The sequence below is a fragment of the Puma concolor genome, chromosome B1 (genome assembly GCF_028749965.1).
Source record: "Puma concolor isolate L17-30 chromosome B1, mPumCon1.1.hap2, whole genome shotgun sequence".
Taxonomy (NCBI): Eukaryota; Metazoa; Chordata; class Mammalia; order Carnivora; family Felidae; genus Puma; species Puma concolor.
This window is the reverse complement of record NC_141670.1, coordinates 75,488,747-75,627,694: the sequence shown is the minus strand read 5'-3', so window position 1 is coordinate 75,627,694 and position 138,948 is coordinate 75,488,747. Positions and strand designations below refer to the sequence as shown.

At 42.3% G+C, this 138,948-nt stretch overlaps 1 protein-coding gene across 4 annotated transcripts; it reads right to left on the bottom strand.

The window, feature by feature from the left end:
• Nucleotides 1-67,033: 67,033 nt before the first annotated feature.
• TMEM154 (transmembrane protein 154) lies at nt 67,034-118,177 on the bottom strand. Of its 4 annotated transcripts, XM_086704085.1 has the most exons (8): nt 117,979-118,177; nt 95,847-96,107; nt 95,717-95,755; nt 88,693-88,720; nt 87,359-87,444; nt 84,991-85,048; nt 71,944-71,993; nt 67,034-67,276 (listed from the first exon to the last, which is right to left on the bottom strand). In XM_086704085.1, exons 1-7 carry the CDS (start codon nt 118,064-118,066, stop codon nt 71,978-71,980), a joined length of 576 nt encoding a protein of 191 aa, XP_086560211.1. In that variant the 5' UTR covers nt 118,067-118,177; the 3' UTR covers nt 67,034-67,276; nt 71,944-71,977. The 4 variants fall into 4 exon arrangements, with proteins under 4 accessions (XP_086560211.1, XP_086560209.1, XP_086560208.1 ...); XM_086704083.1 differs by lacking the exon at nt 67,034-67,276 and having other exon boundaries at nt 70,935-71,993; XM_086704082.1 differs by lacking the exons at nt 67,034-67,276; nt 71,944-71,993 and adding an exon at nt 73,371-75,733.
• Between the last annotated feature and the right edge of the window lie 20,771 nt (nt 118,178-138,948).

Genomic DNA, 138,948 nt, shown 5'->3' with positions numbered 1-138,948 from the left:
ACTGAAAACTGGACTCTCCAAGAATATTTGGAAATAATTATTTTACATTATGTCATTTCTGTCTTTGACAATGTTATATTTTAAGAGCATTGCATATTTTTTTTCTAAAAACATTATGCATTTTTGTGGAGGATGGTCTCCCTTTACCCAGTAGCTTTTCATTCACCTTTGACACCACTTTAGTGCAGCTTTAATAAGTGGGGAACTCACGGAGATACTGAGCATTCCCCTATTTTCTGAAAGTAGCCTACACGTTTTCTTAGACACTGCTTCCTTCCGCCTTCGCCCTACCATGCTTTTTCTGGAAAGCTCTGTTTTTTTTCTCCCAGCCCAAACCTTTATTACCTCTTTTGCCTCTCCTCAAATTTGTCCTAACTTTCCAGGAACACTTTCAAGAGCATCTAACTGCACAGTTCTTATCTTCTCTTATTCTCTGCCCACCTTCCAGGCTACCACAACCTCTTCTTAGCTCTACCAGACTCTACCTGATTTCCTTTACCAACACCCTTTCACTAGGAGTCCTCTGCATCAGAACCCACCACCAGTGCAACCTGCCACCACCATGAGTGTGTACTGAGCTGACTTCAAAGGAGGGAAAGGGCATAACATCTGTCAAGAACCTGGACTATGCAGTTATTCAATCTTCACAAAACCCTGCAAAGTAGGCACAAGATGCCCACGTTCCTTTTTCCTCTTCCTGACCACATAGGAAGACCCTATTCCCAGTTTCCCTTGCTATTAGGCTGGGGTCATGTAACTGGTCTGACCAAGGGAAAGCGGGCAAAAGTAATAGAGCCACTCCCAGGTTTGATTCTAAAGTCTCCTTTGAGACAATCAGCTTGTGACTTCTCCCTTGTCGACAATGCTTAAAAGCAAAGGATGCTAAGACACTAGATCACATGCTAAGAGTTCAGATTCTTTAGTTGCTCTGCAGGGGAGTTCTATCTGACCTCAATCAGACAGTGAACTGAGCAGAATGTAAAGTTATGTGAAGTTTCTGACTTTAATACCGAGTTTGCATTTAGAAACATAAAGAGTAGCAAGTCCTTCTGTTAGTATTCCAGTCTAGTGAGGTTGGGTTTTATAAGCCTTTGTGACCTGACATGAGAATGCAAACCCCCTTTGTTAAACTGTTTTTATAGAAACATGAGTTCTGAGTTCCATTCTCAGTTCCAAACTATAAAAGAACTTCTAGAGAAAAGAAAACAAGAACTCTAGGGATTGACTCTTCCGTGAAAGAAGTACCACATATTAGAACACCAATACCCTCCAGGTATTTCTTTAAGGCTGCCTTTTCAACAAATAGGCTGCCATTCCAAAGATGAAATCCTCAGGTTCTCCAGGCTTTTATTCCAGGGTTGACATTTCTTTTAAAACCAAATAAAATGTCATGACCTACCATCTGATAAGCTATGAAAAGTTCAGAGCCACCTCTCTCCACTGTGGCTGGCTTGTTCAAATTATTTCAATGCCATGCCCTGCCCTGGACACTACTATTTCCATTCATCAACATGAGACGCATGTAGTGCGTCTCATGCATGTAGTGCACTTTTAGGTTGAAGGGTAACAAGTGGTTATTATAGTATAAAAACCAACTTCTATAGCACAGGAAACAACTTCAAAATCAATGTCAGAACTTTTCCTAAAACTGTTGGCCAATTGCAAACTTAGGGATTTTCTTCACTGATTATGTGTTTTATCAGGTCTCTTTCCATCACCCTATATCTGCTACTCTAACCCCCCCCCCACACACACACACACACATTCCTCATATCTCTCCAAAACAATCTCCTTAAATACAAGATTCCTTTTATTGAGCAAGCCATTCAACTCTCTTGGGTCTCCACCTTTTATGAAAAATCCCATCAAACTCATTTTTAATAATGTACACAGGGATGCCTGGGTGGCTCAGTCAGTTAAACGTCTGACTCTTGCTCTCAGCTCGGGTCTTGATCTCAGGGTCATGAGTTCAAGCCCAGCATTGGGCTCCATGCTGGGTGTGAAGCCTACTTAAAAAATAAAATAAAGATAGTAATAATAATAATTTATACAGATGCAAATAACAGAAAACCCAATAGACATAGACATTTAGAGGATTCGTTCTTTCTCTTAATGAAAAATCCTCTAGTAGGGAATCCAAGATTGGCATAGCAGCTCATAGTACCATCAGGTACCTAGGCTACTTTTCTTTTTTTGCCATCCTTATTGCCATCCATGTCACATTGACTTTTATCATCAAGCCTGTTGCCTAATGAGTCACAAATAAGTGGCTGTTTTTCAGGAATCACATTTAAATGCAGACTGGAAGGAAAAGGAAAGGGTGGTGCCTGCATAAGGAAATGAAGATTCTCTCCCCAACATTTCCAGCACAATTCTGTTTAGGTCTCACTGAGAGAACTTGAGGCCATGCCTAGACCCAAAGAAGGCTGAGAAGCCTTTTTGCTGGGCATTGGGGCTCCAAGTGAAGTTGGAATTCCATTAATAAGGAGAGTGGGAAGAACAGACAAGGAGTAGGAAATCAGCAGTGTCCGACACACTTTGTCTTAGTCCGTCCTGACTGCCGTAACAAGAAACCATCAATCTGGGTGCCTCATAAACACCAGAAATTTACAGTTCCAGAGGCTGGAAGTCCGAGAGCAGGGTGCCACCATGCTCAGGTGAAAGCCGTCTTGTGGGTCGCAGATTGTCCACTTGTTGTAGCCTCACATGATGAAGAACAAAGAGCATCAACCACTCTGCTAACTCTTACAAAGGTACTACTAATCCCTTTCATGAGCCCTATGCCCTCACAACCTCATCTACTCCTAATAACCTCCCAAAGGGCTCACCTCTTAGTACATGGCTGTGCAGGAAGTGGGGGTGGGGGCAGTAATATTTCAACATGTGAACGTTCAGTCCATTACACCCTTAAAGATGTTTTTCTTAAAAGGACTATGTACCCCAGAGATGAACTGCCACTGTCTGAATCCCAGAAATAGCTTCCATTTGTTTTTATTTTAAAGAGCAATTTTCCTTCATGTTTTGCATGCAGGTATCAGTAATATACAGAATATTTTTTTGCTTCTTGTAGCTGAAAAATTCTAGCAATTTAATTTCAAGAGCATTTTTAAATAAATGAATTTGTGATCTCCAGATGGTTGGCTTTTAGTCGTTTACATCATCATTGCAAACTTATTAGTGGCATTTTAAGCTCTGTTTTTAGACCTATGTGTAAGAATGATTAAATATTCATTTCCCTATTAAAACCAAAAATAAACATTTTTGTTTTCAAACAATCTGAAATTCATGTAAAAGTTGTAAGTACAGTTTAAAGAACTTCTTTATCTTGACCCATTTGGGAGGAAACTGCCAACCTAATAAGGACATTAACATTGACTACATTAACATTAACTACCACCTAGTCCTGAGTCCGCCATTAAATTTCATTAATTGTCCCAGTAATAACTTTGATAGCAAAATAGAGTACACTTCAGAATGTGTGTTGCGTTTATCACATCTCTTTAATCTCTTTAAGTCTAAAATGTTTCCTCAATATTTCTTTGACTTTCACAACTTTGATATTTTTGAAGATGATAGTTGTTTTGTAGAATATCCCTCAGTTTGGGTGTGTTTATGTTTAGCACAAATACCACCAGAGTAGTGCTGTTATTGTATTGAGTCAGTTTCAGTTTGTCCTTTTACTGATGAAGTCCAGTTTAATTATTCGATTAAAACGGAGTCTGCCAGGCTTTGCCATAATTAGGTAACTCCAAAATAAAGTTACTGTTTTTTCCGTTTGGAATTAATGAGTATTAATTTTGTGAGGAGATATTTTAGTTCTAAATAAATATTTTATTCCTCATCAAATTTTCATTTTACTCTTTTATTTATATCTGTATGGGCTCATGATTTCCTTGTTTAATGAGTTATAATCTGTTACTATTATTATTATTTATTTTGATGCTTACAATGTCCTATATTTGGCCAGTGGAGACCCCTCCAAATTGGCTTCTATGTCGTTTTGTCCCATCATTTTTTTTAGTATTTTTTTTTTCTAGCCCAACAAAATATTCCAGGCTCATCTTGTACTTTCCCTTCCCCAGTGTTTGAAGTAATCATTTCTCTGAAGAATAGGGGTTACCAAATAAAATAAAGATTCATCAGTTAAATTTGAATTTCATATAAATAATGAATTAAGTGTTTAGCATAGGCATGTCCCATGCAATAATCTCTTATTTGCTAAATATTTACTGTATTTCTATATGATAAATCTGGCACTCTACCAAGGAGCCTTGCTCAGTCCCTTTAAGTGAAGAAGAACAGTATTTTGAAGCCACAGTCTGGGTGTGTCTGCTGGTTATATTTGGAGTTCACAGGTCTCAGACTCTCTTGATGGACAGAGCTAGGGAACATGTATACATACACACACATGCATACACACATTTACATCTGTTTTTATATATTAATATCAATGCCATATAAATATAGATACGGTGCAGTTCATGAGTTCACACTGAAAATGTCTAATTCCAATCCAGTACCTGGAAGTTTAAACATTTTTTAAAAAAATTTTTTAATGTTTATTTATTTATTTTTGACAGAGAGAGACCGAGCATGAGTGGGGGAGGGGCAGAGAGAGAGGGAGACACAGAATCTGAAACAGGCTCCAGGCTCTGATCTGTCAGCACAGAGCCCTACACGGGGCTCGAACTCACAGACAGGGAGATCATGACCTGAGCCAAAGTCCGACGCTCAACCAACTGAGCCACCCAGGCACCCCTAACACCTGGAGGTTTATTCTAGTTTTTTCCGTTTCCATATTTATGACTTCATTCTCCTAGGGTGAAAAACCTGACTTGCATTATTCTTAACATACTTACTTATTTGATCAATCACTTGGTATATAACCAAAATCACACCACTGCCACTGCCCCCTTGCAGGTATCCCCTCCTTCCCGGTAGCTGCTTGAGCTAGGACCCCTGTGCCAGGCTATTTCCAAGTCAGACATGCCCTTCAACAAACCTGGCCTCTGACACCTCACCACAGGTTATCCCACAGTATGGATGCCCTTTTCACCTTACATGGAATCTGTCCCCCAACTTCTCAGGGCATGCCACCCCTCTGGATGGATCTTCTCCTCCCCCCATTCAACCTTTGCCACCAGGTGGAAGGTCACCACGTGGAAGGCCTCCTCAGCCCACTCAGAATCTGACTCCACACTGGTCCTTCTCTCCATGTGTTCACCCTCCTCACCTGGCTCTAAGCATGAAAGTCTTCAAGTATAAGTGATACTTAAGTGTAAAATATTATATTACTCTTATTACCCATAACACACAAGCTGAGGTTTTCAATATAAAAGAGGCTTGGACAGAGGCAACTGGAAAAATAGTTACTCGCAGATATTTTTATTCATTGTGCACTGTGCATTCATATTTTATTCATTGTGCATTGAACTGATACTAACCATTGCTTATTGACTAATAGTAAAAATCTTAAAAAAGTCAAAATTAGAAATGTTGACCTCTATTTAAAGACCTATGTTTGTCTCTATTTCTTCCCAAACCCCCTAAAATAATAGTAATGGTAGAAAAAGTACAAACAGAACAAGAGATAACAGGAGACAAGAGATGTCAGAAAATTCTAGAAAATAGTAGGTAGACAGGAACAGCTAACTTAGAGAAATGAAGCTAAAACCTAAGTTTCTGTAGCAGCGTGTCCAGCAATAACCAGCCAATCCCTGATATGGAACCCTAGAAAATGGAAAAATTGAAGTCACTAGTTGCTTCTGAAGGCACAAATGCAGGGTAAAGCAGAAAACACACTTTTTCTTAAATATGAATGGAAAGCCGAGGATCACCAGACATTTGAGGAAAGCCTAATGTGAAAGCAAGAAAGAAAATTAACCTGGAGAAAACAGATAATACAGAAGAAGAAAAGTATCAAAGACAGTGATAAAACTTTTTAAAGATGAAGGGCATGGGATAATGGTGTGTGTCTGTACATATTGAGATAATTAAAGACTCATCTTTAATAATAGGAACTTAATAGATGACATCTTGGTTTGAAAAACTATGACATACCTGTATTAGCATGTTATTTAGATGCAAATACTAAGAGGAAAAAACACCTGAAGAGTTGAAAGTGGTTGCCTCTAAGGAAGCCAACATTAGAGGAAGGAAAAAGGCAGGTGACCTTGTTTTTTGGTTTGTTTATTTTTGTTATTGTTTTTTTATCAGCCCATATATTACTTTGATAAAAATAAGAATTTAATTTAAATTAAGTTTATATAGACTGAAACATCTTAATATAGCACAATTTGAAAAGTAACAGGCTATAATGAAAAGAACCAGAATTTGGTACCTAGATTCAGTTCAGTGGGCAAGTCTGCCTTTTTATCGCTTGTGTAAATCTGTGAAGGTCTTAAGCCTTAAGACTCTGTTACACATTTATAAGTTGGGGATAATAACACTTGTCCTACTGTATCAGTTTACAAAGGTGCCATAACAAAATACCACAGACCAAGCCCCATAAACAACAGAATTTTAGCTTCTCACAGTTCTGGAGGCTGGAAGTCCATGATCAAGGTGTCAGCAAGGTTGGTTTCTCTTGAAGCCACTCTCCTTGTCTTGCAGATACCCGCCTCCTCAACGTATCCTCAAATGGCCTTTCCTCTGTGGGAGCTCATCCCCGGGATCTCTTCTTCTTATAAGGAGGCATATTGAATTAGAGCCCTATCCTAATGGCATCATTTCAACTTAATCACCTCTTTAAAGACCTTATCTCCAAATACAGTTACATCTGAGGTACTAGAGATTGGAATTTCAACTTTGGGAAAACACAATTCAGCCCATTACACCCACCTTCCACATTTATTCATTTGCTAAGATTTCTTGCGGCTCTTCCCATATTGCAACCTGTGCTTGGCAATGCAGACTGAATGAGAGGATCAAATGAGACAATGGCCTTTTGAAACTAAAATATTTTTTTTAATTAAGGCATAGCCCACCCAACATAATTTTTTGCTTACAGGAAATAATTAAATTGAAATGAAGTGAAATGAAGAAGGTGGAAAATTTCTGAATGGGAAGAAAATGGGAAGCATGGACAAATTTACTTAATAGCACCTGATATGTGCCAGGCACTGATTATAAGATTTATATAAATTATCTCATTTAATCCATACCTCTACCCTGCTTGGAAGACATTATCAAAATCATTTTACTGGTGAGAAACCTATCACTCAGAGACTCATTAACTTCCCTAAGGTAGTACAACCAACCTGACTTGAATCTGGATCTGTCTGATGCCTGTAGTCTCTACTGTGAGTCACAACAGAAAGAAATTATGGTTAGGCTTTATTTCTATATTTTATTCGTGTTAAATATTGAATACATTCAAAAAGCATAATTTATGTGTAAAGGGAATAACAACAAAATGAACACTTGTGTACTCACAACCTAAGATAGAAAATATTACCAATACCTTAGAAGTCCTATTATACATGTCCCTCCATCCCTATTTTCTTCCCACTTCTCCCAGAACCCATAATTCTACATTATTCTAGTATTCTAGTTTTGTGTTTACTAACCTGTCTCTCTCTCTCTCTCTCTCTCTCTCTCTCTCTCACACACACACACACACACATACTTACATTTTCACTTTGCATGTTTTTAAAATCCAAACAATTCATACATTCTTCTAGAATTCACCTGCCCACCCCCCTCATCAACATTAGGTCCCTAAGATTAATTCATGTTAATATATGTGACAATAATTACATCCCCATTGCCTCTGATGGCCTAGTGCTGCCAACCTGGCCTCTAGAATCCTGTTATTCCTGTTGACTCTGAAGCAGCTTTTACCATCAATCCTGATCTAGAGGACAACCAATTCTGAGCTTCTCAGAATGTACTAGCATAATACTTACCACTTTAGTGAAGGGAGGAGCCTCCGAGCCCTCCTAGGGAACATTGTTAGCTGGTGGGTTCTCTAGTATTACATAATAAATGCATTCTTAATTCTAACCTACCTGAATTTTTTTTAGCCCTTCCTCATCTTTCTTCTAAGAAATCCCAGTATCTCCATCTCATCATTGTTTTCAAGTTTCAAAGAGCCATTTTTTGCAACGTAGTGGTTGCATTCTACCAGGCATTCTACCAGGATATAAAGTCCTGAGTCACTGAACAATGCACCCTTATTAATAAACTCTGTGCCATCCAGCCTTATGGTATAGTCTATCCTCCCTGATCCAGCACCTTTAAGGTCCATTTCCAGGCAAATTCTCCCAGTTCCTGCTGGTATGGATTTGCCAGGTTCTGCAGAGCTTTTGGTGAAGAATACCTTTCTTCACATAGCAGTATTTTCCTGCTGGACTCATAATAAGACTTCTAAGTATTGGTCTAGAAGCAATAAAGAGGGACAAGGAAAGGTCTTACAGACAAGCATCATCTTGTAAGACATCAGCCCTAGGTAAAGCCTTTGCACAAACCTCAGGCAATCAGAGACTGCTTTCCTCTAGCAAGAGGAAGGGCTCCAAAGAATTCTGACCCAGAGTATCCAGAGGAATCTGGGGAGTTAAGTCTTTAATCCTATCCACCCAGCAATTCCTCTTAGAGGTCTCAAGGCTCCTCTTCTTCCCTTTCAAGTCACTGACTTTAGCATAAGAAACCTTCTGGGCAGTGGATTCAACCTTCTCCTGCTGTACTGAAGATCAAATTTGAGGTCTTGTTTTTCAGCTTATTCTACTCTCTGTCTACAGGAGATGAGACTCCCTTTAAAAGATGCCACACAAGATTCCTGGCCTTCTTTCAAACTATGTTCTAAATTAATGGTTACCTGATCTCAGCCTGTTATTTTCTTCCTCCATGGCTCCTCCAACAGCTAACAATAAACTAACTTCAAAATTCTAATAATTACCATTGCCCCCCATCTATTCATACAGTTCTAGAGCTGTTCTATAGGCCAGTGCATTTTCTTACATTTTCACACTATCCCAATTCATCACAGGTAAGACTCTTAGTAAAAATGATGCTAGAACATTCCCGAGATTATCAACAGCAACTGGGTCCTCATTGCCATCTGACCAGCAAATGATCCAATTCTGGAACCTTATTCCGAGAGTATCCTTCCTTGCATCACCCTAGGACCCACTGACTTAAGCTGGGTTCCTCCAAAACTAAGGATTTGAGTACATGTAGCATGTTTGAAAAGTAATTGTGATATCAGGGAGTATTGGCAGAGGAACAGAGAAGACAGAAAGGGGAGGAAATACAGAGCCCTTTATTTATTTATTTATTTATTTATTTATTTATTTATTTTGTTATTTATTTTGTTATTATTTTTTTTAATACAGAGCCCTTTAATGAGCAGGGTACTGCTGAGGAAAACTGGGGCTCAATCTCACAGGGAATCTCTGGAAAACAGGTGCAATACACATCAAAGTAGGCAGCGAATCTAGGATGTTTATTCTCTACCTCCCATTGCCATTGGCTGAGGTCTTTTCCCTAAGCCTGGGCCTGCCCCACATTCAGATAGAAGCCCTCAGGCCACAGGCAGGGAATCACAAGTGTTTCCAATGAGATTGGCTTGTACTGGATCATTCCAAAGTACCTAGGGAACAGGGGTAGGGTACCAATGACTGCCAGCTATACCTTCCCTGACTTCCTTTCCAAAATCACACACACCCCTACAATGGAATATTACTCAGCCATAAAAATTAATAAAGTCTTGCCATTTGTGACAACATGGATGGACCTAAAGGATATCATCCTGAGTGAAATACGACAAAGATAAATCCCATATGATTTCACTTATATGTAGAATCTGAAAAGCAAAACAAATGAGCACACAAAACAAAACAGAAACAGATTCACAGGTACAGAGAACAATCTGCTGGTTGCCAGAAGGGAGGGAGATGGGAGAATGAGCAATACAGGGGCAGGGGCTTAAAAGGTACAAACTTCCAGTTTTAAAATAAAGTCATGGGGATGTAATGTGCAGCATGAAGAATATAGTTAACAATATTGTAACATCTTTGTATGGTGACAGATGGTAGATAGATTTACGGTGGTAGTCATTTCATCAGGTATGTAAATGTTGAAGCACTATTTTGAAACCTGAAACTAATACATTATTGTGTCAACTACACTTCAAAATAAGTAAATAAATAAAATAAAATGACACACACCACCTCATTGCCCTTTACTCTTCCACTGTTTTTTTAAATTAATCACAGTAATATTTATACCTAAAATTCGATTATACTTATATTTCTTTATAGTCTCCCCCCCCTCCACCACCACCACACACACATCCACTGGAATATAAACCAGAGACTTCATTTGATTTATTCACTACTGTATGCTCCATCCCTGGAACAGTGCCTAAAACATGGCACGTACACAATAATTTTTTTTTTTTAGGTAAATGGATGAAATAAAGTAACATTTGCAATTTGGCTTGAAAACACTTAGTCTCTGTGGTTAGGAAGGAGAAGGAGGTCGGGGTTTCCAAAGAGGGGCTCATTGAGCAGAGCCATGAAGGATGAGCTCTTCTGCAAATATTTTCTCCAACCTATGGCTTGTCCTCTCATTCTTCTGACATTGTCTTTTACAGAGCAGTTTTTCATTTTGATGAAGTCCAACTTATGGATTATTTCCTTTATCAACTATGCCTTTAGTGTTGTATCTAAAGAGTCATCACTGTTGTCAACATTATGTAGGCTTTCTCCAGTATCATTATTCTGAGGACTTTTCCCCCTCCAACATCAATGATTTTTTCTTTTTTCATTGCTTATTTCCACTGTGTGGAATTTATTTCTTTACCTGTTGTTCATTTCTCTTAGGTCAATATCTAAAGGTTGAATGATGGATCATTTGGTTGGGTATATATTGAACTTGTTAAGAACTGGTTCAACTGTTGTTGTCTAGAGTGATTATATCACTTAGCATCCCCACTAGTGTACATGAGACTTCCAGTCACTCCACTTTTTCCCAAACACTTGGTATCATTGGTCTTTTAAAACTTATCCGTTCTATCAGCTGTGTGGTGACATCTCATTGTGGTTTTAATTTAAATTTTAATTTCTGTGGAGCCACATTTATTGATTTTTTTTCCTTTATAGTTTATGTGTTTTGTGTGTATTTAAGAGATCTTTGCCAAACCCAACGTCACTACAATTTTCTCCTCTTTTCTCTTATAGAAATTTTACAGTTTTAGCACTTACGTTTAGGTCTATGATCAGATTTAAGTTAATTTTTATATATGATCTAATGTGAAGGTTAAAATTCACTGTTGCTCTTGCTTAAAATGTGTGTGCTTATTCAGGGGGTCCGGTGGCACCTCGGTTAAGCACCCAACTCTTGATCTGGGCTCAGGTCCTGAACTGGGTGCCGCGTGCTATGCTGACAGGATGGAGCCTATTCGGGATTCTCTCCCTCCCTTTCCGCCCCTTCCCACCTCGCATGTGTGCACATACATGCACGCTCTCTCTCAAGAATTAGTAAAAAACATTTAAAGATGTGTGCTTATTCTAAATCAGGTGTGGGGTTGAATATAGAGAGGACCAGTGAAAGACTTACAAGTAGAAAGAAAAAAGACTTGGCTACAGCCTAGTGATTGACTATAAGCTAGATTTTTCAGGAGGGTCTTGATTTTTAATTTTCTGTCCTTTCCCCTCTCCCCAACTTTTATTATAAAAAAAGTTCAAACATACAGAGAACTTGAGAAGACCCATAAATACCCTTATACCTACCATGTAGATTCAGTAGTTGTTAAAGTGTTTCCATATTGTCTTATTTAATTATCTTTCTGAACCATTTGGGTTCAGTGTTAGGATATTCTTTCAACATACAGTGTTAGGATATTCTTTTACGTAAAGTAGTATCATTTTCACGTCCAAGAGAATTCATATTTTTTTCCTTTTTGTCACGTAGTATCCGGTTCTATTCAAATTGTCCCTAGTGTGGTCTTTAGTGTTTTCGAACCAGTATCCAAGTTTCACCTATCACATTTGGTTATGTCTCTTTAGACTTTCTAAGTCTAGCACATTCCTCCACTGTTTTAAAACATGTCTTGTAAAATGTACCATGTTCAGTACACGTCCAGTAATTCCATTTATATAAAACTCTGAAAAATGAAAACTAATCTATGGTTTCAGAAAGCAGTCAGTGGTCACCTGGGGATGGGGGAAGAAGGTCAGAAGGAGGCATAGATTGCAAAGGGCTTGAGCAAACTCTTGGGGTGGTCATATGTGCATTATTCGATTGTGGTGATGGTTTCACATTGTATGAAATCATTGTATGTTTGACAACATACGTCAAAACTGATAGGGGCGCCTGGGTGGCGCAGTCGGTTAAGCGTCCGACTTCAGCCAGGTCACGATCTCGCGGTCCGTGAGTTCGAGCCCCGCGTCAGGCTCTGGGCTGATGGCTCGGAGCCTGGAGCCTGTTTCCGATTCTGTGTCTCCCTCTCTCTCTGCCCCTCCCCCGTTCATGCTCTGTCTCTCTCTGTCCCAAAAATAAATAAATGTTAAAAAAAAAAAATTAAAAAAAAAAAAAAAACAAAACAAAAGAAAAAAATTCAGTAGGCCCTCCCCCCATTACCTCCAGAATTAAACATAGAGGTAGTTCACAGAAGGATCTAAGTCTCTCTTTTCAGCCTTTGCTCCCATTTCTACCTATACGTATTCCATCCCCACATTACTGGGCTTGCCTGCCACTTGCAGACCTCATGCCTGCACTGCTGATGCCCTTGGCTGTGTTCTTTCAGCCCCAGATGTCTGTGTTTCCGGGTTGCTCTCCTCCTCCTTCAACTGTCTCTGACAAGCAGAAATGCTCCTCATTCTTAAAGGCTTCTTCTGGAAACTGCTGATCCTCACTGTAGCCAGACGCATCTTCCTCCATCTTGGACCACGGTGGTTTACACTGCCCCGGGAAATCCTTCCCAGTCCTGGGACAAGGGTGAGGCAAGGGAGGACCCACCTGAGACACAAATTTCAAAGGGTAGCAAAAAACTCAGTGATCAAGTATCTTCAAATCAGTACCTAATCAAGTTTCATTCTAGGCCTTTGGTTGTGATCTCTTTAGTCTTTTTAAATCTAGAACATTATCACCACCTTTTAAAAAATGTATCTTACAGAATGTACCATATCCAGTACATTTTATAATACTTACATACTAATATGATATTATAAGCTTTTATAATATCTATATTATATTTTATATGAACATTTAAAAAATTTTAAGTTAACACAAATTCTAGATGATGATACTTGATGATATAAAAATTTTAAAAAAAGACAGGATGTTTTTTTATTTATTATTTTTGAGACAGAGAGAGACAGGATCAGTATGACTGATTTTCCAGAGCCTCAGGCTCCAGTATGGCTCCAAGTGGCACTGGATCATTCCCACGCTGCCTGAATGAAAGGATTGACTCATCCTGTATCCCCTGCAGTTCCCATCCTAAGACCTGGCAAGTCCTGTACACCCATATACCAGACCACAACTTTCTGCTTCTTCCATATAAAACTTCCCTCATAAAAGAAGGAAAGAAAACAGCAGCTATGATTAGATGTCTAAGGATAGAAAACTAACGAAGGAAAAAGAAATTATAATAGGCTTGTAATCTAAGAGAATACAGATTGTCTCCAAGACAAAGAACTTCGGCTGCACCCTGCATGTGAAGAAAGACCACAGGGGAAAAAACAAGCTGTTACCTTAAATATTTCTCATTTTCAAGCGCTCTTTTTTATACCAATAACAGTCATCCCGAATAATTGAAATCGTCATGCCCCCTTCTTATCTTTAGTATAGAAATTTTTGTCATAAACAGATGCATATTCTTAGTCTAAAGTTAATAAATATTTTCTTTATTTTTTATCCAGATTTTCTTATCTTTCAGGTATAGATTTCTTTCTTGCAATAGGGTTGAAAACAATGGTCTGTTTGTGGGCGTCCACATTCTTTGTGACTTAATAACCATTTTGACAGTCCTCTTTTGTGGGCCTAAGACTTTTAAAATCTGTGACAGTATTTGCTGACAAGTAGGGCATTTCAGTATTCCCATTGTGTTCATGTATTAATCACGGATCTAATTATTCCTTTCTTCAGGCATTATGATATCATCATATGTAATCTATCTTCTAGTCTGGTTAAAACCAGTTTGGTTCTCATGACTTGGTAAATACACGGTATAGTACAGAAAATCATAAAGAGGAAAAAGAAAAAAACCTAACTTTCTGCTCCTCCCCCACTCTCACTGTGCCTCTCTCTCTCAAAATAATAAATAAACATTGAAAACTTGTTAATGTTTTTTTTATTTATTATTTTTGAGACAGAGAGAGACAGTGCGTGAGCAGGGGAGGGGCAGAGAGAGGGCGAGGCACAGAATCAGAATCAGGCTCCAGGCTCTGAGCTGTGGGCACAGAGCCCGATACGGGGCTTGAACCCACAAACAGCGAGATCATGACCTGAGTGGAAGTCGGACGCTCAACCTGAGCCGAAGTCCGACGTTCAACCGACTGAGCCACCCAGGCGCCCCAACATTGAAAACTTTTTATGAGTAAATAATAAGAAACATACAAGCTCAAAAAATCCCCTTAAAATGTGAAATATTTTTAAATGAAATAGGCCTGATTTGAGCCTGGGACTAGACTCCTCTTTTTGTTCATCTCAGGAAATCTAGCACATATAAGATGCATCTTGCCAATCTTGGGGGGAAGAAACCAACAAAAGATTTGGAAGATGCCTTATATTTTCATTTGCAACAATATTATTGGTGATTAGAAAATTATCTTTTGAAATTTCAATTACAATTTTAGGTTTTATTGCTGACTATAGGCAGAAATAAATTTCTATGTGTTAGTCATTAGGTAGGAAGGAGGATCTAGATATGCTCTAAGCTAAGAAAACAGGCTGAAACCACCTTTCGGGACAGTGGCTTTCCTCTGGTCTCATCAGATTTCATAGTCAAGAATTAGATCAGGATCTACATTGTGAGTCAGGAGAGTTCATTCCTGATACACAAAGGAGAGGGAAGTGGTACGTCAGGAACATGGTAAATCACTTGTAGATACCATCAGTACCCTCAAGTTGATGATGTAAGCAAATGATTTCCTCAGAAGACCTTCGACACAACAAGTACAGTACTTGTTGCCTTGGAAAATCTGGTGTGGGGTATTGACCATCTGGCAGTTCTGAAGCTTAGATCCAGGGCAACAATCTTGCTTGTCTTGTCTACTGCAGTATACTCAGCACCCATCACTGTGCCTGGCACATAGTAGGTGTTTACTAGCTATTGCTGATGAATTTTTTTAAAGTTTATTTATTCATTTTGAGAGAGAGAGAGAGAGAGCATGAGTGGGGTAGGGGTAGAGAGAGAGGGAGAGAGAATTCCAAAGAGGCTCCATGCTGACACAGCACTGAGCCTGATGCAAGGCTCAAACCTGACTTGAGCCAAAATCAAGAGTTGATCACTCAACTGACTGAGCCACCCAGGCACACCTATTGTTGATGAATTTTTAAAAGTCTATAGGCTCATAAATACAGGGGGGACACTTAAATGCATATTTCTTTTTTTTTTTTTAAGTTTATTTATTTTGAGAGAGAAAGAAAAGGAGCACAGGGAGGGGCAGAGAAAGAGGGAGAGAACGAATCCCAAGCAGGCTCCACACTGTCAGTGCAGAATGATGTGAGACTGGTTCCCATGAGCCATGAGATCATGACCTAAGCCAAAGTCAAGAGTTGAACACTCAACCAACTGAGCCACCCAGGTGCCCCTTAAATGCACATTTCTAAGTGAAGAGAGGCCAGTTTGAAAAGAGTACATATTGTATGATTCCAACTTTATGACATTCTGGGAAAGGGGAAACTACAGAGACAGTAAAAGATCAATTGTTTCCAGAGGTTCTGGGGCAGGGGGGAGAGACGAACAGGTGGAACACAGAGAATTTTTAGGGCAGTGACACTCTTCTGCGTGGTACTCTAATAGTGGATATATGTCATTATATATTTGCTAAAACCCATGGAATGTACAATACAAAGATTGAACCCTAATGTAATGTAATGTAATGGACCTTAGTTAATAATAATGTATTAATAATTGGCTCATCAATTATATGAAATGCATCACACTAAAGCAATATGTTAATAATAAGGAAACTGGGGAAAGGGAAGGAGGTATATGGAAACTCTTTGCACTTTCTGCTCACATTCTGTAAATTTAAAACTGCTCTAAAAATTAAAACCTATTAGGGGTGCCTGGGTGGCTCAGTCGGTTAAGCATCAGACTCCTGATTTTGGTTCAGGTCATGATCTCACGGTTCATGAGTTCAAGCCCTGCATCAGGCTCCAGCTCACAGTCCAGAGCCTGCTTGGGATTCTCTCCTTCCCCTTCTCTCTCTGCCCCATCCCCACTCACTCTCTCTGTCTCTCAAAATAAATAAATAAACTTCAAAAATTTTTTTTAAAATAAAATAGAATAAATAAAATCTATTAAATAAAAACATCTTAAGGGTGCCTGGGTGGCTCAGTTGGTTAAGCATCCGACTTCGGCTCAGATCATGATTTCATGGCTGGTGGGTTCGAGCCCTGTATCAGGCTCAGTGCTGACAGCCCAGAGCCTGGAACCTGCTTTGGATTCTGTATCTTCCTCTCTCTCTCTGCCCCTTCCCCACTCACACTCTGTCTCTCTGTCTCCTAGAAATAAATAAACATTTAAAAAATTAAAAACAGGGGCGCCTGGGTGGCACAGTCGGTTAAGCGTCCGACTTCAGCCAGGTCACGATCTCGCGGTCCGTGAGTTCGAGCCCCGCGTCGGGCTCTGGGCTGATGGCTCAGAGCCTGGAGCCTGTTTCCGATTCTGTGCCTCCCTCTCTCTCTGCCCCTCCCCCGTTCATGCTCTGTCTCTCTCTGTCCCAAAAATAAATAAACGTTGAAAAAAAAATTATAAAAAAAAAAAAAATTAAAAACAAACAAACACTCTTTGAAGCTTTATTGTGCCCTTTACTTCCACTCCAGGACAACATAAAAGGAGCTACCAGAAACTAGATGAATAAGTAAATGAATGTCGCATTTGAATGAATGTGGTACTGGGTATTGAATGAATTTGGTATTCTTTAGAATCTATTTTGAGTAAATAAATACCTATTGAGTGCCAACCAGAGCAATGCTAGGCAGGATGCAGTATAGAAAGAAAAAAGACTGCTTCTTATTCTAAGAACTATATAGAAGAGCTTTTTATTCTCTTGACCACAAGATTCTTTAGGAGAGAAAATGTTTACCTACCACCGGATAAAAAAATAGAAACTTTAGGGAGTATGACAATTAAATAGAAATGTAATGGGAATGCAAGCTAGTGCATCCACTCTGGAAAACAGTCTGGAGATTCCTCAAAAAAACGAAAAATAGAACTACCCTACAACCCAGCAATTGCACTACTAGGCATTTATCCACGAGATACAGGTGTGCTGTTTCGAAGGGACACGTGCACCCCCATGTTTATAGCAGCACTATCAACAATAGCCAAAGTATGGAAAGAAGCCCAAATGTCCATCGATGGATGAATGGATAAAGAACATGTGGTATATATATATATACAATGGAGTATTACTCGGCAATCCAAAGAGTGAAATCTTGCCATTTGCAACTACGTGGATGAAACTAGAGGGTATTATGCTAAATGAAATTAGTCAGAGAAAGACAAAAAATCATATGACTTCACTCGTGAGGACTTTAAGAGACAAAACAGATGAACATAGGGAAGGGAAACAAAAATAATATAAAAACAGGGAGGGGGACAAAACAGAAGAGACTTAAATATGGAGAACAAACTGAGGGTTACTGGAGGGGGTGTGGGAGGGGGTATGGGCTAAATGGGTAAGGGGCATTAAGGAATCTACTTCTGAAATCATTGTTGCACTATATGCTAACTAATTTGGATGTAAATTTTAAAAAATAAAAAAAAATAGAAGAAGTAATTAGTAAAAAAAAAAGCTGAGGATCATTGTTATTTTCTGATTTTATATATATATATATGTATATATATATATATATATACACTAGATCTATACTATATATATCTATACCTATCTCTATATAGTTATATATATAGTATATATCTCTACTATATATCTATACTGTATATATAGTATAGATATATATATGTATATATAGTATAGATATATAGATATGTATATACTAGATATAGTATATATCAGATCCGGTATATACTAGAACATACATATATACATATATATATATATATATATATATATATATATATATGCTAGAACATCCAGAGTACAGTTGAAAAGATGTGATGGATTTTTTTTTTTTTTTAAGTAAAAACATTTGGTATTTGAAAATCTGGGTTCCAGTCTTGTAGCTTTTGGGTAAGCTAACACTTGAGTCGACACGAGTGCCATGTAGAATGGGAATGATTGCTCAGAAGGATTACATCAGAAGATGTATATAAATTCCCTGTCGATTCTGACACATAAAAGGCAATCAATGCATTGCCATTGTTTTATTATATTGTTGCAAAAGGCACAAGATATAGATACTGGTATCACTGTCATCTTGCCCAACTTGAATGTATCAAGAAGGCTTGCGGGGTGCCTGGGTGGCTCAGTCAGTTAAGCATCTGACTTCAGCTCAGGTCATGATCTCACAGTCTGTGAGTTCGAGCCCCGTGTCAGGCTCTGTGCTGACAGCTTGGAGCTTGGAGCCTGCTTCGGATTTTGTGTTTCCCTCTCTCTCTCTGCACCTCCCCCACTTGACTTTGTCTCTCTCTCTGTCTCTCAAAAAATAAGTAAACATTAAAAAAAATTTTTTTAAGATAAAAAATAAGTAAATAAAAATAAATAGAAATGTACGTAAAATTGACTGGGACAAAAACAAACATTTAAGACAAAGTAAATGTGTGAAGACAGGAAAAGTGAAGGTGAAACAATCCATATTGCATATAAATAGATGCAAGAGTTATGATCTCCTGAAACAGAAAGCTTGTGTGTGGTTTTGTAAGTCATCAGAGATATGCTGCTATCACACACACACACACACACACACACACACACACACACACACACACACGCACACACACAGGCTGTACTCTTTCTAAGGATCTCCATGTTATAGATGGTTGAACCCAGCTATGGCAGGGAGGGGAGAAGGAGGTATCTCATTTGATGCTTAAACAAAACAAAGTAGACTGCAGGCTTATACAATTAGGTCATCTTTCTCATCACCAAAAAGACTGAGAGGTAGTACTGCCTCTTCTTCCTTCCATACCCACTCTTTTGGCTGATCTTGGATGACTTCTTTTACTCTTCAAATCTGGTGTAGGTGGAAATTTTAAGCTGGTTTTACCTGTATACCAATTGCAACATATCAAGTGGTAAAGAAAAGTGACAAAAAGAAAGCAATAAGGTTTTCCCTAAATCCTACCCCACACAGGAGAGCCCAAACTTGAACGTAGCATTTCAGAACTATAACCTACTCAAGACATACACGCAAACACACACAGACACACAGACACACACACACACACACACACACACACACAAAATTCTCCAAGATTCCAGACATTAGACTAGTATCTTAAAGGGTTGTACCACAACTGGCTGGGGGCATTCCCTCAACAGCCCCTAAAGGAGGAGTTAACCTAGAGGTTGGCCTTTGCTATCAGAAGGCTCAATCCTACTACCTACAAGCCTGGGAGCTCATATAGTCTATCTGAACCTCATTTTTCACATCTCTAAAACAGAGGTTTAATAACACATATCCTTTACAACAGACAGTTACAATGGAGGTATAATGAGATAATGAGAGCAAAACTTACTGATAGTGTATGATGGTAGTGTATACCATCACCATCATCATCATCATCATCATCATCATTCCTTCCCTGTTGGAAAAGACAGGTTCTCTAAGGAGAATGAAGGAAAGTGCCTAAATGACTTTAGGGTATAAATCAACCCTTGATAGGATCCTGGAAGGAAATAAATAGACTTGCTTTCAAGTTCAGCAGACAGTTATCGCCAAGGCTGTAGCATATGGCCATGTACTGCACAACTCCAGGGTGCACCATTCCTGTAATTCAGGATCTGCAGCTATCAAGTAAGGATTACTGTGTAAAGATTGCAGCTCCCACTTTCTATAATAAACTTACAAATGATGAAGCAAGCCAGAAATCAGCTATCCAAACAAGTGGCACATGACCTTCATATTTTCAAATAAATTTGATAAGTACAACAAATGTAATGAATGAAAGCAATTTCCATCCTGAAACTCTGTCCTTTTTTGGGTGCTAGAAGATCTGTACAAATACTAAAACTAACAAGAGACAACAAAAAGTATAGGAACTTTAGTCCAAAAACCCACTGATCTTATTTAGGTCCTATCTTCAATTCTGAGGTCAACCACAACAGAAGTGCTGTCTAAAATACAAATTTTAGGGACACCTGGGTAGCTCAGTTGGTTGAGCATCTGACCTCTGCTCAGGTCATCATCTCGCAGTTCAGGAGTTCAAGCCCCACGTTGGGCTCTGTGCTGACAGCTCAGAGCCTGGATCCGGCTTCGGATTATGTGTCTCCCTCTCTCTGTGTCCCTCCCCTGCTCACACGCTGTCTCTCTCTCAAAAATAAAATAAACATTAAAAAAATTTTAAATACAAATTTTAAATAAAAACTCCACAACAACAGGAAATTTATTCTTCATGCAAATGAATTTTGTTCTCAAAAAGAAAAAGCAAACTGGACAGAGGAGAACAAGATACCAGAACTGGGATCTATTTGATGACAGGAAACTCTGATCCTAGCCTTTGGATATTTTCCAGAAATTTTCTCTTTTAAATATTATGTAGTTCCAATGAACAGTTTAATAGGATCTTTTTTCTTCTTTTTTCACTTTGGAAGTTATCCTAACGTTCATCTGGAAGAATGAACAAATGAAAATAACACGGATTTTCTAAAGAGAAATGAAGTAGAGTGCTAGCCCTACCAGATACTAAGACATAAGGCAATAAGAATCAAAACTCTGTGGTGCTGGTGTAAGGACTGAATTGACAAATTTCCCACTGGAACATAATAGCCTGTGAATGGGTTCTAGCATGCATAAAATATATGTTAAATGTTGTATCCCAAATCAACTGGGAAAGAAAGATCAGTTCATAAATTATAATGGGTTGAGGGGCACCTGGGTGGCTCAGTCAGTTAAGTGACTGACTCTTGCTTTCAGCTCAGGTCATAATCTCACGGCTTCATGGGTTCAAGCCCGCATCAGGCTGGCAGCATGGAGCCTGCTTGGGATTCTCTCTCCCTCCCTCTCTCTACCTCTCCCCCATGCAAGCTGTCTCTCTCAAAATAAATAAACTTTAAAAAAATAATAAAAAATAAATGGTAATGGGTTGAACAGCTACCAATTGAGAGAAAAACCAGCTCATATCTTCATTTCACATTATAAATAAAAAATAAAATTAGACTATGTAGAGAAATGAAAAAGAAAAAAAACATCTTTAGATGAGCTAAAATAGAATAGAATTAAATATTTTCCAAGCCTCTGGAAACAATATGAATTTCTAAGCTTGAAAATAACAGATAAAATAAAAATTTGACAATATAAACACAAATATAATTTTGAGAGTTAAAAAGGCAAACTGCAAACTTGAAAACACAGTTATTTATGGGAAGGGACTTTAACAAGTTCTTTAAAGAGGACCTTTAAAGAGTTCAAATAAATAGATACAAAAATTACTAAGACTCTAATAGATAAATCAACAATGGGCATGTGCAGAACATTTGCAGAAGAGTTGCTACAACTAACCTTAAATAAAAATTTCCACCAACAGTTACGATTTCACAAAGCAAATATATATCATTATCACCTATTGCGTTGGCAAAATGAGAAAGCGATAATACTTATTAATGTAGAGGGGACAGAAAAATGTATATGCTTTATGAATTTCTACTGACATTTCACATGGACAAAACCTTTTAGAAAATACTAACTTTAACAAATGTATCAACAAGAAGATCTCATGCCCTGTTATACATGGTCCTTTTTCTGGAGGTGAAGAAAATATAAGGTATAGAAAAAGCCATATGCACTGGAACCATCATAAAATACTATTTATGATTATAAAAGACTTGAAACAGCCACATTATGAAACAATCAGGAATTGTTTCACTAAAATATAGAACTTAGTAATGGCAGTGTGAGCAAAAATATTAAGTGAATAAAATATACATATGATGGAATATTACTCACCAAAAAAAATCATTATGTAAATTGAATGACCATGCAATGCAGCTATTGGGTTGTTTGTTTGTTTGTTTTCCTATTCTGCCCAGCATGCTTACGAATCTCCTGGTAGCAATATCCCTTTCCTTTGGAGAGTGCTTCCCAGTGCTGTATAATCCTGGCGGGGATATATGTCCTGATGGCCAAACCTCATCTCCCTCCTCCCTTCCTTCTCCCAACTCATCTTCGTCCATGTTCATCTTGCTCATTTACTCTATCCACATTGGCCACTTTTCTGTTCCTCAAAGTTTATTCCTGTCCTGCTTCCTTGTACTCTCTGCCTTGTGTGTGAGAATGCTCTGGCTCAGTCACAAGGCTGATTGTTTCTTGCCAATCAGGTTCCATCTCAAATGACTACTCATTCTAATCTGTCTCCTCTATTTGCTTCACCTTATCTATGTCTACTTTAAATTATCTAATTCGTAGGCTCCTGGGTGGCTCAGTTGGTTAAGCATCTGACTTCAGTTCAGGTCATAATCTCACAGTTCATGAGGTCGAGTCCTGCGTTGAGCACAAGCCAGGCTTTGAGTGAGCCCCACTTCTCTCTCTCTCTCTCTCTGTCTCTCTCTCTCGCTCGCTCACTCTCTCTGCCCCTCACTCACTTGCACCCTCTCTCTTAAAATAAATAAACAAACAAGTAAATTATCTAATTTGCTTGCCTTCTGTTTCAGAACCAAAGAAAACTTTAGGATAAAAACTTAAAATGTACACTGAGATTACAACTAGGAAACAATGAGCATATGAGAAAATATATGAGATTTGTATCACGAGGGTCATGGGGATTTATTATGTCTGATTTCTTTCATCTTTTTCTGATCATCCAAACTTTCTGTAATGTATTTATGTTGTTTTATTAATTAAGACACAGGTAGAAAAAAGTCACGTGCTATTCAGAACCCATTAGCTTCCTGACATTTTTATGAAGAATTTCATTTACCCCAGCTTGAATATTCAGAAACTATAATGACAGATTTTGCTAACAGCTAGCCTCAGAAAAGTTCTTGGTTGAAAAGAGAAAAAAAATTAAAAGGAGTGTTTGGCGTGATAGTACTCCCAATCATAAATGACAAATTTGTACTGTGTCATTGTTAAAGCTGCCAAAGCACGAAATATAACCATGATGGGTTTTCTATACATACACCTAAACTCACATGAAGACATATCAAAGATTAGGGGCTCCTGGGTGGCTCGGTTGGTTGAGTGTCTGACTCTTGACTTCAGTTCAGGTCATGATCTCACAGTTTGTGAGTTCGAGCCCCGTGTCAGACTCCATGGTGAGCGTGGAGCCTGCTGGGGATGCTCTCTCTCCCAGTCTCTCTGCCCCTCTCCCCTCCTTGTGCTCTCTCACTCTCTCTCTCTCTCTATACAAAAATGATAAATAAATAAAATAAAATACCTACCAAGGATCAGATATACTAATAGAAGTTGTTAGAATTATTTGTCCCAATGCCATAGCCAAGTACATAATGGAAAGGTTCTCTTATTTATCTGTAATATGGGAGTCATTAACTGAGAATAATTAGGCCAATGCCTAGGAACTCTACAATTTTTATTTTTAAAGTGGTATTAGAAATTTTTTAAATTTAACTCTCCATAAAAGCATTCCCCAAACCTAAGGTGATCACATCTGTTTCTTAATCTCCACAATGACCTTGTCCTTGAAATAACATTTCTTTTTATTCCCAGCATGCTCCTGGCTCTTTGGTATACACAGACTTAGTGCTTCTGCCCTTCTAGAGATCCCACAATCACCTTCGCTTACTTATTTGAGAGTCTCACCTGTTTTTCAACCACCTAGTCTCAACTCAATGGATAACATCACTTACTTTTCCCATGAATAGTTACAGAGTGCCTAGAGTTACAGAGTATGTGGTAGATCCTGGGTAGAAATAAGGCATTCTTCCCCCCTTAAAACGTACTTGCAGTGTACTGGGAAAAATAAGTGAACAATCAAAATAAATACAAAATACGTTCGATTTTAGGGAGGGAATTAATAGGATTTACTCCTAAGATGGTCAGGAAAGATCCCCCTGGAAAGGTAAGTTGAGATCTGAAGCATGAGGAGGGGTCAACCTAGGGCAGAAAAAAGCAAGTTTATTTAAAAGTTAATATGGCTGGAACATCATAAGCAAGGGGTTAAGTGGCACGAAATAAGATGAGTGTGATTAGAAGGTGCCAGATCAAGCATGGTCTTACAGGTTGGCTTTTATTTAAAATGCAATTTAAAACAGTTGAAACGTTTTTAAAGCTTATTTATTCGTTTTGAGAGAGAGGGCGGGGGCAGAGAGAGAGGGGGAGAGAGAGAATCCCAAGCAGGTTCCGTGCTGTCAGCACAGAGCTGAGGAGGGGCTAAATCTCACAAACAGTGAGCTCATGACCTGAGCCGAAATCAAGAGCCCAACGCTTAACCAACTGTGCCACCCAGGCACCCTAGTTCTAAGATTTTTTAAGATGATTCTTTAGGATTTTCAACACAGATAATCATTTAGTATCCTTCAAAGGTTATTATGTGTGTATGTATAATAATATAAATTCATGTTATTATGAATTCATGGATCTAAACACCTTAATCTGTATCAATCTCTTATGATTATTATTTTTATCAATACATAATTATCTCATATAGGGTCAGTGGAAGTCTCTGTGGGTTGATTACTGAGTCCTTTTGACACGACCTTTGTAGTCTTGGATTGCTTCACTGCTATCTGGTCTGGCAAGATGTTCCAGGCTATTCTTTCACATTTCTTGCCCCAGACCTGTATAATCAGTTTACTCTTCAAGGAGCGCTGACTCCTTTTATTGGTAGTCCGGATGGACCATCACACTGTCTCCTAGACCACGTCCCAAATTATACTCAACTTGCTTTTATTCCATTCTCCATATAAGGATAAAGATGATTTGAAAATCACACCCAGAATTGTAATTTCTAAATACCATTTCCCAATAAAAGGCTCCTTAGAAAAAAAAAGACTCAAGAACAACTTTCAAGTTTTAGGTGAAAACTGATGGGGGATAACTATATCAGAAAAATGAATATTCTGAGAAAGATTTGAAGCAGGGTATTAAATCACTGCCGCAAAATGCCAGAGGTCTGAATTTCAAAGATATTGTATAAACAATGTGTCCGAAACTCCCATGCCCTTAGTAACTGTTTACATTACTTTGTATACTCCTCCGGTCCTCTTTGACTAAGTGTACCATTTAAAAGTCCCAAGCGATATGTTCATTCTGCCTTACAGCCTTCACTTTTCCATGTAGAGAATCACTTTAAAAGATCAGTAATCATGCTGACCTACAATAATTTACTTATTTTCTTATTTTGGGTTAATTTGCTTCCGATTTTTTATTATTGTGTGTTAGTTAAGGCTTTGGTTATAAGAAGCAAAAGGTGATTCAAGTTACTTTAAGTTGAAAGAGTAATTTATTTCAAAGATAGAGGGGTGTGTCACCAAGTGAAAGGGTAGAAATGCAGTTTGGGCGTCTGGAAGGAGCCAGAATGTTGACAGTCCATTCTTTGTTTACCCCTGTTTTTCTTAGTGAATCTGCTTCATTCTCTTTCCTTTACCCTCATTGTCTCTTCTTGCAGAGGAACAGAGTTACCTCAGAGTTTATTCTATCACTCTGACCACATCCAGGGATTAACCTGCAATCTTCTGTCCCAGGCCCACCTCCTGGCTTGCATTAGCTCCGTTCCTGGTTGAGTTGCGAGAGGGATTACCCACTACAAACATGGATGTCAGAGCTGCATCTCTGGGGAGGGAGGGTGCGAGGAGTTCCTACAGATGATGGCATAGCTCACGGGCTGGGCTGACCCCTAAAAGGTGTCACTATAATTTGAATAATGCCACTCTGAACAAGTTTGTGGAAGTTCCTTTTGTTCTTTGTCCTTGGAGTGTGTTCTTCAAAGGGGAATCACTGGGTCTCTGAGCAGGAACAGTTCATGACTTATCTTTAGACAGTGTGAACTAGGCCATGCTGACGACAGGAGAGGAAATAAGGGTGTTGGGAAATACTGGTCTGGCGACTGTCAAGAAACTCTTCCTTATCTCCATGATACGCCTTTTAAGTCATTGCCCGTTCCACCCTCAGAAAGCACTAGAATGAACACACTCTCATCACATTCCTTCTGTGTTTTATCTTCAGTAGTATTTATTGAACAGAAGAAATGAAAAGACAATAAAATCCACTGCTCATGTAGTAACATCACATTCTTTTTTTTTTTAATTTTTTTTTCAACGTTTTTATTTATTTTTGGGACAGAGAGAGACAGAGCATGAACGGGGGAGGGGCAGAGAGAGAGGGAGACACAGAATCGGAAACAGGCTCCAGGATCTGAGCCATCAGCCCAGAGCCTGACGCGGGGCTCGAACTCACGGACCGCGAGATCGTGACCTGGCTGAAGTCGGATGCTTAACCGACTGCGCCACCCAGGCGCCCCCGTAACATCACATTCTTAAAGGGAGTTATAAATGTGGAAATTAATTTCTTCTTACAAACAAATATCCCACGTTCTTTCATCTTTCCTGATAGTCCCATTTTCTGATCCTTTTCACATTTTTCTGGCCCTTACCACCCTTTGTCTCCTTTCTCCCCTCAGATTAAAGATGTGAACACTGTTCCTCCAGAATATAGTACTGAGAAATACTCACCAATTAAAGCTATTAATTCCTCTGAGTAAATGGCAACTTTCAAGGATGCTGATCACCTGAGTACTTTCACATTTGTCACATTTTAAACAAAATTACGTAGTTCTTTTTTGGTTCAGGCCAGAATCTTAATCTATCTTTGGATTCCTTAATTTCTGAATTTGGGAACTGGATAGGGGCCAGTACAAGACTGCAGGAAGTTGGGAGATGTGGGGAGGTGGATAGGCTAGAGAGAACGAGGACCGACCAAGGATGTCCCAGGTCAACACTGTCCTGGTGACAGGCTTAGTAGACCATGCAAAAGCCACACACAAGGGGGGAGGGAACGAGGTATCAACCAATGTAAGATGGGAGGCAGCTCACTGACCTAGAGGAAATGGCAAAGTGTGGCCACCGAACAGGGCAAACAGCTACTGAAACTAAGGGTCCTGAGCGGGCAAGAAGGCAAGATGAGCTTGGAACTCAGGTCTCCAGAAGAGGGTCCAAGGAGTAGATGAAAAATATGTCCAGCTCAAGGAGCCAGAAGGATAACCAGAGTTTGGCTCCACACATTAGCATTGACAGAAGTATTTGCCATGTGTTTTCAATATATTCTAATTCCCCCAAATTGCCTTTTTTCTTCATTCTATTGCAGTGTTCCCATGTTGCTTATTTAAAATCGTATAATTCACAGAGGCACTGTCAGAACACGACTCTTGGTTCTAAGTCAGAAGTCTCATCCTCTGTCTTGTTTTTAAATGCAAGTGACAAGGGTTGGCATAGCCTGGCAGGTGTGTTCTCGGCCACAATAAGATGCCACCCTGCAGATGCCATCGGCTGGACTGCAGCCCAGGTAGGCGAAATTGTCCTCTGGAGGGTCCCTCTGCTCCTAAAGGAGCTCTTCCAGAGGTACAACGGGGAGGCCAGAGCCCTTTCATTTTATCATTCATTGTTTACACCCTCCCACCTAATTTTAAGGGTATAAAAGGAATGGCAGCTGGTTTCTGAGTTTGCAGGGAAAAGTGCTAAAAGCAAACAAATAGTTGGGAAATTGTCTTGAAGTTCATAGCGTGAACAAGGCATTAATGTGTAGTAGAGAGGCTTTTTAACTGTTCTGGGAATATTCTACCAGTGTATTAGAGAGATGGTTGGCCATTGTTTAAAAAAAAAATTAAAGAATAGCAAAAGCCACTCTAGTAGTTTTTGAGGGAATGCTGTGGGCAAAAAAATTACACAAAAGAGGGTGGGGGGGGAGCACAAGAGCACCATTAAGCAGAGGTCTGTTAGGGAACATTTAATTTAAAATCAGATAAGCATCCATTGCACTGTAAAACAAATATTTTTGCAACATCTCCATCCCTGCCTCCTTAGCTGCTGTTTTCAGACTTTGCTAGAATGTAGGAGGCAAAAACAATGTGAGGCTTAGAGTATGGCTTGGTCCCATTCATCAGTATTGAGGGAAGTATTCGACATGTGTTTTCAATACATTATAATTCCCCCGAATTGCCTCTTTTCTTAACTCTATTGTAATTTCCCCCATGTTGCTTTATTTAAAATTGTACAATTCATAAAAGATTAATGCTTGGCCCAATGAATATGCTCAAATTTCTCATTTGACATAGCGTTACATGTGCTTCTGTCTTTGTTACTGACTAGCCCCCTTTGGGTACTTATTTCTTAGTAAATATTAAGTGGTGTATTTGCTTTCATGTTCTTGGCAAGAAATTACACGACCAGGCTTACTCTCGAATTTTGTACCTTTCTGGATAATGTGCTTTTGTAGTAATGAATCAAAACAGATTTGTGTTCAAATGCTTCCATGAGCTCAAAGTAGAGAGAAGGGGATTCTAGGATCTTTAAAACACCAGGAAAATGTGACTCCACAATGGAATTGAGTCAAGTGAAACCTCTAGGATGAACTGAGGAATGTTTTTCTAACCATTAATTCTGGAAGTAAAAGGAGAATATTTTTAAAAAGGAATATCTCAAAAGTGATACTACTATTAATTATAACAACGACTTCAATTACTTCAGGTTATGTATGATAACTGAATCCATCAAAATCAATGTAATGGACTCTGATTTAACTACATGGGACTACAGTTTTTCAAAGCAGTGAACTCCAACTTGTATTTAGTAGGATTTTTTTTTACTATGCTACTGACCTACTTTCAGACGTGGACTCACAAATCCCAGGCCCCTTAGTGGAGTGGGAAGAAAAGTTACTTGCTTATATTCTGCAATTTATTACACCAATTTATGGTCCTTCAAGTCTGGGCAGGGGATGGGCTGTTCTTGTTTTATAGAAGAACCTTTTTGTCCTTTGTTGGGGACGTTTCCAGCAATTTAACAATTGACTCTAATAGAATCTCATGAATAAAACTAATGAAAACATGAAGAAATGAACCCTAGAGACCAAACATACAGTAGCTTATTGTTCACTCTCTGGAGAATAGAAATACCTTCTCTAACAAGGTACAATGGTGAAAACAGGAACTAACACTCGAGTTTCAAAGAACAAGGCATTCAGGGTCAGGAGAAGGCCAATATTGCTGACCTTAATCTGGTCAGTAAAAATAAACTCCATAAACGGGTATGAACAGAGGTAAATGATTCAGCTTTGGACTGTGTTCAGATGATTATTAAAATTTTTTAAAGAGAGAAACAAATTACAAAATCTAGCTCTTTGTCCTTTGACTCATCTCCATAGTTTTTTGAAGGAGCGATATATAATATGCAGTATTTTCTCTTTCACTAAGACGACCCTTATTTTGCCTACTCTCTTGGATTCTAGGAAGTGTATGGGACACATGAAAACAAGACATGGTACTACTAAAATATTGAGATGGTTTTTAATTCCCTAATTCTTTTGTTGTTTTTAATGTTTATGTATTTATTTTTGAGAGAGAGAAAGAGCGAAAGAGAGCACCAACAGGAGGAGGGGCAGAGAGAGAGAGAGAGAGAGAGAGAGAGAGAGGGAGAGAATCCCAAGCAGGCTCCACATTGTCAGTGCAGAGCCCAACATGGGGCTTGAACTCACGAACTGCCAGATCATGACCAGAGTTGAAATCAAGAGTCAGGGACGCCTGGGTGGCTCAGTCGGTTGAGCGTCCGGCTTCAGCTCAGGTCACGATCTCGCGGTCTGTGAGTTCGAGCCCCGCGTCAGGCTCTGGGCTGATGGCTCAGAGCCTGGAGCCTGCTTCCGATTCTGTGCCTCCCTCTCTCTCTGCCCCTCCCCCGTTCATGCTCTGTCTCTCTCTGTCTCAAAAATAAATAAATGTTAAAAAAAAAAAAAGAAAAAAAGAAATCAAGAGTCAGAGGCCTAACCAATTGAGTTACCCAGGCGCCCCTAATTACCAACTTCTTATATCAAGCCTTTTATTAAAGTTGCGAGAGCAGACTCTTCAATTCTTTGGGTCTCAGTGTCCTCGTCTATAAAATAGAGGAGCAGATGTGATCAGTGTTTACCCAAGTGTGCTATCTTCCTCATGCCACTGGTAGTACATGAGATGATTTTAGGTGGCCTGTGGACAATTGCTTTAGGTTATGTATTTATTTTACTAGCCTATCAAACCTGTGATATTTATGAATATTACTGCTTAGAAGCAAAGTAGGTATTATGTTTTTTAAGACAGTCAACCTAAAGAAAAATATTAAGTGGCGCAAGGACAGACACTCAGATCAATGGAACAGAATAGAGAATCCAGAAATGGACCCACAAACGTATGGCCAACTAATCTTTGACAAAGCAGGAAGGAATATCCAATGGAATAAAGACAGTCTCTTCGGCAAGTGGTGCTGGAAAAACTGGACAGCGACATGCAGAAGAACGAACCTGGACCACTTTCTTACACCATACACAAAATAAACTCAAAATGGATGAAAGACCTCAATGTAAGACAGCAAGCCGTCAAAATCCTCAAGGAGAAAGCAGGCAAAAACCTCTTTGATCTTGGCCGCAGCAACTTCTTACTCAACACGCCTCCAGAGGCAAGGGAAACAAAAGCAAAAATGAACTACTGGGACCTCATCAAAATAAAAATTTTCTGCACAGCGAAGGACACAATCAGCAAAACTAAAAGGAAACCGACAGAATGGGAGAAGATATTTGGAAACAACATATCAGATAAAGGGTTAGTATCTAAAATCTATAAAAAACTTCTCAAACTCAACACCCAAAAAACAAATAATCCAGGGGAGAAATGGGCAAAAGACAGGAATAGACACTTCTCCAAAGAAGACATCCAGATGGCCAACCAACACATGAAAAAAATGCTCAATATCACTCATCATCAGGGAAATACAAATCAAAACCACAACGAGATACCACCTTACACCTGTCAGAATGGCTAACATTAACAACTCAGGCAACAGCAGATGTTGGCGAGGATGCAGAGAAAGAGGATCTCTTTTGCATTGTTGGTGGGAATGCAAGCTGGTGCAGCCACTCTGGAAAACAGTATGGAGGTTCCTCAAAAAACTGACAATAGAACTACCCTACAACCCAGCAATTGCACTACTAGGTATTTATCCAAGGGATACAGGTGTGCTGTTTTGAAGGGACACATGCACCCCCAAGTTTATAGCAGCACTATCAACAATAGCCAAAGTATGGAAAGAGCCCAAATGTCCATCGACAGATGAATGGATAAAGAAAATGTGGTATATATATATATATATATATATATATATATATATATATATACACACACAATGGAGTATTACTCAGCAATTAAAAAGAATAAAATCTTGCCATTTGCAACTATGTGGATGGAACTGGAGGGTATTATGCTAAGCAAAATTAGTCAGTCAGAGAAAGACAAATATCATATAACTTCACTCATATGAGACTTTAAGAGACAAAACAGATGAACATAAGGGAAGGGAAACAAAAATAATATAAAAACAGGGAGGGGGACAAAACAGAAGAGACTCTTAAATATGGAGAACAGAGGGTTACTGGAGGGGTTGTGGGAGGGGGGATGGGCTAAATGGGTAAGGGGCATTATAAGGAATCTAGTCCTGAAATCATTGTTGCACTATATGCTGACAAATTTGGATGTAAATTTTAAAAAAAATAGAATTCAAAAAATGTAAAAAAAAATAAAAATAAAGTGATTCTCAAAAAAAATTAAGTAAATGATATGGGGATATGACAAAATAGTGAAATGTTATTTTTGCATGGGTCCCATCTAGAATGTACTAGACTGGATAATCCCTAAGGTATGTTTTAGCTCTGAGTCTAAAATGTCTATTATTTTTAAGCCTTTGTTCCAAACCTTGGTCACACTGACCGTAACAGAGAAGCCAAAATTAAATATAAAACAGAGAAAGTTAAACAGCAGAAGTGAAAAGGAAGAAACTAAAGTGCTTGAATAATTCTTAGACTTGATAATCTCTCAAGAATTAAAACTGGATGGATTTTCTTTGATCTTGATACAGAATTTTCACTTAACTGTCTAAGCAGCTTCATGCAACACTTTCATAAAAGCCTTTGAAAAGATCTCCGTATTGAATTATAAATTCTGCAAATCTGCCCCAAATGTTTATATTATGATCAACACTGGTGTTCTAAAAGAGTTGTAAATTCTGTTTTGGTTGTCTTTTAACTGCTCGTTGGACTGGAAAGATCATAACATACATACTAACTTCATTATTGAGTGCCCAGCCTTGCACTTTATAAACTTTGTCTTGTGTAATTCTCATAACAATCCTACAAAAGAGGTATTATTTTCTTGATTTCCAGGGTAAGAGACTGTAGTTCTTTGAGATTCCTAACTTGTTAACTATCTTACCCAAGGGCTCACAGCTAGTCTGTGGTGAGCATTTAAAAAAATGCTACTCAGCTATGTCTCATTTCTAAGCACATGCTTTTTCTACAACATGAAAGTTTTATGTAAGAGTTTTAAAGAGACATTTCCTTCTCTTCACGTTTGAAATAAAGAGCCCTTCGGCCTTGATTAAGAAAAGGAAGAACTCAGATCCGCAAAGAGTAGGTCAGAGACCTAGGCTGAAGTTGCCACTGCAGGGTGGGACATTTGAAAGAAATCAGTGGTTATCTTGGAGATCTGCCATCTCTCTTGACGGTTTATGTTCCATTCCGGGGGCCCTGGATTGAGACTCTTCCTCCACCTCTGCAGAGAACCACCCTCACCTCACCACTCATGAACTTTCACCAGCATGAAAGTTGGTATCTTCCATTACTGCTTTACTAGTTTTTCCTCCCTGACAGTTTATCTGTCTGTATCCCCAGCTCAGAGCCACTTCTCTCCCTCTCTACCAGCATAACTCTCAGCAAAAAGGGACTGCACCATTTGCCAAACCTGTGCAAAGTTCTCCCTCACCCCACCTCCCCGTTTATCATCAAGGAGTCCTGGATTACTGGGCTACTGGAATACTCTAACGGCTCCAAGGAAGACCAGCTATTCATCCCTCTTTCCTTGAGAGTTCTCTCTGTCATCCAAAATCAATGTGGGAAGACCTAAACTTAGAAATTCTATCTGTAGGGGTGGGGCGCCTGGGTGGCTCAGTTGCTCAGCTCAGGTCAGGTCTCTCTGCCCCTCTCCCGCTCACATTCTGTCTCTCTCTCTCTCCCCAAAAAATAAGTAAACATAAAAAAAAAGAAATTATAAATTCAAATAAAATGACCAACTCTTTAAACCTTCAAAAAAAGTTATTACATAAATTAGCTTAATGTTTATTTTATTAAAAACAATTTTTTATAAATAATGTTTATTATTTATTATTGAGAGACAGAGAGACAGAGTGCAAGCAGGGGAGGGTTAGAGAGAGAGGGAGACATAGAATCTGAAGCAGGCTCCAGGCTCCAGCTGTCAGAACAGAACCCAACACGGGGCTCGAGCTCACAAACAGGGAGATCATGACCTGAGTCAAAGTCGGTTGCTTAACCAACTGAGCGACCCAGGTGCCCCTAACTTAATTTTTTTTTAAACCACAGTAAGAGAAGTATCTTATCAAGTGGGAGAAATAAAACTCAACACAATGACAGTGTTTGGAAACCAGTCTTAGTCATAAAGGTGCTATGGAGAGAAGGAAGCTATCTCTAAGCATACTTTGTTTAAAACACAATGCCCTCAGTTACAGACAGCTGACAGGTGCCCAGAGCAGTTGCTCAAGGGCAAAGAGCCCAGGAACGAAAATATGGATGTAAGCCCGTGGTTTAATCTCACTTCCAATTTTCTCTGATATCAGCACCTTTCCCACTCACAGGTCAGGTCCTAAATGAGGCTGCATCATCAGGGGACATCTTCAAGCCTGGGCCAACCCACCTCTTAGTTTCAATATAGGAGATTGCCATTTTGCAGGTTACAAAAATGGCCAAATCCAACCTATATAATTTCCTTCCCATGGAAGGAAGGTAATGCCTTTGCCTTGTACTTGGTCTCTATATCATTCATTTTCAAGGGATGTCTCTTCTGGATTGTACCTTTTGCAGGCCAGCCCCCACATCCATATACCATCTTTGGTTCAGACCGATCCCTGAACTTGAGCTTGGGTAGGAGCTCTGCTCTGGGACCCGCGTCTCTGCCTAACTTGCTTGGGAAAAGGCTTTACTTTAAAGGACCAGATCCTGGGAAAAGTAGTTGGGGGACAGGGTGTTCCCACCACTGAACAGGCTCTGGGCCCCAGAGGCCACCCAGTATACACATACACCCCCAAACCCAGACAACCTCATCCCTATTACAGACAATGTACACTGACATTTTCTATTTTATTTTTTTTTTCTATTTCATTAAAAAATGCCAGTGGGTACCCACTAAATTTATTTTGTGACCCAAGAAGGGGTCATGACTTACTGTTTGAAAAATACTTCTCAGATGCCTTCTGGATAAACTCTTTGAATACAAATAAACACTTACAAATGCCCCCCCCCCCCCCCTCCCAGAGACTTGCTTTCCAGGTGCAATGACTAATCCTTCTAGTCCTGCCTCAGTCCTTTTGTCACTCTGACTCAGGATGTACTCATCGAGGGGCCTTGACCACTGCTTCGGGAATCTTGTCCCTGCCTTCCTCAGGCCTCCACTCCCCAGGTCCACCCCAGCCTTCCTGTCCAGGGTTTCTTGCCCCTTCAAAATGTCTATATGACCATGAAATGAACCTATAGCTTTAGTCATCAGTTTGCCATTTCAGTGATTCCATGTTTTAATCCAATCTTGAAAATTCGACATGTATTTGGTACAGTGTGTCTTAACAAAGAATGCCACACACAGACAAGGGAGCCCAAGTACCAACATCATACCTATCAATTATGAGAGACACTGAGATGGAAGAATGGCAAAATTAGACGTCCCGAGTATTTCTTTCAACATCTGTTCCATTTTCCAAGATTAAAAAAAAAGGCAGAATTTTGCCTCATAGCTTTTCTTATCGACTGTATTATTTATTTGTGGTTATTTAGCCAATCACAATCTCCTCTCCATTAGAGCCAAGCTCAGGGAGATCAGAAAGTACTTAGCTCACTCCCCAGCACCTAGCACAATGCTAGGTATGTAGTAGGTTTCAGTAAATGTATGTCGACCGAATAAATGAATGTGTCCTTTAAGAAGGCTTCAGCAAGGGGCGCCTGGGTGACTCAGTCAGTTAAGAATCTGACTCTCGATTTCAGCTCTGCTCATAATCTCATGGTCATGGGCTTGAGCCCTGCATTGGACTCCTCGCTGACAGCATGGAGCCTGCTTGGGATTCTCCCCCTCCTCTCTGCCCCTCCCCTGCTCGTGCTCTCCCGCTCTCTCTCTCTCTCTCTCTCTCTGTCTCTGTCTCAAAATAAATTAATTACTTAAAGAAAAAAAAGAGTAGATTTTTTTAAAAAGCCAGATTTAAAAAAAAAAAGGCTTCAACAAAATTTCTTTTTTCATAAAGGCTTTGAACTTTCCCTCATGTCTCACAAACTAGAATACTGAGTGTGAATCTGTCACTTCATCAAAAAATACAAGTTTGAGTTATTTTTGGGGTCCCCTTGGGTGAAACTCCTCCCCAAAACAAACACATGAGCATCCAACCCCCCAAATGAGCTTTCTAACAATAATAGTTGCCATCTCTTGCACAGTTCACAGTAAATCCAGGACGTGGGTGCTATCATTATCCCCCATTATACAGAAGAGGAAATTGAGGCTCAGAAAGGCTTAATTGAGGCCTCCGGGTCACATGTCATTTTGCCTTTATTCTACCCTTTCATGAAACATCTTGTTAGACTTTTTAAAAAGTGGGCTTTTTTTCCCTCTTCATCCTTCTAAGAATCTTTTGTGCAAAGAGAGCATTAAGAAATGTCATAGCAGAGGAATGAGCTTTAAAATCAGGTTATTCCAAAAGAGAATGTGTAATGTCATCATGGAGTGACTCCTTCAAGATGTTTACACACATTTTGAACGTGACGTTTAAAAACTGCGTCTTTTCTCAATGCAAGTAAATGATAAATCTTTCAAATAACATCAATGCTACCTGATCTTAGGTTATATTCTTTTGAATATAAATGGATGTCACGGTAACTGAGAGGAGAAGTAGCTGGTTCTAAAATAAAACAAATTTAAAATGAGGAAGAAGTAATAATTTGACTCTAGTACAAAAAAAAAAGTATTCTAAACAGTTTTTTAAAGTTAAAAGAGGGAGATTTGTTCATCTATAATTCTATGAATAATTTCTACCTTGGAGCATGGAAAGGGTTCTTGAGATACATTTTAATCTGCAAGCTCTGTGCCTTTCATCTTGCCAGTTTCCTCTAATTGACTGCGTAGAGTGTGCAAAAGGTGTTAAATGGGGCTCAGAGGAGCAAGGTCTGAGTTTCTGAATTTTACAAAAGCAGTGGCAATTTTTATCACTTTTCTCAGAGTTATTTGCATTTCAAAAGGACACATATCCCAATATTGTTTTGTCTCTCATAATTGATCATCACAGTGAGGTGTTTTAAGAATCTGGCCAGCAGCAAGCACGGTGACTATCCAAAGCACTCGATAAATGCTTAGTAAGTAAAAATTGATGTTAAAGATTGACCTCAGCAAGCACCAGGCTGAGAGGTTGGCGAAGATCAATCCACCTTGCTTTTTTGCTCCTTGCTTCTTTTGCCCAACCCCACCTTTGACCTCAGGCACTAAATTGAGATTCTTTCTGCTGGCCGGTGGTGGGAAGGTGCCAATAATGAAGTAACGAAGTATTAGCTGACAGCATTAAGGCAACTGCTTCTCCCTTCCCCCACCCTCTCCCATCCTTCATTTCCGCCTACATGCAGTACAGCTGGGGCCTGGACAGCAGCCAGGGAAGCCACGGTGGTCCAGCCACTCCAACCATCCCTAGAAACAAACCCAGGGAATCATGCTTAGGTGTACAAATCAAAGTAGGAAATTATGCAGATAAATAGTGCTTTTATAGCCAACTCTGATCTTGTCACAGAGAAGTTAGGGAGTAAGATGAAAAGTTGATTTTAGAGCTTCAGGAGTTGGTTATTTTGTAATGCTAAAGGAACGGTGGAAAAAAATATGCACACCAATGAGGAAGACCTGTTACAACTCCTCCCACTGCCTCACCGTGTGGTCTGGGGTGGTTTCATACCTGTCTGGTCTGGGAAGTTCCCATCAGCCAAAAAATGTATACCCGTTGAGCAGAAACTATAGAAACCTCAGTTCCTTACTTTTCATCTCACAGGAAACAAACCGTTCTCATTCTTTTAGAAAAAGATAATAGAATAGGAATAGAAACATAATATTTTTAATCTTGTGAATGATTAAACTTCATTATTGCGTGTTACCTCCTATATGCATGATTCACATAGAGTTGCACTCATAGTGCACCTACATTTTATGCAGGAATATTTAACAGTAAATAAATCCACCCACTTCAACAACAAAAACAACAAAATGTCTGCTCTTTGACTTGTTTACTGAAATTTACTATGTACATTACCAAATCTTTTATGTTACAAGTTCTGCAGGTGTTCTGTTATTTCTCTTTCTTTCTAGGAATGAAGGTTCTGCAGGACGTTTGACATTTTGCTTGACTTTGGGGCCTGTGCGGTTAGTGGGATTTTAGTTTGTAAACTAAACTTTATACACAGTTGGATTAAACAGGCATTTAAAACCACCATGACCTTTGGGTACTCCCAGGTTCGCATATGGCTTCAGCTTCCACCAGTTCATTAAAATTTCTCCTCCCGGGGGCGCCTGGGTGGCGCAGTCGGTTAGGCATCCGACTTCAGCCAGGTCACGATCTCGCAGTCCGGGAGTTCGAGCCCGCGTCAGGCTCTGGGCTGATGGCTCGGAGCCTGGAGCCTGTTTCCGATTCTGTGTCTCCCTCTCTCTCTGCCCCTCCCCCGTTCATGCTCTGTCTCTCTCTGTCCCCAAAATAAATAAACGTTGAAAAAAAAAAAACTTTCTCCTCCTGAAACGAGCAACCACATCCAACCTTCTCGAAACACTCTCCTGCCTGCCTTCCTGACTCCACATTCTCCTGGCACCCTTCCTACTTCAGCCACTCTTCAGTCCTCTTTGCTGACTTGCCTTCCTCAATACCTTCTTCATTCTTTAAAATTTTTCCTTCTATTTTTAATTGAAGTACAGTTGACATATAATATTACATTAGTTTCAGGTGTGCAACAGTGATCTGATAATTACATACGTTACAAAATGCTCATCACAGTAAGTATAGTTACCCTCCGTCACCGTACAAAGTTATTATAATATTATTGACTGCATTCCCTATACTGTACTTTTCATCCCTGTGACTTGTTTGTCAATGTAAATTTTTAAAATAAAACCTCATTTTTAAGGGCAATAAGAAACATAAAGTGCCAAGGAACAAAGGTAAATGAATACATGCACAAGATCTTTGAAGTGTTTTGACATTTTATCAAAAGATTTTATTTTTTTAAATTTAAATCCAAGTTAGTTAACATATAGCATAATAATGCTTTCAGTAGAATTTAGTGGCTCACCAGTCTGGAGGCCTAATTGTAATTTCTTCCTTCATAATATCCACTCCCTAGGGCATTTCATCTACACCCATGGTTTTAAATACTTCCCCAAGCCTCTCCTCTAAGTTCATATACTCCATACATTCAATTTACTTATCAAATTGCTTCTGCCATTTCCCCAGTTTGAAGATGCTGATGGAAATAATCACAGCAGACAGTCTCTGCTTTGCTGTCCTGTGCACTGCTCCCTTGCAGTGTAATCAATAAACTTCCAGCTCCTTCAAAAAAAAAAAAAAAAAAAAAGGAAAAAGAAATAATCACAGAAGTGCCTTAGAGCATGACCATTCTTAGGAATACAGAACTTTCCTAACAGGCATCTCAAAGTCAGTATCTCCAAAATAAAACTCTTGACCCAACCCAATCCCCACTCCAGAACATTCCCTCTCCTAGTTTTCCTCCATCTTACTGAGTAGTACCCTCTTCCATCCAGTCACTAAATCCAAAATCCCCTGTCATACTGGATTTCTCCCTCCCTTTTTTCTCTCACTTTCAATAAATCTTGCCATTTCTACTTCCTTGAGTATTTCTCATTTCCCAAAAGTTTCTCTCTAATTATAAGCCATTCTCCACTCTTACCTGGATCACTGTAGTAGTGGCCTGGCTTCCCCGTTCCTACCAAAAGATAACCAGAGTAATTTTTTTTAAAACATGGATTGAATCATCATGATACGCCATTGTTTGATAACCTTAACAGATTGTGCTTCCAAGGAAGATCTAAACTTCTGGCCCCATGTATCCTATCTTGTCCTATTTGTTCCCTTGTTCTGCACGTCTTGGCCACATTGAAATCCTTTCTCCAACTGAATATAACAACCTCTTTTCTGCTTCAAGGCCGTGTACTTACTGTTCCTTCTATTTGAGACCCTGCTTCCCTTCTCTTTGCCTACCTTCTGTTCATTCTTCAGGCCTTAGTTTCAGTGTGACCTCCTCCAAGAGGCCTCCCTTTACCTAACTACACGCATACACACACCATTAATATCCCACTGCGCCTTTTAATTTATCACATTTACCACATACTTAATCATGCATTTTTTTCTTTGTTGACCATTACTGCTTCTTCCACTTATCTTTTCACTAGTTAATAGTATATGGATATTTGTTAAATGAATACAAAATGGGAACACAAGATAATTGGCCTTGAAAAAGGAGGGGAACTATTTAAACTTAAAACAAAATTGTTTACATATTTTTGTTGCTTGGAAGTCTTCAAATTTTTAAAAAAAAAATTTTAGTGTTTATTTACTTTTGAGAGAGAGAGAGGGAGACACAGAATCTGAAGCAGGCTCCAGGCTCCACGCTGTCAGCACAGAGCCCTGATGTGGGGCTTGGACTCATGAACCGTAAGATCATGACCTGAGCCAAAGTCAGAAGCCTAACTGACTAAGCCACTCAGGTGCCCCTGGAAGTCTTCAAGTTTATAATCATTTGAGATGCAAGTCAATAAAATACTTTTATTATTTTTTTTAAGATTTTATTTTAAGTAATCTCCACACCCAACGTGGGGCTCGAACTCACAACCCCAAGATCAAGAGTCACTTGCTCTACTGACTGAGCCAGCCAGGCACCCCTAAAATAATTTTAAGTAACAGTGCTCTCCATGACCTGGCCTATAAGCAAAGAAAGGTAGTATTTGTGTATTTGTTGGGAATGTTAAACTGAAGATACAAAAAGTCGGTAGAAATGATCATGAAAGAGTCAAAGAGCATGACCATTCTTAATAATCCGGAACTTTCTTCTGCTGGTGTTTATGGGAAGAGATAATGTCCACAATGGCATTAGCCAAAGCTGCTCTTGTTCAATTATCAGTCACAATAAAGAGGTCGTTTGATGTAACAAAATGAAGGACAAGAGGGTTTTATCATCACAGAACTGGTTCAGATAAAATGTTCAAACATCTGGGATTCTCTCAGAGTTTGGGATCTTTTCCTGGTTTGTGAAGAATGCATTTTTTAAAAGCATCTGGCTTGGACTTCCTCCAATGTGATAATTTGGTAAACAGTATAAAATATCACATAGTGTGAATTAGCCAATGTAATCAAATATTTTGAAGGAATGGAATTTTCTGTGAGTAATACTATGGAATTAGAAAGCAAGTTAATTTTACACTATTCTTTTACTTAATAAAAATAAGTGTGCAAATTTTTGATTATCCACCATGATGGTACAGATGGATAGGAGTATTTTTTGCCTGAATTAATTAGGCATCTATGGTTATAGTATTATATTAGCATGCATCTACTGATCAAAGAAGGAAATAGCTCAGATACAAAATCAGGACTACAGAGAGCTGGGATGGAAGGCCAAGTGAGGCTTCCCATAACCTTTCGGCTTTTCCTTTAAATAGTGCTATCCCTGGGGCACCTGAGTGGCTCAGTTGGTTGAACCTCCAACTCTTGATTTCGGCTCAGATCATGACCTCACAGTCATGAGATCGAGCCCTGTGTCAGGCTCTGCACTGACAGCACGGAGCCTGTTTGGGATTTTCTCTCTCCTTCTCTCTCTGCTCCTCCTCTGCAGAGGAAGCGAGCAAGGTTACCACTACAGGGAGTTAAGTTGCCCGTACTAAGAACAGAAGCTGAGCAGAGGCTACACAGAGAAGGGAGAAGAGCAAAACCAGGGTATTTACATCAGCCAATGACTTCTGAGCCGGATAGAGATTTTTTTTAAGTGAGTACTAAAACAAGAAGTTATAAACATCCTCTCTGCTTCTCTGAGAGCTTACAGGGACAGCTCAACACAGAGCAAAGAATCACTTGAGAGAGGGGGTGGTGGAGGGAGAATTTCCTGGATAACAGGTGGCCGCTGGAGGAAACACTTGCCTCCTGCTCCACATGCATACATAGCTGGCCTATGAGAGAAACACAGTTGACGAGGATTCTGTTCTTAAAAGGAGCACTTTGGGCCACTGCAGATGGAGAAAGAAAATGAAAAGCTTTCATGCGAGGAAATAGCCATTTTGATGACAACAAGCATGGATGAGGAACGGCATGGAGCCTAGTAGGGGATTACTTAATGAAAATATCCAGGGAAAGAAAAAGAAAAGAGCCTGACGACCAACACAGACACAGTGGCCTCAGTGAAATCTGGTTAAGAATCACATGAAATGCTCAGTAAGGACGGAATAAAAGTTAACACCAGAACTGTTTTGTGTATTTTTATGTTTAGTATATGTAAATTTTGACTGGGTCGACAATTTGTTGACTTTGTATTGCTCGTTACCAAAGTATGGATTCGATCAATCTCAAACTTATCTGAGTTTTTTTTTAATAAATTCCTAAATTAAAGAAAAAAAAACAATCTAGGGATTTTGTGAAAGAAAGAAAGCTGTCCTTCACAAATCCTACTGTTAGTTGCAGTCAAGTTTCCAGAATGGACAGACCAGGTCAACAGCATCCCGTAAAGAACAGGGGTCGGTGGGACAGGAATGGGTGTTCGTGGAACATGAGTGCTTCTGATCCTAAGGTTAAGAAAGAGAGGTTGAAGAAATAAGGAAAAGGACTAAGAGTGGGTTCTTACTTCACTGTCTCTTTGACTTCTGTCTTCCACCTCTCCGAAGCTTGCACTTTTCCACTAGGCTACAGTCTCCCAGGACCACGGACGGCGGGTGCGGCGATGGCACAGAATGTGTTATGACAGTAATTCGAGGGGAGGGATGACTGAGATGAGAGTTAGGAAACCCGGATTTGAGTTCAGGATCTGTCCCAGCAGCTGAGTGACCTTGCTCAGGGCTCCTGCTCCTTTCACATTGGGGACAACATTTCCCCACTCAGTCTCAGAACCTTCTCTGGTTTCACTCCATTGACCCTCACTCTCTCTGGCTCATCAATTCTTAAATTCTGTCTGGAGGAGCTCTTGGTGGTTTGGACCCATCAACTCACCTGGACTGGGGCCTCTTGCCAAGAGCCTCTCTCAGCTTGCAGAGGATCTGAAACATTTCTCTATTTCACCTCTGCCCCTGTTCCTATCTCCCAACACCTACCTATCAAAGTCCAATGCCTTTGAGGCCAAGTCAGATCTTGAGTTCACCCAAATGTCCTCAGTTCTCTCAGAATATTTCCCCTGTCCCCAGTTATTTACGTATACGTCTCTCTCCTGTTCCTCCTTGATTATGGGTTCCTCCAAGGAGAGATCACTTCTTTTTTGCCATAGTCCCTAGCATTCTGCTTTGCTTTGGACAAAATAAACCTAAGTTTTTATCAAATATATATCCTTGGGATAAGTGTAAAAGAACTTCTGGTTAGGTTATTTAACACACACGGAACACATTCTGATAAGTGTCTTTTTTTAAATCCCTTGTTGAGATATAATTCATATACTATACAATTCACCCACTTAAAGTGTACAAGTCAGTGTTTTTAGTATACTCACAGAGTTGGGCAACCATCACCACAATCTAATTTTAGAACAGTTTTAAGTCTCCAAAAAGAAACCCTGGACCCATTATTGGTCATCCCCACCCTCCTCCCCTCAGCCCTTGGCAATTACTAATCTACTTTCTGTCTTTAGACATTTGCCCACTGTGGGCATTTTATGTAAATGGAATCATACAATATGTGGTCTTTTATGATCTAAGCTTTATGCTATCGAAACATTCAGAGACTTTTCTTTTTTCTTTTTCTTTTTTAATGTTTATTTCTGAGACAGAGAAAGAGACGGAGCACGAACAGCGGAGACACAGAATCTGAAGTAGGCTCCAGGCTCTGAGCTGTCAGCACAGAACCCAACGTGGAGCTTGAACCCACGAACCATGAGATCATGGCCTGAGCCAAAGTCAATGCTTAACTGACTGAGCCACCCAGACACCCCAAGATTTTTCTTTTTAAAAAGCTGGCTCCTTCAGAGGGGTGCCTGGCTGGCTCAGTTGGTAGAGCATGTGACTCTTGATCTCAGGGTCATAAGTTTGAGCCCCACTTTGGGCATAGAGATTACTTAAAAATAAATGGTGTGGTTTAAAGGGTTGGCTCCTTTAAATAAACTTTTGGCAAACTCCACTCTAAAAGGGAGAAATCATTAATCAGACAGTGATACTGAATGACCTTTTTAAGGGTATTTGTATTTTAACGGAGAATAACAATGCCATCACACAAATAAATGACTCATTTAAGGGGACAACACTTTGGGTGAATGTAAAACACATCCCATGAGCAGCCATCCTCTCCTGAGACTGGCTCTCCCCTCTGGAATCTTCTGATCCTCCAGCATGTCTTGATAGGAGGAACTGTCAAGTTCTTGGAAAAGGCCAGAGCTTTGCTGTGTACCTTCTGACTAATGGGATGAGGTACAGTTTTTCAACAATCTTTGAAAGTTTCCTGGGAATTAAACCCATCCTCTTAAAACAACAAGTGTAAACCTTTATTACCAATTCATGGATTCTAAGATACACATTTCTTTTTGCACACTTAAACGTTCCTTCACTCGGGATGCAACTTACAGTTACTGCTGGCCTGATGGCAGTCATGAACGAGTTGTCATTTCTGGCACAGGCACAGACCTGTCATAGCTGTTCATGCGGCGTTTCAATCGAGATGTGGCATAGGTGGCCCACCTGTGCTGAGTCCCCAGGCCGTCTACAGTGTCTTCAGAAATTTACACTATGATTTGACATTGACATTTTACATGCCCATTGCCCCTGACAGCACAGAGAATGATATTATGTGAAGGAACACAGATATTTTGACCGAGGATTTAAAAGTGATTCAGAAGACTCAGACTTGGCATGAAAAACATTTTAGGAATACCTAACCTGATATTTTCCTTTTTATGTATGCATGTATTTATGTTAAGAATGATGTGTGACTTTAAAACATCTAAGTCAGTTGGAAGGAGTATTTTCAAACATTTTTTTAAGTTGGTATTACAGTCTAATTAGCAAGTTATTTCTTTCTTTCTTAGTGGCATATAAAATAACGACACATTTGACGATCTTAAATTTTGCATCTTAAACTTGGCATATCCCTGGTGTGTTATCTCACTCTGCGTTCTTCATGAATTAGAGGAGGGGCTGAGGAATGGAGCCCAATTCCCAGGGAGATTCAAGCCAGCAGGGCTAGAAAAATGAGTCTTACGTAAGGAACTTTTGAGGTTATTTCTCATGCCCCAGTGCTTGTACAGAGAACAACAACAACAACAGAAATCATGATGGAGGCAAGCAAGTCGCAATACACAAGGCTCAAGTGGGATCCAGTATTCAGAGTGCTGGCCAGCCGCCTGGAGACGCTCTAGAAGCTCCTGGAATTCTCCGGAGGATTGCAGAACTCCATAAACTATATGCTGACATCATCCTTGTCTGGGCAAAGACAGGACCAGCAGCCACCCAAGAATGGCCTTTCAGAATCCCTAATGAATTAATCACCACAAACCGGAGCGGGAGAGGGAGAACGTGTTCATGCCGTCAGTCCGCCTTTGCCCAGGGGTCCTGCCTCCCATTCACCGATTAACTTTACAGTCGCATCTGCCTTTCCTGCCAAGCTCTCCCATAAAGGAATTTATCACCTTCTGTTCTGCTTTTCTTCCCAAATGTGAATCAGAAACCAACAGTACCATTTAAAAAGGCACTTTCAGCAAATCCAATTATGCTCCCAAGCACCTTTCCGCGGAATGAGTGAGCTCTTCTGCATTTCCTTTTGTGGCTTTATTAGCCATGCTGGCCAGAAGCTTGCTGCTAGCTGGGGCCAATAATAATAGGAAACACTTGTTTATGTGCCAGGCACTGTTCTGAGGGCTTCATATCGATGACCTCATCTAATCTTCACAAGAATCCTATGCAGCAGGCACTGCTATTACTCATGTTATAGGTGAGGAAACTGAGGCATAGAGAAGTTAAGAAACTTGCCCAAGGTCACACCGCTCTAGACATAAGAGATGAGGGTTGAACCCAGGCAAGCTGGCTCCAGAATCCATGCTCTAGCTGCCATCATGTTTGACCATGAAAAAAAGATATGCTCACTTTGCCTTTTTGTAAGTAAAGAACGTGAAGGTTAGCTAGTCTTGTGGTTTTTACACCTTTAAGATCAGGCTTCCTTAGAACTCAGTACATATAAAGGATCCAATCAGAGACGGTCTGTTTGAAAGAGGAGCAAGAGCCTGTAGGTATTGCCCCTGTTTGGCTTTCCTCCTGCGCCCTCCCCCCGCCCCCGCCCCGGGTGTCTTTGAGCATTTCCTGGAATCCCGGGAACTTCTGGACAACCTCTCCCTAAATGCCTCTTCTTATTGACAAGCTCTCCCCGAGAGCTCAGAGAAGCAGTAATCTCCCCAGGCTGCAGGCAGAGCCCAGCTCTCCTGACCAGCTCCTGGCTCCCTAGCCGTGCCCCAGCATGCTGCCTCTGCATGTCGGTTAGCACCCGCTACACTGCACTTAATGAGGACAAACAAATGTGCTCATCACATTGAGTTCAAGTGTGAACGATGCGATCATTCTGTTCCTGCTTAGCAATCCTTTTTCTGGAAAGATCTAGGACAGATGCTGTAAGGCTTTGAACATAAACTCCTGATAACAGTGGCGTGCTTAGAAGGAAGCCCTGAGAAGCAGAGATGCAGAGTAGTTCTGTTTGTGAATTACTCTCAGTCTCATCTTCAAGGGAGTTTTTTGCCCAGCAATTACTATTATTTCATCCCAGATATGGTTTGGAACTCTGTCCTTCTAACCTATCCCTAATAAGATAGGGGACAGAAATCCTAAACCACCTGAGAAATTTTGAAGCAGTCACTCAAGTTGGTAATATCTCTTTCTGGCAGTGTAAGTCACCAACTTTGTCTGTATGGATCACTTTGTATCTGCTGAGAGCCCACAAAGAGTCATTGTTTTTGAAAGCATTGCTGCTTGAAAGTGAATCTGTGTCCTTTCCTTCCCAGCAGGTGCTATCAAGACCTTTTCTGAGGGCTCAACCCAGATAGATGGAATAAATTGGCTATGAAGTAATAGTAACATACAATTACCACTCTGTATTTCTAAATTAATGAAGAAATGATCCTCTGATTGAAACACTTTCCTTTGTGTTAACTGAACGTTTACTACCTGACATGGTAGTTTGACAACTTTTTCAGAACTCTGATCACATGTATGAAAAACCAAGGCAGCCTTGCCCCCTTTTCTGGCCTTGTCTGATACTGTTTTGATAACTTCGACAGTGTGATACATTTATGTAGGATAGAAGGAGGGGAGAGAAAGAATTATGTTCTTGTCCAATACTGACCAAAAAGATTTCCACCTTCCTCCATGGGAATCGATACATAATTAGAGTCAAATGCATCCACACTGTTAAGTTCTGCATCTGCAGGCATCTTCAGATATGTCTATCTTCATCCTTTGTATCCTTGGCCAAGTTATTTATGCTCACACTTAATTTCTCTCTAGAAATAATACCACATGAGTCATTAAGAAATACGAATTCCTTCTCGCTCTGGCCTGAGATCAGGACCTCTCAGCCATAACTTGGGAAATTATGGGAAAAATGAGCTGCTCAGTTAGGAAAGACGTTATTAATAGAGGAGGAGAATCCTTCTGCTTTAGGTTAAGATGGCTGTCTCCTTGGATCTTACTAGAATCTTAAGTCAGTAGTCTGGGGCAAGAATAAGCAGTGGGTAAACATCTTCTTGTCTGGATGCAACCAAGCATAAAGAAAAATGATATATTGTCGTTCAGAAAATATTCTACTAACAATAAGGGCTATTAGAATTGCCTCATTTCTTCCAGTAATTCTTCTAATGTGATCTCTCTTAAGTAAAGCATTTTCAGTGTGCATTCTCCACCCAAAACCTAGTAGGTCAGTGTCTCTGGGGATGTGATGCAAGCAGCGTGTTGAAAAGGCTTCACAAGTTCTTTGTTGGGTCTACTCTAATCATTCTTAGCCACAAGAATGACTTCTCTCAATGGTTGATTTTTGTATTCTAATTTTTTAAATTGGAAGCACTCTTGTAATTTTTTGTAATGTTTTATTGATTTCACAGATGGCAAAATTAATTTCCCTAGTTAAAACATCACAACCCCCAGAAGATGATTTGAAGGATAAAATTCAGGGGCGCCGGGGTGGCTCAGTCAGTTGAGCTTCCAACTTTGGCTCAGGTCATGACCTCATGGTTCATGAGTTCGAGCCCCACATCGGACCCTCTGCTGTCAGTGCAGAGCCCACTTCGGATCCTCTGTCCCCCTCTCTCTCTGCACCTCCCCCATTCGCGCTCTCTCTCTCTCTCTCTCTGTGTCTCTCTCTCAAAACTAGACAAATATTTTTTTTTAAATGATACTTTGGGGAAGGCAGACAGGATGAAGTTTGGGGACTTCACCAAGATGCAGTCTGAAGAAAGCACGGTCTGTGTGAGTTAAAAACTCTTACCATTTGCTGGCTTGAAGCAATGACTTAGTGTGAAGTCAGAAGCAGATAGGTGCCTTGGTGCCACCAAATACTGATGTGGGATATCACCAATATGGAGTCTGAAGTGTAGAGGCCCAGCACCTGGCAGACCCAGCAGGACCTCTGGCCTGTGTAGGTGTCCCTTTATATATAGGCTAATATATTGTAGTTTCCTATGTCTCTATAGTCATTTTACCCAAGAGCATTTTCTCTTGGGGAAAATGACACCCTTTCAAGATGGCAAAGCATGAAATCAGAAGGAATCACAATAGGTTAAATCTTCTCTGAGCTATGGTTTTCTATGCGCAGATGCCCGTCGTGAGTAGCTTGTAAAATCAACCGCTGTGACCATTCATGCATAGGCTCTGCTGATTTTACAAATACATAGTAATGCAGCCGCCTCTCCAAGGGCAGGCTCCAGCCTGACGTTTGCACAGCCAGCAGAAATAATTTCTTGCAGGAGATAGAATTTCATCGTTTAGCAATATTTCATCAAAGGAAGCTGCACCCTCAGCCCCACACGCTGTCTGTTTGGGAGGAGGTGGCTGCCCTCCCCCTCCCCCCCCCCCCCCCCCCCCCCCCCGGCCTGCTTCCCTTCAAATTAATAGGCAGCCAGCAGGTAATCAATGCCTTTTACAGAGGATGGCAGGGAAAACTCCATAGGTCACTGTATTGAGAGTGTTTATCTGCGAGGCAGACACGAGGTTCTAAAAAATAACATGTGTTGCTTTTTCTTATCAAAGTAAATCATGTTCAACACAGAAATGTGGAAAAATAAGAAAGCTTGAAAAAGAAAAGAAATCATTCTTAATCCAATCATTTGAAGATGACCTCTCTAATGTATTAGTATAGTTTGTAGTCTCTTGCACAATTGACATTACAGGTATATTCAGCCTGTTGCCTGCCTTCCCACTTAAGATATGGTACATGCCAGACATTTCATGTTTCTTTTTTTGTGATCATAAATAACGTTTCAGTGAATCTCTTTGTGTGTAATTTTGAGTCTACTCTCTGATTATTTCCTTAAGGTAGTTTCCTAGAAATGGGATTTCTAGATCAAAAGATGTGAATGACTATTGTGGCATTTAAACAAAGATTTTTCTGGGTTAATCTGAAAACACATCACTGTGTTCACTGGTTGTGTAAGGTTGTTTCTGGGGAAGGGGAAAACATCTGCCACCAGCTTTTCTCATTCCAATGCTTTTTTGATGTTGTTCTGGTGGTAGGATTGATGCTTCCTCTACAGAGTAGATGATTGAATGACGGGAGCCCCATGCTATCCAGCTGCCTTTTGTCTCTTCAGATCTCATCTCCACCCTGTTCTGTCCCCTGCATGGCTGATCTTCATGAACTACATCAATGGGCTCCCTTGCTCTGTGCAGTCCAGTTGGGTTCAACTGGTAAGAGACTCTGGCTGAAGACTGGGCAGGAGAAGAACAAAGAAGCTGACCTTCTCCTTGAGGAATTGCTGTGAGTTGGCCGCACCCTGGTTTTTTCTTCTTCTTTTCTATCTGCATTTTAAAAATTGTGGTAAAATACACATAACATTTACCATTTTAACCATTTTTAGGTATACAAATCAGCACACTTAAAATGTTGTACAACCATCCCTACTAATCCATTTCAAGAACTTTCTCATCATCCCAAACAGAAATTCCATACTCATTCAACAGTAACTATTACCCTTTCCCCTTAGCCCTTAGCAACCTCTATTCTACTTTCTGTGTCTATGAATTTGCCTATTCTAGGCATCCCTTAGAAGGGGAATCGTACAATATTTGTCCTCTTGTGTCTGGCTTGTATCACTTAGCAAAATGTGTCCAAGATTCATTCACATTGTAGCATGTGTCAGAATTTTATTTTTTTAAGACTGAATAATATTTCATTGCATAAACCTATTGTGTTTTGTTTATCCATTCATCTGTTGATGGACCTTTGGATTGTTTCCACTTTTTAGCTATTGTAAATAATGCTGCCCTGAACATTGACATACAATGGCTGCATCCTTTTTCAAGACCACAAATCCTGTCAGGTGGTCCTGTCCATATGGCCTCTGTTTGTTCCAATAACCACTCCCTTTCCTTGACTCTTTAGGCTTCGGGTTGTAGTGACTCCATACTGTTGCTAGTCTCCTTGTGGATTTCCCTACACCCTACCCATGTTTTTGTAATTCTCTTCTTTATTAATCTTTCTTCAAGTACCCAGTATGAGCGTGCCATCTATTCCCTAGATTGTGACTTGATTCTGACTTGCTCTGAAATTTTGCTATATACTGTCTCCACTATTGGTTTGAAACAATGGAGTACCTCTCAAAGAGGACCTGGGCATATGGCCGATGCATCACACCAGTAGATATTGACAAACATCTGGAAATGTAAAATAATACACATGCCCAGGCCCCATGCCACTTCAACTGATTCAAAACATCTAGTGCTAGGACCTGGAAAATCTTCATCTTAAAAAAGTTTCCCCATGACTCTAAGGCTGTTGGTCCAAGCCTAACATGAACCCCTGGCACTGGGCTCTTGTTTGTAGTCCTGAACCAAGGTATTGTTCTAGATTTGCTTTAAGAATTTAGGTTGAGGGGCACCTGGGTGGCTCAGTTGGTTGAGCGTCCGACTTCGGCTCAGGTCATGATCTCACGGTTCGTGGGTTGGAGCCCCAAGTTGGGCTCTGTGCTGCTGACAGCTTGGAGCCCGGAACCTGCTTCAGATTCTGTGTCTGTCTCTCTCTCTCTCTCTCTCTCTCTCTCTGCCCCTCCCCTACTCACGCTCTGTCTCTCTCTGTCTCTCAAAAATAAATAAATGTAAAAATAAAAAAATTAAATTAAATTAAAAAAAAGAATTTAGATTGATATTTTGGGGGGCACCTGGCTGGCTCAGTCAGCGGAGCACATGACTCTCAATCTTCAGGTCATGAATTTGAGGCCTGACATTGGACATAGAGATTACTTTAAATTTATTTATTTATTTATTTATTTATTTATTTATTTAAAAAAAAATTTTTTTTTAGTGTTTTTTTTTTTTAATTTTTTTTTCAACGTTTATTTATTTTTGGGACAGAGAGAGACAGAGCATGAACGGGGGAGGGGCAGAGAGAGATGGAGACACAGAATAGGAAACAGGCTCCAGGCTCTGAGCCATCAGCCCAGAGCCCGACACGGGGCTCGAACTCACGGACCGCGAGATCGTGACCTGGCTGAAGTCGGACGCTTAACCGACTGCGCCACCCAGGCGCCCCTTTTAGTGTTTATTTTTGAGAGAGAGACAGAGGACAAGCAGGGCAGGGGCAGAGATGGAAAGAGAGACACAGAATCTGAAACAAGCTCCAGACTCTGAGCTGTCAGCACAGAGCCAGATGCGGGGTTCAAACTCAGGAACGGTGAGATCATGACCTGAGTCCAAGTCAGATACTTAACTGACTGAGCCATGCAGGTGCCCCTATTTATTTATTTGTTTGTTTATAGAGGACACAAGCGGGGGGAGGGGCAGAGGGGGAGACAGACAGTAGGCTCCACACCTGTGTGGAGCCTGATGCCAGGCTCGATCTCACAACCCTGAGATCATGACCTGAGCTGAAATCAAGAGTTGGCTGCTTAACCAGCTGAGCTACCCAGGCATCCCTATAGGGATTACTTTAAAAAAATAAATAAAGGTATTCCCTATGTAAAAAAAAAAAAAAAAAAAGAAAGAAAGAAAAGAAAGAAAGAAAAAGAAAAAAGAAAAGAAAAAAAGAAAAATGAAAAAAAGAATTTAGGTCAACATTTTTTAGCTAATTAAAATAGGCAAAATATACTGAAATGAAGGCATCAGAAAATTAATCATGTTTTATTCACTCTCTGAGGTAACTTTGTTTCATATTGTGTTGCCTTCTAAATTGTCAAGTTTTTAGGAAGGAAGAACAGAGAATGATGTTCACCCCAGAGATTGTCTTCTAAGCTGCCAACATCTTGTCTGTTTTCCTCCAGGTGCTGTCTCATTGTGCACTCATCTCCTTATGTTCAAGATTCTATAGTAGTAGCAAGAGGCTAACACTGAGAAGCTACTAGAATGCTACATTCATGTTTCTAAAAGTTGCTTAATCACCAATACTTTTTGTAGTAGTATCTTTTCTGAGGTATACAAGCTATATACAGCTGTCCTTCAGTGTAATATCAAAAGCCGCATTGGACCGGCTATGATTGCATTACCAGTCCCTCTTGGCAAACAGTGGTTCCAGATATTGGTGCTCAGAGATAAGTGGGGAGCTGAAAGGCAAGAAAACAGTCTTTATCTACCTCAATATTTTGCCAAAGACTACTATGAATTTGGAGTATTAAATAAGTTACTCTAATAGCGTTTCCTTATTACCTCATTTTTATTCTCAATCCTGGAAAGTGGTAGTTTAAAGCAATTCATTTAACTTCCCTAATCTTCAATTTCTTCATCGAAAAAAAAGAGAGAAAAAATATTTTCACCATACTAAAAAGCATCGAAAGTCACATCAAATTAAAGATCCTTTGGTTCATAAATTCCACATTACAGATAAGGAAATGAGTTACAGAGGACATTAGGGAACAACTCGAAGTCCAACCTACTACATGATAGTGAGATTAAGCTTCAAAATCCAGGCCTCCTGGTTCCTAGCTCAGTAGATAGGCCAAAACAAATCCAGTCAGAAGGTTACGAGAAATTTCACTGCAATGAAACAAACAAAAACAAAAAAGAGAGAGAGAGCACGCGGACAAGAGATGGTGCCACAAACACTAGACTTCCCCATCACCAGCAAGACTGAGCAGGAGTGTGGTAACCACAGTCAATGCAACCAGTCAGCCTTGGTGCTTAAAAACAAATTGCAAAAAATGTGAAATATCTCTAACCTTTAGTGAGCTGGACAGGAGCTAAGCACAAGGGAGGTGTTAAAAATGACGAAGAGGCCTTTGTCCAGTTCACTGTGGCATTCAGTTCAGGTCAGCCACTAGGAACAACCTGCGGCTGTGTGTTTTAACACGGGCCGCTCAGAGGCCAGATGGGGACACTTCACAAGACTAAAAAACATCCCTTCTGGGGCTGAGAAATTTGTTCAAACTTATCTACAAACCTCTTTTTCCCCTCTCGTCTTTAAGATTAGAAGTTGAATCACTAAGTTTTCTTCTTGCTCCTTAACAACAACAAAAATCAATAATCTTTATTTTCTTTTTCTTTCTTTTTTTTTTAACATTTGTTTATTTTTGAGAGACACAGAGAGGCAGAGTATGAGCAGGGGAGGGGCAGAAAGAGAGGGAGACACAGAATTCGAAGCAGGCTGCAGGCTCCAAGCTGTCAGCACAGAGCCCAACGCGAGCCCGAGCTCACAAACCGCGAGATCATGACCTGAGCCCAAGTAGGATGCTCAACCGACTGAGCCACCCAGGAGCCCCAATAATCTTTATTTTCTAAGTGTCTTGGTGGATTCTGCTGGAAGCTTTTCTGTAGTTGACTCAATTGCTTTCATAATAGCCCAGACTATGAACTGTTGGTAAGCTGAGCTTTTAATGTTTCATATTTCAACATAATTACATTTGGGATGATCTTATTTCTCTTTTGAAGAACTTGATCCTAAACCACTATCATAATCACTATAGCAAGTTGCTGCTTTGAATCAGAAATGGCTTTTAAAAAAAATAGATAACTTCATTTTCAGCACGTAACATACAACTTGCGTTTACTTCAAAATCAGAAATAGGGTTCCACTGGTGGGGCGGGGTGTGGGGGGTGGTTAGGGGAAGGGGGATTCTCTTTTTCATCAGGCAGTGGTTTAAGAAGGCATCCTGCAGATTGTCTCCAAAGCAAAAACCATCCTTCCATTTCTGCAGTGTATGCGGCCTCTGACCAGCACTGAAATGTCACTAAATTTGAAATCATGTTCTAACACACCACGCCCTAGCTTTGAGCTCACTGTCAGAGTCATTGGCACAGGCAGAATCAGAAGCTGGTGCCTGCAAAACCGTAATGTTTTGGGCCTCAGGGACCAGAGAGTATAAAGCATGTAGGCTCGGGACAGCTTCCTGGAAGCCAGGTGTTAGCTTCTACTGCTGTGTCACTGTCAAGTTCATCTTCTAAGTGTTGCGGGCTAATTGATTAACCCTGTGAGTCAGCTGTGGTCTCATCACCTTCATTTGCAATGAATGTGTGAAACAAAAAACAAATGTTTCTCATGCTCCTCAGTAAATTCAGTTCCTTTTTTCTTATTCACTGCTTTAATGGAATGTCTTTTTGATTGTAGCAACGAGGAAATAGCCAACAGAGCTAAGAATGCATCTCCGTTGACAAGTTACAGGAGGATGAAATGACTATTGTCATGAGCAGAAACTGCCCTCCTCCATTACAGAGAGGATATAATGGACGGTCCCTCCTTTTGCTCCTCAACCTGCAGACCTCAGGGTGTGTGATATCAGGATGTGGAGGTCCTGTTGAGATTAGAGGATAAGACCACAGTCACACGGGTAAAGAGGCGGGCAGGATTTTCCCCATGGGATGTGGGTGTGGTCATTCCCAGAGAAGGAGGCTGGATCTCAGCAGGGAGCCAGAAGTGGGAGGGAGCAAGGCAGGCAGACCAGAAGGGCCACCTCTTCTCATAGCCTCCCCCTGCCCTTGGGCTGGATTTAGACATAATTTTCCAACCTCACCTCTGGGGAAGGGAATAAGTGGGCTCCATGGTAGAGGAAGCCCGGGAGCAAGGCGGCAGGGCACATCCTGAGTACCATTGGTGCAGCACGCTGCCGTCCACATTGCTGTAGAGGCTCGCTTTAACCATCCCAGCTCAGTCGTGGTATTGCTGTGAGGAATTACAGGTGGAGCTGTGAGTCTTTGCCTGGATCAGCGTGTTACACGGGGGGACTTCAGTCTCAAGTGGGATAGTCCCAAATGGCAGGTGAACATTGGGAAGCAGAAGGTAGCATGTGGTGGCCAGCCCCGCGCTGTGCCTTTTCCTTGCTTGCTAACCTTAGGGCAGTTTGCACAGCGAATCCACATTGGACCCTCGAGCCAGACTTTGTGGGTTAATGTCTTAGTCCTATCACTTACCGGTTGTTGACTTTAGGTGAGTTAGCCTCTCCGGGCCTCAATTTTATTGTCTGCCAAAGAGGGATAGTCACAAGTTGGTTGGAGAATTAAATGGAGTTCTTTTAGTAATACGCAAATGCTACGTAAGTGTTCGCTTTCATTTTAAGATTAAGGATGCTGTTAGATTTCCTTATATCCGGATTCTTAGGATCATGGGTGAAATGGACATGTACCTGCACGAGGCAAAGAAGGCCGAGGTAACAGGAGGGATGGGAAGAATTTTAGAGAAAAGGATGATGTGGCCCCCACATGGCAAAGACTGTGACATAGTTACAAAGGATACCCTGAACTGTCACCTCCAGGGGAAATTGTCATGGTATGCTTGTTTCCGCCCTATGGGGAAAAGGTTAGGGGGTGAGCTTTTCAGCCTGGATTTAGGACTCCTTTGATGGTAACAAAAGGAGTGGATTCAGATAAATCAACTCCCGCCCCCACCATGAAACGAAAACTTCCTATGTTTTACAATACAGTGACCTCAAGCACAAACTCTAAGGATATTTGGTGCAGCAACTCAGAAAGGAGCTGATGAAAACCCTTAGTCATACGGGGAGACTGTGTGGCTCTCGTCTGATGTCTTCTCGTGACATCTAAGGTCTGTTGGTCCCCCGCTGAATTAGTTTCCTAAGGCTGCCATGACAAATTACCACAAATCGAGTGGCATAAAACAAAAAAAAAAATGTATTATCTCACAGTTCTGGAGTCTGGAAGTCCAAAATCAAGGAGTCGTCAGGGTTGATTCCTTCTGAAGGCAACAGTTAAGGTCCAGAATGAGCATGATGACCCCCCGCTCTGTCTCCAGTGTGGATGGGAATTTCCACAGGGTCCAACTGGGAGAGCAGTAGGGTGTCCATGGCAGGGTTAGGGTTTGCAAGGAATAGTATGAGGGCTAGCGCTGCATTAAAAGACCATCCACATCTGTTTGAGCTACCCTTTCTACACCAAACTGCTAAGCCTCCATCAGAGAGTTGCCCGATCTCAGGGCACACAGAAAGGACAGAGAGCACAGCACAGGTCTTTTGCCCGTGGAAACAGCCAATGCTCCTGAAGGCTGGCCCGAGGTGCCAGCGCCTGACACGGAAGATGGCGTGTCACTAGACAGAAACAAGAATGACATTCCAAGCCACTTTATTTTCAAATGAGCGAAAGCAAATCAACGGCCCTTCCTTTTCATCTGGCATGGTATTTTCTCCATGCAGCGGCACTTAGCAACGGCTTCGTCCCTCCTGATTAGTGCTGCCATTAGAGAAATGATTCCTCAGCACACTGAGTCATCTCGGATCCTGACAACTGTAACCATTCCAGATGGTGAGAACATCAACGACCATAATGGCCCTTCCAGTCAGTGTTTGCTGCGAATTGTTCTCGGAACCACAGGGGACAGACACCAGCTTGTAGCCTGGAGAGATTTACAAGGTGTGGCTGCAAAGGAACAGCATGGATTCCACAAGCCACATGTGGAAATCAGTCACTCTTCTTCAGAGTCACAACCTACGACCAGGGGCCAGATCACAACACCAACCTTGAGAAGCAAAGAACAAAAAGCCTGGGGCGACCCAGTAAAATGCCGAGCAAGACTCGAGAAACAGGTGCTTGGTGCCTCCAGGACCCTGCTGTCAACACAGGCTCTTTGCTGGCTCCTTTCATACTGTCACCTAGACCGACATGCAGGCCTCGGAGGAAAAGACAGGCATCCAATATGCATGTCTTTCAGTGTGAAGAAAAAGAAGCCATCTGCAATCTCTCATGTAGACGGCAAAAAGTCCAACATCTTGGCATTTCGGGTTTTCAGGGAAAGAAATGCTAAGCTGGAGAAAAATAAAGGCGGTTTTTAGAATTTGTGCAAATGACTTCACAAAGCTGGTTGAGTTGAGCAGTTTCCCTCCTACACCTGAATGTCTGGTTTTGAAGGGCTACGACAGCGAACTAAGCACAGCTGAATTTATTTTACCAATTTTCTAGCTTATGTTACAAAAAAATAGTACCGGGCGAAGGCTCATCATCATTACGGCACGGTGAAGTGCTCAGTTCACAATTGGTTGTTTAAAGTTAATAGTAGATCAACTGAGCAACTACTAAAAAGATGATGCATTGGCTTAATTCTGCGTTGTTACAAAGCCCAGCAGCTGAGTTAATATATACATGGAGATGTTGGCAGACGGCTCCTTTTGGTAATAATATTCATTTTTATGAATGGCTCATTTATTTTTTATATGTTCCTCTTTAGCCCTGCCCTCATTTCTCCCCTCTGTTGCTGAGCCTGGCTCCCAGGACTCTGAAGGTAGAGGGGGAGGGATCGCTCTGAATCTTAATGGAGAGAAGGAACAGGCTGCTGCTTAGGACGGCTCCAAAGCAGTAAAAAATGAAGAGGAAAAAAATCAGAAAGCAAATCCGTGGCAGCAATTGGTTTCAGAAGTGCCAGTCGGCTGATTATTTACTGAGTCTACACCCTGCTATCTTTGTAGGTGTGTTTGTTTCAAATCCAGGTGGTGACTCATCATTATGGTGAATCTCTCCCATCCGCTCACTTCCTGCAGGAGGAAACTGTAGATGTGCAAGGCATTTTATCTTTTTATCTAATCACCTGAAGAACAAGAGGAGCATACTTATTGTGGGGGGGGGGGGGGCAGGGGCGGAGTACAGCCCTCAAAGGAAAATGCACTAGACCTTTGCCTTGGAAGTCATTGGAGCGTGGCAGAGAGGGGCTTATAAGCTATTCCAGCTTCTCTCTTGCAATTGCAGGTATGTTTACAGCAGGCCCCCGAAGGGTCTGATCATCACTGCTGAGCAGCTCCAGTATTTTCTCTGCCTACGAAGCTATCTGCTTTCCCCAGATTTCTGAATGTTTACTGGGAAGGAAGTCCTCCAGGCTGTCCTCCATTATCCCCAAGAGCAGTATCCCTCTTTGCTTGGCCCTCTCTCCACACAGCCCTTCCAAACGGGAAACGTGGGAAAGGAATGGCTGAGGAGACCTTTGGGGTCACAGGCCACAGCTGAGGGAGAGCTGAGACTCCCCAAAACATAAGAGAGGCAGTAGAGCCAAGTGATCTGGAACTTCCACTGCAGACTCAGACTGCCCTGGTCTGGGATCCTGGGTCTCCTGCTTACGAGATGGTGACCCTCAGCAAGTTACTTAACCTCTTTGGGCTTCCATTTCTGGAAACTGAACGCAATCATAATACCTCTCTCGTAGGTGTGTCGAGAGGTTTACATGAGATAGTACGAGTAAAGTACTTAGAATGTTGCCCAGCACAAAGGAAGTTTTAGCCACTGTTGTAGGTATTTCAACTTCCTGTACTAAGCAGTCCCTAATTTAAACACCAAAGGGTGCCCAATTGTACCCATCACCCTAAACAAGCAAAAGGAAGAGCTCATCAGGGGAAATTAAGCCTCTCCCTCTCAGATCTATAATGAAGGGAGCTGGCCTGTGAAAGTATTGTACGTGGGTGCTGACGGAGCCACACGTGAGGTTTCCCACGGGTGGAAAACTGAGAAGACCTCCTCTTACAGGACTCAGAGTTACTCATGCCTCACTTGTATCGGTATCTGAGCGAGTCTTGCGGGTCTCATGTGGCACTGTGCAGAGGCTGCTAAAAATGCCCAGGAAGTCAAAGCAGACCTCACTGCCAGAGGTCTTATACTTTGAAACAGATAAGACATTCATTCATAGGGAACAGTAAGCTAATGGAAAAGGCAGCCTCCGATCAAGCTTCCCCAGTGTGTGTCGAGATGCAAGTGCTCAGCAACTCAGGGCAGAGAGAGGTCAGTGCCAACAGTCAGCCCTGGGAACCACGGTGCCTGTCCTTCAAACTTCTGCTCTTAGGGGGAATAGGGTTCTTGCTTATTCTTTTTCTTTCTCTTCCTCCTTCTCCATCTCCTTCTTCTTTGAGAGTTTATATTTGCAATATGTTTCAGAGGAAGATGCAGCCCACTGAGGCTGAGTAAGAGCTCTTGGCAGATTTCTGTGTGGTCTACAGATCCCCTGCTTCGGAATGATCTGACATGCTCATTAGGACAACTGGTTCTTGGGCCAAACCCCCTTTGGCCTGGTGACTCGAGACATCGAATTTTTAAGAAGCTGCCCAGAGAGATGCTTTTTGTGCATACTTGGTGTGACAGCTGTTGACTCGGAGATGATTTAATCTAGCTGCTTTGTTTTGCAGATGGGGAAACTGAGGCCCAGGGAAGTGAAGCATCTTTCCCAAAGTCACTCAGCTAGCTAGTGGCAGAAGCAGAACCCTGTAGGAGGGGAAATTCAAGAGCATTCTGACTACAGAGAGGTCTCCAGGCTCTCTGGATGTGAAACCTTCCCAGACAGGCAAATACTGAGTTCTATTTCCTCTCCAGCTGGCATATAGTTCTGGCCACAGCAATATGGGACTTATTACTATATTTTACAACAGACATAAATTCCGCATTTCCAAATAAAACTGGAACCTGGTATATGCCCAAAGAAAATAAATTAATTTTAATGAGGATCTCACGTAGTGTTTACAGATTTTGCATGTTTCATTTGGTAATTTAATGCTATTTTACCTTGAGCATTGATATGGAATTGATGAAGTTTTTTTCTTTTTTTTAAAGATAGGAAAGAAGAAGCCATAAATATAACTATTTCCCAGCCTTTAAAATTCCATAAGAATCAATGACACAAAACTATGTAAAGTTGCAAAGAGTAGGTGATGACAGAGTTGGGGAATGACAGCAAAGGGGGAACAATATAGCTATAGAACAGATATATGTACCTTACCTCCAAGTCACAGTGCCTAAGAAAATGTCATTACGGCTCACGCATTTGTCACCATATTGAAAATGATTCAAGGCCAGAGTCTATGACTATTGTCTTCTTTGGAGTGTCCCACAACACTAAGCTCAGTCTCACGTAAACACTCAAAATATGCTGCCTGATGAATGGGAGAGGAAGGTGGGGAGAAGGTGAAAGAGGGAGAGGGGTATGTGGGGGTGGGAAAGGGAAACTGAAATCAAGACGTGGAGCAAGTCTGTGTCTGGTTACCCTGTTACAGAATTGGTGTGTTTATCAGGGGCACAGGGGTCACAGAGGAGAATGGCGTGGTCGGCAGGCAGGCCACAAGGAGTCCAAGGAAGCACAGATTCTCAGTAGGGCACGTGCGGAAAGCTCGCGTGATAGAATTTAATGCTAGGGCGGGTAAGATACCACCTATCCAGCTTTAAATCTCTCAGCAAACAAAGAGTAAAAGCATCTTAGGTGGCTAGCTGTCTGTTGTACTTTCATTCATTCCTGTTTTGTTTGTTCACTGATTGTTATTCTAAAAACATTTCTTTCTAATAATAACGAAAATGACGACTAGCGGTAATAAAGTGCCTGCTCTGGGCCATCACCCCATTACACAGATGAGGAGGTGAGGCTCAGAGAAGCTGGGTAACTTGCCCAAGGTCACACAGCTAGGATTCAAACCCAAGACTGTTCCATGCCAGCCTCGCCTTTGAATCACCGCAGTGTTGCACGAAGCGAGCCTTTCTGCAGGCATGTGTGTTCCTCTGGAGGTGCTCCAAACCCTCCCCACATTCTGTTCCACCACTGCATCCAGGGAATCTGGTTCTCGCCTCAGCTCCGCCCCCCACTTGCGGTGTGACATGGGCCAAACCTCTTTGTTTCTACACGTCTCTTCATCAGCAAAATGCAGGGATTGTGTTAAGTATCAGCAAAATGCAGGGATTGTGTTAAGTGATCACTGAAATTCCTTGCACCTCTAAAATTCCGTGTACCTGTGACTGGACGCTCATTCCTCTCAGGTGGGGGAGCATTTGTGAAACTGCCCATTTCTCTCATGACCTCAAGTATCTCATCTAGGCTGTCGCTTCTTGTGGTGGAATCAGCCGTTGCCCATCCGATAGACATTATTCTTAATAGAACCCTTGACTTTCTTCAAGGTAGCAATGCACCCATCTAAAGGACTATATTTTCCAGCTTTGCTTAAAGCTGGATGCACCGCACTTCTAGTGTTTTTGGCCAATGAGATGTAAGTGGATCAGGCTTTCAGGGGAGTGCCTCTCACCTTCTGTCTTTTTCCTTCCTGCTAGAGGGATGGGCTTGATGACCAGAGCTCCAGCAGTCATCTGGGGCCAAAGGCAGCTTTGAGGATAGAACCCACATGCTAAGAAGAGTGGCACAGAAAGATAGAGACCATGGTCTCGGATGACCATGGAGCCACCATACCAGCCTTGGGTGTCCTACCTCCAAATTTCTTTTAGGTGAGACAACGATAAATCCTCTTGGATTTTCTGCTACATGCAGGCAACTAAGTCTCACTAATATACCCTCAAACTCGTCACTCTTCCTTTCTCTAGCTGTAATATTTCCCATAAATTGTAGTGTTAAAGTCGCTGCGGCCTGCTGGACAAACTAATGACCTGCTGGCACCTCCAAATCAATTTGCACAACGCTAGATTCCTAATCTAAAAACCGTAACCTTAAAAAAAACCGGTTTCTCTTGTGTTCCCTGCTGCAGCAAATGGCCACACCACGCTTCCTGCCACTAGGGCTCAAGGCCCGGTGTTCATTTTCATTTCTCTTATTCAGTCAGTTGCCGAATCCCGCGTCTGCTCCCTTCGTTGATTTAACGTTCTAAGGGCACACTAGCACAAGAGACGATTGGCGCTGGGGGTACAAGAATAAGGCAAACAGACGTTTATCGGTTCTCACGATGCTTGCTCTCGAGGGCAGGGGATTATCTGTTCTCGTGAAGCTTATAGCCAAGACGGGGATTAGTTGTACCATCACGCAAACGACTGTGAAACTGCAATGGCAGCACGGGCTACGAAGAAAAGGTACTGAGAACACACAATGGGGGGCCAGGGAAGGCTCTGGCTTGGCTGAAGACTGAAGGATGGGTGGGCCTGATTTGAGCAGGGAGGGGCATGAGGTGACAGAGGAAAGAGCGCGTGAGAAAGTCTGAGGAAGGAAGGGGCAGGGTACTCTCCAGGGGTTGAAGGGAGGCTGTTGGCTAAAGCACTAGGAGCCATGACGGATCCAGGAGGCAAAGGTGGCTTTCAGACAAATATTAAGGACTTTGAGCTTCATTTGAAAAACAAAGGGGAGGCATTTGAAGGCTTTTAAGTGGCTGAGGGAGGGTGGGCAGTGACCTGGCCTCCCTGTGTCCTTCCCGTTTCTTTTCTCCTCTTTCCTGGATTTTCTCTGCTGCTCCACTCATTTCCCGTTGTTTCTCTCCCTGAAACTCACCCTCCACATGTGAGGATCATTCTTCCAAATCCCAGTGCTGAGCGTTTTGCTCTCATTCCTGCTAAATGAAATCCAACTTCCCAAGGCAGAGTTCAAGGCCCCAGCTTCCAGGTGCCTGCTTCCTCGTGTGCAGCTCGCTCTCCCTCACACGCCCTGCGTGCTGCAGCCACACTGTGTTGTCATGCGCTCCCCGACTCTGTGCCTTTCCTCGTGCTCTTCTCTAGGAACTGAAATGCCATTTTCTCCAATGACCATTTGTCACAACCCTCTGCCCTTTAAGACTTTGCTCCAGCTCAACTTTCTCCCTCAGGATTTTGCCTGCTGTCCCCAACCCAGTCATCCTTCCTCCTCTGTGTCTCTGAGCCCTGTATCTGCTCCTCCCCGGGAACTTGTCACTCTGCATCTGGGCACAAGCCTTATCTCCCAAAACAGGTTGATGGGAGGATACTGGCTGCTTCTTTTCTGTACCCAGGAGGTCCCACCGTGCCCCACTTAGAGCAAGGGACTCAGCAAATGTCAACTGAAGGAACGAATGAATGATACTCAAATATGTGGGCAAAATGTCATTCAGGGTCACCCCTCACACAATCCCTTTGTAGTCAATGAAAATGGCGTGTCTGCACGGTGAGCCTGGGAACATGCAGACCGCTTTTAAAAATAGACCAGCTGGGGGCGCCTGGGTGGCTCAGTCGGTTAGGCCTCCAACTTCAGCTCAGGTCACGATCTCGTGGTCCATGAGTTCGAGCCCCGCGTCGGGCTCTGGGCTGACGGCTCAGAGCCTGGAGCCTGCTTCCGATTCTGTGTCTCCCTCTCTCTCTGCCCTTCCCCCGTTCATGCTCTGTCTCTCTGTCCCAAAAAAATAAATAAACGTTAAAAAAAATTAAAAAATAAAAATAAAAACAGACCAGCTGGGTTCAAATCCCAGTTCTACCACATACTACCTGTGCGCCATGAGCAAGTTACCTCATCTCTGTAAAATGGGGGTAATAGTGTACTTACTTGGGGGCATTAAGTGGGTTCATTCACATGGCGCATGTCTAAAAGTATCTGTCGCAGAGTACTCACTAAAAGCCTTCGCCATCATGCTGTCATTCCCAGTTGGAATGACTCTCACTAGGTGACAGTGCCTTCTGTGATCCAATGACCTACAAAATGGTGCCTGGGGCCAGACTCCTGGGCAGCGTGATTTCCCACAAGCTGTTCCACAGGAGAGCCTCCCAACAGCTCTGCATCTTAACAAAATGAGCCTGGCAGGTCCTTCATCTCGTTCCACAGACTTTCAGTTTATGCCGTTTCGGCCTCTGGGCTGTGATCTCCTTAAGGGCAGAGACGACAATAGTAAGAGCCAGCACTCCACCATCCGTACCACGCACCGGGCACTCTCTGTTCAGAGTGTTCACATGGATCCTCTCATGCGTTTTTTCAAAAAAGTCTTACAAGGCAAGTAGGGCGCAGAGAGGTTCGGTAACCTGTCCAGAAGCGTGGAGCCGGCATTTAAACCCAGCCAGTCCGGCTCCAGAGGCTCTGGGCTTCCCCACGCTATCTCACCCCTCCTCTACATCTTTACTACCTGGCGCATAGGAGGCTCTCAAGAAATTTTTGCTGAACGAATGGATCCCAGTGGCATCTTCAGGGAAGCCTTCTAGTGTTTTTTCTCTCTCCAGGATTTCTGGCTGGGTCCCTCTCCCATGGTCCCCTCTAAACCCACCCACAGCAGCTGCTAAGGAGTTCTGCTCTCCTCAGGAAAGCATGCCCTCTTGGGCTTGAGGCAGTGGCCTTGCGTGACCCCCACCAGGGTTCCCTCTCAGCCTTCTGCTCTCATTCCCTTTCTTAGAAAGAGTTGCTGGAGACTCCACATCACTCCTAAGAATGGAAATTTTCATGCTAGGCTGGGGGAATTAAGAATGATTTTCTGTGGGGGGGGGGGTGGATTTTAACTGGACTTTATTCTCACTACTTTTTTTTAACTCTATAAAAAGTGTATGTATTAACTGGAGAAACTGGCAACTACAGAAGTAAACAAGGGAGAGAATTTTAAATGGAGGATATTTTTGCTCTTTATTCAAAATATTCTTTAATATTTTAAAGATCCTTACAGTAAAAAAATAAAAATGAAAAGAACCCAAGTGATTAGACATTATGCGTTAGGGAGAGAGAAAACCTTTCTAATTCTGACTTGTTCTCATTCAGCGTCTCAAGACCTTGACAACTGCTTTAATACCTTCTGCTCCTGTCCTAAAATGGTGACGTGATCCATAAGGTAAAGGCAGAGTTTCAAAAACTGCCCTGATTCTCCCATAGTCCCTGAAGAGAAATGGCAAAGTGTGTCCACGTTCAGCCCAGGATACAGGAAGGCACGCAGAAGAAAAACTATACATTCCACCTTGGCAAGGCTTTGAGGGCTTCTTACCAACCCTCCCACAGAACCCTTCCTTCTGTTCTACAAAAAGTGGTCCTGGTCACATACACCTAAATATATTCATGCAGCTTTGCAACTGAGTTTCAAAAGACATTCCTTTGCTGGAAGAATATTGGATTTTTCTATGAGTTCTTAATATTTCTGCCTCCACTAACGAGAACTTACCCACTCTCATTTTTGTAACATAAATTACAAAGGTGATACAAATTTATGTATCTAAATGTAGAACATTTAGAAAATACCAAAAATGTGCAAAGAAGGAAACGAAAAGCATCAGTAGATCCACCTTCCTGAGAACCTGGCCCACTCTGGAGTTGTGGCTCTGAACGTGGATAGATAAGTGGAACGGGAGAGAAGAACACGTGAACGGGGATATCTGTGTCCTTGGCTGGTCCCAAATGCCCTGCATGTGGTCATGGCATTCCGATCCCCTTTAGAAACTGCTTCCTCATAAACTCTCTTCCCCACAACCAACCAACCAACCAACCAACCAATCAATGTGTACCACACACACACACACACACACACACACACACACACATATGAATACTGTGGTAATACAAGGACATGTCAACCCCAGTCAGTCCCAATACCATTTTCACAGGGTTAGGCATAAAACCCAGCCAGTCTAATCTAATTCCTTCCGGGGGACGTTTCCTAACTGGGTGAGAGAAAGAGATTCCCTTCTGCTCTGGTGGTAAAGACGGAAAGATGAGCTCCCTGGAGCCACTAGCTACAATAGCTGTAGCCCCGTGGAGAAGGTTGTTTCAGACAATGAACGGAAGACAAGAATACTGAAGAATCTTTCACGAGTCCCTGGTGTGGCTGTTCCTCGCTGTAGCTGAACCTGCGTCAGGTTCTCTCTGAGAGCAGCGACTTCCTGCTTTGCCCAATTTGGTTACCGGAGCCTGTACGTTTCTTTTGGTCTGAGGTATTTTGAGTCGGAAAATTCCTCACGGAATCAAGAGTCTTGTTTAAACAAACACACCTACGTTACACGTAAGGAGAAAAAATTAGGGAGGTGCATTCATTTAGGATAAATTTAAAAAATCTATGCAGAAGAAAGTGTCGGGCCTTGCCCTGCCGCGCCTCGTGTGGCCTGCTCTGGATCTGACCAGAGATGAAGGTGGCATAGCCCTTCTCAGACAATCCAACTAGCTGTCACCACTCTCAGAGCTCTCATAGGGGTTAGGGGATGTGTCCCAATACTGTGGGAGCATGAATCCTAGCCTAGCCTTCTTATTCACGCTGTTTCTCTGGAACCGGGTTTCTCAACTTAACAGGGAGGTGAGCCGACTCTACCATAGACAAGGTATTATTGTCTAGTGTCCTTTCTGCCCTTCTACCATTAAGCCAGGCGGGCCACCATTCCCCGTGCATCCAGTGGCCACTGAAGGAAGACTCTGGATAGCTCAGCTCCATTGTCAAAATCACCCAGACCCCACCTCACCTCACTCCCAACCCTTTCTAGTCTGCTTCTAACTCCTGCTTCAGATTTGTGTCCCAGATTTTGACTCCTATCCTGCCCCTTTGTTTTTCACAACTAGTCTTGGTTTCATCTGTTGAGCCAGAGAACTCCCCAAGAACTTTTCCTCCCATTTTCCCTACCCCCTCCTTCAGCCCACGTTGTTCCCCTTGTTTCTGCTCCAGCCCCACTCAGAACACAAATCTTAACATTAATTCATTTGGCTGCCTCCCCAGATATATCTCTCCCTCCCAGGTCCCTGAAGGCAGAGGGTTGGGGAGTATAAGCAAAGAGGAAGGATGGAGGTCCGTCTGGAACGGAACAGAAAGGTCCTTCTGGGTTACAAACAGGAAGGCACATTCACATGAGGTAAAAAGGCATTAGTCACCACATGTAACAAGATGGAGGAGTTTCTTTACAGATTCATGGAGCTGAGAAATAAATGGGTCCCATAGTTTACTCTCTTGCCCCATTAGGTGACTTGGTTGGCTTTATCTACACTGAGTGCTGGTTGGGAAACGTTTCAAGGAGGATTTACAGCACCTCTTATTTTGTTCATCTGTCTCCCTATCCAGGGAAGAAACAATCCACATCTTTCTTGTGTCATTACCTAAAATAGATCATTTAACCTTTTTATTAATACAACTTGTGTTTCTTTTCCCCATGGACATTCTAGAGAGCAAAGAAGAAGAGCCCAGCTCTGAGCCAAAAGAGCATCTTGAGAGGGTTTCAGTGACCTGCTGGCCCCTCCTTGTGTTCCTTCCCCTCCAAATGGGGTCCACCTTTTCTCCTCTGCCTCCACTTGCTTGTTGGCTCAATTATGATTGTTCTCTGCCACCTTCCAGATTGGATTCAAGATAGCTGGAAATAAAAAGCACATATAATAGGACAATTTCAAATAAAGATAAAAAATGATAACAGAATCTATCAGTTGGAAGGTGAACTTGGGTAGAGACTGGAAACTTGGGTAGAAAATGGTAACGGGCAATAAGCAAACCTCTATTTGGGTCCTGTTTTCACTGGTGATAAATACTGATTTGGTACAAGTAAGGGTAGTGTAGTGACTCTTAGTTCAGTGGCTGATTGGCTTTTCCATGATTATTGAGCATTTACTAGTGCCACGCACTGTTCAGGATACAGAGATGCCCAACATTTTTTAATCCCCATCCTCAAGGAGCTCACAATCTAATCTGGTCCCGTTATAACTGTACGTACTGAAAATACTCATAAGTTTCTCTGTGTCTGATCCACCCACTCTTCTAGGCTCTTCTATGTTATGTGTCATGCCTCATGTAGTTGATGAAACCTGCCCAAAATTATTGGACCAGGGATGTATGTCCAAGCCAAAGATGGCCATCAGGCACTGGACTCAAGGGAAATCAAATATTCCTAGGGACACTTGGTGTGAGATTGACTGTTATATTTCTTCTGTATTACATGAGGCCATGCAAATTTTGGCAGATCGTGTTTTCCAAAATGCCTGTAACATATCTCCTATCCCACTCGCTCTTGACACTTCTCCCATTGAATGGGGGAGTTTATGTTCTCTCCCCCTTGAACTTTGCAACTGCTTCAAGTGACAGAGTATGGCAGAAGTGATGATATGTGACTTCTAAGTCTAGCTTCTAAAAATGCCACGTACTTCCACTTTGTTCTCTTGGGATATTGCTCTTGAAATCCAGCTACCATGCTGTGTGGCAGCCATGGAGAAGCCCATGTAGTAGGAACCAAGGCCCCTGGCCCACACGCCTGGCTGGGTTCCGAATCAAACAGCTGGGTACCAACTTGCCAGTCATGTGAGTGAGCCGTTTGAAAGCAGATCCCCCAGCCCCAATCCAGTTGCCCAGATGATGCTGGGCAGAGATAGGCTGTTGCCCATGAACCCCACCCAAATTGCAGACTCATGAGCAAAATAAATGATTGTTGCTGCTTTTAAGCCACTAAGTTTCATTCGTTGTTTCTTTATTCAGTGACCAAATCCTTACCAGAACCTAGGTCCAGAAACTAAGTTTTTTTTATCTTACCACCCCTATTCCAAACCCTGACTTTTTTTCTCAGCATGATTTACCATTTCTACTGGTCCTGGGGTCCTTCCTTCACTGCCCTCCTGAAGCTTCTGTTACTTCTGGTCTGAATCTGCCCACCTTCAGGCCTCCTTGACAATGACTGACACCTTCTTAAACACCCTCCTATTGCTTATTACTGGGAAGGCAGTTTAGTGTAGCCGTTTAGATCATGTGCTTTGGAGTTAGGAAGACATGAGACAAATTCATAAGTTCCCTAATCTTATCGTAAAAGTATATTGTGAAGGGCGCCTGGGTGGCTCAGTAGGTTAAGAATCCAACTGTTGATTTCGGCCAGATCATGATCTTACAGTTTGTGAGATGGAACCCCACATTGGGCTCTGTGCTGGCAGTGTGGAGCCTGCTTGGGATTCTCTCGTCCTCTCTCTCTGCCCCTCCTCAACTCACATGCACATGTGTGTGTGCGCGTGCACATGCGCGCGCTCTCTCTCTCTCTCCCCCTCTCAAAATCAGTAAACGTTTTTTTTTTAAGTATATGGCGAGGATTAAAACAAGACGATATATGGTAAGTACTTAGCACCTTATGGCCAGTGTTGCTACCTCACCAGATACCCAATATTCTTTCACTGCTTTGAGAAGCAGACCCTCATTGTTGGGAATGATGATGTACCAACCCTACAGTTTCCTGCTCCTTGCAGATAGGTTGGCTAATGAGATGTAGGCCGAGTTGTTTCAATGGGCTGGCAGGAAAGCTCTTTACAGGGGCTCGCCCTGTTCTGGTTCCCTTTCTGTCCTTATTGTGGACACCACGCTGGGGCATGTGTACCGAACGGCACCCCTGAGGATGGGAGCTTTGCCCTAATGGAGGGGGGGAGGGTGAGAAGGAATCCAGGGCCCAGATGCCCATGGAGTTACCATACCAGCTTACCTCTGTATTCTTTCATGAGTGACCAAAAAAGATCTTGCTTGAAATAATTTCATTTTGTGTGTCTAGTATTAGAAGCTGAACTTAATTCCCAACTGATACACACAGTAAGTTCCAGTTAGTATTATTGTTCTCTCTTCATATCCCTTCCCTGAGACCGTGGGGCTGTCTGCTCTTTGGGTCCAAGCCATCTCGAGGCTGATCTGCCCCATCACGTCAGTCACGTAGTCACTCTGGTTAACATAGGCAGGACGCATACCCTGCAGCAGACTCTAGGGGTGTACCGATGCCGTAATTGACCAGGTTTTACGTTAGTTGGGGCCTTGAAGGGGAATCTTTCTGCTCGTTGTTTGTCAATGTACCGAATGGTTTGTGTGCAGGAATGCATCCTTTTTCACGGATGTCTTCATATTATCTACGTGTTATGAACTTGTCTGTCAGCCTTGTTCCAACTATTATAATGTCAAGGTGTAGAAAATGAAATTAGAATTAAAGACATGAACAAAAGCGAGTAATTAGGAAAAAGAGAAGGTTTTAGCTCTAAGATTTTTCTTAATTTCTTAATTATTATTTTATTTTAGAGAGAGAGAGAGTAAGGGAGAGGGGCAGAGGGAGAGAGAGAGAGAGAGAGAGAGAATACCAAGCAGGCCCTGCACTGTCAGTTTAGAGCCTGACCTGGGGCTCGAACTTATGAACAGTGACATCATAACCTAAACTGAAACCAAGAGCTGGATGCTTAACCAACTGAGACACTCAAGCGCCCCTATGATTTTTCTATTTTTACTAGAAATACTTTTAAAAATTACATTCCATAGACAATTGAAATTTCGTTTCTCAATTTAAAAATATTTTGTAGGGGCGCCTGGGTGGCGCAGTCGGTTAAGCGTCCGACTTCAGCCAGGTCACGATCTCGCGGTCCATGAGTTCGAGCCCCGCGTCAGGCTCTGGGCTGATGGCTCAGAGCCTGGAGCCCGTTTCCAATTCTGTGTCTCCCTCTCTCTCTGCCCCTCCCCCGTTCATGCTCTGTCTCTCTCTATCCCAAAAATAAATAAACGTTGAAAAAAAAAATTAAAAAAAAATATTTTGTAAAGAAAAAAGACAAGAATGTGTTACAACATCTTTTAGGTATGCAGAAAACCCAGTTAATTTTTAGGGTAGACAATTTTGTATAAAGCAGGTTGAATTCTATAAGAACTTTAAAATTGGTATTGCATCATTTATTTAAAGAGGTGTGTGGATCGGAGCACCTGGGCGACTCAGTTGGTTAAGCCTCCGACTTTGGCTCGGGTTATGGACTCACAGTTCCTAAGTTCAAGCCCCGCGTCAGGCTCTGTGCTGACAGCTCAGAGCCTAGAACCTGCTTCAGATTCTGCGTCTCCCTCTCTCTCTCTCTGCCCCTCCCCTGCTAACACTCTGTCTCTCTCTTTCTCTCTCTCAAAAATAAAGAAACATTAAAAAAACTAAAAAAAAAAAAAAGGTATACGGATCAAAAGAGATAATTATAAAAGGTAACAATCCTTCTTTTTCATAGTCACAAGTAAAATTAAAAGAATTTTCCTTTAAACAGATGTATAATTCACTCCTTTACTCTTAGTCAACAACATTTTAGTAAACAAACACCTTACTTTCAAATAAGCATTTATCTTAAGTGTTTATATACATTAATCACGTAGAAACTAATGTCAAAGACACTCTTTACTCCTCTCTTATAGTGCTTTATTTTTCAGTTAACTTCAAAAATGCTTTTCCATCTAACGCTTTAGCTTACCAGCGTGTATGTACTTACTTATTTTTGCAAAAAATCATACAGCTGAGCATAATTTATACATATGTAATGGATATCTGACATTTCTAAAGCCATAAGCTATAAAGGAAAAATATTATTACATATATTATTCTCAGCATACAAGGCAGGAGAAAAGAACCTAAAATCTGTAATCAGTCTTAAAACTTTAGTAGTTTTGCAAATCAGTTCTAATCAATACTGATGGGACCATTTCTTACATGAGACTTATAAGATACAAATTATACATTGAAGCCAAGTGATAAATAAACATCTGATGATCTTACTGACCTTCTGAGGAAAGACTTTATATTACTTGAAAAATGAGAGTCTAATACAGCATTTTTTACATTATTTTCACTTAACTTTAAAAACAAGATGCATACAAGTGAAATTATTAATGATCTACCAGATTATTTTTTCACTCATTGGAAAACTATTACCTCTGCTCTTTCTGAAGGCTAGCATTTATTAAACATGCAGAGTTTTCCCATGTTCTTGATGTTAATTATAACGTCAGGGTTTCACCAAAGTCAGAGTAATATAGTGATTACTCTCCACTGATCTTTATACCGGAGAAAGTGTTGCTTACAATTTGTAGTTTCTATGTATCATTCATTTTGTTCTTTCCATGCAGACCAAAGAAGTGAAAATGTGAAGAATATATTTCATGTAAAAGGCCCAATTACTTATGTATAAAGTACCAAAAGCCAGTGATGACAATGTGATGGGATGTGAGGAATATGACTGCCCGAGCCCTCTGCACCTGAAGTCCAACTGGAAAACTTCCATTCACCTTTGGTTGTTTTCAATGGTTCAGTGTTGTATTTCTAAACTTGTACGGCACTGAGATGAAAGTCTCAATGTTATTGGCTGTACTTTGGCTTAGAAATTTAACTTCTTAAGATATCATTTCAAAAAGAGCATAGAGCATCTACTGAATTGATTTTTAAAGGTTTTATTTTATATAATTGTATGGATTGCTATCTCACGAATATGACATGCTATTTAGAAGAGGTAATGGGACAAAAAAACAAAACAAACCAAGAAACCCCACCGAGTATCTACAAATAGCTACTCCCAAAAGGACTAAGAGGAAAATAAAATTTTGGTGCCAGACAGGACAATACCAAGGCAATGTCAAAGAGCTGCTCAAACGAGCAAAGTAATTTAGGCAATTCATTGTTTGAATTATGCAGTTATTAAAAAAAAATTTGACTAATTCCATTCCACACTATTATACAGTGACTTTTCTTATTATTTTAAGACTGAAGAAATGTAACCTATGGGTAGAGCTACTCTGGCCTGCCTGCTGTGTATACTGAGTGGAACCCCAGGATTCATCCTGAGTATCTTCTGATGGTGAAAAAGTAGCATGTGTAAATTTAATCCAGCATAAAACTCAATGTTTTCCCCACAATGAGAATTTCAGCGGTGTCTTCCCAGTATGACACTGTGTCTTAGCACTCTACTTACCTTCAGAATTTGTATTAATTCTGACAGAAACTGAAACTAAAGTCTATATTTTATGTTTACTTATCATAGGGGCCTTCTTCCAGAGATGGTGCAAATTGATAGTTTAAACAGTCAAAATTTAAAAATAGACAAAGGCATTTTTTAAAACATTTTACATTGCGAGAGGCATTTGTCACTCCCTGGATATGACTTTTGATCCATGCTGTATGCCTGTTTTTAGATAACAGTGAGCTTCCCAGAAAGAGGAGTCATATCACTGAGTTAAGAGTAACAGACTGAGGGGCGCCTGGGTGGCTCAGTTGGTTGAGTGTCCGACTCTTCGGCTCAAGTCATGATCTCACGGGTTTGTGGGTTCGAGCGCTGCATCGGGCTCTGTGCTGACTGTGCGAAGCCTGCTTGAGATTGTCTCTCTCTTCTCTCTACCATTCACTCACACTCTTTCTCTCTCAAAATAAAATAAACTTTAAAAAAAAAAAGAGAGAGAGAGAGTGTAACAGATTGATAGAGGCACCTGAGTGGCTCAGTCAGTTAAGTGTCTATTAAGTGCCTGACTCTTGATCTCAGCTTAGGTCATGATCTCATGGTTCCTGAGATGGAACCCCGCCTCAGGTTTCCCACCCAGAATCGGCCTGCGGATCCTCTCTCTCCGTCTCTCTGCTCCTTCCCCATTCGCATGCACACGCTCTCTCTCTTTCTCTCTCTCTCAAAATAAATAAATAAGCTTAAAAAAGAAGAGTAACACATCGATAATCTTGTATGTTTATTAAAACAAGTTCCCTGAGGAGTTTAACTAGGCAATATTGTTAACCTAGTTTGCTTAAAGTGTACAAAAATACGCAGTGAAAGTTATATATCTTTAAAACATTCCAAAGTCAGGTTTTGTTCTGATTGGCTACCCAATTAGGGCAAATTAATGTGATTTTTACCAACAATATCTGAAACATAAAAATTAAGTTTGGGTTTAAAAGCAGTTATTGAAATTATCATAAATATATGATATCTATTGATTGAACAGTAATAAGATACAGGATGCTAAGATTGACCCTTCACTGCTTTGGTTCATAGACCTTGCTAGAATAAACTACCTTCTAAAAAAAATTCCTTGTAGACTGTGCAATTATAGAGGTTAGGACATTTTGCAGACATAAATTCAATGACATGTTACTGAAGCTTGCTTCTTCTGAAATTTAAAGTTATTTTAAATGCTGAATGAGAATATTTTAACTGTATTAAAATATTCATAAAATATTGCTTAATCAAAATGAGATTTCAAGACCCCTTATCATTCTCTGAACTTCTAAGTGCATTGGTTGATAGACTTGGATAAAGTTTATAGGCGTAAGTATTCAGCAAAAATCTTAGATACCTAGAGAGAGAAAGAAGCAATCTAAGACTCTTCAAAGAGTCAAAACGTGGAGAAGAAACAAAGTAACAAAATAGGCAGAAATAATAATTCAGAAAATGGCAATTTTGGCATAAATATCTGAGAGTCACTGTCGACCACAAATTGAATATGAATATGCAAAACAGACGTGAAAACAAAAATGCCTTATTAGGATGTGCTAACGAGGATATGACAGATGAATCTGTTGACATTATATACCACAAAGACTGTCTTTTGCCACAGTTCCATGAAGTCCCAGGATAACACAATAGCAGTGGTTAAACACAACCAGATAGTTCTCTTTCATTGTACCGAAAGATTTCCCTGGCTTGGAGCTCTGCCTTTAAAATGATGGGCATAGTTCAGAAGGTGAGTACCAGTCAGAGGGATTCCGAGAAGGGGGAGAGGGGTAGTTTTGTTATGTATTAAGGCAGCCTTTCGAACCCGAGACCCCAAATTCAGCAGCAAATATGTGGTGAACCTCATCTCCCCTCAGTTTACATGTGGAAAGTAAAATAAATAAAGTGTTCACTCTTTATTTCTTTCCTGGAATACAATATCAGGTATTGCGGAAGACCCGAGGACTCCCAGTTTGCTAGATTGCTTTAAAGGTCAGAATTAGACAATCAAGGATTCAGTGAGGATTGATTTTCCGTGAATGGGAATGATAAGCAGGCCCTTCTGCATCTGGCGCCGTTGCTTCTTGTACAAGAATGTCAACAAACCCCGTGTAGAATGTCACCTCTGCTGGACTGATAGCGGCCTCCTGGAAAGCTGTGTCCAGGGAGACACGAGGCTTGTGCCAGCCTGACAGGAAGGTACAGTGGGTGATGCCTGCCACGGGCACAGGTATCTGCCTGTTCCTATTCTGTTTGTTGCAAACGACCTTAAAGATCTCGAAAATACAAAGCGTTGGCAGATGACCCCCTGTGCCCATGTTCTCTTCACACAAAGGCAAAGAGGTGTGGTGAGAGCAAGAATGAGCTTTGGAGAAATGTGGCCACGCTGGTGGTCTTAGCCGAGAGGGAGATCATCTCGCTCCTTCACTGCAGATTCCTGTTCCTCCGAGAAGTGCCCAAGGGGCCTGTCTGGCCAACTCAGAGTCCGCAGGTCACCAGACAACATCTCCTCAGGACGGTGGACTCTCACTCTGTCTTCTTGGCAGGTAGACGCGCTTCCCAACCCCCGGGGATGATGTATAGAGTGAAGCACGCGCTTTGTTCGCTGTCTTTTCCATGACGTAACTGGCCTTGAGGAAAGTTCCTGCTGAAGGCAGAGGACCTATCAGAGGACTTGACTAATCAGAGGAAATTATCCAAAGCTAATTAGGTAACAAGGTGACCCAGAAGGAGGCCGTATGTAAAACAGCTTCCTGATTTAAACTCCAAGGAATGAAGCAGAAAGGGAACAAGGACCTGGAGAGTGTGGCCGCAGTGAGTACAGGCAGCTAGAGGTTGGTGGAGAGGAGGGAACAGGCGCTGAGGAGAGGTGAACGCGTCCCGTGGCTACTCCACCCTCAGAAGCCACGGTGGATGGCAGCCAAGCCTCTGCCCGGCGCTTCTCAATCGTGCATTCTTCCAAGTACAGGTGATGCCATCGTTAGGGAGAGTGGGCGTTGGGAGGCATAGCAAAAGGTTCTTGTGTCTATGTTGATTTGAAATTAATTAAATTTGCATCCTCTTCATCCTCCGTTGGCAGGCTCAGCAGGCTCCCTCCAGGGCTGCTCCTTGGAAAACATTAGCACCATTCAGTTTCAGGATTCATTGTCACTGTAAAAAAAAAAAAAAAAAAAGAGAGAGAGAGAGAACAATAGTGTATTTCCAAGAAGCTACCAAGAGCTGGTCACTCCACTGTGGAGGTGACTCAAGAGAACATAAACAGTCAGGAAGCCAACAGTGTCCAGCTTACAGTTTCTGAAACAAAGGTTGGTTTGGATTTTATACTTGATCCCTGAGGAGGAAATCCATGAAAGCCAAGAAATAATCCCTAGCTCTTGCTCCAATATCCCTCCCTCGTGCTGATGTGGAGAGAACCAGATGGAGTTGGGGGTCCCTCCCCCCACCTTTAATTAAAACGAATCCCATTCTCTATGAATAGATGCCAAATTTGCCTTTTTTTTTTTCCTTTTTTAAAAAAATTTCCATGCATTGTTTTTTTCAGGAGTTGGTGGTCCTGGCGTGTTTTCAAAAGCCCATTTTGTTCATATCCACAAAGGATCCGGAGGTGCTTTCTCCGTGTCATTTAGAATTCAACCATTAGGCATCTTGGGGTGTGAATAGACATAAATTACGGACATGGTATTTGGACATGACTGTGCTGGCTGGCTAATTTGTGCTTTTGTTTCTAACTTGGCTATCTTGGCCACATAGCTGGCTCTGCAGCTTTCCCCCAGCGAGACCATTCCTCCACCCACGTCTCCTGGAAAGCAGGCCACTCTCCCTCTCCTCCTGCTTCTTTTTTCAGTTTTGTGTCCCATCACTCAAATTCCAGAACATCCCTACTTGAAGTGACCTTTGTGTCCAAGGAAGTGCCCGAATGATAATCATCAACAGAACATCGTATCTCCTTAGCTCACAGACATGGGTAGTCTGCAACCGACTGTATTCTTCTTACTCCTACTTCAGGGCTCTCCTGCTCAGGGAAACAGCATGTGTTTCCAAAAAGACTTTGAAGCAGTTTGGCAGACGGATAGGTAGCCAGATAAATAGATCTATCCACGAAAGGGGAGGGGAAACGTAGTGTGTATGGTTATGTGTTTGTATTTGTGTTGGGAAGACCGGGGGAAGATGCTGTGATAAGGGCGGACAACCAGTACGACAGGAGGAGGAGGGCAATTGTGAACAAAAGGACAACTTCTGTAGCAAAATTTACTTACAATGGGAAGCTGATGGAAAATTAAGAAAGTTTTTAGCTGAAGAGCAGATTTAACATCCCCTTCATTTAAGTCACCCTGTACCATTCTTAAACTGGGCAAGGAGGTTCCATTTCTTGGAAACTGGGTGGTAGCAGAATATTACTTCTAAGATCCAGAAGTTCATCTCTATAGAACATAAGTCTCTGAATTGCGGGTTTTCCTTCTGTGGCCTTATCTGGAAACTTCAGCTCCCCTAAGCACAGTATAACACAAAGCCTCACTCGTAGTGGGCACGAGCCCTCTTTTGTCCACAGCGCTGATCTGCGTCCAGCTGTTTCAACAGATGTGATTTTTTAAAATTTTTATAAAACCATTCCGTAGCCTCTGTTGGAAAACTAAATACAAATAAGCAAAGCAAAAATACCAACAATCTTACTACAGTCAACATTTTGGTGTTCATTCTTCCAAACTTTCTTCCCTTGATAATGACATACATTCTTTTTGTTCAAAAGTAGGATCCTATTACGTATATTGTGCTATCGACTGCTTTGCTCACTCTCATTCGCCTGGAGACCTCAGTCCTTGCTAATAAATACACAATATCTTTTTAGTGGCTATAGAGGATCTCATTGCCTCATGAGATGAAAAAGCATTTTTAAACTACACACCCTTATTGTTAAACATGTAGACCCTTTCCAATAGTCTTTATTTAGCCTGAAAAGTGCTACATCTTTGCACACTTCCATTTGTTACCTTCGGGTAAATGGCTAGAAGGGGAATTACCAGGTTAAAATGTGTGGTCTTTTAAAGCTTGAAGAGCCCATTTTCAAATTACCCCCTTCCCTAGATATTTTGTACAATTTACCTTCTTCCCCCACTTTCTTTAGGGAAATATCTTTTTCCCCACATCCTTCCCCATACTGGATATTATTATTCTCATTTTTTATTGATCCAATAGGTGAAAATAGTATATTTACTTTTTTATAATTTCTGAGAAAAACAAACATTTTTTAAAGCTCTCTTGGTAATTTCCATTCCTTCTTTTGCAAAATTGATTATTGATAATTTTTACTCATATTTAAAATGGGACTGTTATCTTTTTATTGGTTTGTGTTTTAAGAATCATAATTTTTATTTATTATACGTGTATTGGAAATACCTTACCCCAGTTTTTATTTTCGTTCTCATTCTATTTCTTGTGTTTTTTGAAGTACAGAAATTTAGAGTTTTTAATGTTTTAGAGTTTTTAATGTTTTAATTTAGAGTTAAAACTATGCTTTTCTGGGGCACCTGGGTGGCGCAGTCGGTTGAGCGTCCGACTTCAGCCAGGTCACGATCTCGCGGTCCGTGAGTTCGAGCCCCGCGTCAGGCTCTGGGCTGATGGCTCAGAGCCTGGAGCCTGTTTCCGATTCTGTATCTCCCTCTCTCTCTGCCCCTCCCCCGTTCATGCTCTGTCTCTCTCTGTCCCAAAAATAAATAAATGTTGAAAAAAAAAATTAAAAAAAAAAACTATGCTTTTCTGATATGGTTTCTGACTTGTGTGTCATGCTTTCAAACTAGTTCCCAACTCAGAGTTATAATAAAATTCCTCTATATTTTCCCTGGACTTTTTTCCTTTTTTAACATTTAAACTTATTTGGAGTCTATTTTAATCTAAAGTGTAAGGCAGAGTTCTAAATTTTAATTAAAAAAAAATTTTTAATGTTTATTTTTGAGAGAAAGAGAGAGAGAGAGAGAGAGCATGAGTGGAAGAGGGGCAGAGAGAGAGGGAGACACAGAATCCCAAGCAGGCTCCAGGCTCTAAGCTGTCAGCACAGAGCCCGACGCGGGGCTCGAACCCACAAACTGGGAGATCATGACCTGAGCCAAAGTCAGATGCTTAACCAACTGAGCCACCCAGGCACACGTAAATTTAAATTTTTACATTGTTGAGTCTTTCATTCAGGAACACAGTACATCTCTATTTTTAAAAATCTTTTATGTCCCTCAAAACATTTTTGAGCAATTTCTTTTCATATCACGCCATTCATTTTTCGGTTACGTTTATGCCTTGGTATTTCACACCTCGTGTTGCTCTTTTATGGTAGTACTAATGCTCATGTGCGCTAACAGTGGCTCTTTTAGCACAGTAGATAAGAGCACAGGGTCAGATGGCCAGAGCTTGAACCAGGGCTCAGCCACTTCCTTGCTATGTGACCTTGGATAAGTTGACCTTTCTTAGCCGAAGTTTCCTATTCTCATCCGCAAAACATGCATAATAATACCATGTACCTTCTAGGGTTGTTGTAAAGGATAGGTGAGCAAATACAAGGCCCTATGCTGCAGGCCTGACGTGCAAACCCATGAACGTGTGTTATCCTTATTTTGCAGACTCTAAGCTAACGAATGTCCGTCAGTGAACCACAAGCTTGAACATTGCTTCCAATATCCAAAGGCTTTCAGAAACCATCTTCCCAAACAAACTTTCCATTTCTGAGAACGCCCTTAAATGCGGTTTGTTTAGAACACTCTACAAGCATTCTGAAGGCTTCACGTGTGACGCTGTCCACCTCCTGCTTCGGCTTCAAGCACCGAAGAGCACAGAAGCTCACACGTGGCACTCGGCGCTCAGCTCTGTGGACAGTGAGCAGCATGACAGGGTCTGCCACACAAGACGGTCCCAACGTGGATACAAGTTGCCTCAGCTATGGGACCTCAGGTCATTCCTAGTGTTGCAAATCCCACGTGCGAGTTTTTACTGGCCGTGGTGCGGTGGCCATCAGGCCTGTGGGCAAGTCAGCAGCCTGGGATCTGGCCCGCTACCTGAGCCCAGAGCCATTCTCTCGCTCACGTTCTTCCCTCTATTTAGTTAGATGCGTTCCCTGCTGTCTTTGGGGCTATTTATCATCTCTGTGAAATGATCAAATGAGCCCAGACGTTGTTAACTCTGGCAAATCCTAGAGTTCTGTTAAAAATACCTTGGCAAACTGCCACACGACTGCAACAAATAAAGTAAGTAATCCTGCTTCCAACCTCTGTTGCCTGCCTCGGTGTTAATTCCTACAGTTTTAGTGTCTTGTCTATGACAGTGGCATTAGTGAGGAATTTTTCTCAGAGTGTTATACAGATATTTTCAGAATGTGGGACAGCTTTCCTAAAGGCCTTTATAGTAACAGGCCTACAAACCATAAAAACAAATTGAATTGATGAAAAAGCATCGATTTGTTATTTTTAAGAAAGCATTTAATTGGAATGCTAGCAGTTAAATGAGGACAGATACAGCTCTTAACACCTTGTTTCCTAACTGCCCCCTTGGTTGCAGGTAGGATCAGATAAGCCATCTTTGTTCTCCTGACCGGTTTATCTTCTAACAATCCCTCTTTATGACCACAGCTAATGTTGCTTAGCTCTGAAGATGGTAATAAACTTACGTTAAACCTTTCGCACATGATGATGCTCCCTAACCTGGTTTTGGGGAAGTGCAGAGCTCAGGATAGCACAAAGTCACATAACAATTAGATCGTGCTCACTTCTTTTCATCAGTATAACGTCCCTTCTCCTTCTCGAAAGAGGCCTGGCCCTGGGGGGAATTATAGAGGTCACACATCTGGCTAACATCCCAGGCAGGCCTAAAATTCATCCAAGACACATAGATCATGCCCACAGTAGACATAATCTGGGCCACTATTCAAGCAGGCTGTGTTTTATTAAATTTAGTACATCTCTCACTCACCACATGAGCATGCACCCACACACACACACACACACACACAGCTGCATTTTAACAATGTTATTTGAGATTATCATCCTGCAGGATTATAAATGGCTACTTTGTACCCCTCATATGTTACTTTGTATCCCTCATAATACAGAGGTCAGATTTGAGGGAAACCAGTTAGCACTTAATATACTTCCTAAATACTTGTTGAGTTTTAAAAGACTTTTGAGAGACTAAAAAAGGAAAAGAGGAAAGAAACTCACAAAGAAAATAACTGGAGGTAGCCAGAGATTTACTTGAGCAAAGAGGTCAAAAGAGTTCACTAAAAACACTGTTTTCTTGCAGTTAATGATCTTTTCAATGAATATATGGGACGACGGATGCATCATCTACCAAATACTTTCATGTATCAGCCTCATGGTGGCTGCCTTTCTTGCTGCTGTGTGTTCCTTCTTTTTTTTTTTTTTATCTCTAATTTATCTTATAGTTTGTGGAATATCTCTTATTTTAACTAATTAATAAAAGAGAATTAAAATGTAGTTTTTAAAAAAATATTGCATTTCATAAACTTGCTGTGTAAATTGGACAAATCACTTAACATCTCTGAGTTCCAGGCCTACTCATACAGATTATTTCATTTTTAACTGGTCAAGCTGGCATGATATAGACAATGCCAGGCCCTGTCTGGCATTAGGTGTTCATATTAAGTGTTCAGTAAACATATTTTGTAAAATTATATCAACAATCATACTTTTCTAAGAAAAAAAAAGAGAGAAAGATCAAGAGAAGAGAGGAAACAGGAAGAAATTTACAAAATTCTTTATTAAACGAAACTGGATTTTCCTGAGAAATATTGAAGTGATCCATTTTTATGTCATTGAGCTCAGACATGAATCATAAGATAAACAATAGAATTATTACAAAACCAGAACAGGGATGCTGTTATTCACCCTCTAACTAGTTAATTTCTTAGGTGATAGTACCTAAGCATCTGGCATATATAAAATGCTATACAAATGTCTTATTGTTTTTGTTATTCATGAGCTTTCAAAATTATAAATCTACTTGAATGAAACCAAATCGATTTTTTCCCTAGTCGTTCCCCACTCAATATAAACTCATCACTGTGGCTAACTGGCATAAAGGAAAGAAGATGGACACTTGGCTGTTATTTGCAGTTCCTTTTCTGTGGTTATTCACCTAAGCTTACAGAGACAGAACATCGTGCTTGCAGGAAATTGTCTAAGTATAAAGGCCTCAGGAAGAAGGGACAGGCTGGCTACACCTTAAGCACTATGACGAAAGGGATTCTTCCCTTCTTGTTACCACTATCTAGCTCCATTCAGGAAGGTTCTGTGAGGCTGGGGGTACACAATAAGGGAGTGCGTTCTTTACAGAGAATTTAAACAATAATAAAACCCAACTCAATAGATCTGCTTTTTGTTGTCACCATGTGCTGGCAAAGATGAACCGTGTCAGTGATGAAATTCTCTTCAACTCTAGGGCAGACCTCTCCCACAGCCTTGCCACACCCCTTGGACACGACTTCCCACTACCTCTTACACTGCCTAGCACAGAACCAATACGAATTAGGAGGAAAATGCTAAGGAAATAACAATAAGGAAATAAGAATATAAAACTCTCCCTCCTCCACAATTCCTTTGTTGTCTTTTCTTATGGATTTTTTAAAGATACAAAAACCATAGTATAAACTTCCCATAGTGCTCGGTATGTCTCTGGCATTTATTAAAATCTGTGCTAGATTTTAGGTTCCACAACATAAAAGAAAGTGTCCATTCAACGAGGACAGGGCAAAGTAATGAACAATGGCTTGCCAATGGGATACATGGGGAAAGTTCTGAAAGGCCGGAGATTATGGACCTTAACAAGAAAAGTCTTTGTATCCAATGTGGTGCATTAAGTGTAGGATGGTGACCATATCGACTCCTTTTTCCAGAAGTACATGGACTTTATGCCTAAGAGGTTTTGCGTCAGGGTGTCTTTCTAGCATCAACAAGGATTGAGCCCTTTAAATAGAGTCCAGAAGTCTTAGTTTAGCAAGAGGATGGAGAAGTGTGTTTTCTACTAAGTTCAATCTTCAGTGACTGTTACATACTTTCTGAAGCATTGCAGTCACTTGTACACTGCTTAAATGGTAGAGGAAGGATGAGTCACAGAGCTAAAAGCCAATGGGGAACTTTGGGGGTAATGATGTATCAAAGTAGGTTAACTGATTGTGACAAATGTACCATTGTGGTGTGGGATGCCAACAGCTGGGGAGGCTGTGCGTGTGTGGGGGTATTAGAACTCTCCGTACTTTCTGCTCAGTTTTGCTGCAAACCTAAAACTGCTCTAAAATATACAGTCTTAAAAAAAAAAAAAAAAAATGCCCCAACCAGTACTGTGGGTGGGCCTGGGCCTTTGGACACAAGCTCACTAGCCCAAAAGGCAGTCAATTTATGTATATCAATGTTAAGTTAATAATAAGAATACCAATACTTATTGAGAGCTTATTTTGTGACAGACTTTGTTCTGAGTGCTCTGTACCTTTCTGACTTTTCAGTGACTAAAAATTAGATTTGCTTTACGATATTTTACTACTCTTTGCAGCAGTCAGAAAGTATCTGTGGCACCAAAGCCTTGGGACTTGCCATTGCTGGTTCTTAATGCTGGTGCTGGCTTCACTGAGAGGGAATGACGTAAGGCCTGACGGCTGTCCTGTGAGTTAAAGCTGAACAGTTCTGGACCAACAGAGGAATGTAGACATTCCCCTTAAAAACAATAGTTTAGCATAAAGCAGCTCTCCAAATGGGTTAAGGCTTTTTGTCTTACAGGCAGAAATGACCTAGAGCTTATTTCAAAGACCAACCTTTCAATATTTCAAAAATGTGATTTCTAAGATGCTTTCCCAACCATATAGTTCTCAACATTAAGTTTCTTCTATGTTGCCAATAATTCCAAAAACCAAGAGGCAGATGTATAAAAACCACCGGTGTTCCATGCCACTTGTGGGTGCCCATCAGAAATACAGTCATAAGATATTTATAGGGTTTTGGTGGTGATCTGAGCCATGTGCTGAACATACACATGACTCATTTTTAGGTAAGATTAAAATGCAGAGAAAATATTCTTTTGTAATTGCCTTTGTGATGCTCCCACTAGCATTTTTTTCCCTTTCATCTACTTGTTAATATCTGGTACCTCATTTACATGGGATAGAATTTTTTCTGAACCAGTGATGAATTTTTAACATGCAAAAACTTGGACTGGTAACGCTGACTGAAATCTCCAATAAGAAACGGACTTCCGAATCAGAGCCGAGGTTTACCTCACTAAGACTGCAGAGGTGTGATGTGTGCAATGTAGGGTGACGACCTTTCAGATAAGGTTTAAGGGAAGGAGCAGAAAAAGGGGCTAGAAGACAAACATCTGACTGCCCCGATCACCATCTACTATCAGTCTTTTCCTGCAAGGCTCCAGCCTCAGGGACTGCCCGTGACAAATGTCTGCACTCTGGAAGCATTTAAGATGACAGGCACAAGACCTCTGGTTAACATGGAGGGAGAGAAGACGGGTGGTATTTACCCTGCTCTGAAAGATTATTCTATCTACTCCAACAGAAGCGTAAAGTCTCAGTCACAGGCTCAGTCAAGTTCTCTACTCGCTGATCACCTCTGAGTCACCCCTACCAACAATTTGGTGCCCCCAAATCACAGCGCTGCTGTGTGGAACAAGTCCCCACGTTGCTGAATCATCAATCCTTTCCCTGCGACACTTCCCGCGTCCTGACCAAACAGTCCTCTGATCAAAAACACCCCAGGCGTGGTCATTTCTAGCCTCACAATAGGTAGCAAAATTTAAACAAGACTCTGGTGTGCTGACCACTAAAATTTTCTATCAAGCAGAGCCACCTAGTGGTAGAATGGAATATGTTTTTAAAATTCTCATTTAATTTCTCTCCTATGACAATCCAATCCAGGTGGGGTTTTGTTTTGTTCTGTTTTGTTTTTTATATGTTCATTTTGCTCACTCATATTTACAGTTATCCAGTAAGGCTGTCACTTCCATCTGTTTTCCTTACCAAACATCTATCCAAGGTAAACAAACCTATAGTTTGTTACAGCTGGAAAGTTTTGTGGCTAAAACAGAAGCCGACTCAACAGTATCTCTTCAGAAGGGCAAAGAAAATGCCAGTATTCATTTACTTCAAAAGATAGAGTCACTAGGATATTTACTTTGTAACTTTCTATTTGTATTTTTCTATTTACTTTGTACCTTTGTACCTTTCTTTTCTCCACACTACACACCTATATACCCATGTAAATTGTCACATAAAATTTACAAGCGCAGAGAAGGTAAATGAAAATGCTCTACCCTGGTCTCCAATACCCTCCCCCCCACACATATAATCAATGGTAGAAATTAGAAGTACCTTGGGTTGTGGTTTGATTCCTTTTCTTCCTTTAAAGTAGGTAAACATTCACAATCAGCTAGGACAGAATAGAAGCAAACTCGTTGTTAATCACCAAAATTCTATTTTCTACCCACAAAACTCATGCATTTGAGTGCCACATTTCCCAGCTCTGTGTGGTTGCTTGTACAGAAATGGCCTCACTAGGGAGTTCCAGAGGTTAAAAGATTAATGATGGCAAGGCTCTTGAAATGGAAAAAAGCATTAGTAGCACAGATACAAGACTTCAACATGCCTCTGGCCCTGTTGGAAAGGGCACAATTCATCACTGCTTGGTTATTCAGTCCCCAAAGAACCTCACTGTTGCTCCAAAAGCTAGAATCTGCATGTTTCAGGTTAGACACTGGAATAAAATAGCTTTACCGGAGGTCCTGATGAGCCTGTAGAATGATTTCAGTCAGGATGCATGATCAAAAGGCAGCCAGTGAATTGAGGAACGACTAACGCTCTTAAAGTCGTCAGAGTTCTCTCCTATCATGTCACAGTTATTTGTAAGGAAAAACAAAATCCATCGACTCCATCGCCTATGTGTCAAAATAACTCTCTGCTGTAGTTACGAAATAGATATGCCTTTTTCTGAGTTTCTGGTTTTGTGAGTGTAATGGGATCCTGACGTATGACTGTTATCTCAGGCACAAAAGGAAAGATGTCAAATTATTAAGAGACGTTGTCTTTGGGTGGTATAATTTTTTTCTTCTTTCTACTTTTATTTTTGCATTTGCCAAATTATTATGTATGTGTATTTTATAAACTAAAAACAACAAAATGAAACTGCCTTAACGATTATTATAGTGACCTGCCCCTGTCCCCAAATGCTTTACAGAGCTTTCCTTGCCTCAATCTTGGGCTATGAAAAACTGTTCCGTTCAAAATTGTACAAGTTCATCGAATGGTTCTAATCTTTGGGAAAGCTTATGTTGATAAGCCTCTGGTATAATAATTCTAATAACAGGTCTCTCGATTTGGGGCTTCACTATTGTTGAATCTGACAGACCCCGGGGTATTTTTTAAAGTTGAATGTTAACAATGCAAATGATATGATAATATAAATAGTGGATGTTATGAAGATAATCTGAACATTAAAAATCAGTTATTGATTATTTATAGGAATTTTCAAAGGGAAAAAACAACTACCATCTTTTTTACTTTTTACTTATTCATTTATTGACACGCAATTTTTTTTAATGTTTATTTATTTTTGAGAGAGACAGAGTGCGAGCAGGGGGAGGGGCAAGGGGAAGGAGACACAGAATCTGAAACAGGTTCCAGGCTCTGAGCTGTCAGCACAGAGCCCAACTCGGGGCTTGAACTCACAAACTGTGAGATCACGATCCAAGTGAAGTCAGACGCTCAACCAACTGAGCTACCCAGGTGCCCTGCTACCACCTTTTTTAAACCCACATATTGATTTAATGAAAAGTAAGGAACACATACAGCAATTACTTCCAGATATCAATTAGGAAGTAAGTTACAGGAGGATGTTTATATTACTATCTTTATTAGTGCTGTTCAATAGAACTTTCTTTGGTGATGGAAATGTTCTAGATTTGTGTGTATAATACAGTAGTTATGCATCCCAAGTGGCTACTGAGCATTCACAATGTGGCTAGTGTGACTGAAAATTTTTAACTTTATTTAATTTTTTAAATTTTAATTTAAATAGCCACATATGGCTGGTGCCTCTTGCATATGGCAGTGAACAGCACTGATCTATGTAAATGATATGTGGCAAAATTTTACATCCATATACAGATTAAAATCATAGATCTCTAAATTCTACAGTAGATAAGGTAATCCCGGATGCTAGCTTTTTCCAGATAATTTGGACCCAGAGAGCTCCTTGTTTGAAAAAAAATCATCTTCTTGAAAAAGTCTGTTTGAAAAGATTGTACAAAAATAAAAACAAATGGCACCACGTGATGCAGTAATTAACCTGAGTCTTTTCTTTTTTTAATGTTTATTTACTTATTTTGAGAGAGAGAGAGAACACAAGCAGGGGAGGGCAGGGAAAGAGAGAGGAAGAGAGAGAATCCCAAGCAGGCTCACTGCTACGAGCACAGAGCCTGCTGTAGGGCTTGATACCATAAACTGTGAGATCATGAGCTGAGCTGAAATCAAGAGTTGGACGCTTAACCCACTGATCCACCAGGCACCCCTTAAACTGAGTCTTTAAGGATAGTCAGACCTAAGTTGATTACCCGCATGCTCCAGATCTCATGTGGATTGGGCTCACACCGTCACATTCCAACAATTATGGGACATTTATAAAACCGTTGCAACCTTCACATGCCAGAGAGGACAGGAAAAGCAACTTTAGGTTACCACGTACCATTTCTATTCATGTTGTTCATCCACTTGTCAAGCTCTTCCATTTCAATTTCCATAACAGAGGGTGTGTCTTCCTCAAAAATGGGGCTGGAGAGAGAACAGAAACAAAAAGGAGTGTGGTGTGCCGAGTCTCATTTTGGGAAAGCCCAGAATGTTGACCGCGGGAAAGGTGAACTTGACCTGGTATGTGGCACTCCATGGCAGATTGGGGCTTTGCCCTACTCACCAAATTCTGAGAGGCGGAAAGGCTCGAACTACAATAAGCCTTCATCTATCACTGACCCAATGATGGAAGGTGCACGGCCCAGCTCTTGGGCTGCAAGGGAGCCCAGGAGACTCTGACTGCTTCCCTAAATTAGGTACCAGGTTGAGCTGCCAGGCTTCTACCATGAGGCTCCTCTGGGGAGTTGCCCTATTTAGCATGGTAGCCTTGCTTAATTTCACTTCCCTTTCCTTGAGGTTTCTGATCTGTGCCCCAGGTCAAGAGGCCACTGTGGACAGGCTGCTTTCCTCACCCCTCCTTTCAATTCCCAGGCTTTTCTGACATAGAGAAATGGAGTCGCTGCTTTCAGAAACCCACTGCCCTCACTTCCCAGGATTCAGAGCACACGGTTACGGAAAAGAAGCCCCTGGGTAACGTAAATGGGGTTGGGGAGGAGACCACCAGCTCAGAACCACAGCTGGGGTGCGAAAGGAAGGCACGTAGAGGAGCCTGGGTGTGAGAGGAGGGCGTATGGAAGAAACCAGCAAAGTGTCTAAACAAGCAAGGTTGCTAGGGGGAAGGCTGGAGGAGGGGGTGACACCGCCCCAGAACACTCTTCTGGTGGCTTCTTGTTCTCTTTCTGCCCACTCCTCCCTCCATCCTTCCTTCCTCTCCCCTTCCATTCCCCTTCTCCCTCCCGCCCTCACTGTGATTCTGCAGCATGAACTTTATGCCTCTACCAGGACTCCCCTTTCCTACCAGGGAATGTTATCTTTCCTGGTGATGAAATTTTGAATCAGAATAAATGAACCAACGTCCTTGAAATACACCCAGGGTCAGAATATTTAAACTACAATGCATTTGGAACTGGTAGCATTCAGAGACTTTTTTTTTTTTTTTTCTGGAGAGGACCCTGTTCTTCACCCAGATCTCCCACTGAACTGAGGTTGGGAGACAGGTGCATTCCCTTCCCCCTTGGGCTGCTAAGGGCCCTCTCCTGGGGCCCAGGATGAAAGGGGACCCTCAAGGGTGTCAGAATAAAAACTCCTAAAAAGGCAGATGGCTCTCTAATCTACTCCTCTCCCGGATATCTTCGTCTACACTGAGCTGGGTGGGAGGCAGCAGGAACTTACACTTTGATGTTCTCACTTCCCAGTTCATCTAAAGAGAATAGATATAAAGGTCATGTTAGCTTTCATTGTCTAGAACAACTTTTTAGTTCAACAACAGCTGAAATCTCCTTTCCAAAGACAGGAGACAACTTTAGGTAAATTGCATTTTAGGGAGCAATAACTCTTAAGTCAAACACGCACTGTATTGAAATGAGGTCCTAATTTACCACATGAAATCTGTTTTTTTTTTTTAAGATATGATGGTTCCCTGAGAGTGTTGACCTCAAATCAGATGTTTCTCCCTTTTCATTTTTTTTTTAAATCCATCTGAAGAAGAAAACAGTGGCAATGGGAAGCAAGGGAGAGTCGGACAAGAGGGACTGTTCGTTGGTCCCTTCCTTACTCCAACACGTCCCAGTTCAACACACTGCTGTTGTATCTTTGTGTGACACACCAAGCCCAGCACTGTGACTGTCCCTTTGTCCCAGAGCAGGTTGTGGGGTACTCATCAGGGCTCCCCTTGGAACTCTGCTCTCACCCCTGCTGCTTGCATGGCTGGACCCCTCACGCCCTTCTGGTCTTAGCTTATACTCTCTCCTCAGGGAGCACCCTCCCTCCCTCCTATCTCTGAAGTAGGGTCCACCTTTCCAGTTGCCCCCCAGCTCAGCACCTTGCTTGCTTCCTCATAGAATTTGCCATGTTTGTCATTGGTCAATCCATCTGCTTAATTTTGTTGGTCGCTCCCACAGTTTCAGAAGGACAGAGATCGTGCCTGCCTTGTTGTCCGGCTATCCCCCCACCTCCCATCCAGCTAGCCCGGTACCTGGCAAACACCCAGTAAATATGTATTGAATAAATGAGTAGGCCTTAATCTGGATGGTCTAACATGGGTTAAATTCATACCCAATGTTTTGGACTTAACTATACCATAAAAACAAAGCTTTGAGCAAACTTGCTTTTTGTTGCTGTGGTTGAGGTGAGAACCAGGTAACAGTTTGTCAAATGCCCATCAGGTTCCAGATGAGCATGTGGCAAGAATCAGAGCCCAATGGCCCAGCTCAAGCTCTGTTTTGTTTGGCAGGGGAAGCGATGCATCCAGAGAAACGAGGCGATGATGTCAAGTGAGTGGAGAGCATAGACCCACAGCACCTTTTATGATGTGAAAACCATTGAGAAGCAAACCACTTTGTAGAGGCCCACCAAATAGTCGAGTGGTCCTGATCCTTGGCAACTGGAGGTCTCTTTTTGCCTGGCCTGCAGAAATGTAGGTCCCCGTCGAGCAAACACAACCAGCAAGAACCTGGAACTGAGCTCCTGGCAGCTGGGAGCCACTATAATTTCCTGTGGGTTGGCAAGCTTTCATGGCATCGCTGGTCCAAGAGAGCTGGGCACAGATGGAAGTTTCGAGCCACCACTGCTTACCTTCTAGGGCCTATGGGTTATATCTTTCTGCCCCCTGCTAGGAACCTGAGCTTCCTGCACGTGTCTGACTCCTCAGGCACTTAGACTGGGGAAAGGGGAGTATGTTCATTTATATTTTATATATGTATATCTTTCATCTAAAATTGAAGTGCTATTTCCTTAAAGGATTTTACTATAAATAAAGCCTATACACAACTGAACCTTCCCTACAGGTGACCCATAAAGATCCCCCTGTTTTGTCACTCCCTCTCTTTCCTTCCCCCTCTTTCCCTGCTTGGTAAACCACCCCCAACTAATTTCTCAGAGAGCTAGTGGCCCCACAGCCCCACCGTAGAGGGCATGGATTTATCTTTATAATTTGAGCGCCTGCAGGCTTTGTGGTGAGCAAAAGCTCACCCTGCCTGCAGACGATGGAAAAGTTTAAAAACCCATTACAAAAGTACTCCAGATGCACCAAATGGGAAGCTCCTGTAATCAGTATTCAAACAGAGCAAAGAGCCTTCTGCGGCCTCGTCTCCCCTGCTCCGAGACCATTACCCCTGCCCCAGCCACCATGGCAACAGAAAAACATCTGGGAGAGCACACCAGAGCAGAGCATTAAACCAGGAGGGAGACCAATTACGTGTCCTCAGCAATCAGGTCCTGCCCACTCCACTCCACCTGGCCTACATCTCTTTATTAATAGCCATCTACTCCCCTTGCCACCGGAGGGCAAATGTACCTCTTACACAGCCCCCCACCTGCACTCGATTCCATTTTCCCTCCTACAGTCCTTCCATTTCACACCCTCCTACCCACTTCGTCCCCGGGCCGCGGTTCCCAGCTACACCCACTCAGCCTGCCAATGCCCCCCCTGCCAGCTACCCTCCTCTGTGTACCTCAGATGGTGGCATCGCTGGGGCGAGGGGATGAGGGCAGGAGCCCCACAGGAAAGTGGCTTATTTATCTTTTTTTCCATGCCGAACACTGAGCAAGAGACAGACGCTTTCTGGAGATGTACTGAGCAGACCCAGGCGTCATGTAGCCACAGTCTATTTAAAGTGATGGTTTCCTGCCAGCTGTTTTCCCTGCAGCTCTCTCAGACACAGCACATCAGAACACTTAATAAATGTTAAATAATAACAACTGCAAATTTAATGCCTGCAGGTCTGGGAAGAATGGTAACAGAGCATCACGTTACTACACAGCATTTCCCTTTTTCTGGACTCCAAATGGACAGGCCCAAAGAGAAAAAGTAATTTCCAATAGGAAGAAATGTTCTTTCTTTCTTTTTTTTAATATTTTTTTAATTTTTTATCTATTCTGAGAGAGAGAGGGGGAGAGAGAGCAAGCAAGAGAGTGGGGGAAGGGCAGGGAGAGAAGGGAGAGAGAATCCCAAGCAGGCTCCGAACCGACAGCACAGAGCCCGACATGGGGCTCGAATCCGCAAACTGGGAGTTCATGACCTGAGCAGAAATGACGAGTCAGAGGCTTAACTGATTGAGCCCCGAGAAGTGTTCTTTCTAAATGTGTTGGGAAGGCGCCCCCCGGTGGTCAAACTGGTGCAGAAGCGCCTACCAGTCTCTATTCAGGTGGGGGAAAGACCAATGTGTCTAACTTTCTGAGAGCACATCATCCATGCCCTTCCACAAAACATTGTTTTGGATACTTTCCAAGAAAACTACTGGTCTGACCCAGTATGACAGTTCTATTTTTCCTGGAAAAAAATATTTATTTATTTTATTTATTTTTTTTAACGTTTATTTATTTTTGAGATAGAGAGAGAGAGAGACACAGCATGAATGGGGGAGGGTCAGAGAGAGGGAGACACAGAATCCGAAACAGGCTCCAGGCTCTGAGCTGTCAGCACAGAGCCCGACGCGGGGCTCGAACCCACGGACCGCGAGATCATGACCTGAGCCGAAGTCGGCCGCCCAATCGACTGAGCCACCCAGGCGCCCCGGAAAAAAATATTTAAATAACATTTTGTTAATTTAAATATTCTCCTTTTATTGACTTGCATTATAATGTGGTGTTATGTGAATAGGGGGACTTCAGTGGACGGAAGTTGTTAACCTTTCAGCATTTAGTTTGTTTGAGGAGACATCCATCTGTTAAGCAGTTAACCGTCTGTATCTATACCAAAGGAGTGACTAGTAAAAGAAAATATTTAAATAAATTTCTCTCTATCAAAAGTTGTGATTAGCAATTGTTTGGACGTTTCAAGATATCTGTGTTGTTCTCTCTCTCTCTCTCTCTCTCTCTTTTTTAAGTTTATTTATTTATTTTGAGAAAGACAGAGACAGCACCAATCAGGGAGGGGCAGAGGGAGAAGAAGAGAGAGAACCCCAAGCAGCCTCCCCACTGTCAGTGCAGAGCCTGATGTGGGGCTCAAATTCACAAAAACATGAGATCATAACCTGAGCTGAAACCAAGAGTCAGATGTGTGACCTACTGAGCCACCCAGATGCCCTTCTGTTGTGTTCTCTTAAAGTGAGGCATATTTAAACCAAAAAGAAGGTGCCAATTGGTATTAAGAATAAGTTGAAAATTTGTTTTTATCTCTGAGAATAGCTGTTCTTTCAAAAAAGTTCTAACATTGTTTTATTAACTCATTCAGTCAACAAACGTTTATTGAGCAGCTAATATATGTGTTGGGCTAGGCACTAGGTTAGGTAAAAGGGGTAATCATACTAATAGGTTAACACAATATGCCGGCTACTCTTCCTACTAAGTGATTTACATACACGAACCCATTTCATTCTCATACCGTCTCTGTCAGCTAGGTGTTGGATTTGCCCATGTCACAAATGAGGAAGCTGAATCAGAGAAGTCAGAGGGCTAAGAAAAAAGCCAACAGGGCAGCGTGGTTCCAGAGTCCATACTCTAACCTTGATGTCATACTACTAAACAAGATAAATAAGACAAGTTCTTGATTCTCTTGGACCTTAAAGAGAACATAACCTCGTAAGAGAGACCAAAAAATAAAAATTAACGAAAAAAAGACAAATCAGCAACTCATGCCAGTGTAAACACTGTGCACAGTAAGTGTGAACACAGTCTGTAAGAGCACAGAAGAGGTGTGATTAATTTTGCCTGGGGAGTGATTACTCAAGGCTTCGTAAAAGAACTGGGCATTGAAGAATAGGGTGGCAATTTGCCAAGCAGACAAGAAGGAAATCTCACACAGAGGAACAGTGGCAACCAGGCACGTTAATGTCATAAAAGTGTAAGCCACACTCCGGGAACAGCCAACAGTTCATGTACCCAATGCGGGGTACATGAGCCTTGTCTGAGATGGAGGCCCGTTCTTGATCATAAATGGCTTTTGAACTTTGAGGTTCTCACAATGAAGTTTAATCAAAAAGCCCTTGGGGCGCCTGGGTGGCTCAGTCGTTTGGGCGTCCGACTTCAGCTCAGGACATGATCTCCCGGTCCGTGAGTTCGAGCCCCGCGTCGGGCTCTGGGCTGATAGCTCAGAGCCTGGAACCTGTTTCCGATTCTGTGTCTCCCTCTCTCTCTGCCCGTCCCCCGTTCATGCTCTGTCTCTCTCTGTCCCAAAAATAAAATAAACATTGAAAAAAAAATTAAAAAAAAAAAAAAAGCCCTTTCTGGGGCGCCTGGGTGGCTCAGTCGGTTGAGCGTCCGACTTCAGCTCAGGTCACGATCTCACAGTTCGTGAGTTCGAGCCCCGCGTCGGGCTCTGGACTGATGGCTCAGAGCCTGGAGCCTGCTTCCGATCCTGTGTCTCCCTCTCTCTCTGCCCCTCCCCCATTCATGCTCTGTCTCTCTCTGTCTCAAAAATAAATAAACATTAAAAAAAAAATTAAAAAAAAAAAAAAGCCCTTTCTGTATTTAGAGCCTAGGAGCACGAACATTTGACTGGACACCCGGCATCCTCCCCCCAAACCCTATGACACCATTAGGTAAGACTGGCTGAGGGACTATGGTTTAGGCAGGAAATTCTTACTTTCCATGAGGTCAAAACAATGGGGTCCAGACATCTCTGTTTGCTTTATCTTTTTCTTTAGCTTACAAAGGAGCTCCCATGTGACCACTGTTACTAGGTCACCCTGAAATTTCAAGCAGTGGAGAAAACAGGTGTATTTCCTACTCCTTTGGAATCTCTTACATTGGCTCTTGCCAAGAAAGGTAATGCACATCAGGGCTTCTTCCCTAGCTCACATTTACCATACCTGCTGGCATAATGGACAATGACCATTTATAGCTCCTGCCGTGATCTCAAAGCCTCTTCTGGTGTGAGGACAGTGAGCAAGACCCACAGGCCAAGAGCTTGATCTCAAAGCCAGAGGTGCCCCATTAGTGAGTGTGAGGGATAGAGAGCGAGTTTTGTGTGCACATATCAATATGGAGCTTATCAGGGATGGTCTCATCCCTTGAGTGATTTTTGGAAGAACTAAAGGCTTCAACTTAAAAATCTAATTGGAGGGGCGCCTGGGTGGCGCAGTCGGTTAAGGTCCGACTTCAGCCAGGTCACGATCTCGCGGTCCGTGAGTTCGAGCCCCACGTCGGGCTCTGGGCTGATGGCTCAGAGCCTGGAGCCTGTTTCCAATTCTGTGTCTCCCTCTCTCTCTGCCCCTCCCCCGTTCATGCTCTGTCTCTCTCTGTCCCAAAAATAAATAAAAAAAAAAATTAAAAAAAAATAAAAAAAACGTTGAAAAAAAAAATTCAAACCACTACAGATTAATATATTTTTATCTTTTAAAGATTTATATTTGAGGGGCGCCTGGGTGGCGCAGTCGGTTAAGCGTCCGGCTTCAGCCAGGTCACGATCTCGCGGTCCGTGAGTTCGAGCCCCGCGTCAGGCTCTGGGCTGATGGCTCAGAGCCTGGAGCCTGTTTCCGATTCTGGGTCTCCCTCTCTCTCTGCCCCTCCCCCATTCATGCTCTGTCTCTCTCTGTCCCAAAAATAAATAAACGTTGAAAAAAAAATAAATAAATAAATAAATAAATAAATAAATAAATAAAAATCTAATTGGAGTCCTTTTTACCGGCACAAGCCAGAAGTAGTCAAGTCTGCTTTGGACTTAGAACTACCGTGACACCTAGCATGTGTTGCTCCGAGAATTGGCACTGAATACCCCTCGCGTGTATCTCTGACCTAAGGCATTCTCCATCAGGTGGCTTTCAGATTGATGACGGTAATCTTGAGCCCATTAGGAATCTCATACAAAAGTTGTCATAGCTTTAATGAGAATAAGAATGATGCTTTACTCAGGCCTTTACACAATCAAATTGGGACGTGGCGTGGAGGAGAAAACAGTATCCTGGACGGAAGTCTGTGTGAGAGAATCCCTTCTTGAACCCGAGGTCTCAGCCTCCGCATCCTCAACCCCAACCTGACCCACTGCTTTGCCAGCTCGATTCTTTCCTCCGACTCAGGGAATGTCGCACGGACCTATCGGCCAGTTCTAGACTGGGCCCTTGTCTGCATTAAGCACAGAGATGGCAGTTGTGTGATTTAAATTTCAACTGAGGCTGAAGCCGCTCTCCGTTTGAAAAATAAGGGAGTGTTCACCACTTACTATTTTATGTGGTCCTTGTCGCTTCGCTTTAAAACCTCTCCGTTCCTTTTCCTCCCCCAGCCCCACCTCCCAACAGGCATTAATTAGGGTCATACTCACATGTCTGTAAGGCATTCTGAGATCCTTGGCTAGAAGGCTCTGTGGAAAGGCAGAAAGTGTTTTTGCCTTATTGATTGTTCATTAACACATGAAGCAATTGTCTGGAAATGGGAACACACAGAATATTTACCTTCTTTAGTTCTTTTCCTTTTATAGCGTGTTACAAGGATTACCAGTATTACAAATAGGAGGGCCAATAAAATCAGCGGGATCAACACCATTAATATAAACTCGTGCTGATCTGCATCCTCCTCCATGTAGGTAAAATTTGTATTTGTTATTAATGTTGCTGTGGTCACTGCAGCCAACGTCGTCTGAATGGTAGAGTCTCCATCGAGGCTTTCCACTTCCAGGGGCCTATCTGCTGACTGTTCCGGTTCCTCGACGTACCCTGAGGGAACACACACAAAATTGAGATCGCCACGGAGACAAAGCTAGTATGTTATGTTTTCGATGATTCTTACATTTACCCTACATGCATCCAGTGGTAAACTTGATCTACTGCATTTGGTCATCCGGTTCTTTGTGACAGAGTATTGATTTAACATAAATGGAGTTCAAGCTGGAGTATATTGGGCATGGAATCGGACGGAGCCCAGAGATAAACCTCCCACTGATACAGGCAGTTGGGCCTTAACCAGATACTTTGGACACACTTACGCAAAGGGCATTGAGAAGCTTCGTCACGTCAAGGGTGATATTCCAGAACATCTTCTAGAGGACACCATGCTATTTCCATAACATTTCTGGATAAATCCACATTCATGTTTCCTGGAAGTTAACTACTTGCCACACAGCACTCAGGTATAAAGCAATGCATGCTGTCCTAGTTTTTCATAAAAGGTTGCCTATCAGTGCAGAAGAATTCGTGGAAACTGGGGAGACTGACTAGACATCAGCCTCAGTCTCACATGCTGCAGAGAATGGAGACTCTGAGATTATCGGACACAAGTCTTCCTGAATTCTAAATAAAAACACAACGTGTATTTCATTTGTAAAGGGAAATTCTCGAGGGGGAAGCTCCCTTAGAGACTAGGGAACCAATATTTAAATGTATTTAATAGAAAGCCTCTTCCCCTAGAATAGAAAGAGCTTCCCCTATTAAGAAGCTATAAACAAGTTTATTCTCTTTGAATTTCAGATTGTGTTTAAAACCATCCTGGGGCTCATCACAGGACAGGGAAGGACTATTAGCCTGATGCTCATCTGAGAAATCTTTCCTCACCCGGCTATGTAGTGACCACAGTAAGGCAACCAAAAGTTTCCATGTTACAATGGCATAATGTTGCCTATCATTCAAATGGGGCCCACTGAGGGTAAGAGCATGAATTTAGGCTATAGAAAACTTATCAAGTAAGATGACTTATATGAACATTCTAAGTGAAAGGTGCTATGCAAACAGAAAAGTCAGCTGCTTTAAGCCATCCTCTGTTACTGTAGGTTAGGCCACCACCGCACTGAGTAACAGAGCCAATTCCACACCTTATCCATTCGCATGACTGAATGACCATGAATTCCTCTGATTTATTTTATTTAAAAATATGTGTGATCACAGTCTAATTTTTTGTTGGACTATGTACACGAACATTTCCGTATCCCCCAAGACCAGGGAATCCACTTGATAATCACATTGGTAAATGCCCCCCCAAAAACATCAGAGTCAGTTACAAACTACAGAGTATAACTAGCTGATGTTCCTCACGTGTTTATGCCAAAAGCAGGATTTTATTTTTTATTATTTTTTTAAGTTTATTTGCTTATTTTGAGAGGGACAGAGACAGTACAAGTCAGGGGGAGGCAGAGAGAGAAAAGGAGACAGAGACAGAGAGGAAGAGAGAGAGAGAGAGAGAGAGAGAGAGAGAGAGAGAATCCCAAGCAGGCTCTGCGCTGTGAGCACAGAGCCTGATGTGAGGCTTGAACCCATGAAACTGTGAGATTATGACCTGAGCTGCAATCAAGGGTCAGATGTTTAACCAACTGAGCCACCCAGGAGCCCCCAAAAGGAGGATTTTAAAAAATATTTACTATGTATTGACCTCGGTCTGGGTTAAGTCTTTGAAATATTTACGTCTTTGAAATAAGGTAATAAGTTAATAATATTAACACATATGCTAAAAGCTTTGATGCATCATATATCACCCTAATCCAGGAAAAGATATTTGTCCAGTAGGACAATCTCCTCATTAAAGTCATCCAGCTCGCAGAATTATTGAGACCAAATAGCATCATTCACTGATGATCCAGCCAGTAACGACTAGACATATTTGGGGGGTTGGCAGGGGAGGGGCACACACTCAGGTGCAGTAGAAATACTGACCCCCCCTATTCTCTGAGGCCAGTGCTTACAGACCTTCCTCGAATACCCAGACTTCTTTTTTATTTCTTTTGCTTACTTCTAGGCCTGCTGAGGCTGCCACCACTATTTCAGGCTAACCTTTTTAGAGAATTTACTAAGCCAAATCCTGGGCTCTGCCTTTTACCCAGATTATCTCATTTTGTCCTCACCATTTTTCAGATAGAAACTGGGCAAAGAGGTTACACAGCATGCCCATGGTCACAGAGCTATCGTGGAGGAGGTTGTGAACCCAAGGTGGCCGATCATTGAAACTGAGCCTTGAAATTCACACGATGTTTTCCCTCCGATAAGACAGGAATACAATGATTACAAGGCACGAGGTGGTGAACCAGAGAGGGAACCCCTGTTCTCGCCGATTTGCCTGGAAGGAAGCAGTTTCCTGGCACAAAGGGGAAGAGAGAGGGATGGGTCCCAGAAACCTGGGCTTTGTGGGGCTCCTTCTAAGCAATTCAGCCCAGATGCATAGCAGGACGTGTTCTACACCTCTCCAAGGAAGGATTTGAGTCACCATTTGACCTGTGGCCCCAGAAGAAGAGAAAATAGGAAAGGAAATAAGGTAGCAGGAATAATGAGAGTGTTTAGATAATCAGGAATGAAAGAGAAATGGAAAGAAACACACCAGATGGTCCTGGGTCATGTACACTTATTTTTTAGCACAAGGGACAGTGCTGGTCACAGCTGGCCCCTAGTGACATTTTGGAGTGAAAGGGGGTGAAGTTTCTCTCCCCAACATCCCTTTCACATACACCCTAACATACGTTTTGCACGTTAAACATCACTCTCTCAGAATCTCTACCGGCTATTTAAATAAATGAGAATCAAGGGGTCTCTTTCCCTCTCTGTTTTGTTTTTCTTTACCCTACAAGACTTCATCTCCAGATACTTCCATTACAACGTTCCTTACAGCCCTCCCCACCCCACGCACCACCACAACAGCCACAAATAATAAAGAACACTGGCTGGCATTTATCATATGCTTAGCATGTGCTAGGATCTAGGATAAACAGCCACAACCTAATTTCCTCCCCCCAACAACTTCCTTGCTCACATTTTACAAATGGAGAAACTGAGTCCTGAATGTCTTGCCCTGGGGGACAACCCTGTCCTTTATAGGTTCTGCGACATAGGGTTTTGTAGCTGCATTCCCTACAGCGTAGGTGCCAAATGATAGCAAAGCTTCTACTCATAGCTGGTCCCTTCATAGTAGTGAGAATTTGAAAAAATTATTTACCCCTGTGGCGTGATGTCCTAATGTGTACAACTAAGGGGAGACCCCCAACTATTTCCCCATCTATTTCCACGTTGCTATGTTGCTTCTGGGGTATTTACTTTGTTTTTTTAATTAGAATTTTCTAAACTGATACTAGACACATGATACTAAGCTCAGAAAGGAAGTTTCTCTACCACCACTTCCCCCGCTCACTCAAGGTGCCTCCCCAGCGGTAACCCACTCTGCTGCCTTCCAGAAAAACTCAATGCACGTGTAAGTATCATTTCCTGTTTTCTTTTTTTTTTTTTTTTAACACAAAGGGTGGCAAAATGTATATCCTCCTCTGACCCTTGCTTTTCTCACTTAAAATTTGATCTTAAGGGGCACCTGGGTGGCTCAGTCAGTTAAGCGTCTGACTCTTGGTTTCAGCTCAGGTCATGATCTCATGGTTTCATGAGTTCAAGCCCTGCGTCCTGCTGACAGTGCAGAGCCTGCTTGGGATTCTCTCTCTCCCCCTCTCTCTGCCTCTCTCCCACTTGCGCTGTGTCTGTGTCTCTCAAATATGAATAAATAAAAAAAAATATTTTTTAATTGATCTTAAGGGCATCCGGGTGGCTCAGTTGGTTGAGCCCCTGACTCTTGGTCTCAGCTCAGGTTAGGATCTCATGGTTTGAGTTCCAGCCCCACACTGGGCTCTGCACTGACAGCACAGAGCCTGCTTGGGGTTCTCTCTCTCTCTGCCTCTTTCAAACTGAATAAATAAACTTAAAAAATGTGACCTTCAAGATTATTTCATGTCTATATACAGACAGTTGTCTTTCCCCCTATTATTTGAATGTATCATAACCTGTTCCTATTGACAGAGATTTAAGTTGTTTCTTTTGCATTTTCAGTGATGTTACAGTAAACACCCCTGCGTCCTTTGGTTTGTACCCGTGCACGTATGGTCTGTATTTTGTCTTAAGTGTGGTGAGAGCAGGAAGAAGGGTGTTGGGTGCAGGGGGAGAGAGGACAGCACCAAATTGCTCTTGGTGGCCTTCTCCAAGATAGCTGCAGCCCGGGCCTCACACCATGAGGACCAGCAGAAACTAAGTCAGAAAAGTGCGGGGCGTGCAGGGTGTCTTTGATGGGAAACGGGGGAAGTCGAAAAACGGTGGGGATCAGCCCCAGCAGCATTAGATGCCGTCAAAAGGAGAGTCGGAAAACCAAGGTGAGCCATAGAATCAACTCAGGAGCCAAGAGTGGCTCACCAAGGGAACAGAGGTGAGAGTGAGGTGAAACGAGAGGCGTACAAAACCAAGGTGGGAACCGCAGAGGAGCAAGTGGTCACAAAAGCAGGCAATGCAGGGGGCGACTCAGGGGACTGTTCCGTAGAGCATTATGGAGGTTCCTCCTGCGGCCTGTGGCGTGACAGCAACTCTTTCCCCCGTGGACACGGCACCCCCTAAAGCTACTCTGCCTCCAACGTATCTATGGACCCCAGCCTTTTCTTTTTCCTTCTTTCTTTTTTTTTAGAGACAGTGATTTTTTTTTAAGTTTATTTATTTATTTTGAGAGAGGGTGGCAGGAGGGGCAGAGAGAGAGAGGGAGAGAGAGAATCCCAAGCAGGCTCTGCTCTGTCAGTGCAGAGCCCCATGCGGAACTCAATCCCATGACCGTGAGATCATGACCGGAGCCAAAGTCAGATGCTTAACAGACTGAGACACGCTTGTGCCCTAAACCCCAGCTTTTTCTGAGCAACACTTGCTAAGGCCCACAATAGTCAATGGTAACTTCCTGTAGGAACCACCTTACGCTTCTTGGGTAAAAGCAACATTTTACAACCTAAGGAGTCTAGTGCTCCTATGGGAGAACCCAGAACTCTCTATCAGGAAGTGAGCCCAGAATGTGTGTGGGGCAGAATGTGCAGGGCCGTGTCTTCTGTCGTGTGTGGACTTTGTGGACATCTCCATGGCATCGGGGCGGGCAGGATGTGGATTCAGAACGGCAGGGCCTGGGAAGGCCCCTCGCTGCTTCGACCCTCTCTTAAAAGCCAGGGAAGGGGCGCCTGGGTGGCGCAGTCGGTTAAGCGTCCGACTTCAGCCAGGTCACGATCTCGCGGTCCGTGAGTTTGAGCCCCGCGTCAGGCTCTGGGCTGATGGCTCAGAGCCTGGAGCCTGCTTCCGATTCTGTGTCTCCCTCTCTCTCTGCCCCTCCCCTGTTCATGCTCTGTCTCTCTCTGTCTCAAAAATAAATAAACGTTAAAAAAAAAATTTTTTAAAAAGCCAGGGAAGGAGGCCCTGTCCTACTTATCCCATAGTGTTCCTGTGAAGAGCAAAGGAAATCACAACCATGAAAATGCCAAGTAACCCACAGGGCACCACACACACGCGCCCGGTGTTGGTAGATTTGCTACGAGCTTAGTGCTCTGTTCTCGTTCCCCCATCTCTAGACTTACCGGTTTCTCGGCCGTCCCCAGGAGACTAATCTGCCTGCTCTGACGTCTTCATCTTAAATTGCTATGTCTTCTCACCTAAGTCTGGACATATTTCAGGGTAAGTGATGTATGGCCTGAGGGTAAAACTGAAAACGCTACAGAAATAGAGAGGCTCAGGCATGACAGTGAACAGGGAGAGGCACGAGCCAGCGAAAAGCCACGCTGCAACACCTCACTTTGCTTTTAATCCTCCAATCCTAAAAGCACCAGATAATCAACCGCACGGTTACGGAGTCACTGACAAATGACTGCTGACGATGGCCATGCAAACACATCTGGGACGCATATTCCACAAACCTGGCAAGGACCCTGGGGGGAATCTTTGTGCGTGGGAAACTGGGAGAAAAGCCTCCAGGTGAACCCGGCAGCAAGAGCAGCTGAGTGGGCGCGTGGGCCCTTATCACTGCTCCAAACACCGTCACTAAGTGGAAATGACTCTGCTTCTGCGTGAAGCAAACTAGCTGACTTCTCTTTTCTGGAAAGTGGAACAAATACGCAACCACGCTCCAGTTTTTTTGTTTTTGTTTTTTTTTTTTAAGTTAAAGATAAAAAGGCATTACATACCAGCTGAGAGAATGCCACGCCGATGTTCCAACGTAAAATAAAACAATGTTGAGAGAATGGCATTAAACTCAGGATACCACGGAGTCTGTTGGGCCCCATTCTTTCATTTGTTATGTAGACTCCATGCACGAATTGTGTCAACGATTTCATAATTCAGATAACGAAACAAACGGAAACACAAGTCAGGTGTCAGGCATTCAAATTCTGCCCTGCTCTGTGGAGAAACGGGAGTATCTGAACTTCAAGATACTTAAGACACCAAACTCAAGAAGTCCGCCTGCTTCTCATTCACCTGGACCTCTGCGCACAGCAAAGAGCCAGTCAGTGTTGGATGAGATAAAACCAAACCGCTCTCAGCCTTGGCTGCACGTTAGAATCACCTGTGGACCTTCTAACGCTCCTGATGCCCAAACCTTTCCACCTCACTGTATCTGGGGTGAATGCAGGCCTCAGGATTTTTTTTTTTTTTACAGTTCACCAGGTGACTCCAGCGTGCAGCCGGGATTGAGAACCACTGCTGAAGACCCTCCCCATTTCTGGTCTTGCCCTGGGCCACCCAGCACTCCCCACTGCTGTTCTCTGTGCTCCCCATTGGCGAACTGGAGAAAAAAGAGGTCAGGCAGTGGGATACCAAAGTCTTGTCTAGCAGCTACCGACTCTGTTGCCAGAACGGAATAGCTTAACAGTCACCACTGAAGCCTTGAGCCCCTTTAAACCACGGGTCCTCAAACTTTAGCTTCAGAATCACCTGGAGGGTTTCTCAAACACAGAATGCTGACCACCGCTCCCAGAGTTTCTGCTTTAGTGGGTCTGGGATGGAGCTAAAACGTTTCATTTCTAACAAAATGCAGTGGCTGCTGGTCTGGAGGCCATGCTTTGAGAGCCATTGGCCAGGCTAGGTTGAGAGAGGACAACCATGCCTTCCCGAGGAAGTCTGAATATGAGAGAATGTGCTGGGGTATGAAACCCTCACCCCTCGTGAAGGTCACTGCTGACAGAACAGTTTGGGGCTTTAAACCACGGGTCCTCAAACTTTAGCTTCAGAATCACCTGGAGGGTTTCTCAAACACAGAATGCTGACCACCGCTCCCAGAGTTTCTGCTTTAGTGGGTCTGGGATGGAGCTAAAACGTTTCATTTCTAACAAAATGCGGTTGCTGCTGGTCTGGAGGCCATGCTTTGAGAGCCATTGGTCTAAGTTGTGTTTAGTTATTAGTGACGCCTCTTGTCCACAACATTTCCCATGCACCCACATCAGCTGGTGGGTTTTAAGCTCTGTCCAAATCAGTGAGGGTATCTATAGCGGCTGTGCCTTGGCATGTTTTAAAAGTTCCCCGAGTGATTTCAGTAAGTATGCCAGGCTGAGAGTTACTGAGTTAAATTGTAATTCAATTGACTTTATTTTAATTTGTTGTTACTAAGCTTTAAAGGTGATTGGAGGGTTACTGGGTGGCTCAGTCGGTTAAGCGTCCGACTTCAGCTCAGGTCATGATCTCATGGCTCATGAGTTCAAGCCCTGCGTCGGGCTCTGTGCTGACAGCTCGGAGCCTGGAGCCTGCTTCAGATTCTGTTTCCGTTTCTCTCTGCCCCTCCCTCACTCACAATCTGTGTGTCTCTCTCTCAAAAATAAATATTAAAAAAAAAAAAAAAGATGAGCGGAGACCCTATACAGAAAGAAGCGTCTGAGAGCAAAATTAATAGGTATAGGCACCCATCAGATGGTCTATCTCTTCGGTGCTGGTGTCTGTTTACAAATCAGTTGTTCAGCATCTGTGGAATCGGACTGTGATGGGCCAGGGAACAAATGGGAACCAATGACGTACCAGGCTCACCCGACTGCAACCTGTCTGTGGGAGGGTGATTGTGTTGGATGCAGGGAGACACCAGGGCCAAGTGGATGGACGATCCTCCTTGGTGTTGGGCCACTGGGATATCAGCCTGCATGGACCACAGGTAGGTTTCTGAAGTGTTCTGCCTTTCTCCCATTTGCTTGGATTCAAAACAGTACTAACCTATTGTTTATCATCTGAGAGTACTTCATTCAGGTACTTTGTTTTTTTTTTTAATGTTTCTTTATTTTTGAGGGAGAGAGAGAGCGAGCAGGGGAGAGGCAGAGGGGTTGGGGGGACAGAGGACCTGAAGAGAGCTCTGCGCTGACAGCAGAGAGAGAGCCCAATGAGGGGCTCGAACTCACAAACCGTGAGATCATGACCTGAGCCAAAGCCAGACGCTTAACCAAGTGAGCCCCCAGGCGCCCCCACATATTTGTTCATTGTCTGATGCCTCCACAGTTTGGTGTCTTTTGTATCCCTAGCACCTGTAACCCTGTCTGCCATAGGGTAAAAGTTGTTTAGGAAATGTAAATAGGCCATGTTAGTCTGAGAGAAAATGCGGGGACATCTCTTACCTTTTTATCAAGAATATAACGTCCTCCTGCCTCTATCCACCCTCTTCCAGGAATACACACTGTACATTCTTAGTCACAAAGAGAAACACGGATCTAAGGTGGTCTTCTTAAAAAGTTATCTAGGGGCACCTGGGTGGCTCAGTCGGTTGGGCGTCCAACTTCAGCTCAGGTCACGATCTCACGGTCCGTGAGTTCGAGCCCCGCGTCGGGCTCTGGGCTGATGGCTCGGAGCCTGGAGCCTGCTTCCAATTCTGTGTCTCCCTCTCTCTCTGCCCCTCCCCCATTCATGCTCTGTCTCTCTCTGTCTCAAAAATAAATAAACGTTAAAAAAATTTTTTTTTTTAAAGTTATCTAAATTTCAAAGAAAGCACTGGAAAATGAGAGGAACTGTTGAATGCAAAGTTAAAAATACTGAATGATAAAATTTCATGTTCCTAGTTTTTGTTTTGTTTGGGTGGGGGGATTCTAGTGTTTCCCATGGTTTCCCACATGTAAAGGTTGGGTGACCTAATTCTCTCTGGGGACAGGACTAGGGAAATGGAGAGATTGTGGTTGTCACTGTAAGCTCTGTTGTACTATTTGACCATTTGGATTAAGTGGAAATACTCACCTAATGTATTTTCCTGACATATTTACCTGAAGAAGGTATGGTCAGAGTTAACTATGGTTGAACAGATGCAAGACAATAGCGCTGAAGGGTGAGGGCGGGTTTTAACTATCAAAGGGCAGTTCAGAGGCACCGGGGTGGCTCAGTCGGTTGCCTGTCTGTCTTTGGCTCGATCCTGATCTTGCAGTTCATGGGTTCAAGCCCCACATCAGGCTCTGCACTGATAATGCAGAGCCTGCCTGGGATTTTCGCTCTCCCTCTCTCTCTGCCCCTCCCCCACTCATGCTTGCATGCTCTAAATAAACAAATAAACTGCAAAAAAAAAAAAAACAAAGAAACAAAGAAAAAAGTAAAGGCAGTTCACATACAGCAATGCCTGCATTTTGTACACCCTTTCTCATCAACCATATGCTGAAAGAAGGTTAACAAATGTTTCTTTGGCTTATTTTGAGGAGGGTCATCTGATAAAATGCTTGCACGCGGTAGTCTGCTCTGGGAATTTACTCGCGAAGCTTGGTTGTATTTTTTACCTCATTGCCTCCAGAAGCACACCTGCAGCTGCAGTTTATTATCAGATTTTATTTTTCTTTTTTTGTAATTTACTATCAGATTAAAACATGCCCACAAAGGGGGCCCACCATGCTCGGATGCCTTTTTTTTTGTTTTGTTTTAAACTTTTTGTTTTGGTGTCTTTTCAAAAGAAAGCTTGCTCATATTTAACCGGACTTGCCCAGACCCTGAGGCTGTCTCAGTTGGGAGTTACTCACCTGGGGAAGCTGCATTTCTGACCATCTGACTACCTTTTTGCACGCTGGAGACCTGTTCTGCCTTGTGGTACCTGGCAGTTTAAAGGAATGTATGTATTTTCTTTAATGTTTATTTATTTTTGAGAGAGGGAGAGAAAACCACGGAGGAGGAACAGAGAGAGGAAAAGAGAGAGAGTCCCAAGCAGGTTCTGTGCTGTCAGCACAGAACCTGCTGCAGGGCTTGAGCTCACAAACCGTGAGATCATGACCTGAGCTGAAATGAAGAAACAAATGGGGAAAAAAACAAATGGAAACAAAAAGGATTTTCTTAAAATGATAGCTATTATCATTACTAATCTGAATATTTTCTACTTTTATTAGATTTCTATCTCTCTTTCGAATAGCCGGTTTCAAAATTACAATTCGAGAGAGTTAGTGGGAGTCAAATGTTCCTGGCCATGCCCTTGTCCTCTCTCTGGCCTGCTATCAGCCCCCTCCGAGTAGGGAGGGGAGACAAGGCGGGCTCCTGCACAGTGCACACGGGCCCGCTGTCTGGGCCATGCACCCCTTGCTCAGATCAGCATGGGCTCAGTGTCGCCAGAGAGAGCACCTGAAAGACAGGGCCAAGCCCAAAAACAAATGGTAGATGTATGTTTGTGGACATATAGTAGACAAGGAGGACAGGAGTGAAGGGAAAGGAGATGTGGGCTAATATCTCAGGGGCTGATGTGTCTTCACCAGGAGGAGCCTGAGAAAGGGGAGAGGGTGTAACCAGTATGAGGGAGCAGAGAGCAAGAGATTGTTCTATTGTTTGACGGATCCTTACAGGAGGCCAAGGAAGGAGGCAATTTCCTCAGGTCTCCGAAGTGGTGTCTGAGCGGAACAAATCGTGGATGGGACTTTCTGAGTCCAGGTGTCTGAGGCTAGTGTCTGAGGCCGGCCTGCTTCTGGTCCTATTTTACCTTGAAAGGGATTCTATCCTGCCCCTCCCTCCTGGACAACCGAACAGGCCTCAAGCACTGAAAATTCAGTGCTGCTGCTTGAGCTCGGGGTGCAATTCAGTTCCACTCTCTTGCCAGCCTCTTTTCTGCATTTGTTTTGTTTTGTTTTAACATTTTTTAATGTTTATTTTCGAGAGAGACAGAACGTGAGTGGGGGAGGGCCAGACAGAGAGGGAGACACAGAATCTGAAGCAGTTTCCAGACTCTGAGCTGTCAGCACAGAGCCTGTCGCGGGGTTCAAACTCACGGTTCGTGAGTTCATGACCTGAGCCGAAATGGGCCCTCAACCGACTCAGCCACTGAGGCGCCCCTTCTGCATTTGTTAATATAATCCCACGATTTTTTTTTTCCTTCTAGTTTTTAATGTGATGGGTTGCACGAGTAGATTCTCTAAAGGTGATCCACTCTCAGATTCCTGGTTCTATGTAATCATTAGGGTGTTGTGTTTTGCTTTGTTTTCAGCAGGGTTCCTTTACTTTTATTTGAATAACTGATCTAGGACTCAGCCTAATTTTTTTCTAATATTTATTAACTGGCTACATAACCAAAGGTCTGTGGTTTTAGTGACAGACCAATGTAGGGATGGTCTTTGCTTGACAAAAGATAGTCATAGGGTTGCTAGATAAAGTACAGGACGCCCACTTGAATTTGAATATCAGATAAACAACAAATAATTTGTTTAGTACAAATGTGTCCCATGCAATATTTGTGTGGCCTATACTTACACTGAATTGCATGAGATGTACTTACACTAAAAAAAAAAAAAAAAAAAAATTGTTTATTTGAAATTTACATTTAACTGAGTGTCCTATATTTTTATTTGCTAAATATAGTAGTCTTAATCATGAATAAATAAACAAGCATAATGTTCAGAAAAGAATAAATGTATTTTTAATTAAGAAATATTTTTGGGGCGCCTGGGTGGCACAGTTGGTTAAGCGTCTGACTTCAGCTCAGGTCATGATCTCGCGGTCCGTGAGTTCGAGCCCCGCGTCAGGCTCTGGGCTGATGGCTCAGAGCCTGGAGCCTGTTTCAGATTCTGTGTCTCCCTCTCTCTCTGCCTCTCCCCCGTTCATGCTCTGTCTCTCTCTGTCCCAAAAATAAATAAACGTTGAAAAAAAAAAATATTTTTGTCGGTGGAAGAAAAAAAACCAGATGCCAGGAAACCCTAGTAACTACTGGACTCTTATTTCTGAAAACCACAATGGGGTGGGGAAGTAGGAAATAATAAAGATGGTTTTAGTTCATGTACAGCAAAAAAACATAGAAAAAAATTCAAATTCCTAAAACAGACTAGATTTATTGGTTTTATTTCAAGGTAAAGGAACCCAACACCACCAACTGGACTCTGCCCTGATAGGGAACTTTCCTTTCACGATATTGAATTAAGGAGGAAATGTTCTGTGCTGTCCTCGTCCCCCGAGGCAGATGTTTCTATTTATTTTATGTTACAGAAATTTTATTTCTTTTTTGAGTTTTCAAATCCTCTTTTACTGGCTTGAAATGTATTATCCATGGAACTTATATTCCTTTTGTTTTCCTTTCAAAAGCCTCCCCCAAAGGCTTGTAACTACCTGGTCTTTCTGCAAATCGTCAGGCTGCTCAATACCTATTTTCTGGGTCTAAACTCCATCCCTATTTTTTTTAAATGTTTTTATTTCTTTTTGAAAGAGAGACAGAAAGAGTGAGAGAGACAAGGCGTGAGCAGGGGAGGGGTAGAGAGAGGGAGACACGGAACCTGAAGCAGGCTCCAGGCTCTGAACTGTTCGCACAGAGCCCCACGCGAGGCTGGAACTCACGGACCATGAGATCATGACCTGAGCTGAAGTCAGATTCTCAACCGACTAAGCCACCCAGGCGCCCCCCCATCCCTATTTTGAGAGGAAGACAGATAAGAATACTTTCGCAATACTACTCAATAGATGTGGTTACATAGTATTCTCTCCAGGAAGGGAAGCAGTAATTGTTGCCTGTTTTGGTCTGAGAAGACAGAAGTAAACTACTTATACATGAAAAGATATGGGATAGTTAACATTTTGGAATTAAAAAAAAGTGGGGTAAGTAAAAAATCATATTTATCCAGGTATTACCATAGTTTCATTTTATTATTTAAATGATTATGACTTTGTCATGAATATATGTAAATCTTGGATAAATTTTATGTCATTCATTCCCCAGTCAGTAGTGTGCCTATTATGTACCAGGCACTATTCTAGATCCTGGGATATAAAGGTGAATGAGACCAGGTCTATGCTTTTCAGGGAAGACACTGGTAAGTAGGGACAATGGCACATAAATCAATACCTATAATACAGTTTAACAAAAACCATGATTGTATACAGAATACCATGAGACTATGGGAGAGGAAGGTATTTGTTCATCTGGAGGTGGAAGATTCAGGAAATCTTCACAGAGGAGGTCACCTTAGTGACCTTCACAGAAGGTCATTAAATTGAATCTCAGGAGTTTATCAGGCAAAGGTGTCAGGGAAAGGCATCACAGTTGACGCACATGGGAAGGCTCAGTGACCCAACAGTGTTGGCACAGTCAAGCAGTTGCACCATCAGGCGTGTGGTGGGGAGTGTCAGGGGTTAAGCAAGAAAGGAACTCAGGACAACTCATAAGGGGCCTTGTAATAATGGCAAGGGATTTGGAATCTACTCAAAGGAAATGAAATCTCACTGAAGGGGTAGATACAGGAAGAAATGATCGTTTTTGTTATAGAGCTATTGCTCTGGAGGCCATGTGAAATAGGTTTGAAGAGGAGACTAAACACAAGAGACAGGGTTAAGAAGTTAATGAACTAGAATAGGCGAGAGCTAACAAGGGCTTAAACTAGCAGGGAGCTGAGAAGGAGTTCCGTTCTGGACATGCTGAGCCGAAGGCCCATGTGACATTGTCCAAGAAAAACTGAGGACGAGAATGCAGGTATAAAGCTGGGCAGAGAGGCCGAGTGGGAGGTTGTTTTGTTTTGTTTTGATTTGTTTTGTTTTGTTTTGTTTTGAATCATCAGCCAAGAAGTAAAGTGAAAGCCATGAACATGGATACCATGGCCCAGGAATGATATAAGGAATAAGAAATAAAAGATAGACATGCTATGAAATGAGCAGGTGGAAGAGAAAGACTCCTAAACAAAAACTGGAAAGGAGCATTCAATGTGCTAGGAGATCAAGGAGAAAAAGGCATTGCAAAACCCAAGGAAGAGGAGAATTTCAATCATTGGTTAATTATGTTAAGTGATACGGAGGAAAACGTGCAATAGGGACAGAAATGGGTCCCTTGGGGTTAGCTCTTAGAAGACACTGATGACCCAGGTAGAGCAATTGGAATGCTGTGTTTGACACAGCAGCCAGATTGCAGTGGGTCCAGATGAAGGTGTGTTGACTTCTTTCAAAGAGACTGGGAATTATGGAAAGGGACGATGGCAGAAAGCTCAAGGAAAACTCAGAGGCACTCTCATTATTTTTCATTATAAAAGTATACCTCCCTGAAAGAACAGTGAATACTGTAACAGATAACTGGGTACCCACCACTAATTATCTCACAATTTTCTATATCGACTAGAGGACAGATTGGCAAACTTTTCCTTAAAGAGCAGAGAATGAATGTTTTAGATCTTGTGGCCCGCAAAGCAAAATACAGGCTATTATATAAGTTTTTGTTTAACCATTTAAATATATAAAAAACGTTCCTAGCTTACGGGTCAGAAAAAAACAGGACGCTTGCTGAGTTTGGCCCATGGGTTTTCATTTGCTGACCCCAGGACTACTATGTTTTTCTGAAAGAAACACAACATCATAGATACAGTTGAAGCCCTCCTTGTATTCCTCCCTGATCTCATTCCCCTCCCTCCCTTTCCAACGGTAATTGCTTTCCTAAAGTTAACCTGTATCAGTCCCAACTTTTAAAATATGCCTATGTCCCTAAGCAATATAAGCATAATTTGGAGTGTTTTTATGTACTTATTTACTTTTGTGGGAGAAAGCATGCATGAGCATGCATGTGTGTGCAGGGGAAGGGCAGAGGGAGAGAACCTTAAGCAGGCTCCAAGCCGAGCACGAAGCCTCGTGCAGGGCTTGATCCTACGACCGCAAGATCATGACCTGAGCCGAAATCAGGAGTCAAATGCTCAGCTGACTGAGCCACCCAGGCGCCCCTGGAGTGTTTTTAAAACTTTAAGTAAATGTAATCATTCTGTGCAAAATAATCTTCAATTGGGTTTTTTGGCTAACATTACAGTTGAGATTAATTCATTTTCATACATTTGGCTTTAGTTCATTAATTTTACCAGCTATATGACACCTCATTTTGGGACTATATTAAGTTTCACATATTCTTCTGTTCATGAACACTTAAATTGTTTCTATTTTCTCCATCTTTACAAACAGTGCTACGGTCAGCGTTCTTGGCCATGACGTTTTGCCACACATTTGTTTTTGAGCTGGTATATATACCTGAGATTAAATTGTTGAGGTTGTAGGCTACAAACATTTTTAGCTGACTAAATATTTCCAAATTGTCCTCCAGACTGGTTGTGTAGAAAAATTTCCTTTTCCGGTATTTTGGTATGGTTGGTAACCTGAAAATTTTTCCCAATATGCCACACCTAGAAATACTGAATGAAATATCAGAAGCAACTTTTTAAATGTATAAAGAAACCTCAAAAAAAGCAAGGAAATCCCCAGGGTCCAGAAAATATTTCAAAAAACAAAAAAGAAAAGGAAAGGGAAAAAGAAAAAGATGATATAGGAAATTTAAATTCGGAGACGAATATGGGGACCTATGGGGATTTCCTAGAACAAAGGTTTGGGGCCATAGGGATATGAGAGGTTATATAATTCTTTCAGGGGACTTCTGTCCATCTCTTGGCTCAAAACTTAAGGCTGGGGTGCCTAGGCGCCTGGGTTAAGCATCTCACTCTTGGTTTCGGCTCAGGTCATAATCTTAACAGTTTGTGAGAGCAAGCCCTGCATCAGGCTCTATGCTGACATCACAGAGCCTGTTTGGCCTTCTCTGCCTCTCTCACATTCTCTCTCTCTCTCTCTCTCTCCCAAAATAAATAAACTTAAAAAAAAAAAAGTTAAAGCTGAAACACCAGGCCATGGTTTTAAAGAAAGGATGGGGCGCCTAGGTGGCTCAGTTAGTTAAGTGACTGACTCTTGAGTCGGGCTCAGGTCAGGATCTCATGGTTCATGTGTTTGAGCCCCACATCAGGCTCTGCGCTGACAGTGAGGAGCCTGCTTGGGATTCTCTCTCTCTCTCCTCTCTCTCTCTCTCTCTCTCTCTCTCTCTGTGTCCCTCCCCCACTTCCATGCTCTCTTTATCTCTTTCAAAATTAAATAAACTTAAGGAAAAGAAAAGAAGGGAAGGAGCAGTGATTAGCACAAAGTTTTAAGTCAAAGATCAGTGTTCCACAGCCAGGCTGACCTCACCCTCATCCTGACACTGTGGACCCGGCCCCTCTTCCGATTTCAATTTGATTTTGTCTACTTCTTTCTCATTGGCAATAGTTTTGGCATCTTTGGTCATCTGTTTCTGGCGTCAAATTGCCTCCACAGCAGACTCTGGTTTGTTGGCCGGTGCCTTTAATGATGTTTGGGCACCTCCTCTTGTAACTCTTGGAGTCTGACCCCTGAGGCCTGCTCAGCCTCCCCCTCTCCACACCAATGCTGGGGGTTAAGCCTGAGGTCTAACCTCTGACTCTCCTCAAGCCTAGCACATCCCTGCCTCCATTTCTTCCAAACACTATTCTGTGGCGACAGGACTAGGTTGTATTGGTAAAGTATTTACAATACGTTGGTGATGGAATAAAAAAAAAAGTTGGATTTCTGTTAAGTGGGGTGAGTCTTCCTCTGTGTGCCAGACTGTATCCTCAGTGCCCCCAAGATTTCTCTTTTTTTTTTTTAGTTTTTTTTTAATGTTTATTTGTTTTTGACACAGAGAGAGAGACAGGGCATGAGCAAGGGAGGGGCACAGAGAGAGGGAGACACAGAATCCGAAGCAGGCTCCGAGCTGTCAGCACAGAGCCCAACACGGGGCTCGAACTCACGAACTGCGAGATCATGACCTGAGCCCAAGTCAGACGCTCAAGTGACTGAGCCACCCAGGTGCCTCGTGCCCCCAGGATTTCTATCATGAATGGGAATCAACTGAGATGAACAACAGGCTTAGGTCTGTATAAACTTCAGATAAAACTATTAGGTAATACTATGTTTAAAACAAAGACAGAGAAGGAATATATAACACAAGAAAAAATAAAAGCAGGGGCGCCTGGGTGGCTCAGTCAGTTAAGGGTCCGACTTCAGCTCAGGTCATGATCTCACAGTTTGTGAGTTCGAGCCCTGAGTCGGGCTCTGTGCTGACAGCTCAGAGCCTGGAGCCTGCTTCAGATTCTGTGTCTCTCTCTCTGCCTCTTCCCCACTCATGCTCTGTCTCTCTCTCCCTCAAAAATAAATAAACATTAACAAATTTTTTTTAAGGTAAAATAAAAGCAAGACATATTTTTTCTGGAAACAAAAAAATTTTTTCTAGAATAAAAAATATAAGTGAAATTAAAAGCCCAATGAATGGGTTAAGCAGCAGGATGGACTGGGTGATTGCACTAACCCTCCCACCGGTGGTGCAGAGTTCCTGTTTCTCCACATCTTTGCCAACATTTGAGGATGGTGCAAACTATACACAGGTAGGCAAATTGCAGGTTGTATTGTTTCTTTGCAGAATTGGGCCCATCCCAGCCAAAATCCAGCCCTCTTCTGGTTTCTTAGATCAGGCTTTTGGACACAAAGGGACTTTAAGCCTCAATCAATCCCTTTCTGCCTGTTTTTTTTTGTTTTTGTTTTTTTGTTTTTTTTTTTGGTCCCTGAAGGCTGCTTGGTCCTTGGGGTCAGTTCTCAGTAGCGCTCTCCCACAGCGACTGACCCTGGTTCCCACACCCCGAAGCCTCTTACCCAATGACTTCATCATTCCACTTTTCCGGCTTCTGGTCTTAACTATGCTAATCCCCTGATTCTCTGTTGCTCACTCTGCACCTTGCAGCCTTTCCTTCCCCCTCTAAAGGCCAAAGTTCAACCCAACTCCCTCCATCCCTTTTCCTGTAGACCAGTCTCCGACCCAACCAGATACAGCTCCTTTATTAATATGCAGTAACATTAGACTCCAACTAAGAATGCATCTACAGTTAGAAGGACACCAGAGATATATTTTTCTAAACCTGAAACTAGCCACATATCCTGGCAGAGCCTAAAAATCCAGAGGTATCACAGCATATGTTAGAGCATGGATTCCTGAGACTGAATCTTACTTTACTATTTAACTGTGTGACCTGAGGCAAGTCACTTAACCTCTCAGTGACTCCATTTTCTCATACGTAAAAGAGGGACATATGTTTAAGGTTGTTAGGAAAATCAAATGAGTTAGTATAAATAATTTAGAACAGTGCCTGGCATACAATGAATACTATATGTGTTTGCTATCATCATTATTGCTACTTGAAATTGGAACTGTCCCAGGCAATAGCAGATGCCAGTCACATTCGTTGAAATGAGATCAGTGTGAGAAGTGCAACTCCATTTATGTAACTAGTATTTTATTTAATTATTTCTTCCCAAGGTTTAGCTAATGCTCTCCTGAAACAGCATAGAATATCTCCCAGTCGTCCGTGTCAAACCCAGTGTTTAACCCTGGCCACCAAAACAGTTACAGCCTCCTTGTTCTCTGTGTCATGCCCTTAGCACTCCTTTCTACAAACCATTATGCCCAAAGCAGATAATAAATCCCATGTTTTTGGTGTCTGGGAAGTTGCTTTTAGCTTTCTGATACTGTCAAGCTGACATGGACAGGGCACAGGGCAAGAAACCAGGTGGAAATGACTCCCTCACTCATTGGACACAATGTTGCCTTGACATTGAGTCTGCATTTTCTTAGCATCCAACCCTGGCCAAGATACTTAAATCCACAGCTTTTCTTCTACTAGGCTCATCTGTTTGGTCAAAATCCCAGAAAAGCTGTTTTCTCATTTCTCTCCTGGTGATTTCTAAGCAGATTATTTCACTTGGGATAATAATCAAGTCTGCATCAGGCTCTCTCTATAGAGAGAAAAGACACTGACTCAGAGGTATTGACACAGGTCCAGGTAACTGCAGGTATGAGATTATGTTGCCTGTTTGTGGTTGGCTTGATTTGAGCTGTATCCTGGAATATGTTTGCAAGGAAGAGAGTCAGGCTGTTCAGTAGATTGGATTCTACTACCAAACATCTCCAAGATACTTTTTGAAGAATCCAAGGAAATACAAGTGTGACGCCTATAAACCAACTCACATCCTGAAGTCTTAGGCCCCATGGGCTCACAATGATATACATTCATTAATTTAAAAATATATAATCAGTCTTTGTAAGAGACTTCCCCTTGACTTCGATTATACAGCTTTTTGCAGGTGGGCATTTTTGCATTTTCTGACTTTGGAAATCCAGACAGGGCCCCGTAAGTGTCTTGGATGATTATCCAGATAAACCCTGCACTTGGCTGAAATGCAGCTTTTCACCTCTGACTTCCCTGACATTCTAACGATACTTGTTTTCAGGAGCTCATCAGCTTTTAGTGATCAGCCTCAAATCCATTATATTGCTCGAACAGGGTTCGAGGAAGTCAAAGATGAGCTACAGAGGATTTTCCCTGGAAGAGCTCACAGGCCGGTGGGAGATATGGACATATACACAATTAGGATTTAATGTGATTAGCTATGTTTATAGAAGTGTAGTTTTATGTGGGCATAATACAGGTAAAGGCAGAACGCCAGGCAAGGGGCAGTGAGAGGAGACATCAAGGAAGCATTAACTCTCAGTCTGGGTCTTTAGGAGTTCATTAAGTAGAAAAAAGAGAACTTGTCATTCACTTTTAGCATGAGCCACACAGGCCTGGGGCACATGCTCCATTCGGTGTGACTGTGGCTGGGCAGTGGGAGGGCACGTGGGAGGAGATGCCATGGAAAGGAGGTTGAAGTGAGAGTCTAAGGGGCATCAGTGAGGAGCAACCAAAGGTCTTCATGTGGAAGAGCCACTGATCAGATGTGGGTTTTAGAAAGAAAACTTTTACTGGGTCTTCAGATGATCCTTTTGCGTCTCCCACATGGCAGACGCTTGGACTCAGAAATGTCAAGAAAATACTCAGGCAAGCTTAAATATTACTCTCAGCGCATCTTTGAGGCACGGGTGGTACCTCTAAGACTCACAACAGGTGGCAGTGGGATGGCTGGGCTCTGCCTCCTGGGGTGTGAAGGGACGCCCCGCGGGGACAGGAGTCTGGCCCAGAGGGATCTCCACCCGGGCAGAGAACAGGGGAGCCTCAGTCAGAAGAGCTGCAGGGCAATGGAGCTTGGCCTTCCGACCTCCCCTGTGCCACCAAATGCAACTTGAGCTGTGTCACCTTGGTGCTCGCTCCCAGCCCCCAAACCATGCCTAAGATAACACATTGTCTCCCCCCCCCGCACCCCCCTCCCCCCCCCCGGCTCATCTTAAACACTACCTCCCATTTTAACCAAACATCTTTCTAGTTGGAATGGTTTGCCTTTCGCTTTTCATTTGCCAACTCAGATGCCTGGCAAGACCACATGGAGAGCACCCAGGGCAAGCGAAATTGGTGGGATGGTGTGGTGGGGTGTTGACTGTGAATCTCCAGGAAATTGCCACATCTGCTAGGTCAGGGCCTGATGGCCCCCCCCCCCCCGCCCCCATCCTATTTAAAGAATTGTAGCTTGAGAACTTCCTTTTGCTTGAAATACTGCTATACGCTAGAAGCAGGTAGTATCCCTTGACATAAACTATTGGCAATGAGTTTATTTACCCGAGGGCAAGTCAACAAAACTGTAAGAGGCAATTGAGGCTGATCGTGCTTTTGTTGTAGCAACTGTCAAGGGTATAAATCAATTGCTGCTCTTAGCTCAAAATACTGAGATTTAACATTTTGTCTTTTCCGATACCTTTGATTGGCTACAATCACATCACTTTTCAAAATAAAGTTTCATGGTACGCCTGGATGGCTCAGTCAGTTAAGCGTCCGACTTCGGCACAGGTCGTGATCTCACGTTTCATGAGTTTGAGCCCCACATCGGGCTCTGTGCTGACAGCTCAGAGCCTGGAGCCTGCTTCAGATTCTGTGTCTCCCTCTCTCTCTGCCCTTCCCCCCCCTCATGCTCTGTCTCTCTCTCTCTCTCTCTCTCTCTCTCTCACACACACACACACACACACGCACACACACTCTGATTTTAAAAAGATTTAATCTAAAGATTTAAAGAGATTAAATTAAAAAAAACAATAAAGTTTCAGTAGTAACAATCAATGCAAAGAAAATATCCCCCAACGTAACAAGATCAAAGAAAAACACATGAAAGACTTCTCTTGATAAGTTGGAATGGATGCCTGGTAACTCCTCAGATAATTTTGTTTACTTTTTTTTTTTTAACTTACTGTTTTTCTTTGGTATAATTTCTAGCCGTATATTTCCATACCCAAGTTTTTCACAAGAGGTTTTAGGACTAGCAGATTTCTCAGCCCACCTTATTAAAAGTAAATTCATTATTTCTCTGTTTCAGCTGACTGAAATGTTCTTTTGCACGAACTGCCAAAAAGTTTATGGTTTTCTTAATATGCCCGTTAGAGCTGGTAAATTACAGGGACCCCACGTGAGTGAACTGGGGCAGGATTGGCCAGCTGCGGGGAAAGCCAGCCAAGTCCCCCCCATCCCCACCCCCCCAAACTACAATTCTGATTTTCTCTCCTTCTTTCACAGAAAGGACTAGATTTTCTGGGTGTTCCCCTCCCCGGCAGAGTTCTGTAGCCCGGGGCACTAAACAAGCCTCGTAATCCTCCTTTCCCGGGGTGGAAAGCCGGGAGGTAGCTTACCCAGAGCCTGGCTGGTGGGAAGGAGCGCGATCACCAGGGCAAAGACGAGGGCAGCCCCGGAAGCCTTCCTGTCAGCTCGCCCCGGCATGATGCTGTGCTGGGCTGCGCTGGGCTTCAGCCTCCCTGAAACCTGAACATTTCCTGTTTCCTGCTTGTTTGGGTTGGTGCTGACTTGAAGGAGAGGTGTTTGCCTGTTTTTTAGGAAGTGATGTAATTCTGCAGGAGCCTGTCAGACCAGCAAGGATTGCAAAAGAGAAGTTGCTCTGCAAGCACTGATTCAGTCAGTAACACCTCTCAAGCCCTTTTCAGTCCCGGCCCTGCCACGGGCCCCCATCTTTTGTAATTGTCTCTTAGAGAACAGTGTCGATTGCTCAGATGGCTTTTGGGATCTGGGACTGAGGGTCCTGGACCACAAGCATTCTCCATTTGTGATTTTACTCAATCCCCAGGTGAGAATCTGGGGCTGCCCAGAGTTTAGAGCAGCAGTATTCAGTAGAACTTTCTGAGATGCTGGAAATGCCCCAAATCTGCACTGTCCAGTGCAGTAGCCATTAGCTACATAGGCTATTGGGCACTTGAGATGAGACCAGTGCAAAATGAATTTGTAGTTTTCTTTTTATTAATTTAAATTAAAATAACTTGTGTAGCTGCTGTGTTGGACAGCTCAGGCCCAGAGAGAGGACGTACCTGTACCATCAGAAAATGACCAGGCCACCTCTCTGCAGCCAAGCACATCACCATTGCGGGGCCCTGAGTGCCGCCTCACTCCTAGGAAGAGAAAGGACAATGCTATCCACATGCCTGGATGTGCTCTGCTTCCCTAGAGAGAAAGGATTTTTACTGTTTGTTTTTATTTTTATATTTTTTTCTTTATAAAGCCTTAATTTTTTTAGAGCAGTTTGAGGTTCACAGCATAATTAAGAGGAAGGTACAGAAAGTTCCCATATAGCCCCAACCCCCACACATGCCCAGCCTCCCCCATGATCAACATCCTCCTAAAGTGGTACAGTTGTCACAAAGAATGAACCTGCACTGATACATCATAATCACCCCAAATCCATAGTTTACATTCTCTCATGTGTTGCACATTCTATGGGTTCGGCAAACATGTAAGGACATAAACCTACCATGATTGTATCCTCCAGAATCATTTCCCTGCCCTAAAAATTCTCCATGCTCCACCGACTCATCCCTCCTTCCACCCTAACCCCAGGCAACCACTGATCTTTTTACTGCCTCCGTAGTTTTGCCTTTCCCCAAATGGCACATGGTTGGAATCATACGGTATGTAGCCTTTTCAGATTGGCTTCCTTCACTTAGTAATAGGCATTTAAGGTTCCTCCGTGACTTTTCGTGGCGTGATAAGCTCATTCCTTTTTGGTGCTGAATAACGCTACATCGTCTGAATGTACCACACTTCTTAATTCATTCACCTACTGAAGGATGTCTTGGCTGCTTCCAAGTTTTGGCAATTACGAATAAAGCTGCCGGCAACGTCCGTGTGCAAGCACTTGTACAGACATGAGTTTTTAACCCCTTTGGGAAAATACCAAAGAGCTTGATGGCTGGATCTATGGTAAAAAAAAAGAAGTGATCTTTTAAAGGGCCCCTTTCTGAAGCAGAATTTGCTCTGGTGGGGGAAGGGGGCCGGGAATCCGCATTCCACTTTTCTTCCTCCTTACATAACAATACATTTCTCAGAGGTTATTAGCAACAGAATAGGACTGAGTTGGAGGAGTAGAAAGGGGGTGGAAACCCTGCCCAGTTGAAACAATGCAGGAAGGGGGTGTCTGTTTAGACCAGCCAGCTGGGGAGATTAGAGTGTTTTCGGTTTTTGTGTTCTAATGGAAGTGCTTCCCTTGGTTTGGGTTGAGGGCCTAAGCACTACGGAGTGAAATTCCATAATCGTGTTTGTGGAGATGCCAAGAAAGTCAGGCAGAGAGAGAGAGGCATTGGACACCCGTCCTGTGTCTAACCCCTGCCTGCAGGTACCATGCGTCACCCCCTTCCAGTCAGCTTCCTCTCCAGTGATCCCGTTGGTGTGAACACTCGCGGTAAATGGAATTGGGTTAGTGCGTTGCTGCTTTTCAGTTCCCTTCATTCTCATTCACAAGAAATGCGTTGGTGATTCATGAAATGTTCAGTTTGATAAAGGATTTACTGTATTCATTTTAATGTTTTAAACTGGCTTAAGTCAGCTGATAAAATATGCTTTTGCAGCTTAGGTGACAATACAGGACAAACAGCTGAAGAAAATAGGCAAGTTCAAAACTGGACGATTGATTGGAAAACAACAGGGAAAGACCTGGTAATCAGACTCTTCCCTGAGCAAGTGCGCAGGCCCTGCACACACACACGCCCCCCCCCCCCCACCCCCGACCACCACCACTAGCGCTGAGTCTGGTTGGCAGATATTCCTGTATTAGCAGCACATCCCCATCTGTGACAAGCGCGTGCAGGAGAGGAGGCCCAGGGCTCAGGGGGAGGGAAGGAGAGGGGAGGGGATAGGGGAGGGGTGGCAGAGTCAGGTGTCTGTGGCTGGACCACAGACTCTTCTCTGCAGTTTTCTATGGAGCCCCGCAGCACCGCCAGGTAGCTCCTCGCAAGTTTTCCCAGCGTGCCCTGCTTTGCTCCTGAGCAGAGCAACACTACATCATTTAGAATGATGTGCAAAATAAACTGAGGCCTTGGAGAAAGCCTGCACAACCATGTCATTTTCTTTTGACCCTTGTGCTCTCTAAGAACCTTAGCGTGATTAAGCTTATCTCAAGGGTGGAAAATCACCATCACCGATCAGAAAATTGTAGCACCTCAGTAATCTCTGTGCTGCAGTTAAAATCACAGGGATACCGTGTGCTAGGTAAGGGCTATTTACCTCTATTTGTTCTAATTTTACTAACCGCTAATTTGGGCAAGAGGCTGCCTGGCCTCAGATTAAATCCTGATAAGCTTGTAACAGGAAGTCAGGGGCCCAGTCACAACCACAAGATTCGGGGGAGACTCTAGAGGGAATACAGGCCCATAGGCAGGCACACGACCTCATCTTGGGGCTGCCATTGGCTTTCAACGATGAGAGGAGAAAGGGAAGAAAGGAAGGAAGGATGATGGCTGGGAAATGCAATGAGACCTTGTCATGCTCAGAAGGACAGGGGAGGAAACTGGTTACAGGTTCTGGGGACTCTATTACTTCCCCCCAAAGTTTGGCTGTTATAATCAAGTGTCTGTATTACAGAAGTGACTGTCATCCAAATCCTCGTCCCTCCCTTCCTGCCTCCTCCCTGCCCACCCCTCCCTCCCCATTGGCCCTGAAAGGAGGGACATCCAGGGAGCAAACCAAAAAGTGATAAGATCTCACAGTGAGTGCAGGCTCCCCCTGTATAATTCTCCTTCCTCCACAACCTTGCCATTCTCAACACACACAGATGCACACACACACACACACACACACATGCTCACATACACATGCTTACACACTCCCGCACACTTATCCAAATGAGAACAAGCAGACACTGTTTATTCTGAACTTGCTGTAGCAAAGGAGTCGACCACCATCACTTGCGTTTTGGCCAAGACGCAAAGGCAGTTAGAGGAGTAGGAAAACTTGATGGCGGACAGAAAAGAGAAGGCTTCGAGTATGCCCTTAGAGGAGGATGTTGACCTGAGGAACTAGAATCGAGTTCTAATTACTGGCTCTGGTGTCTGGTTAGGGGCCCATATTTGGCTCTTCCAACTAGGAAAAAGAATAAAGGTAGGGCCTGTTGTTATGGACCAGTTACTAGAGATAGGGTCTGACTTGTACAAATTTGATTTATAGCAGTCTGGGTTCCTGAGTTGTTTGCTCCAGACAGTGGGTTACAGTCTTATTATTACATATATGGTCTGGCCTTTGTCCATCTATATGTCTCTCAACACACCCACATGCATACTCACACAAAACATCCACCCACACTGAGACACATGCACACACTTTCTGAAGCTTTTATCTCTGTCTAAATGCTAGATGGTGGTAGCTGATGACTCTTCACTGCTTGCTTAACAACAAGAAGGCCGGATCTCAGACATGATAGTAGGAAGAGTAGGGGGGCTCATGCAGGAGCCCCCATGCAGATAAGTGGGCAGGGCAGGGCTGGGGCAGGATTAAACTGAGCCCCACAATGTGCAGAGAAACTACGGCGAGGAGAGGGGCTGACGGCAATTCTGTTGTATCTTGGTGAGCTTGGACTGCCATACAAGATACCATAGATCGGGTGGCTCAAACAACATTTACAGTTGACCTTTGAAAAACACAGGGGTTAGGGGCACCAACCCTTCACATAGTCAAAAATCCAGTATAACTTTGACTCCCCCAAAACTTAACTACTCATAGCCTACCGTTGACCAGAATCCTTACGAATAACGCAAATAGTCTGTCCATTCACGCAAATTTTGTGTATGTATTATAGACTGAATTCTTACACTAAAGGAAGCTGGGGAAAAGAAAATGTTATTTAGAGAATCATAAGGCAGAGAATACACTGACAGTGCTATATCATATCAAAGAAAATCTGTGTATAAATAGACCCATGCAGTTCAAACCCATGCTGTTCAAGGGTCAACAGTATTTTCTCATAGTTCTGGAAACTGAAAGTCCAAGATCAGGATGCCCACATGGTCATGTTCTCAGGAGACCCTTTACCTGGTTTATAGATCACTGCCTTCTTGCTGTGTCCTCACATGGCATTGAAAACTCCCTGGTGTCCCTTATGAGAGACTAATCTCATCACGAGGGCCTCACCCTCACAACCCCATCAAACCTTAGCACCTCCCAAAGGCCCCACCTCCAAATACCATCATATTGGCAGGGGAGGGCTCCAACATCTGAACTGGGGGGAGACAAAAATATTCAGTCAGTAGCACACTGTCTTTGAAGCTGGTCCATCCTGACCGAGTGCCCATCTGCACTTGTCAGAACCCTCAGTGGTCTCTGTCCCTGAATTCAGGCTGCTGCTGACTCTGGTAACACCCTCTTCAACTGGTCACTCAGAGAAGCTGCTGCAACATTTGGAGAATCCTAGGGCCTCCCACCATAGGCCTCAGCTTGCCCCTGCTCTGTGACAGAGTCTCCAGGATCTGGGCAGATGGCCTTGTCACCAAAAATGAAACTGAGAAAGACTGTGGTTAGGAACAGAAGTGGCGATTAGCATGTGGGACGCAGTGCCGATCTCGGATCTGGAGGGCCCTTGGGGGAGCACCTGAGGAGAAGAGGCTGACCGGTCCAGGGACCCAGAGGCCATCTTCTAACTGACCAGAGTCTCCCTGGGGGCAGAAGACCTTTCTGTCTTGTTCTCCAGTCTATCCCCAGCATTTAGGGCAGTGCCTAATATTTTTTTTGAATGAACAAATGAAGAGCAGGTAGATTAAAAAAATTCCTTTTATAGCACTAATTTTTTTAGGTGGTTGGAAAGAGGAACCTACATTGGAATTATTTGGGTGGGCTTGTTTATTTGAGAGTCCTGGACCCCACCTCAGAACTACTGAGTCAGAATCTCTGGAGCTCAGGTCTACAACCCTGCATGTTTAATGATGTTTGAGGGGATTTTTACACATGCTAAAACTTGAGAATCACTATTCTAGAGTTTCGTTTTTAGCTCCTGGAAAGGTATTTCCCCATTCTCACATAGTAAGAAATAAATAGTACTTATATTTTGTTCCCTTTTTTGCCTTGTTTGCCAGGAAGCCTGGAATTAAAAGTAAAGCTTGACTGTGTAACTTTCCTTAGCCCAGCTTCCCTTACCACTTCTAGGAACATTTATTTCCCTGGCTAATGCAACTCATCTTTCAGGACATCTTTGGGAGATACCTCCACTAGGGAGCCCTCCCAGAAGTCTCTCTCCTGCCTCCCGCACAGCTAAGGGCCCTTCCTCTGTCCCCAGCCCCACCGCGTTGGTCAGAATAGACCCGGAAGAGGGGCGCCTGGGTGGCGCAGTCGGTTAAGCGTCCGACTTCAGCCAGGTCACGATCTCGCGGTCCGTGAGTTCGAGCCCCACGTCGGGCTCTGGGCTGATGGCTCAGAGCCTGGAGCCTGTTTCCGATTCTGTGTCTCCCTCTCTCTCTGCCCCTCGCCCGTTCATGCTCTGTCTCTCTCTGTCCCAAAAATAAATAAATGTTGAAAAAAAATTAAAAAAAAAAAAAAAAAAAGAATAGACCCGTTAGATCTGAGAAAGTCCTCCCCACATGACTGCCCCAGTCTTACTCATCGGGGGCCTCCCACACCTGTTAAAAGGAGCTCAGCTTCTTCCACTGCTGCTTCATTTTTGATCAAATCATATCTCAATAACTTTTTTTTCTAAGTTCCGTCAAGTAATTTTTAAGTTGGGCATATGTCATTAGCAAATACGTAGTATCTGCACCATCCACTTCAGAATGATAAATGCTTTGCCTTTTATTGGTTTTCGTGTTTCATTTGACTTCCTAGATTCAGCTGATGGTGTCCGGCCCAATTGAATCCTCAGCACCAAGGCTGAGGCACTAGAACATATAAAGGCAGAGAGGTTTCGGGGGAAATTGCAAATCAGAATAAGAAAGAAATAAGGAGGGGGCGCCTGGGTGGCGCAGTCGGTTGAGCGTCCGACTTCAGCCAGGTCACGATCTCGCGGTCCGTGAGTTCGAGCCCTGGAGCCTGTTTCCGATTCTGTGTCTCCCTCTCTCTCTGCCCCTCCCCCGTTCATGCTCTGTCTCTCTCTGTCCCAAAAATAAATAAACGTTGAAAAAAAAAAAAAAGAAAGAAAGAAATAAGGAGAAACAACTGTGCAGAGCCTGCTTGGGATTCCCTCTCTCCCTCTCTCTCTCTGCGTCCCTTCCTAGCTCGCACTCTCTCTCTCTCTCAAAATAAATAAATAAGCTTAAAAAAAAATAAAAAGTAAATAAAACAGCGGCGTTGACTAGACAGCCTCTACAGCACGAGTACCCACATACTTACTATGAGGCTGTGAGAGTCTTTGGGGGGCAAGCTCACATAAACATCTTCAGAGGAGAGCTGGCCCTCTGCTTCCAAAGACAGGACCTGTTTACATAGAGCCCAGCCAGGTTCTCAAGACTTTTCTTCAACACCGAGCTTCAGAAATGCAGGCATGTATTTACAGCAACGTGACAGCACCGGGCTGAATGAGAATGGAGGGCAGGGGACTCCCAGAGCTGCCTGACAGCTGACAATCTGGAACAGAGCAGCCATAAGCATGGTGGGCTGGACAAGCATGGCGGCTGTGGAACAGGGGCAGGAGGAAGGGAATAGGCAGGCAAGGGCACCGAAAACAAAAGAGGATGTGTGTCCTTCACTGTTTGGGAAAGCAGCAGGCTCAAAGCTCATTTAAAGACAGGAACAACAGGGGCGCCTGGGTGGCGCAGTCGGTTAAGCGTCCGACTTCAGCCAGGTCGCGATCTCGCGGTCCGTGAGTTCGAGCCCCGCGTCGGGCTCTGGGCTGGTGGCTCGGAGCCTGGAGCCTGTTTCCGATTCTGTGTCTCCCTCTCTCTCTGCCCCTCCCCAGTTCATGCTCTGTCTCTCTCTGTCCCAAAAATAAATAAAAACGTTGAAAAAAAAAAAAAATAAAGACAGGAACAAGAGTCTTCAAAGTCTGCAGTTATGATCACATCAGCTTATAAACACACAGGGGCACCGGGCACTGCTGTCAGTTACCATGTTCCACTGCCCAAAGGTCAGCAGCAGCTCCACTGCGGGGGAAGACGTCATTTACCTACGTATGTCATAATTCTCTGAATTATAGAAATTATAATGTCCACGCCCTTGTTACTTGGCAGTTCTTCCACTCAAATAGGCAGCATTTGTTTTCCTGCCTTAGTGATGTTGGGTCGGGCCATGTATCACTTGCTCTGACCAGTGAAATATGGGGGGAGGAGGAGAGAGTATGCCGGGTGTGAGAAAAGTTCTTTAAGAGCCATCACATAATCTGGCTTGCCTCCTTGCATTTCTGTGATCTGCGATCACAAGCCCCATAATGTGAAGCAGACCTCAACAAGGTCAGAAACCTGGAATCCAGCCTTGCTCAACCAAACCTCAGCTGACTTACAGACCCATGGGTATGAAAATGAATGTCTATGATTATAAGCTACGGGGAGATTTAGGATTGCATCAATAGCTGACCGGTGGATCTCTTGAGACTCTTCTTTCACAAGTTGCAAACCTGAGTGGAAAAAATCACAGAAGAAAATAAGAGCTATTTTTGGCAAAGCCATGAAGTTTTGCATAAGGTGACTATCGCACCACAGTGTAGACGGTAAAGCGAGGGCGGTTCACACGCAACTCGCCACTGCCATCTTATTGCTTCCTCCTTCAAGGGCCACTGCTCAGTCCAGAGCCAGCAAATATACATGGCTGAGTCATGCTGTGTTACCACTCATGGCATTTCTGGACTTGAGTCCCTGAACAGCTGTACTCGAAACGTTGTCCATGGCAGTGCTTATTGGAGAGGAAGCATATTGATAGGACCTGCAGCCTTTTAGCTCTACCCATGACCTTTATCACAACATATGTAGATTCTATAATTTAGACAATCTCTTTCTGCCCTAAGTGACCACTGGCTTCTGGTAAGCAGGAACCATGTGTGAGTTAACTTGAAGACTTCCTGTAGCTCAAAGCTCTGTCCCACAAGAGAGCCTAAAACCAATTAACACATGCTGAATGAACAGAGGAATTAAAGAATCTAAAAACGGCCCTTTTTCAAATGGGATTTTAAAAATCTCTTTTATGCCTTTGTAAATGGTCACAAGTTACTAAATCAGAAACAAGATAATTCTCGCTTTCTCCCTGCCAGGAGTTTAAATTCATGAAACTTCACAAGGGAGAATATTTACTCCCCAGTGCACACGCTGCCTAAATTTTCCTCCTCTGGTGTAGTTATTTTTTCCCATTGCATAAAACTTGTTCTCCATCCTCAGGGTGGTGTTTTGTTCTGTTTTGTTTCGCAAAACACATTGCCTCTTTTTTGGGAAAAAAAAAATCAAACACAATAGAATAGAGGTTTTCATGTTTGCGTTTTTGTATTTGAACACCTGAAAGCTGTATCTGGAGGTTTGTTTGGGTTGATCTGAAGGCGTTTGGCTTGCTCAGGGAAGGGCCATCTCGTGTGGTTGGAAAGTGGAGTGTAATGTTGGAAAGGAAGGCAGGGACAAAGTCCTGGAGGAATGGAACTGGATGCCTTGGCAATGAAATAGCGGTATGGTTTGCCCGGTGGTCTAGAAGGTCCACCCCATGAAAAACATTTTCTTTTAAATAACATTTATTCCCCTGCCCATGTTCAAAAAAGGATCTGCACTTAAAAGCATTGCATTGATGTTGGTGGGTTTTCGCTGAGGACTGGGTGGCTTGCTACAATTTGGATGAAACAAGTTACTGAGGAATTGGAGGCACATAAAAATAGGATCTTGCACAGCTGTCCTTTTGGGTGCAATCTAAATACACGGCAAGTGAAGTCATAGCCCGAATACTCGTATAAGTAGCCGTCATCTGACACTTACCCAAATAGGTTTATTACTACAATTCTAAATTCCAATGAATCAAAATAGGCTACAGTGTGTCCCCAGGATATCTAGTGTCATTTACATTTGCTAACTCTGGAATAGAGATCATCACCCTCAAAAGCACTAAAAAAGAAAACGCTTATTTACTTATGGCACCCCACTGGGCCGTACACCAAATACATTTCTGCCTTTTACTTACTTACCGTTCTTATATTAATATAATGCTTTAATATTTTAAAGTCATATACACTCACTGTATATACACTCACTGTAGAAACATGAGAAAATGCAGGTCAGTAGATGGCAGAAAATAAAAGCGTCACCCATTTTTTCTTTCCAGAGCTTTTTTTTTTAAGGAATAAGAAAAGAAAAGAAAGAAAAATTATTTTTTCAAAGAATAATTCTGAAATCACACTTGTGTTTTCCCATTTAAAAATAAAAATGTTCCTGGAAAACAGTATAGTTAAAAATAGAACTACCCTGCGATCCAGCAATCGCACTACTCAAAAATACTAATTCAAAGCACACAGGTACCCCAATGTTTATAGCAGCATTATCAATGATAGCCAAAGTATAGAAGAAGCCCACATGACCATCGACTGATGAATAGATAAAGAAGATGTGATATGAATATAATGGAAAATCAGCCATCAAAAAGAAGGAAATCTTGCCATTTGCAACAATGTGCATGGGGCTAGAGAGTATTATGCTAAGTGAAATACGTCAGTCAGAGAAAGACAGATATCATATGATTTCACTCATATGTGGAATTTAAAAAACACAACAGTTGAATACAAAGGCGGGGAGAAAGGGAAACCAGGAAACAGACTCTAAACTATAGAGAACACACTGAGATTTACCGGAGGGAAGTGGAGTGGTGGGGGTGGGGGGAATAGGTTAAATGAGTAATGGGTGTGAAGGAGGGCACTTGTGATGAGCACTGGGTTTTGTATGTAAGTGATGAATCACTAAATTCTACACCTGAAACTAATGTTATTACAGAGTACGTTAATTGGAATTTAAATGAAAACTTGAAAAATTTTCCATTTAACTAAGTAGAGGAACCTAGTCTATCTTCCAGGTAACTCTTTTTATTCTTGAAGTTTATGCCAGTATGATACTGTAAGTAGTATTTGACTGTAAGTGGGGGGGGGGGGAATGACAACATCGCCTTATACATTGTTTTTATCTTAACTAGTTAATTTAATATTTCTAAATATTGTTAGTCCTTTAGAAATTCTGACACTGGGGATTGATTGTTTGTTCCTATAGAGCACATTTTGGTTTTAACCCTGATAACTTACTTTCCTTTTCTTTTCCTCAAAAGAAGTTAAGAATCATTGCTGATTTTATTTTATTTGTTTATTTATTTTGAGAGACAGACAGCATAAGTAGGGGAAGAGCAGAGAGAGAGGGAGAGCAGAATCCCAAGCAGGCTCTGTACTATCAGCACAGAGCCCGAGGCAGGGCTTGAACTCACAAACCATGAGATCATGACCTGAGCCAAAATCAAGAGTTGTATACTTAACCGACCGAGCCACCCAGATGCCCCAAGAATCATTAATGATTTTGGAAGAAAGACTTTGATTCTGTTTTACTTCATTCTTCTGATCTGAAAAGGTAGAAGTCATTAACAGCTCTCTAAAACATGGAAAACGGGTCACACAGTGAAGGTATTACAACAATGAATAAAGATAGAAGTTCTGGAGTTATGTTCTAAATCACCCTTTTAAACCCTTTAAGCATGCTAGTCATGGTGCCTTTCATTCCTAACTTCCTAGAGTTTCAAGGAAGATATGTCAGGGTATTTTATTGTCTTGCGGTATTTATTGGCTGACTGAAGGTGGCACTTGACCCAAAGCTGTCTAGTGATCACAGAGTGGTGGGCCTGAGGGCTTTTACCTATAAAGGTGATAATAAACTAATATAAATATGTCCCTCTGAAATCTGAAAGAATTTCTGGCCCTTTGGCAGTTGGTTAGTGGAAGGAGAAGGGTAGAACTCACAAACATAAGAGGAGAGACCTACGTCGGTCAGATAACCTGGAGGCAAGGAGAGGATAGGCCCAGAACTATGAGATGTGAGAGGTCCATCCACACACATCCTTACAATAAAACCTCTGTCTTTAAAGGTGGTCAGACGTCCTGTTTTTGTTTTGAACAACCAAAACCCATATATGCTTATTTTCATTTTAGTTCCAAGTGATTAGCATAAGTTTGATACAAAGTAAGTCTTAATATTTATGGAAATGAAATAATTAATTTGTTCTCTCAGAGTTGTATCAGAGACCTTGGAAAAACTCTGCATAAAATGTCATGATTCCAAAAGACAATATCAAGATAATTGGAAGACAAGACCCAGACTGGGAGAAAATATTTGCAAAAGACACATCTGATAAAGGACTATAATCCAAAATATACAAAGAACTCACTAAAACAGCAATAAAAAAGCAAACAACCTGATTGAACAATGGGCCAAAGACCTTGACAGACCTTCACCAAAGAAGATATACAGATGGAAATGAGACATGTGAAAAGATGCCCTACATCATATATCATCAGGGGAAATATAAATTAAAACAACATATCTTATCAGAATGCCCCAAATCTGGAATGCTGACAACAGCAAACACTGGTGAGGGATATGGAGCAAGAGAAATTTTTACTTATTGCTGGTGGGAATGCAAAATGGTACAGCCTCTTTCAAAGACAGTTTGGCAGTTTCTTATAAAACGAAATAATCTCTTACCATACAATGTAGCAATCATGCTTTTTGGTGTTTACCCAAAAGAGTTGAAAATTTATGTCCACACAAAAACCTCCTACACATGAATTTTTGAAACATCTTTGTTCATAATTGCCAAAACTTGGGAGCAATCAAGATGTCCTTCAGTAAGTGAGTAGATAAATTACCTGTGGTACATCTAGACAATGGAATATTATTCAGTGCTAAAAAGAGATGAGCTATTGGGGCGCCTGGGTGGCTCAGTCAGTTAAGCACCTGGCTCTTGTTTCGGCTCAGGTCATGATCTCCCGGTCCGTGAGATGGAGCCCCATGGCTTGGCTCTTCTCTGACAGCATGGAGCCTGCTTGGGATTCTCTCTCTCTCCCTCTCTTTCTGCCCCTCCCCTGCTCACACTCTCTCTCTCAAAATAAATAAATAAATAACCATATTTTAAAAAATGAACTATTGTGCCATGAAAAGACAGGGAGAAAACATAAATGCATATTATTAAGTGAAAGAAACCAATCTGAAAAGGCTACATATTGTATTATTCCAACCGATGGGCCATTCTGGAAAAGGCAAAACTATGGAGACAGTAAAAAGATAAATAGTTCCCAGGGGTTGGGTGAGGGAGGGATAAACAGGCAGAGTACGAGGATTTTTAGGGCAGTGAAATTAACTTTGTGTGATATCCACTGTCATGGTGGATTTACATTGCACGCTTGTCCAAACAACACCAAAGGTGAACTCTGATGTAAACTTTTGGAAAGTGTCAGTGTAGCTTCCTCAACTGTAACAAATACACCACTTTGGTGGAAGATGTTTTAATGGGGAAAGCTATATATATAGGGGGGAAGGGGTATATGGTTAATCTCTGCACCTTAATTTTGCTGTGAACCTAAAATTGCTCTTTAAAAAATGAAGCATTTTTTTAAACAAAAAAATATCGTGATCCCTGATCTCAAGAAATTTAAGATGTATCCACAAATATCTGCAAACAAATAAAAATAGAGTGATCTTAAGATGGTTAAAATAACATGTATCACATAGGATGCTTTGGGCTTCAAGAAAAAGACGACCTAATTTAAAATGGTTTAAACAAGGAGAATCTCACGTGACAAAAAGTCTGGAAACAAAGCGGGTCCAGAGTTAGTTCAGGGGCTCAAGGACATCATCAAGGTCCTGGTTTCCTGCCACCTTTCCACTCTGCTATCTTCAGGGGATTGACTTTGGTCTTGAGGCTTGTTCCCTCACAGACACTACATGGCTATTCCTTCTCTAAGGATCAAACCTTCACACAACAGTCTGAAGTCTGGCACAAAGAACGTTCTTGGTTCCTCTTACAAGGAAAACTTTCCCAGGGCCCCCCAGCTGACTTCCCTTCACATTGCCATTTTTATGCTAGTCACTGGCAAAGGAAGTAGAATTACCTTTCTTGGGTTGGTCTAATTAAGAGTGACCCCTGATAACACTGTCTTACATAAATGAAATTTGCTAAGATGGTAGAATTTAAAAGTCCTCCACATATACACATATAAAAGATAAACATGTGAGGTGATGGGTGTGTTAATTAACTAGATGGGAAAAACCTTTTCATAGTGTATATGTGCATCAAATCATCATGATGTCCACTTTATCTTACAATATCATTTGTCAATTACAGTTCTTTTAAATATATTTGCCAGTCACTTTTTTTTTAGAGTTTATTTATTTATCTTGAGAGAGAGAGAGAGAGAGCAGGGGAGGAGGAGAGAGAGAGACAGAGGGAGAGATAGAACCCCAAACAGGCTCCACGCTGTCAGCATAGAGCCCAACATGGGGCTCAAACTCACAAACTACGAGATCATGACCTGAGCCAAAACCAAGAGTTGGATGCTTAATCAACTGAGCCACCCAGGTGCCCCATAAATTACATCTTAATGAAGCTGAAAAAAAGATCACCCCTGAGACTTTAGAGGCTCTCATGAGGCCGATGACCACTCAACACCTCAACAAAACTGGGGCGGGGCTAACAGGAAAGGGGGATATAAAACGACCCTTGAGTGGGCAACTAACAGTCTGTTACGTGAGCCAAAAGGGCAAAAACAAACAAACAAACAAAGATAGATGATGATAGATACATAGATAGATAGATAGATAAAATGAAGTGTAAATTAAAGGCAGTAAGAAAAATCTAAATAAACTATAAGAAAAAATCAAGTGTAGCATAGTTTAATGGGAAGAGGGAAACAAAAGCTGAGGAAAATTAAGATCTAGCTAAACACTAAATCCAGAGAACCAAAATACTTAAAGGATGAAAGGAGAAAATAAGACAGCAGTTCTCAAAGTGTGGTTCTTGGAGAGGCAGCACCAGGGTAACCTGGGGACTTGTTGGAAATGCAAATGACTGGGCTCCTCCCCAGGGCTCCTGAATCACAAACTCCTGGAGTGGGGCCCAGCAATCTGTTTTTTTTTTTTTTTTAACTATGAAATTTATTGTCAAATTGGTTTCCATACAACACCCAGTGCTCATCCCAAAAGGTGCCCTCCTCAATACCCATCACCCACCCTCCCCTCCCTCCCACCCCCCCATCAACCCTCAGTTCTCAGTTTTTAAGAGTCTCTTATGCTTTGGCTGTCTCCCTCTCTAACCTCTTTTTTTTTTTTTCTTCCCCTCCCCCATGGACTTCTGTTAAGTTTCTCAGGATCCACCTAAGAGTGAAAACATATGGTATCTGTCTTTCTCTGTATGGCTTATTTCACTTAGCATCACACTCTCCAGTTCCATCCACATTGCTACAAAAGGCCGTATTTCATTCTTTCTCATTGCCACATAGTATTCCATTGTGTATATAAACCACAATTTCTTTATCCATTCGTCAGTTAATGGACATTTCGGCTCTTTCCATAATTTGGCTATTGTTGAAAGTGCTGCTGTAAACATTGGGGTACAAGTGCCCCTGTGCATCAGCACTCCTGTATCACTTGGGTAAATTCCTAGCAGTGCTATTGCTGGGTCATAGGGTGGGTCTATTTTTAATTCTGTTTTAACAAGTTTTCCTGATGATTCTGATGGAGATAAAATTTGAGGATCCAAAAGGAAAATAGACATTTTAAAACATCAAGCCTTGTAAGATGTAAAAGATCAATAGGCAAAAAGGGCAAAATAAAAACCAACACTGGACCAGTTCCAGGGTTAATGCCCTTGCACTGGGCCAACAGGTCCTCTGACCACTCCCGACTGACCCCCTACTTGGCTGCCCCTTCAAAGTCAGTGGTTGTCACCCTGCTACACTTCAGAATAACCTGGAGGATATTTATATAACGTGGTATCACAGATCCACCTCAAGCCCATTAAGCCGGAATCTTTGAGGGTGGGGACCTGGCATTTGCATTCTTAAGAAATCCTTAGGTGATTCTACTGTACAGCCATAACTTTGAACCACTGGCTGAGAGCCTCAGGGTTAAGAGCTGAGGGTCAGAAAGGGCTCTTGCTCTCCGTGGCTCTTTGTCTTCTCACATTTGCTGCTTATATCTTGCACAGCTAAGAACATTTAGGAAAAAACATTGAGGAAAAGATAAAGCAAATATGCGAGCAGCTCATTTCTTTTCTCCAACAGGTCTGCATATGCCCGTCCTACCCATACAAATCTGACCCTCCAATAAGACCACCCAGGCTGGGAAAGCATAGGCTGATGCTGAAATCCTTGACTGATGTCTTTTATGTTTTCTGAACACCTGCTGGGAACACAATGTCCTCACCTCCAGACAGGGCTGGTCCCCCAGCTAGCCAGCAACCCATTAGTGCAGCTGCTTTGGATGGGCACAGCGTGGGTCCCACAGAGACTGGATATGGCCATTAAAAGCAAACCATGGTGGTCAACAACTCAGCCAAACACTCCCTCAAAAAGTTACCCTATCTAGGCTCGTCGGGTACTTGGCTTTCTCATCAAGAATGAGCAACCCTTTTATCTCAATCTTGGTCATGTGTCCTAGCCATGTGCCCTTCCTGGCTCATTTCCATCCTCTCTCTGACATTTGTGGTTGCTTAATCCCTTAGTTTAATGCGCTGGATGCCAGGGGCTCATGGCCCACACCACTGACCCTTCATTGAATCACCAGTGCCTACAAGGTAAGCCACTTCCTATTGACTTGGAGAAAGATTTCTGGAGTCGTGAACATTAAAGGACCAGAATCCAGGCCTCTGGACCATTTCTTGAACCATTTCCTTGACTCACATGTCTCTACAGACAGATTCCTTCTCTTCTGCATGCCTTACTGCCTACCTGCCCTTATCCACGGTGTGGATAGGACCTGCTGACTCATTTCCTTATCTTAAATGTCTGAATCAATGATTCTCAATTGTGACTAGACTCCCTGAGATTAGAAAGATAGTGTTTTGTAGTAATGCTTCTCACGAGGGTAAGGGCAGAGAGGAAACAAAGAAGGTTGTAAGGAACCCAAGGAATTTATGTAACGACATATATAATGTATAAATGAATCTATATTAATATATTATTACATGTAATGTGTAAGTTCATATATCTAAAGGAATTTACATATATAATAATTATATATATTACAAATATAACATTATCATATGTGTAAATTCCTTTATATACCCTATGTAATGATAATATCATATATGTGAATTCCTAATACATTTTATTATATATAATTTTATTTTATATACAAAATAGCAAATCTAATATGTATATCATATATGTCATACACATGTTATTACATGTTACATATGTAATATATACATTATTACATATAAAAGTACAATTGTATTACAATTTACATATGTAATTATATATATATATGAAGTCTTTAAAAAAATTTTTTTACATTTTATTTTTGAGAGAGAGAGAGAGAGAGAGAAAGAGAAAGAGACAGAGCACAAGTGGGGAAGTGGCAGAGAGAGAGAGGGAGACACAGAATCTGAAGCAGGCTCCAGGCTCCGAGCCATCAGCACAGAGCCCGATGCGGGGCTTAAACCCACAAACCATGAGATCATGACCTGAGTCAAAGTCGGACGCTTAACCGACTAAGCCATCCAGGCGCCCCTATATGAAGTCTTTTAAATATATCCTTAGGAAATTATATATATGTATCATATAATTATATATATAAAGGAATTTATATAAAATTTTATCATATATGTTAATTACATGTTATTACACAGTCTGTAATTACAATATATAAAATTCCTTTATGTAAACTTTCATATTATATGTAATATATGTAAATTCCTTATATGTAATTATATATTTATTTATTATACATAATATATATATATATATATATATATATATATATAATACATATATTTTCTTGAAACTTCTCAGGTGATTTTCCTATGCAGCCAGGATTGAGAACCACTGATTGAGAATGAACCCTTTGTAAACCAAGATTTCCAGATTAGGCAAATATAACATATTTAAACGAAAATGGAGAAATACAGCTAACCAAAGTCCCCAAATAATTCATGTCAAAAGGAAGAAGACCTCGACTGTTATTCCCTCCTTCCCTTTACCCTCTTGAGAAGCACTACCACGGAGCACTATCAACAGCTCCCTTCGTAACACTGACTCTTCTACTGAATCTTCATCTTTTCGTGTCCCACAGGCTTTGCTCGCACTCCCTCCCCCGGGTAGTGAGCTCAGATCAATTGCCTCTTCACATTAGCCCTCTACTGCTGAGCCTCCCTTGAGCCAACAGACCCAAATGATGCTCCTGAGGCTCCTCCCTGTCTGCAAGACTCAACTGAGCTGAACTTCCCCAGCAAAGGCAGAGCCAGATACATGAGAGAAGGGCCATGCAGAGACTGGTTGGTGGCCATGGTGGATCAAGCAAAAAGAAGAAGATGGAGAGGGCCAGGCGGTAGGGTGACCAACTGTCCTGGTTTGCCAAGCTTCAGTGCTAAAACTGGGACAGTGTTGGACAAACCAGGTCTTATGGTCAAGCAAAGCTTTGTATTCTTCCAGAATGGAACCTCAGGTGCAGCAGTGAGACCTTACTTAACACAAGCATTTCCTGTTTGGTGTCCTGTGAGCATGCAGGGAATTGCTTTTCCAATTTCATTTTTTGCTTTTTAAAAAATTAAACAATTGAGGGGTGCCTGGGTGACTCAGTCGGTTAAGCATCTGACACTTGATTTTGGCTCAGATCATGATCTCCATGAGTTCGAGCCCCACATGGGGCTTGTGGAGTCTGTTTGAGATTCTTCCTCTTTCTCTGTCCCTCCCCCGTTCGTGCTCTCTTTCTCTCTCTCAAAACAAACTAAAAAAATAAAATAAACTATTGAAAAACAATTAAAAGACTGATGCGTCAATCATAGAAAATTTTAAATCCTCAGAGAAGCAAGAAGAAAATTAATGAAATTGCTTGTAATCTCACTTCCCAAAGAGAACTGTATTTAAGATTCTGGCATTTCTTACCCACATATATTCTAAATTTCGATATGTATATGAATATGTTAGGTTTCTTTTTCTATTAGAGTAATCAAAGGTGTCAGGAGCAAAGATCATTAGGCACAAATCAAATAGATGCCACGCCAAGGGAAATGAAAAATAAAACATGAATGACTAGGGCAACTACAGTCCAAGGGAAATGCATCTGAGCTGTGTCCAGAGCCCCACAGCCTTGCTGTGAGGCATCAGCACCACGCTTTGCTTGTGGAGGCAGGTGCTAGCACTGTGCAGCCATGCTCCCAGCACTCTCTCTGATGGTGACCAGGGTTCTGTGTGCATTTCTGCCCTCCCGAACTCAAGAGGTCTGGGCAGCACCATCACGAGAGACTGTCCCTATAGAACCTGAAAGAGCTCAGAGAAGCAAAAATGACTAATAAGAAGAGGAAGGCTTTCAAGCAAAGGCAAAAGGAAAGCAGAACTATTCAGCCAGAAAAGTCAGGAAGTTGGAGGGACATCTTACTAATGCTCTTCATGTAGATGAAGGGTTAGCACCCACAGGGTGATGTTCATTTTTTCCAAGACCAAAAAAAAAATAAAAAATAAAAAAAGAGAGAGAGAACAAATAATAAATGTTACCTCTCATACGTGCTTTTTACTTTGCCAAACAAACACCTTTCATTCCCATTGGATGATACCATCTTCAGAACATCTTTGAAATACCGAAGATGCTTGTGCAAGGTGATTTAGATTTATGCAGGAGAGGGGTGCCTGGCTGTCTCAGTCACTTGAGCACCTGACTCTTGATTTCGGCTCAGGTTATGATCTCAGGGTCACGGGATCGAGCCCCACATCCAGCTCCACACTGAAAGTGGAGCCTGCTTAGGATTCTCTCTCCCTCTCTCTCTCTCTGTCTCTCTCTCCGCCCCCCTCCCCCCACCGGCCCTGCCCCACTCCTCTCCCCTGCTCCTGCTCTCACTCTTTATTTCTCGAAGAAAAAAAAAAAAATGTACCCAGGAGAAAATGCTGTGAGGGCTGTTAAAGCATCCAACGCGATTTTCCATGGAGGTCACAGACTCTTCATGGCCAATAAAAATAGAACCATTTCCTCTTGGCTTTGGCTCAGATCATGATCTCACAGTTTCATGAGCTCAAGCCCCACGTCGAGCTCTGCACAGGCAGTGGGGAGCCTGCTTGGGATTCTCTCTCTCTCTCTCTCTCTCTGCTCCTCCCCCACTCTCACTGTCTCTGTTTCTCTCAAAATAAAGAAATAAACTTAAAAAAAATAATGGAACCATTTTTCTTCGGATAGGGATGTTTTATACAGTGCCCTCCCTGAGAACAGGGGATGATAAGTATTCCCTCCACTTAGATAACACATTATCTGAATATCTTTCCTCTTCCTAAATTGATTATCTATGAAACAATCATTTGAGGTGGCAAGGAGATATTATTTTCCCATTTTCCAAATGAGAAATGTAGGATTAAAGAAGTAAAGTGACTTGCCCAAGGTCCCACAGTGTATTGGAGAGCTGGAGTATATTCTAGACCTAGGAGTCTTGGTTTCCGGGACTCTTGCCACACTAGCTGTTCTCAGCCTTTGGCACACATTAGAATCACCTACGGGACTCCTTAAAACACAGATTGCTGGACCCACCCCCAGAGTTTCTGATGCAGTAAGTCTGAGGTGGGGCCTGAGAACTTGCATTTCTTAAAAAGTTCCCAGGCAATGTTACTGCAGCTCTCTGGGGACCACACCCTGAGAACCAAAGCGTCACAACACGCCTGTCGGGCCGACTAGACTAACCGTAGAAAAAAATGTTTTCCTGAAGGCGACAGACCCGTAGAAGTTTTATCTGACTTGAAAAATCATCTCCATGGAACTCCCTAACGCTGACCACCTTTGCAAACAACTGGCAGAATAGATCCAAACAGCACACGCATCTGTTTACAGTGTAAAGGTCTCATTCTTCCCAGTTTCCCGCAACCACAATCCACAAACAGGTAGAAAAAAATTAAGAAATATTGAGCACATATGCTCTTCTGTGGCAGGCTTTCTTCCAGGTATTATACATGCCCTATGTAATGCTGGCAGTTACTCCTTGATATAGAAACAATTATTTGCATTTATAGATTAAGAAACTGAGGCTCGATGTGATAAGAAAAAAGTTAGAATATCCGGCTTCAAAACTATAAATTACTTTAGATCCATTACCTGATTTCCATTATATTCACCCTAATTTTTGTTAGGGCTTCAGCACATTAAACTATGTTTCTTTCCCCCATTCTACATAGTCGTTTTCTCCCCAGCCTATCGCATGATATTGACTTCCTTCCTAAT

Coding starts and splice junctions, on each gene's coding strand:
- TMEM154 (XM_086704082.1), bottom strand. CDS start 118,066: ATGCCGGGGCGAGCTGACAGGAAGGCTTCCGGGGCTGCCCTCGTCTTT. Junction 96,108..117,978: donor TCCCACCAGCCAGGCTCTGG/GTAAGCTACCTC, acceptor GTGTTCCCTCAG/GGTACGTCGAGGAACCGGAA. Junction 95,756..95,846: donor AAGGAAAAGAACTAAAGAAG/GTAAATATTCTG, acceptor GCCTTTCCACAG/AGCCTTCTAGCCAAGGATCT.